At 40.2% G+C, this 143,636-nt stretch overlaps 5 protein-coding genes and 6 long non-coding RNA genes across 20 annotated transcripts; 9 read left to right on the top strand and 2 right to left on the bottom strand.

The window, feature by feature from the left end:
* The first annotated feature begins 38,282 nt into the window (after positions 1-38,282).
* Positions 38,283-39,182, top strand: LOC124203807. 2 transcript variants are annotated; one of them, XM_046600679.1, is made up of 4 exons: positions 38,283-38,378; positions 38,455-38,621; positions 38,685-38,777; positions 38,865-39,182. In XM_046600679.1, exons 2-4 carry the CDS (start codon positions 38,456-38,458, stop codon positions 39,071-39,073), a joined length of 468 nt encoding a protein of 155 aa, XP_046456635.1. In that variant the 5' UTR covers positions 38,283-38,378; position 38,455; the 3' UTR covers positions 39,074-39,182. The 2 variants fall into 2 exon arrangements, with proteins under 2 accessions (XP_046456635.1, XP_046456626.1); XM_046600670.1 differs by having other exon boundaries at positions 38,685-39,182.
* Positions 39,183-40,791: 1,609 nt separating this feature from the next.
* Positions 40,792-42,367, bottom strand: LOC124207449. The gene is made up of 5 exons (XR_006879987.1): positions 42,275-42,367; positions 42,032-42,198; positions 41,611-41,963; positions 41,465-41,542; positions 40,792-41,407 (listed from the first exon to the last, which is right to left on the bottom strand). It is a non-coding gene; the product is annotated as an uncharacterized LOC124207449 (long non-coding RNA).
* Positions 42,368-52,002: 9,635 nt separating this feature from the next.
* LOC124204065 lies at positions 52,003-56,257 on the top strand. Of its 2 annotated transcripts, XR_006878735.1 has the most exons (9): positions 52,003-52,207; positions 52,279-52,353; positions 52,412-52,542; positions 52,630-52,769; positions 52,841-52,934; positions 53,000-53,164; positions 53,224-53,344; positions 54,483-54,648; positions 54,994-56,257. It is a non-coding gene; the product is annotated as an uncharacterized LOC124204065 (long non-coding RNA). The 2 variants fall into 2 exon arrangements; XR_006878736.1 differs by lacking the exons at positions 54,483-54,648; positions 54,994-56,257 and adding an exon at positions 54,226-54,437.
* A 235-nt stretch (positions 56,258-56,492) lies between these two features.
* On the top strand, positions 56,493-59,606 carry LOC124204880. Of its 2 annotated transcripts, XR_006879152.1 has the most exons (6): positions 56,493-56,662; positions 56,821-56,982; positions 57,045-58,025; positions 58,430-58,505; positions 58,570-58,647; positions 58,929-59,606. It is a non-coding gene; the product is annotated as an uncharacterized LOC124204880 (long non-coding RNA). The 2 variants fall into 2 exon arrangements; XR_006879151.1 differs by having other exon boundaries at positions 57,045-58,505.
* A 21,845-nt stretch (positions 59,607-81,451) lies between these two features.
* Positions 81,452-111,662, top strand: LOC124201036 (glutamate receptor-interacting protein 2-like). 5 transcript variants are annotated; one of them, XM_046597475.1, is made up of 14 exons: positions 81,452-81,942; positions 97,114-97,263; positions 97,343-97,408; positions 102,171-102,368; positions 107,567-107,804; positions 108,028-108,132; positions 108,205-108,402; positions 108,480-109,019; positions 109,127-109,353; positions 109,441-109,941; positions 110,032-110,187; positions 110,262-110,665; positions 110,735-110,884; positions 110,963-111,662. In XM_046597475.1, exons 1-14 carry the CDS (start codon positions 81,897-81,899, stop codon positions 111,206-111,208), a joined length of 3,225 nt encoding a protein of 1,074 aa, XP_046453431.1. In that variant the 5' UTR covers positions 81,452-81,896; the 3' UTR covers positions 111,209-111,662. The 5 variants fall into 5 exon arrangements, with proteins under 5 accessions (XP_046453431.1, XP_046453447.1, XP_046453455.1 ...); XM_046597491.1 differs by lacking the exon at positions 102,171-102,368 and having other exon boundaries at positions 81,578-81,942; XM_046597499.1 differs by lacking the exons at positions 97,343-97,408; positions 102,171-102,368 and having other exon boundaries at positions 81,578-81,942.
* LOC124201067 (cytochrome b5-related protein-like) lies at positions 87,498-90,577 on the top strand. Its single transcript, XM_046597517.1, has 2 exons — positions 87,498-88,888; positions 88,987-90,577. Exon 2 carries the CDS (start codon positions 89,125-89,127, stop codon positions 90,448-90,450), a length of 1,326 nt encoding a protein of 441 aa, XP_046453473.1. The 5' UTR covers positions 87,498-88,888; positions 88,987-89,124; the 3' UTR covers positions 90,451-90,577.
* Positions 111,663-112,213: 551 nt separating the features above from the next.
* LOC124203020 lies at positions 112,214-112,845 on the top strand. Its single transcript, XR_006878396.1, has 3 exons — positions 112,214-112,405; positions 112,475-112,680; positions 112,760-112,845. It is a non-coding gene; the product is annotated as an uncharacterized LOC124203020 (long non-coding RNA).
* Positions 112,846-112,981: 136 nt separating this feature from the next.
* Positions 112,982-113,619, bottom strand: LOC124203027. Its single transcript, XR_006878399.1, has 2 exons — positions 113,422-113,619; positions 112,982-113,352 (listed from the first exon to the last, which is right to left on the bottom strand). It is a non-coding gene; the product is annotated as an uncharacterized LOC124203027 (long non-coding RNA).
* A 276-nt stretch (positions 113,620-113,895) lies between these two features.
* LOC124189012 (constitutive coactivator of PPAR-gamma-like protein 1) lies at positions 113,896-119,743 on the top strand. Of its 2 annotated transcripts, XM_046581962.1 has the most exons (16): positions 113,924-114,082; positions 114,157-114,302; positions 114,489-114,703; positions 114,822-115,108; positions 115,163-115,309; positions 115,373-115,540; positions 115,603-115,798; positions 115,859-115,962; positions 116,027-116,093; positions 116,257-116,480; positions 116,731-116,905; positions 116,966-117,208; positions 117,381-117,610; positions 117,687-118,005; positions 118,059-118,479; positions 118,544-119,743. In XM_046581962.1, exons 3-16 carry the CDS (start codon positions 114,511-114,513, stop codon positions 118,608-118,610), a joined length of 2,841 nt encoding a protein of 946 aa, XP_046437918.1. In that variant the 5' UTR covers positions 113,924-114,082; positions 114,157-114,302; positions 114,489-114,510; the 3' UTR covers positions 118,611-119,743. The 2 variants fall into 2 exon arrangements, with proteins under 2 accessions (XP_046437917.1, XP_046437918.1); XM_046581961.1 differs by lacking the exon at positions 114,157-114,302 and having other exon boundaries at positions 113,896-114,082.
* Positions 119,744-120,563: 820 nt separating this feature from the next.
* On the top strand, positions 120,564-121,492 carry LOC124189011. Of its 2 annotated transcripts, XR_006872576.1 has the most exons (4): positions 120,564-120,707; positions 120,775-120,860; positions 120,925-121,177; positions 121,249-121,492. It is a non-coding gene; the product is annotated as an uncharacterized LOC124189011 (long non-coding RNA). The 2 variants fall into 2 exon arrangements; XR_006872575.1 differs by having other exon boundaries at positions 120,570-120,707; positions 120,925-121,394.
* A 6,146-nt stretch (positions 121,493-127,638) lies between these two features.
* On the top strand, positions 127,639-129,419 carry LOC124209115 (potassium channel subfamily K member 1-like). The gene is made up of 5 exons (XM_046606995.1): positions 127,639-127,995; positions 128,250-128,390; positions 128,466-128,864; positions 128,944-129,174; positions 129,248-129,419. Exons 1-5 carry the CDS (start codon positions 127,695-127,697, stop codon positions 129,373-129,375), a joined length of 1,200 nt encoding a protein of 399 aa, XP_046462951.1. The 5' UTR covers positions 127,639-127,694; the 3' UTR covers positions 129,376-129,419.
* Positions 129,420-143,636: the final 14,217 nt, after the last annotated feature.

Below are 143,636 nucleotides of genomic sequence, written 5' to 3'. Positions count from 1 at the left end.
GTTGTTGATGACCATATCCGAGCTATCGACGGTGGATGTGGAAACGCTCTTTTGTTGCTTGACCTTAGTGCCGCTTTCGACACAATTGATCATGCGACATTAGTCGATCGTCTCTCTGTATCTTTCGGTATTCGTGGGATGGCTCTCAATTGGTTTCGTTCCTACCTCAGCGGGAGAAAACAGTGTGTAGCGATCAACGGTGATTGCTCGCCTGGCGTAGTGCTTATGACGGGGGTGCCGCAAGGTTCAGTGTTAGACCCAGTCCTATTTACCACCTATGTGAATCCGGTACGAACGTTGGCTACTCCCTTTGGTGTGAAGATGCATCAGTTCTCCGACGATACTCAAGTGTACCTAAGCTTTCCAATTCTGCCTGACTTTCTTGGCCAAGTGAATGCTCTTACTGTCCTGGCCAACTGTGCTTCGTTCACGACTGACTGGTTCACAAGGAACAAAATAAAGCCTAACTCAAGTAAGAACCTTCTTCTCTACACATCTTCTCTTCACGCTGCGACCAAGATAGCGCCTATTCCTCTCGCCCTTGGTGACACCGTCATCCCGCCGTCCGACTCAGTTAAAAACCTGGGTGTTCTTGATAGCTCCCGCTCCATGGTGGCCCAAATTGGTCGGGTGTGCAAGATTTGCTTCTTCCAGCTACGGACGATTGGCAAAATTCGGAAGTTCCTGACCACCTCAGCTGCGAAATGCCTTGTTAATGCATTGGTTTTATCGCATGTCGACTATGCCAACTCCCTGCTCGTCAATCTACCAGAGAAGCTGATCGCTCGTCTTCAACGACTACAGAATGCTGCTGCTAAACTGGTCGTCGGCGCCCGCAAATTCGACCATGCTAAGCCGATCATCAGTCGCCTACGCTGGTTGCCTATTAAATTAAGAGTCCATTTTAAGCTGTGTGTCCTTACTTTCCATTGCCTGAATGGTCTGGCCCCTGCCTATCTCTCTCGACGCATTGAACGTTCCATACCGACCAGAAACCTCCGTCCATCTACATCGGGTAGGCTAGTTCAACCCCCTGCTAGAACAACGTACGGTTCTCGTGCATTCTCTCATGCTGCACCGGTTCTCTGGAACGGATTGCCCCAGGACATCAAGATTTCCACCGATCTCATAACTTTTAAATTTAGACTCAGAAAACATTTACTCGATGTCGCGCTCAATGCATAATTTTTAATTTGACTATCTGTGATTCTGTACCCAAAACCCAAGCGTCATTTGATCTATAATATGGAAAGTGCGCTATACAAATACAAATATAATAATAATAATAGCTGATCGTAAACAACTGGGTATCCTGGTGTGTTCAGTGCAGTACCACTGCCTGAAGGTGAGAACACGTCTGATTTTTTCAGATTTTTTTTTCATTTTTAGAGACGCATTTGGCCCATTGTAAAAGTTTTTGGAAAGCCGAGAGCGGCCGAGAGGACCTTATGCAAATAAGGCCACTTTTGCCTTCTTTTGTGGTTGAACAGCTAGAGCTAGAGAAACGCGATTAAAAAAAAGAACTGCCTTACCTTTATTTTAGCTCTGATTTTCATTAATTTTTTCTAGATTTTCTTATTTTAATTTTAAGTTGAAAAACAAAATGGTATAATTCCCTTTTTTTCCGGCCGTCAAAGAGTTGCCGTGTCACACAATACCTTTTTTTTTCTCTTCCACATTTTTAACCGGGAAAATGAGCTGTTTGTCGACACACTCTCACTAGAGGCGCTATGACTCATTGTTATGGGGCGGGGAGAGAAAGTAGCGCAAACTTTGATATTTTTCTTTTTCCCTTTAATTTAATTAATTTGATTCGAGAGGAGGAAAGAGTATAGAGTACATTATGTAGGGTCCTATATATTGTACCCTATATCAAATGTAGTTATTTAGAAATAAGGTAATTGAATTGAGGATACGTTATGGTAAAGTTTATTAGTTTGACAACAATTTTAATTTCAATTTACTAAATACGTTTAACAAATAATAATCGCATAAATAACCTTACCCCCAAATAACTATCTTAACCCCTCAATTTGACTGGATTTGTCATTCCTAATGATAAAACATAAAAATTTATTATATGGTTATTCAATATACTGTATCTCGTGCAGTTAAAATGTATTCAAAAATATGTTGAGAGAAAAACTTAAACCTGGTTCTCAACGGCCATAAGAAAGCTAAAAACAAGCGTTAAGTAAGTTTTTAGTGTTTTAAGCAAATTTTAGTGTGAGTGCATCTCACTTAGCAGTTAAGCCCAAATGCTTAAAACAGCCTCAAAAACACGTTTCAACGGGGTTAAAAGTAAGTAAGTTGTCGGCGGCGACAACTTACGCACTAAATATCCTTAGCATGTAATGGCGGACTAATAGGAAACTGGCTGGGTGGTGCCATGATCTATTCGTCTGGCGCTGACAGTACAGCTGTCTGCTAAATCTTTTGTTTTGTTCGTCTGCCGCTATACAACCCGATTGTCAATCTCGTTTGTTTAAGTTTTTGTCTTTCGTTTGGTTTAACTTCCTGATCAGCAATTTCGTTCAGACTAGAAAGAATTGGTCGTTATTAATCGTTGATTACTCGTCCGCCACAACTAATGATGGCTGGACATCAATCGCAGAAGACTTTGACCGTCTCTGGATTCCCAAACTGGATTGGTGCCATCGACGGAAAACACATTCGCATATAAGCTCCGGCGAACTCGAGATCAGACTTCTACAACTATAAAGACTATTTCAGTGTTGTCTTGATGGCAATGTGTGATGCCAAGTATCGCTTTACGATCATCGATCTTGCTGCGTTAGGCCGTGAGGGCGACAGAGGCATTTTCGCCTTTTCACAATTGTAACAACGTTTGGAAAATGGACAAATGGGCATTCCACCTCCAAGACAACTACCGTGCTCTATTAAAACGTTACCCTAAGTCATCGTTGGATAAAGGCTTTCCCCTTCGACAAAACTTGATGTGGCCCTACCCCGGATTCAGATGTGGAACGTTGTTTCAAATCAAGAAAATATTCTGTCGGGGCAATTATTCCTGAGCAATGGCGCAACGACATGCCCAGCCTTCAGGGGCAGACGCATCGAGATCGAAAAAGGTGTTTAGATGATGCCTGGACAATACGTGAATTTTATGCTTGATTCTTCCAGGAGGAAGGAGCCGTCCTCTGGCAAGTTGCCTTCGTGAGTGCTACGGGTGCGACAAACTCATCAGATAGCGAGTCTTACGGTTACGACGATTTTCTTGGCGACCCTTGATACACCCTGTACTCGTGCTACTAACACTTGTTCAATTGGAAATAAAAGGAGAACAGCTATTAATTATTGTCAACATTTAATTTGATTTCCTTCTAGAAAATTTCTGAGTAGCGATGATGAGTAATTTAACTGAAACACGATCGATCGCAAAAACATTTTTTAACACACGTTCTGCGTGGTTGAAAAACTTAAACTTAAAAATGACAGTGTTGAACTTAAAAGTTGTAAATTTAATTAGATCCAATCATCCGGGGTGTGGTTCCCATCCTGCGGGGTCTGGCACCAGTCATCCCGGGCTGGATTCCATTCATCTGAGTCGCGTATCCAGGCGTCGGAATCGTTATCACCTAGTCGAGTCGGATTCCGTCATCAACCTTTCTCGACGACTCCGGCCCCTCAGTGTTTTCATAGTAGTACTTGCTTCTGGTGACTGTTTCATTTTCTCGTTTCTCTTCCGAGCTTCCGATGCGGCAACTTCCGTCCATGCGGCGTAAATCAGTTGCTCCATTTTCATTCTGATTTCCATCGCTTTGTGACGGGGCAACTCAGCAAGTTCTGCAGCCAATCCCGTGCAATAGTCAATGTATCGATTTTCGTCATTGGCAACCCTTTGTTTCTTTGGAACTTGTTGAACTGGTTCTAGGGCAGACAGGTAATTTAAGGCACCTGCGAGGGCTGTCAATATATCGTCGTAATTGTTTTTCGTCGCCTTCTTCTTCGCCCGTAATCTAAATTCTCAATTAAGATGTGGATCACAATTAGTTACACCGCTAAAACATTTGAATATCTCTATCAATGTAACCTACATTGCCCATCTGGGCTGGAACTGCTTTGTTGCACTCCTCTTCCGGCATTGACCGTATTTTGAATATAAGTATGTGGTTGGCATTGCCCACCTGAGCTATAACTGCTTCGTTAAACTCCTCTTTTAGAAGTTGGAACAGGATTTGCTGGGGACACGGCAGGTTAGACGGGTGTAGGAGCCGAGGTCGGGTGAATAACGCCGGGCGACAGCGATGGCGCGGCCACGACATCCACATCTGCCAAGGGATTCAGGTTAGAATCAACTAACAGGATAATACAGCCTGGTTGCAGGGCATCTATACTGAGGTTTAACTCCCCCTCCGCGGGTATGGCCACGGTTATTGATTTTGGTGAGACATTTTCCTTGTCCGAACCATCATCACCATTCGGAGACTCGAGGCCCTTTTCTTTGACAGGCAAATTACCCGTACGTCTATAATTAGGAACTTAGGTTATACTTAGTCATATATCCAATTCATATCTGATGTGTTACCTTACGTTCTGGTTTTGATGAACCTGCCAAAGTACGACATGGATTTCATATGTAACCACTTGGATACTGAATTCCTGACATCATCCAAGGATGAACGATCCGTCCACTCTTTCTGTCAATGTTGCGTTCCCTGACATACTTGGTCTTCAGCTTGGTCCAAGTATCCTTGATGCCAAAAACACTTGTTGAACTTTGGAAATCTTAAGATAAGATACGTCGATGGTTAAAAAATGAAAGGGGGGGGGGGAAATAACAAGATTTTTCACAATAAATATTTGAAAACAGTTCAATTTTTGAATTTTTTTCAACTTTGGTTTAAAGAATTTCAGTGAAGGGAAGCTGGATTTTTTAAATGGAGGTAATATTTCAGATGCCATACAAGAATAATAAATAAAAAATTCCAAATATGTAGCGCTAAACCCCTGAAAATGTTATGTTAAAATCACGAAATAAATTATATATTTATCATGCCCGCTTGTCATCTAAAACAGCAGCCCAACCCCAAAATACTACATGTAAATTAAGTTAATCATTAGTTGGTTAATTTAAAAAATAAAAAATTGAAATGTATCCATCGAAGTAATCTTTATAATTACGATATAGTCACGCTTCGAAGTTTCTTGAACAGCACTTTTCAGAACACACTCAAAATTTGTTTGGCTAGTCTGGGATACCTGAGCAATTCCACGTTAAAAAATTCACATGTTTTCCAACCCATGGGTTTACCAATTACATGGTTTTACCAACCCATGTTAGGTTGGTAACAATTTCCATTTTAACTTGGAAGAGGGTGATAACTGTGATAAGAGTTAGAAGTATAGTAAGAGTGAGAGTGATAACTAATAATACTCTTACCGTAGTTAATATTTGTCTCTGCCATAGCCAGTCGTTTTTTTCCAATTAATTGATTTTAAAAAAGTCAGTGAAAGATTGAAAATTTCAGTCACAGACAGAATAGGACAAAAAAAATTCCGAAAAAAATGAGGAATAGCCTTAGGCTCACTGTCAATTTTTGATCAAGTGACGAGAAAACCCAAAATCTTCCAAATCGTCCATCACAAACCGGTAAAACTTAAAAGAACCGCCTTGAATCACTTGTTTAAGAATCGACCATGAGCTTAAGTCGGTTCAAACAGTTTTTCAGTTTGACTGATTGCATCCTCTTTTATGGAATGTATGGAATGTACGTATTTATATGGCGCCTTTCCATTATATGCTCAAAGCGCCTTCAGTTTCCAATTTAGATGTGATTGAACACACCGCAGTATATTTAACGTCATATACTTGAAAGCAATCAAGAATCCTGTGTTATGCATGCTGCCTCAAGGGCGCTACTTACAGTTTTATGACGGGTTCAGCTGGGGTCCGAAACCTTAGCCTCATTGCCTTTTTGCCTTTTTGCCTCAGTCCACTACACCCCACATCCCAAAGTGGGAAATGTTTATAGAAGCAGTACTCCCAGGGTGTCGGTATCGTCAAGCAAAGAGAAAACAAACTGTTTCGAGCATGACAACAGTTACTTGGACACTCCTTGTCTTTTGGTGACAATAACGAGCAAGTTCTTGTTTAGTGGTGGCTTTCACCACAGTCTCCGTCGAGGGATGTTTAATGCCCGAAATCTGCAATTCAGACTTTTCAAATTTTCTGAGAACTTTTGCAATACCAGAAGTTTTGGAATATGCTAACAGCCGGTTGGTTCCTCTCTCTTTTTTTAAGTGACGCACCAGAAAAACCATCTGTTGACGGTCAGTTTTGGGGTCTGCTTCTGATACCATTAGCAAACCAGTAGAACCAGCTGGTAAGGAAACTTTATAGGCCCGCTCTCCCTGGTGAAGCTGACGACATGGTGGTATCCGCCTCAGCCTTCTAGTCCCGATTCAAGGTCAACTACTACTTTTGTATCAGATTACTACCATCGTTTTTTTCTTTGGATGACAAGGTATATGTAGGCATGATGCCAGTGTCCAGTTTGCAAGCCATAACAATTTTTAACATTAAAGGGTCTCTTTAATCGAGTCCGAAACGAATCGACCCTACCTAAAGCAACAAGTACTATTATTCTCCGGAAAAATTTGGAAAATTTGAATTCCAGAATTGCAATGGCACTTTTCTATCTTATTACGGATTAATATCCTTCAGGTTCTACAGGACATTAACGCCCCTGCACCAAGAGGAAAAATTTATGGAAAAATCCCTTAAGGGGAATTCTCTAAGGAAAATTTCCATCAAAACGGGAAAAAGGGAATTTACTATGTTTGCACAGAAACCCCCGTACCTAGATAACAATGAACAATCGGAGTTGAGTGATACTCTAAAAACACAATTGAAAAAGAGTACAGCCGTTCAACGTTCAAGATTTCAAACAAAATTAATGATTTTTGAATGTTCCGCCAGCTATCAGGGAAATTGGGACAGCAGCTACCGTCTTTGAGGAAACAGTAGTTGATAATCAATTTTCACTTGTATTCTTTTCGCCTTATGTATTCATTATACAGTTTAATATGTTTCTAAATAATCTTAAGAAAAATTAATCGTAATGTTTTATCAGTAATGGATTTTGCATGCTAGATATTGTGCTTTAAAAGTCTTATTCAGTTACTCGTAGCTGAAATTTTACCAGAAACAGTATGGATGTACTGTTTGCTTTGCCTGTAATATTTTCATTTGGTATTGGTTGTGTTTTCTTTAGTTTATCTCTAAAAGTAAAGTACGACTAACAAAAAAATGTGTACCATTTCCTCCCATCTGAGTCCGAATCAGCTTTTGTTGCCAGTAAATGGATTGGCTCAGTCGAATTTTGAAACTCTTGTAATTCTTCATCCTCTGAGATGTAATTTAAATCCTAATATGATTGAGGCTCTGAAAATGTATTGTGCGTTGCATTCATTCTGAATGCTGAATTAGCCGATTCCTCTCTTTGCGACGCAATTCTTCGACCGAGTGAAAATGTGAATGTATTTAAGTTGGACACTGCAACAATACTGGAAAATAACACGGCTTTGAATTCTGGCCAGCTAAAAGCAGTCCATTCCATTACAACAACAAGGGTACACGCATCGACGAAGACACCAAAAATTGCGCTTCTACATGGATCCCCAGGTAAATTTTAATGTCCTAGCTTAATTTTTTTTAAACTTTAACTTTATGCACTATTTATTCATTTAGGAACTGGGAAATCACGTGTCATCGTGGAATTGATAATACATATGATTAGATGATAAGATGCCGAGTCATAGCAGATGATGACCATGCATCTAGAGAAAACGGGAAGATACCCTTGCATACTAGTCTGTGCACCATCAAACAACGCAGTTGATGAAATTTCCAACCGTCTTCTCATTGCACGTGTTGACAACAGTGGATACGGAAGTAAGTAAATTGCAGTTATAACTATGACTTACCATCTTTAATATTTTATTTTTTCTGTAGTTGTACGGATCGGTGTCTTTCAGCATCATGCATCATGACGTTATTCCAATATCTCTGAACGAACTGGTGGATAAGAAAATACGAGACCTTGCTGGTGCAAGCCGTTCCCCGTATAGTAGCGAACTTCTTCGAAAAGAAAAGAGGAATATTGTAGCCTCAATCAGGGGTGCTAATAAGGTGGTTTCTGTTTCGTTATATTATAATGCTAGTCTAGTTCTTAACGTGTTTTCTATTTTTTAAATAGATTAAATTGTTGGATTCAGCCCAGATGAATGGCGAGAAGATCGGTTACATAGAAAGTCTCGTGAGACCCACAAAAAGTATTTTGACACGGAAAAACAGCGGTTTTTGATGAAAATGCAGTTACTTTCTCAAGCGAAAGTTATTTGCACAACTTTGAATTCTTTTTGCACTAAAGATATGGAATCGATCTTCATTAAGTAAGTAATAATAATGTTCCTCAAAATTCATAGAAATTGATTTATTGTTTCTATTTATTAGGGACCAGGAGTACCGGGGAAGTTCGTATCAACCATTCCTCTGTTGTATAGTAGATGAAGCCTCCCGTTGCACAGAACCTGAATCACTGACACCCCTTGCCTTTGGTGTCAATAAGCTAGTGTTAATTGGTGACCCAATGCAGCTTCCAGCAACGGTTATATCTCAGGTGATAAAATGATGTAAACTAACATTTAAATTAAATAATTGAAATAACCTCCTTCCTTTCAAACTTTCCCCTCATTTAGGTCTCCCAAAGACACCAGTTTGAGCAGTCTCTTCTCAATCGGATTTGTGCCACCAAAATTGCCGCTGAACAGGATGTCATAATGCTCACTATGCAGTATAGAATGGCACCAGACATTGTTGAGTGGCCATCTAATTTCTTTTATAGAAAGAAACTTATCACCGCCCCAAATATTATTAGAAATGGACCATGTCATGAGTACTGGTAATATAATTAGTTAAAAGCTGTAACTTTTCATTTATATAAAAAATTGTGATTTTTTTGAGTATTGAATGTCAGTGATGGGTGTGAAGAAAGAAGCCATGGAAGAAGTTTGATGACCTAGAGAGAGGGCTCTGTTGTAACCAAAATTGTCAGATTGATTTTGAATTCTCCGGTGACCCTTGGAAAATCTGGAGGCGTCATCACTTTTTATCGCAGTCAGCGGGAATTGATTTTGACACAACTTAACGAAGAGGTTCGCCGTTTGAAGTAAGTTATAGTTTGACAGTAAATATTTCAAAAAACGGTTTTTTATTTAAAACCTTTTTTTAGCGCATCAAGATTAGAAATCAATACAGTAGACAGTTTCCAAGTACGCGAAAAGGACATCATCATCGTCCCGTGCGTAAGAGCAGTCGAAATAAGCCCCGTATTATGTCTGACGAGCCGAAATGGCAAAAGACGAAAAACAACCGTCATCATTGGTCGTCTTTCTTCTTTTATTTGTTCATGTCTAACTATGCAAAGGCGTATGTGTTCTGCTCTGGTAGTATATATAATAGCCGGAAGTTATAACCAGCAAGTCGCACATGATTTGACGACACACCTTAACGCACCGAGGAATGAGGCTCGTGATTTTGATGAAATCATCGGTGTGATTCAGCTGTGTTCGTTTGAGTGTGATACGCACCCAAATCGAGTTCGGCTTGCTTCAATCACTATCTGAACTCATCATTTGAGTGGAACTCAATTTGAGCGCTACATTTCTTTCGATGGCAATCGCTTTGATGAGATAACTAACACGAACTTTAGGTATACAGCGGAGTATACACGCAGCCCCTCCCCCCCCGTTGTACCCCAAGCCATTGCCAATTTCAATCTTCACGGTCTTAATTTAATTTTGTCCTTGATAATAATCACTTTAAACAATAACTAGAAATTGTTTGGCGGAATCAGCAGACAATAAAAAAATGAATTTTTGTTGGATAACGAAAATAAAAAAGGTTGAAATCTTCAACGCTAGGTGGCTTGAAGATGATGGTCGGAAATCGGAAATGACAGAACGATAGTGATGTTACGTTTAACTTAACGGATAATGTAACACATACGTTAACGGACCCTTTTTCGGCTACGTTATAAACTTAACGTAACAACGTAAACGTAGTATTATTTTTAGACGTTAAATTTTCACGTTATTTATTAATAAGTTCATCGTCAAACTTTTTTAATTTTCTGTGAGCTGAAACCAAAAACCAAGTTGCTTTTTCTGTTGAAATTTATTTTTGCCTTAGCCCATATTGTTTGAGAAAACTTAAATGAAAAAAATTGGTTTGTCTTTTGAAAATTTTTTTTGCGGGGATATTATTAAGGGATATTATTTCTCAAAAGAAACGCAATTTTTTTTAACGTAACGTAAAAAATAACATTAAATTTGCGTTAACGTACTGTTTCAAACAACACGTTAATTAACGTATTAAATTAACGTATACATTTAAAAGCCACGTTAACTTAACGGATAACGTAAACGTAGTCGAAATCCTATACCACGTAAGTTCACTACCACTACCTACAGTGAAAATTGGAGCAAAGATATCGATCTCGCTCCTTGCCACTCCTCCACTTTTCCCTCCATTCCTTTAACCATGCCTATAACCTACTTCCCCACACACCCGCCGAGGCGCTTATAGCTAAGGAGCAGGGCACGCAAGCAGGCTTCACTTCCAGAGAAAAAAAGCAATGGAAGGGCTCGCCATATGAGTGGCAGTACCAGTATTCTATAGCTTTGAACAAAGAGTTGAAACTGGAAAAAATAAGGTATACAATTTTTTATTTTTGGCAAGGCCGAAAAAATTGTACGCGCATAAAAGAAAAGGTTTGAATTCATGCGGATTTGAGCTTTTATCATTAGCCATTTTAGTGGAGTCAAGACTCAATATATAGAAAAAGGGGGTTACTGGGAACAAACTGCATCACGCATCTCTTCATGAACTTTATTCTTTGTATTAATGTTTAAGTGTAGCAAAAACTCTTCCGAAAAAATATCAATATTTACTGTAAAAAAATGCTATAGAAAATTTAAACCTTGAAAAATAAATTTACGTAAATAAAATTATTTTTAAAGCTAAAAAATGTTCCTTATTCTTTTTTCATCATATTGCCAAGTTTAGTGTTGTGATCGTGAAGGACTATGCTGAAAATTTCGTCAAGTCACGAAAAGCTGTTTACAAGGGACCTTATGGTCAGTCCCTCCATAAATTCATTGTTCCTAGCTATGTATTTTTCCTAAATTTTTTCTATTTTTTTACAAAAAAAGTTAATATAAGTTTCATACTGTAAAATATGTTTGCCATTACAGTATATATTATCGTTATTAAGTTGTTTAGCTTTGAATATTGCCAATTCCACAATAGTTCACTCAGCCGCCGCCGTATACACAACCAAACCCAATTTGTATGCGGCGGCGGTCTATAGGGCTCTTCGGGGTCTGTTTTATTTAGGCGTTTTTCGAGTCTGTATTTTCAAGTATCATATGTATTTTCAAAGATCATGGAGTAAGAACAATTGTAAACAAGAACAGTGTAAGCGTGCACTAAACAAAGGAGTAGAGCGAGCTTACTCCTTTGTTTTTACTCCATGATCTTTGAAAATACATCATGCCCGCACCTACTTCTCCACGCTGCGTTGCCAGATAAAACGCCTAAATATTCATTTCTCTCCCAAAATTTGTGTGGCAATGCTGCACCCCCTCATTTCTTAGCTGCCTCCTCTCACCCCCCAATTTCCATACCCCTCTTCCTTTCTTCTAAAAACAGGGCAGAACACGTCCCGCTCTCCCATCGACAGGTCGATGTCTCTCGCTCTCTGTCGTCTATCCGAGAGGAGATTTTTAGGAAAGAGATTCCGAAGCTGCGTTTCATAAGTCGAAGAAGACCAGAGATTTAATAGAATCAAAATGATTCTAACAAACATTAATTGCCTCGGCGCAATTTGAGCCAATGTTGACCACCATTTGGAATGCACCTGGAAATGTCGCAACATATTGGCCCTCCTCCTGTTTAATGCAATCGAACGGGATTGGTGGTTCAGCCGCTCTAAGGACTTGTGGCAGCACAAAGAAACTTTTATGGCTACAAAAGAAAAAAAAATTATTAAAATCCCTGAATTACTATAGACAAGAGCATTAATTTACAAATAACGTTACTAACCATTCAAAGTAGTCGAATGTTTTTAGTCCTCTGGAAATAGCTTCTTAAGTAGCCGCAATAAACGCTTCCTATACTTGGCAGGAATACTGAAAAAACAATCGATAAAAAAAAATTTGATTACTTTTTTGAATGATACTTGATTTGAAATTTAAGAAATACTTACACGATCCAGTATTTTGCTTTTCCATCGTGCAAAAAATTTACACTAGCCAAGTCGAGGTTTTCTACGTGCAAGCCCGTGTAGCTTTGTGCCGGCCCGATTAGTAGTTGGGGGGAATTCACACCAGACATCTCGAATGCAGGATCTTTCACGTAGGGAGTAAAGCTTTCCTTAAGATTTAGAAGATTCCTGAGAAAAAAGTAATATCAAAAGAAAATTAGTCATGTTATATAAAAGTAAAAAAATAAAACATAAAAACTCACCAAGAACTATCTCCTTCTTCAAATATCGAAGCATTCTTGTCGACCATGTACTCGGGAATTCGCTTATTGGGAGTCAAGCCATTTCCCTTTTCAACTTCGTCGAAAAGATTGAAAATTCCTTTCCAATTTTGATCGGTTGGCCCCAAACTGCCGAATCCCGATTTGTTGAGAGATGCCAGGTAATTTTTTGGCCATAAACTTGTCCAGCCCCAAACCCCTTATTGGAACATATTCGCTCCTGTAGACTCCCTATTCCTGCTTTTTGTACTCCTGCCTCCATGGATGTATTGCAGGCTTACAAATATGGGTTCCGAAAGTGTTTGGTGTTTTGTAGGGGGGGATGATGAGAGCAACATGACTGGACCAGATATATATCAATATCACGAAAACACAAAATATGCCACATTACATAGAGACATGTAAATTAAAAACACAAAGATGTAAATGTTACTCACGGACATTTGCAATCCAATCCCGATGAGACATCTTCTATCTAGAAGCCAACCATTCCTTTCGAACTGGACAGACTTGCCAGGAGTGCTGTCCGGCTTTACAGAAAAAACACGTACAGGGTCGTTTTTCAGGCATCCTATTCGTCTTCTCCGTTTTCTTTTTTGCGTCATTCTTTTTCTTTGTTGACTGCCGCCGATTCCGCTTTACACCTAAAGTTACACATTGAAAAATATAATATATAAGGGAGACATACAAAAACATTGTATATTCGTTATTGTATAAGATTAAAATGGTAAGCCAATCGTCGCATTGAAATAATTTAACTTCTGCGTTGAAAACACACCACCAGAAACTTTTTGACGTCACCCACATTTGACATGATGTACATTTTCGATAGTTTTGTCTAATTAAATTAAGGTGAGAAGATAGCCCAGGCTGGTAGTTTCTAATACCCGATTGCTTTCCGACGCAGATTAGATTTCTGGAAGACCCTCTTTTTCTCTTTAGAACAATAAATCACATATTTATAAGCTTCCAGCTGAAGCAAAGGGGGGCGGCCATGTCGCTCCAGCAACAACGGAATATCTTGCTCAATTAAGCAGTGACTGGTCTCTATCTCTTTTTCTTTTAACTTTCTGGCCGGCTCTAGTCCACCTTCACACTCACTTGCAACTAGGAAGAAGAGTATGTAGTAGAAAAATCTATTTGAATTAACAAGCGTCCGTCGGGAGGCACGAGTTCGGCAAGCGCCTCCAGTTAATGAGAGACTCGACCGGATTTACCAGATTTTTCTTTCATCCTTTTCCTTCATTTGATTCTATTCATTTGGGGACGAATTCCTGACCGTATCATTAAGACGATCGAAAAGTCTCTGTCCCCCCCGTGCCCGTTTCTCGACCAAAAGATAAGACATGCTAGCTGCTGACATGGTGACGCATGGCCGACGCCGACCGTCCGTCTGACTCCTTTTCTCTTTTGGTTGAAATTGAAAATGTAGAAAAAAAACCAAAAGCGGCCCGGCCAAATTGAAGCGGGCAAAACGGAATCGCGTTCAAAAAACGCACGGTGGCCTTGTTTATATAATCAGCGGTGCAAAACTACACATCACACGGAAACTTGTTGGGCGGACGTCTGTCCGTCCGCCGGCCCGCTAAAAAAAACACAAAAACATATATTCCTAGCGAAAAAGAAGAAATGTTGTTAGTCCTGTTCTTTGGCCCGTTCCTCGTCGCACTTATATTGGTGTACATGTGCAGTGGATTAGCAGATGTAATTTAAGCTGTTATTGGGTCAGTACCTGCTAGCCGCTGATCGGGAAAAAACAACCCAAAAAACAACAACATCTTTCCCTTCTTATTCGATATCGTCTTGCCGAGGAGAGTTTACGAGACTTTTTCCTTTTTCTTTATTTTTTCTTCCGTTAGAAAAATACAAACAACAAAAATTAGCGGGCAACAACAACAACCGTCACAAAACAATACGACTCCAATGAGGCACTCAGACTCTTGAATTTTTCGTTTTTGTTTCTTATATTTGTGCGCAGTTACAAAGTTAAAAAAGAAAAAAAGGTTCGGGAAAATAAATTTTTTTCCCATTCAAAAATCACGTTTTGAAATGATTTCGGTAACAAATTCCAGCAGGAGAAACAAGAATGCAAGAAAGAAAAAAGCCTGAGAAGAAACTGTTAATTTATAAGTAAAGAGAACTGGCCCCGATGGCGCAGTTCTTCTCACAGTTTCATTGTGTTTGCTTTATTTCTTGTGTCACAGTGCTGCGCTTTCACTCAGGAATTCGATTTCATCAATATTTTAGGGGGCACACACACACACACTGACCTACACCAGCACAACATGGACCGACTGGACACACAACCTTCCTTCGCCCGCGTCCTTGCCACTCGGCCATCAGCAGGTGGCAGTTGAGAAATGCTTACGCCCAATGTCAACAACCAAGAAGAAAAAGAAAAAAGAAACACAACGACGACGGACCAGCAGCTCAGACCCCACCAGGGAAAAAAAAATAAAAACGGGTAGGTCCCAATGACACGACTGGATTTTTTTCAAAATTTTCTTTTTCTTTCTTGTTTTCCCTTTGCCAAATGAAAATCAATAAACAAATAAGAATTTGGTTTTTTCTTCTCCGAAGAAGAAGAATTAAAAATATGAATAATAAAATCGGGATGCAATTTCACCTACTGAACGTAATAATTACATTTAGTTCCAGAAAAAAACAATAACGACCAAACTCTTCTGTCTATACCTGGTCGGCAGTAAATGATGACGCCATGATCTGGAAATCTAATCCCCCCCCAAAAAACGAGCCAAAGTAATCCGGGTGAAAAAAGAAATAAGAAAAATTGGAAATGCAACCAAAATGGGAACCCCGTGGTGAGAACTCATTATAAAACGCAAACTAAAAGAGTTATGTATATTTTTTTTTTGTTTCTTTCTATACTTTTTTATGGCTCCCTGCCCTGCCTCCCTCCTATTCGTCTTCTTCAGTTCTCATTGGATGACTTTGTTCGCATCAATGAGACACGCAATGGCCTGACCCAACGAGTTCCTAATCCACAAACAGACGCAATCAACCCCTCCACATCTCGGCTGCTGCTGCTCCTGGTGAAGATGTAATGACGGGCCGGCACCGTCTCTATGGAAACAAATTTTTCAGTCTCTCTCTCTCTCTTTCGAGAGGGCTCAGACAAGTGCACACGAGACGTTCAAGATTAAGCTATTAGTGCCAGGGGAAGGGAAAATATAAGACAAATACAAAAAAGAGACTCGAATGAAAATGGGGGGAAAAGCCATCAATGTGTTGGTTAGTGATTGTCACATTTATAAAAAGTCAAAAAGCCAAAAAGTGTCGAGTCCCCCCCACCAAAGTGTCTCCAGCGTTACTGCCCGTCTGATTGCGACGACTGTTGCCACACAGCCAACGTACGACCAAAATAATCAAAGAAAAGTTGAAGGGGCTCAGATTGCTGGGCTATCATCAGATCTCAAACTGACCACATAGCCACGACGACGAGTTGATTCAATTCTATCATTTTTATTTTTAAACCAACGAAAAACGCAAAATGAAACTTCACACGCAAAACAAATCATGCTGCTCCGGCCAGCAGCTTGAGGTACGCACACGAGGTTTTAATAATAATTATCCACAGCACCGTTGTGCATTAGATACGGTCACTTGTTCAACTCTCACGATTGGACGGGCCGACATTCTTGCAAACAAACAAATTAAAAAATAACGACGAAAAATGAAGGGGTGGGGAAGCAAGTTTTTTTTCCAGCAGTTATGTTTAGAATTTACAAAGGGACGGCCAGATATTTGCGCGGACTTTCAAACAACAACCGCCCCCATCTCACAATTCAAACAATCAAAAGATACTCGCTCCGTTGGCCAAAAGATGTCACACAAGGGGGGGGGAAATTCTCTTATTGAATCGGCCGGCCACGGCGGCCCCATGGGCGAAAAAAAAGAGAATGAAATTAAGTCTCACAAAATGCACAACAATGAGACGGGCCAAGTAATGGAGTGTGTCCCTATTATTAGCAGCAGCGACGGCCCACGAAGAAGAAAAAACGGGCAATTATTATTTTCAACTCTTCGATCTAATCGCCTGCCGAGAAAGAGACTCACTCAACAGCAACACCTGTCGTGAGCGAGCAAAATATTTTTTTCCAATCAGCATCTACCCAAACACAACAACTGATGTACACTCTCTAAAGGACTCAAGCTATTTGACTAAGGCTAAATACCTCACATTGTTGTCTGACTCGCTCTGTTGTTGGGAGAACATTCACGCTGGCCGGTCCAGTCTCTTTCAAACGGGAGACAACAAAGGAAAAAAAGACGTGAGAATATCTTTTCTGATGGACCTCTTAATGCCAATTTTTTTCTCTCCTTCTTTCTAGTGTTTTTTTTGTTATCGAAATAACCATTGGGTAAACTCGCCATTGACGTGTCCACAGTAATGGAAGAATCATGACGCTGGAAACATGTTTGGTTTTTTGTAAATAGAAGAAAATCTCTCGGAATGAAAAAAAAAGAAAAACCCCGAAACGAGGTTGGCTCCCGACTGTATACTTTCGCTTGAAAGAAATCTATAAGAGATTTCGACGCTCGACACGACATCATTAATACGGCGCTATACCGTCCGAAGATAGTTGAGTTGAGAGAAAAGCGTTAAGGCGATCCAAAATGTAATTTTTTATCGGGTCTCGATTCAATAGCGTCTCAATTTTGTTTTTCTTCTTAATAACAATAATAAAAAAGAAATTTCAAAGGTTATAATCATGCCTCCTTTTATATCAGAGCAATTCAATTGCTCCCATCTCTTATTGCACCGTGGCCGATCCTGCCGGACAAGAAATCATCCGCCACGCGGCAATTGTGAGTGGCCTGAGACTCGGTGGAAGGATCAAAGGGTCCATGGAAAAGCCAAGCTAAATATTGACTGAGATCATACGACATTTATATCCAGCGCAAAGAAAAGCAGACAGACGAACGGGCGAAGCTTAGAGAGAGAGAGAGAGATTGGTAGGCAGGGGGTGGAAACATCTACATTGAGCAGGAAGAGAAAAAAATCTTCTCCTTGATCCACCCACCCACTTCCGTGGATTACATTGTGCAAGGAGTCCGGTTGTGCTTTGCTGTGCTGGACGCGCACGTTATTCTATATCGACACATCCTGTTCGGTTCGGCAGACGAAATGAATACGCTCTGTCAATCTCTCCTGGAGCCGATAGAGAGAGAGTGACCGGGCACTTTTTTCTTTTGTTTTTTTTTTTCTTTTGCCTTTCACGTTTCGATGGAAACGTAAAATCGACGAATCTGCTCAGTTCACAGTGAAATCTACCGCAGCTGCTGCTGGACGGCAGCATATTTCTCTGTGTGAACCCGGCCGTCGACTCTCACTGCTCGCACAAGATGAAGGATATATTTAAAGCATCACCCCTCAGATGCTCTGATCAGAAAATGGCTTCCTTGTCCTCTCTAAAAAGACACACGGGAGGTAGGAGCGGGCCGTTGATTAACTTTATTAGGCAAACGCCAGCGACGTCAACTACGCACCCAAGAGAAACTTGTTCTTTTTCCCTCCTTTTTTTTATATCGGATCGACAAAACGGAAAGATATCATAACCCATCCTTACCTTGTGTTTTTGATTCGTGTTGTAATCGCCCCTCGGAGTATATCAACGAAACGAATTAATAACAAATGAGAAATAGAAAAAAAAGAGCGGCTAAAAAGGGACAAATTGTAGAGGCAGTAGTTAGCATCAGCAGCTTTGAAATTGTTTGTCGAAATCGTGTGTCGGACGGAAATTGCCGATGTAAACGGCGGGCCTGATTACAACGTCATTATTGACGCGATGATGGCCGAAATAACAGCGTGAAACAAACGAAGAGAACAAAACAAAACAGCCAGAGAATTGGAACGTTTTCGGGTAGACAAGAAAAGAGGAGAAACAAAAGACGATGGTGGTGTGTCCTGGTAGTCGGAGAAATTTAGTGACATCTGACCAGGTGTTCCCTTCATCTACTACTGTGGGCCGTTCAGCTAGAAGCTGGACACACACACCCAACTAAAATCCAGCGATTTATTTTCTCGGCGATTTTTTTTCGCTTTGGAGAAGAAAAGAACCAAAATATGAAGCCATCAAAAAAGCGAATAGAAGGAGCCGCCGCGCGCTTCTAACTTTGGGCAAAGAGTTTTTTTTAATGTTTTCCCTTTTTGGCCCTCTTCGGTCAAAGCCGCGCTGTAATCAAATAAAAAATGCGACCAAAAAAAGTCACAAATTGTCCCGGGCAGAGCAGGTCTGGCCCACCACCACCACCACCACAACCTCCGGGGACTTTTACTCTCCCAAAAAAAAATTAAAATGCGAATGATGGAGTTGGGGGATAAGTTATACGCCGAACAAATATGAAGATCACACTCAAGTTTTCAAATAATAATACTTTCCATTAAATTCCCTTCAGTACTTTAATTCATTTGAAAACTATAAGAAGAAGCGCGAATATGACGAATCGGTTTGCTTTTGTCGAACAAATTCGAAGAGGATATTCTTTCCGTCTTTTTTGCTTTTCGGAATTAAAAAACCGCATGCAAACACGCGTCATCAAAGAGAGAACCACAACATCCTTGACTGACATTCCGGTTTGGCTAGAATAAATCCTAATACCAGTGCTTTGCACTGCCAATGATATCCTCCCACTGATGCGGTATTTGACACTCGGATTAACCTCGCCGCATGATGAAGCAGAGCCGCCGCCACCACCACCAACATCGCCAGAGTTCAGTCGATTCAGCATTCATGCGGATTCAGCACATTCATGTTGACGCCGGGTGGAACCATTTACCTGTCATTTATCTTTCTGATCCCGTTGACATTAAGAACAGAAATCAAATAAATAAGCGTTAACGATTCTCGGCTGCCGATTGATGGCTGTCGAACGATCCAGACACAGTCTCCGTGAACATAAAAAAACAAACAAACAAGACAAATCGCCAATAATAATCAAAAAGAGCAGTGCTTCCATCTCCTGGGTTAAAACCAAAGCCACAATCAAAACATTAGTTTCCATTCGTCGTCTGCTGCAACAAGCTCTCTCATCTCTCATTCACAGCGTAGAAAAAGTAGAACAACCTCACCAAAACAAAAATTTATTTTCTTAGTTTCGCCTTCCAAGAAAAACAGAATATGGTTCATACAGTTCATACTATTGAACGATTTGACTAAGGTCACCCAAATTGGACTGCAAAAAACGAATGTCAAAACGGTGGACCGTAGCAAAGGTGTTTTAATTTGTAAAAAAAACTCGAATAAGGAGAGATAGAAAGGTATGTCAACAAAATTTGCAAGTATGTTTGGTAATGTTACGTGTTTCTCCATTCTCAAGTTGGTTGACATTTTCGCTGCAGTACCCCTTCAACACAGGAAAATGTTGGTTCCAAAAAAAGAAGCCAAACCAATTCAAATAGCTAGTGGGATACGAGTCATTTCTAAAACACAATTTCTACAATTTTAATGAGATCCACACAATTGTTTTTTAGATTGCTGTTGTCGCTGTTATGTGTAAGCCTTACCAATGTCCTCACATAAATATGACTGGAAACATATGTGTGTACTATCCTGGATGACCTGATTTAGATTTTGAATATTCTACTCAATCTTACACTGGTTACGAGTTAACCTCTATGCGCAGGTTATTTTTTTAGTAAATTTTACTGTAAAAAGCAAGGAAGTTCTGTAACAACTGTAAAAAAACATTCATTTAAAAAATATATATATTTCATTTTCATTGATATCTAGTTAAAAAAAAACAACAGTTTAAGAGATGGCATGATTAATTGATAATTAAAGCACGGTATAAGAGCTTAATGGTAGGGACACTCCTATCCCTGAGAAGTGTTGTCTTTTCAGGAATGTCTGTTTAGCAGCGCATCGATGGATCCTCATTTTTTCCTTTCCCGCGAGCCCGTTCTCGAATTTTACTTGGCAATTTCTCCCTTCTTGCAGAATCCCACATACTACCTAAATTTGAACTTTCTTATTATTTATTTTACGCCAAAACGTAAAATTGATTACCTCATCCCCTTCCTGTTTAGCCCCTTTTAGGGAGGCAACCGTTTTCAAGCTCTTCAGCGGCCCTCGACATCTCTAACTTGCTGCAAATAGGTAGAGATTTTTAATAACGCGTAAACAAAGAAAAATTATACAAATTACCTTATTTTACTATCGGATTTCGGGTTCTTATCAACAGTTTCGTCCGACAAAACATTCGCCGCCCTTGCCGCCCTTTGTCGAAGCACGTCGGCCACAGAGGGCCTCGTTTTCTTTTGGGGGGTCGGATCTTCCTCATGTTTATCTATCATGTGGGGTTTTACATTGTCGTGTCGGCTATGATGCAGATAGGATGTTGTATTTGCGCTCTCGCACTGAAACCTTTTACAAAAAAAAATTTGTTAACGATGGCAGGTAGGCCTACAGGCCGTTAACGATTTACCTGGTATGTACATGGACTCGATGGATCCTCATTTTTCCTTCCCCGCGAGCCCGTTCTCAAATTTCACTTCGCATTTTCTCCCTTCTACAACAAATAGAAGGTTGGAAATTAAAGCTAGAGACAAGAGGGATTAAGGAAAGAAAACACTTTTATTTGTGAAATGGAAGTGGCCAGGTGTGAACGATTGGAACATCAGAACATCTCCACGGGCACCTACAACACAACAGGGTTAATACACACATACATAGATAGGGTGAGGGAAAGACATGGTAAGGTGGGACACAGACGAGCTGGCTGCAACAAAAATAAAAAGAAATCTTGATTTATACAAATTCAGTTGATTAGAGGCCATCTAGTGGCCACCTAACAACAGAATAGGAATTAGTTATTTTAAAAAAGTTGACTCGAAGACTGCCGAACCCTCTTGAGAACTCGAACCCCTAAAAAAGATATTTTCTCGAGTAGCCTCTGCGATGACGTGGAATATCATCTTTAACATCGTGGATCTTACTTGCCTGGAATAAATTTACATGATGTTGTCCGCAATGCTCCAAAAATCTCTCCCCGTCTTCTTTCCTCTCGAACTCCACGAAGATAGTTGACGTACCCTTTCTCCACCGACGATTCGGCTTCGCGATGGTGAAGTCCCTAAGAATTCCAAAATATAAAAAAAAAATAAACGTGGCTTGGTAAAACCACTTCTGGAACTTTTTCCAGAATATAACTCTTCTCTCTTTCCTCCCTCGTCAAGAGAACATTCTTGGTTGTGGAGTAAGGGAATTGAGTCTTGATGAGATCTTGCATGAATGTGGAGAATTCCAATCTTGAAGCGCGATCGCGATAGCGTATGTTACGCATGTTGTTCAAGTTCAATCTGAATAACATATATTAAAAAATTTTATTAAATTTAAATTTTCTTTAGTCGTTAAATAGTAATTTATTTTCAGCAGTCTCTTACTAATTTTGTTTGCATTCAAATTAATATGTGTTTTTTGCGTAAGGGCTACAGGATCTACAACATTTTTTTCCAAGTCGTTTATAAATGGAACACGGCGCTCGCAAATACCACTTATGGGACCTTCCACGTGCGCCAACTTAGAATTCAGTACAATTTTTTTTCTACATTGCTATTTCGAGTATGCGGCAAAGTGGGCTCACCTTCCTAAAACGAGACCGTGGCAAACACGATAAAATCCTAGTTAGCAAATTCAGTTTGAAATTTACAGGTCGCCACGAGCGCATGAAATTAATAAACTTTGAGACTCACCATTCGTCTTCTTGTCTCATCTTTGACAATGACGGCTTCTTTGCCTTTTTCTGGAAATCGTGATCGAACATGGCTGAACGGTACTTGGCCCATCTTTCGCCATTGTTGAAACATCTGCCGGTGTTGTGGTAACGTTTTGGGCATTTAAACGCTACGTTTCCTCTACATTTTTTCTTCTTTTTTTCTGAAAGAGGAAACGGCAGAAACAGGTGTGTCGTCCTCGGGTACCTCTATAACCATTTTCCGTAAGCGCTCTAGTCACAAACTGAAAAAAATTATCACTACATATGGTGCATGGAACTTTTTGTCAAAACTGCAGTCTTTCTCCAAGAATAGCCTCCCAAGCAAACAACTGCAACCCCATGACGCAGAAACGGACTCCACTTACCATTGCAGTCGGCGATGGCTGTCGCCGTGTCCCACTATTGCAGAAACTGTTCAATCTCGTGTGATGCCAACGACCGGTTTTCGGTGTTAACCTCAATGGTTTCGTTGACCATATTACCCTACGGGAGTAAAGTAACATGTGCATTACAACTAAACAGCCATCCAGTCAACAAACGGCCATACATACCATGGTTTTGGACGCGCGAATGACGTTTCATGGTTCCAAAAAAACTGCTTAATGGGACAGGTTTATTGTGCCTCTCCAATGAAACAGTTTATTACCACCAAAACTTCTTGGTTGACATACGAAAGACAAATTTTTTGACTAATGTTTTTTTATTTAAATAATGAAATTTTATTTAAAAATTCTTTCTCATGTCGTCTCGCGTTGCATAACAGAATAAACAAAAAGGGTCACAATAAAAACTCCCCATGAATCCAATTATCTGATTCATGCCCAAATCATCACATGTAAATTGTGCTAATCTGACATACACCTGCAAAGGTCCATTTTCAGTTTGAATTTCAATGCCTTGCGTTTCTAAGAGAGTGATTTCATTAACCATTTTTTACAGCAACATTTTAATTGCTCGTCTTCATTCTTTAAATCTAACGTGTTAAAAATTTTGATGATGTTTGTATATCCGGCGAATGCGATATTCAGTCGCTAAAGTAGGAATTACATATTTCAGAGATATTAAATCACCTAAGTCACATCAACTTTTTCTTTCAAAATTATAACTTCAGATACCATTTCAAATTCGCTTAGAATAGCTTCCGCAGCTTTGGTGACTAATTAATCTACATTTTTTTTAATAGCTCAAAATATCGATGGAAACCTTTAACGGTATATTTCCTGAAGCCCTTAATCCAATAATCATGTTAAGGGCTTGAGTTTTCATTTTCTCTTTTATTAAGGTTTTTCATCAAGTTAAAAGCCCACGAGAATCACCCCTCTCCTCAATGTCTCCCACTTCCAATGCAGTTTCGTCTCTTTTTCCCTCATCTAATGTGGCGGCGGTGGTGGCGGGAGACAGGAGATTGGGAAAGGGGGAGAGGGGGGAGAGGGGACTGGTTGAGGAGACAACGAATATGCCATGGCAACAACTCCATCAAAATGATAGTGTTGAAACTGTTTCAGAAAACTATCAATATCAGTGAGAAGAGAAATGCAATATTTAGATTGTAAGCACTTACTGGAGAAAGTCAGTTTTCCAAATGTGTTGTGCGTATTAATATGATACCATGAATTTTGAAGAGATTTTACCAATCTAGACACTATAAACTTACACGTTTTTAAAAAAGAAAATCTTCGACGAGTTGAACTAATTAGAATAGCAGTAGTAATTTTTGTATGGCCACTGGCCTATAATTGGAATGCGATGATTCCATATATTTTTGTGTCTACACACTTCTTTTCGTTTTACGACAGCAAAAAAAGTTTTTACAGAGAGTAAACATTGATGTAAACAAAAATAACTAAATGTCGTAATTTTACACATTTAGTGTAAACCCAGCCTTCCGTAGGCATTCTTCTTCCTCGTCTTCTCGCTTTCTTCTTTTTCTTCCGTCTTCTTGCTTTCTATTCCTTTTTCCTTGGTTTCTTTCTCGTCTTCTTCCTCTTCCATCCAACATACCCGTCTTTATTAGGCTTTCTTCATCCTCGTTCGCCATCTTCTCCTCCTTTTTTACTATGAATATAAGTCTGTGTTTGGGCTTACCCTGCATCTCCATCATGTAACGAGGGTGATCCAGTAGGACTGTTGCATCAGGTGTTTTCGTATAATAATTTGTAAGAGGAAAATTGCAAGGATTGGATAGAGCTGGCAATCTCAATTTAAATTCACGTTGAGGTTTGTTTGATGGGCTGCTTTTAATAGGTGCACCGTTAAAAAAGGTGATGTCGTTTTCGTTGTAGAACCATTTTCAAGATTGCGGTGTATCGTCGAGGACAACATTTGATTTGATCCTTACTTTTAGTTCTGAGGGTGTATACGCTTAATTAAGTACTTAGTGTTGCAGATATCTTTAGTGTTGTTGTTGTGTTGATGCTGATGCAGGTGAACAAGGGCCCTGAATAATGAATAGAAAGAAATATTAAAATAATTGTCTCTAAAAAAACCTTATCCCCATCATAAATATGTTATTTTAGATGAAATTTTAATAAATTTTAGATAAAATTTAACGTTTTTTGGTTATACAGACTTATTGATGAGTGGACCAATCACTTTTCTGGCAATTTTCTGGGCATTATCGGGTCTTGCGACAAACCAAAAAGAATAACCACACAAACATATACCAAAAAATGAAACATTCTTTCTCATTTGGATAAAACGAATTTGCCTTGATTTTATGGATTGCAACCCCATGTTCGATACTGGATACATAAGGGTCTGTCTTCCCGATGTCATTGTGGGAAATGGGAAATGCTCGTGTTGACGGATTGGAACTTCATCATGTAAGCGAGTATAGCTCAACTCCAAATCTACAGTCAAACATTGGCCAAATAGATTTTTTTTAAGTCGAAGTATTTTTCTTACATATCAAAATCATCGTCAACGTTATCTTTATTGCGCTTAAATGCAGATTTAAAGAGGGTAGTGGCTTTGCTTACATCAGCGTCATCTTCAAGCCAAATCAACTTGGGGTTTGATATGGCTGCTAACCATAATTCTTTATCTTGAAACATGTCTTTAAACCTGGGGGGGGGGGGGGAGAATTTTTATTAGCCTACCGAGCACTATTTAGATAAATTTATTTTACCTTAAGTTAGTTGCAAGTAATCCAGAAAGGAGGGGCTGACAATGAATAATGCTGGAATCATCTTGCAAAAGACGAAGAACTGATTTGTGAATATTTATGGTTGGTAGCAGATAACCCAACCCGACATTTTTTTCTCCTTGAAAAATATCCAACGTTTCGACGATGGGTTTCATCACCTTTATGTATTCCTTCATATGCTGCTCTTTACTCGTAGTAAAAAAGGGGGATTTTAAATTCGTCCATTAATTCCCGCATTGTTTTGGCATTCTTGCGCATTAGGATCACAATACAGGCAAACATTATATCGCGAAATACCAAGTGTTTCAGCGCGTTTCATTTTTCAATATGAACAATTGGCCAAGATGTCTGTGAATAGTATCCGAGTGGTTAGAGCTAGAAGACTGCTTGTTCCACAAAGATTGTAGCTTTGCATCAACATTTGTCCTGAGTTCGTTAAAGAACAAGTCTTTACTCTTGTCGACATCCACGTTGGAGAACAAATTCAGTAGATGGCACGCACATTGACGATGAACCGGTAGAGTCAGCAGGTAGAGATTGGTCAGCTTTCTATTGATCTTGTTGTTGGGCGTTTATCTAGAATTTCCCCAATTTCGATATAAATCATATTTTCGTCGTTTTCGTCATCTGATAATAAATCTTCATAATCGCCAGAGAAGTTACTGCTAGCACCTAGAAAATAAATATAATATTTAGTTACTTACTGTGGCGAAGTTAATAGGTAAACTGATGTGAACGATTGATACTTCTCTTCCTGAAGTATTTAAAAAATTTCGATCCATTATCCGGCAACTACTGCCCGAAGTTTACTTGTGATGTCAAAGTCTACATGAATATCCTCGATAACCCGTGCCAATATATCGTGTGTGTGGTCCCCTGTTATTCTTTTTATTGCTAAACAGGCGTTTTTCGTTTTAGAATGTTTTTAGCAATCCAGTGGACAGTTTCACCAAGATAGCTTTTGCGGCAGCTGGTCTACGCATCAACCGTTCTACTGGCATCCGTACATAAAATCTGTCGGTGGTGAATACTCTTGGTTTCCAATTGTTGCGTTAAGAACGTCCAACCATGTAATTGTAGGTTTGGAGCAAAACGGGAAACTAATTGCTTAAATCAAGGCTTCTCTACAGAGTGCACCAATTCTAAATGAACATTAAAATTAACTGTAATATTACATATTTTGAATTTATAACTTCACAATCACATCATACCAAAACCTATCAATGTCATCCAAATCTGCCTGAGTTACTTCAAACTTGGTTGGGATGGATGTACGGGAATCACGATTACTTTTTCCTCACATTTTATTTTTTATTTCCAAACAGGCCTCTTTCCAAAGATTTACATGATTTAGCTCTTTAGTGGGGTTGTGATCCTGAAAAAAAAATAAAACATTTAGACAAAATAAAAACATTTATATAACAACTGTCTTACACAAAAATTTCGCTTTGCATTTGATCTAGTGTCAAAGTAGACAATCATGGGCTTCTCGTTACCATTTTCATCTTTCTTCATGATGCAGTTAGGGAAGGTACATTTGTAAAATCCAGCTATTTTTCGGTTTATCATCAAGGAATTCGAAGTATTGTGGTGGTAACATCAGTCTTTTCGTAGCCTCTCTACTACTGCAACTGTTAGAATGTAATGAAATGTCAATCAATATTGATTATGATTCAATTTTCATTAATGAATAAGAAGCTATGTTTTCACTCATCAACGTAATCATTGCTATCTTCATTGTTGATAATTGTAATTCGATTTGAATTCCTGTTATTATATCGGTTGTTTGGAATTCTTGCAACATCTTAGTAGGATTTCTGCCTTGGTCTAAACCATCTACAAAAGATCTTGCAAAGCAGTTGAGTTTCAACACATTTCCACGGTAAATTGTATGCGTTGTATCAAAAATTTCGAATTATGTTTTAATTTAAATTTTAAATATTTTACCTGTTAATTAAAAAAAACGTATAGCATTTCTTCCTTGGTTAATTAGTAAGGTTTGCAACAGGTATCTCCGTCTTGTTTTTCATACCCACTCATAAAGAAAGTTATTTCTGTGGGTTAAATACGGAATGTTGTGAAATTTTCAAGTAATTGAACCTACAGTTGTAAATCAATGATTAAGAATGGGATATAATCACAAATTTAAAAGCATTTGTTACCAAATTGGCTGGTTTACAAGAAATTGCTGACATGTTTTTGCTACTAAAGTAACTTTATTTGATAAAATCACACAAGGGCAAATAGTTTGTTTCTTCATTCTTGTTCATCTTTTAAGGCAACGTTTAGTTCTCTATAACTTGCCAGACCGCTACCCATTGAGCCGATTTTAGGCATCACGAATTGTAAGTGCGCGTTAAAATTCGGCCTTTCTCTGCAATTGAAAACTACAAACAGTTAAAAAAATTACTAGATGTAATTAAAATATTTTTCAATTCTGGCATGAATATTCTATTAGTTTTAAAAATATCAATTAAATGTAATTAAAATTTTTAACCCACTTGCTAGTAACAATGAAATCGTGAAATATTTTCAATGCATTAGCTCTGATCGTTCTTTTCCTCGATTCTCGTTGAATAGTTACAACGTAGTTGAAAGGCATTGATGTTATCGGTGGCATAATGAACGCAGTAATTGGATTTTTTCGGATGTTTGTTGATTGAAAGATTGCCACGAGAACAACTAAGACAAACCCGTTTATCGTTAAATTTTATTGTACAACCAACTTGATCGAAGCCTATTGGGCACGTAATGCCTGAGGGCCAATAAAAAAAATACATTCCAGGTTTTCATGTTAGTGGCCGTAGCCGTGACAACGTGCAGGTCACTAGGCTTGGAATGTGGACCGAAACATGATAATTCATCTAAAATAGGAAATATTTTAGATAAGAGATGAAAGATGATTACATTTTTATTGCTTCGATATTTGTAGTAACATTAAAATAATACTTGAATATTTTATGTCAGTACATCACTTAAGAAAACCTGTTCACCTTTAGTCATATTTAGAAATTAGTCGTAGACAACATCATTCTTCATTCTCCCCAACAGCAATCCGTAAATAGAAATATAAACCTTGCCGCCCACAAGAGAGAAAGGGGTAAACACAAGCTTACTCCCTTTTTTAATTTCTAGAGCTTTCGTCATTTTCTTCAACAACTACCTTTCACGGGCAATTCTGTATTACTGAACTCTAACGCTGTTCACACTGACCTTCTCACCACGATTAAACACTCGATATGTTTTTAATACTGGCCCCCTAATTTTATGTCGAACCCTTCAGTGGGTCGAGCTTTAGTTTTTTAAAGCAATTTTGACACCAATCTGTAACAATTTTGTTGGAATATGAATTGAATAATTGTAATAAGTATTCTTGTTATTACCATTAGCATGAAAAATCTTGTAATTTTAAGTTGTCTTTGGAAAGTATACGTACGAAATTGCTCAGCATTATCCGATAAAAGAAAAAATTTTTAAGACTTTGACTCAATGTATGTATCTCCAATTTGTGTATTTTTCAATGAGATATTCAAATGGTTTAATGTTAATAACACTTATAACACCAATTACAAAGAATTGAATGACATCATTGTGAAAAAATGGGAGGTATTACTCTTTTACTCATTAATAATTCCAATTAGTTATTAATTAGAATTATCACTCTTAATTCTATTTAATTATTGTTTTTATAAATTGTAAGTCAAAATATCAATAAAAGAAGACACCAACCGACAATTGTTGATTCACCAACAATATCGGCTAAGGTTTTGCCTTGAGGAGATAACCTCTTCCCCCCTTTTTTTCCATATTTTTCTAAATTATTGAATAGTATTGATGACATGCAAGTTAATATTGTTACAGATTTAAAAAAAAATTAAATATAAAATTTATTACAAAACTTTTATTAAAATTAAAAATTAAAATTAAAATTAAAATTAAAATTTTATTACAAAACTTTTTTTTAACTTATTTTTTATCTCTTTAAATTAACGAGAAATCTCCGTATGAAATAAAAGAAATCCAGCAGTCAGCTTCGAGAATTTGCTTATTGGGAGCTGTTCACAGTCGTATGATGATGATGTGGATGATGGTTCTGGTGGGGATGATCCGAGTAGTGGCTCAGGTCAACATGGTCTCCGATGATTCCAAGAAATCATGTAACAACTTGACATGGCACTGGATCAAAATAATGTTACAGTTAAAAAAAAAAAAACAATTGAAATTTATTTCCGTTAAAATTTGTTACTTTTATTTCTTTACACAATTAGCTCAAATGAATACGAATATAAATATTAAAGAGATGAGAAGGACAATTAGTTGGAGTTATTACTTGTTGCGGAAGTTTGGTTTGTTGGAGTTTCTGATGACATTGCTGAAGTTAAGAGAGGTGAGGAAGTTAATAAGGGTTGCAGGTAGAAGAATTTTCTTAATTTTCAGGGTTTAGAAGTAAACGGAGAAGAAACTATTGTTGATAAAACATTAAAACGAGGATTGAATATTGATCGGGGTAACGGTGCAGGTTCAGGAGTTTCAGGTTGGTCTACGAAAAAGAATAATCGCAACCCCCCCCCCCCCAAAAAAAACAAACAAAACAAAACAAAACAAAACAGGAAACGCAGATACATGATTGTCAAAGATGGGTGAATTAGGACAGATTCGTGAAATTTGCAAAAACCCTAGATCAATTTATCATTTTCAGATATTACAATCAAGAATTAACGATTCTGACATAAAGATTTAATCAGATTTATTGGTATCTAATACAAGTGCAGAAAGCAAAAGTTTTTTTAGATAAAAAGGAAGAAATAAATCATGAGCAAGAGAAACAGTGACCTATTGGAGCCACACAAAGAAGAAATTTTTCCAACATCATACTTCGTTTTAGGTATCGAAATTTATGAAATGGACAAAAATCAGAAAAAAGCGAAACCAGGTGATACCTATCCAGTCCATTCCTCTTTTTCAGGTAAAACGAGTGCTATCCCGCTTCCAAAAAAAATCTGCTAGGGCAAGGGACGTTAACATGAGATCCTTTTGCAATTTCTGGCACTTGTGCCAGCCCCTTTTTTATCAGAAAAACCAGAATCTGAGTTTATCCACCAGGAGCAAGAGACCTCAGTTCCAACCTCGCTCTTCGTCTCAACCCTTGAATCTACTACGACAATTTCTGACTGGGAATTTGATGCGGCATGAACCCTTAATCCGTATCTGGCAGCGATGGAATTACCACCAAACTGTTCATCGTCCTTCTTCCAGTAGTAAAACATTACCTCATGGCAATATGGTCTTACATCCGATTCATTCCTAACTCGTGGAAATTTTGAAAGTGTTCGTGATAAGAAAACCTAACAAAAAAGATTACTCGACGTTAAATAGCTTCAAGCCGATCAGTTTAGTATTTTATCTTGCCAAACTCTTCAAGAGGAATTCTTGTGCGACTCTCCTGGCTAGACAACACAAAAAAATCGCTCAGCAATTGTCAGCACGGCTTCAGAGAAAACAGATCAACCGCAGCAGCTCGCTCTCCTGTCTCGTTCATTTAATCCATATTTTTTGATAAAAAAGTCGGTGCCTCTGTTTTCCTTAATATAAAAAGTGCCTTTGAATCTGCTTGTACCCCGCAATCGTTGTAGCTTTTGCAAAACGCGCTTCCCACCTTTCCTGTTGAAATAACTGCTAGTTTCCTTACACACAGAATATCCATCTTTTCCATCGACGAGTTTACTTTAAATCGTCCAGTTTGCCTCGGTTACTCTCAAGAAGAAGTGTTGTCTTACTTCTTGTGGAATCTTCTGGTCAAAAACCTTTTTAGAATTTTCTTCCCCCTGCCATCAAATGAAGGGATACGCAGACGATATCTGCGTTGCAACAGCTCAGAAAGACTCAGCAAGGGTCACTAGATTCTTGTAGCTGATCTATGACCACAAGTGGTTAGCAGCCAGAAAGCTACACGACAATTCTAGCAATACCACTCTCACGATTTTTCTCTCGTAAGAGACTGACATTCAGCGATTACTCCCTTTTTGTCTCCGTAAACGGAGTCAAAATCCTTCTGTCATTTGAAGTCTCCTTTCTGGGTCTCATCTTAGACCAAAATCTTAAATGAAATAAACACATACAAGTGAAAACTGCACCAGCCAAACGAGATATATTCGCGGTTAGCGGATGTATTTGCCAAGCCCTGGATCCGTCTGCAAGCTTATGCACTTTTTATACTCCACGGTTTTTGAACCAATTTTTTTTGGGTGCCCAGTCATTATTTTCGCAATGGATTTCAAAACTTGTATTAGGAAATTACGATCGTTTCATCACTCAATGTGCCGCATGATCACTGGATCTTTTAAAACAGCTCCAACTTCTTCCCTCATTCTTCTGTCCAACTTTCTTCCCTTTGAGCTGATTTTTTTAAGAAATTGTCTGTAAACGTTTCTTACTTTTCTCTCCTGAAGTTTCTTCACTGCCTTCTCTTCTAATCTCTATCGTTCCCATCACCTTCCCAAAAAATTCTACCCACCTGGTTACCATATCCAAAGGGTTATCGGTCCTGGAACATCAACCTTCGTCTTTGGGCCAATCCGAGTCAACTCAGCAAATCGGTGGCGCGAGCATCTCATCGATCTCATTGAATTTTTGCAGTAGGTTACTAACTACTATATCAACAGTTCCTCCAAAGGAAATTTTTTATCTTTAACCGTTTAAAAGTTGTATGAGTTTTAATTTTAATTTTTCTGTTTTTTCCGTGAGCCATTTAAAAAATACAAAATTTCATTTTGCTTCCCATATTGTCCCCTTATTTGTGAAATCTATCATATAACTTCTATTTGATGAAAAAGAAAAGTATCTATACAAATCATTTTTTATTTTTAAAAAAAATATTTGATGAAATAGAATAGTTAAGTAAAAAAATAAAAACAAAATGGGTCTACTTCCAGGAGCGTTATTGAATAAAGCCTCCGACCATTTTTTTTTATGAAAGATGACTTTGAAAACTATGTGCTCTCTAATTTTGAAATAGGTGACTTGTTTCGTTTCACAACCCGCTTTTGTGTGTCTTTCGGTTTCCCCCATGTTTTTTTGGAAGGAGGAGGAGCTTACTCCTCCGTGGTTTTCGCCGTAAATATCACAAATTCGCAATATATTTATTTTTCCCAGTTCATCGCTTCACTATTTATAAGTTGAATATGTGAACCTTGTTTATAGTTCATCGTTACATATTATCTGTTTATCTATGGTGTATGAAACACAATAAAATTTATATTATTTGGATTATTTGAGATGCATCAAGGTCGAAAGGGGAGTCATAATGCTGTTATGCCTAGAAAGAGTCAGTCCTTTTTTTTCTAAGCTGATCATTCTTTAAGTGCTTCTCGTAGCTTATATATTCTGTGTCGGAAAATCTCTCATCTTTCATTTAATCATAAATTCGTATGGTTAATGGCTACTTCAATAAGAAACATAAAAGAGTGCGCAGTCAGATTACATCTCGGGGACAAATTGTGCTTCAGCAATACATATGTGTCTGAAAACAGCTCGCTCATCACGCTTGACGACAGTGATACAATAAACAATAAAATATAGACTGAACATCAAGAACATCAATAAGAGATGTTTGCATCATGTTGCGGCTTTCTCAACTCATTTTCACAAACAGAAAAAATCAACAAAGTGCAGAGACCCGTTTGGAATACATTAGCCAAGCTTGGGAAAAAGTAAAGGAAAATGTATTGGTAGTAAGATGACATCATTACTTCATGCTGATCAAAACGCCTTGAAAAGTGCGACAATTCATATTTACCAGGGCAGTAATTATGTTTTGATTGTTATAAACATTTATTGAATTCCGTCTCTGTGAAAAACTTTCAAAGCCCAATTTTCTCGCCTTCAAGCAGTCTTGAATCTCTCAACAAAAATGCGCTTCATGACAGCGACGAAATCTTTTCACCGTTCCAAAGAACTAAATTAGAAGCAACGAATCCGTTATTTGAAGCACTTGACATAACCCCATTGAAAATCAAAGAAAAATCTTCCCATGCCAGAACACTGGATTACCTTGAGAAAAAGGTCAGCAATATTGAAAGTACTTCAATCATCATTTTCTGGCAATGAGACTAAAATTTCTACAGAAAGCAGCATTGAAATTTTCTCATCAACTGACGCACAAATTTGGATACATGTCCTGAAAAATCGCTGCGCCAAATTAAAATCAACGAAGAAAAGTGCCAAATTGTTGTAATTATTAACGTTAGCGCCCACTTCTTGATTACTTAACAGACGGCGGCATTTTTCTCCGTATCAGTAAATGAAGTGCGTCTCTTATGACTATTGAAAGAGGAGAAAGGAATATTATAAAGACTTATTCAAAGAAATCAAGAAAGATATCAGACAGATGGTCCTTCGAACCGGACAACGAACCACAAATTATTATTATCATTGCAGGGGACTCTATCATGAGGTATTTCAAGAATATATCAGGCAAGGGTTCCTCGTACTCGCAGACTTGTCATATCAGGGTCCGGTGGCCTATACACCGCATCGGCACATCGGCACAGTGCGGAAAGAAGCAGAATCAACGAAAGTAAGACCGGTATTTGATGCTTCTGTAAAACAAAAAGGGGAAAGAAGCCTAAATAGCTGGCTAGAACCAGGTCCGAATTTGAATCCAAATTTAATGGCAACAATAATGAAATTCAGAAAAAAGAAAATATGTTTGACGGCGGACATCAAGCAAGCCTTCTTTCAAATTAAGCTGCATAAATTACCCTTATGGGTAGATGACCCAGCAAGCAAAGACAGGAAAATAATTTACTACGTATGGACACGACTCGCATTCGGGATAACCTGTAGCCCATTTATCCTAAGAGCAGTGATAATTCACCACTTAGACTCAAAAAAGGAAAGGGTAAAAAGCATTTTAGAGAGACTCTATGTGGATGATTGGATGGGCGGGTCAGTTGACATCAATAGTGCAGTAGAAAAAATACTATGGACAAAACAAGTGTTTAAGACGACGCGAAAATGCCGTTAATCAAATGGTGCACGAATAGCGAAGAATTGAAAGAAAAACTAAAAGGAATAATCGAATTCTCTACGAAAAAGAAAGAAATGGACTCGGAGCTAACCGATGAGACGAAAAAAGCACTAGGTATCCTATGGGATCCAGTCAAAGAAGAATTTCTGTTCAACATCAAACACATGAAAGAGGAGGTTGAAAAAAAAACGCAATTATAAAAAGAACGCTGTTCAGCCTCGGTTCGAAAATTTTCGATCCGGTTGGATATGTATTACCAGCAACAATGAAAGCACGGCTAGTGATGCAGAAAATATGGTCGGAACCCACAAAATGGGATGAATATGTAACTCCGGCAACTTTAAAAGATTGGAACCAATTTGTGAATGGTATAGATGGAATCGAGGATCCGATCCCTAGATGGACAGGCATAAGCGACAACGAACACAGTGAAATACACATATTTTGTGATGCCAGCTAAGACGCTTATGCGGCAGTAGCCTATCAAGTCCAAGGAAATAGAAGTATGCTGATCGCCTGTAAGGCCAGGGTAGCACCAAGTCCGAAAAGGTCAGTGACTATACCGAGAATAGAACTGTTGGGGAACCTAATAGCAAGTACACTAGGAAACTATCTAAGAACGGAGCTAGACTACAAAGGGAAAGTTACGATATGGACAGACTCAATCATATCCGTAGGATGGATAAAATCAGATGAACAAGCATGGCCACAATGTGTACAAAACAGAATAAGTAAAATCAAAGAGGCAAAAGCAGAAATCAAATTCTGCACAGGAATTGAGAATCCATCTGATCTCCCATCAAGGGGTACATCAGTTAAAGAAATAAATTACACGAAATGGTGGAACGATATAGGATTGGCGTAAAACCAAAGAAGAACTGGAGGAATATCCGGTAAAAATAGACAAAGGAAAATCTATACCAGAAGCAAAAAGAAACCATGTGAATACCGTGAAAATAAACAGAAAGAAACTCAAATCATGGGTGAAAAATGTGAGCGAGTTGGACACAGCACTGCTAAGGCAATCCATAATATCTAGAGCGGTCAAGTTGCTTTGTAAAAAGCCGATAAACCCAACAAACCACACGGTAAAATTCAAGAACAAGGAATTCACAGTAAAAATCACTCCACCAGAGGATCTGAGAGAAGCAAAGTTCATGCTAATAAGGAAAGCACAGCAGCAGAAATATCCAAACTTGTACGATGCCCTGAAAAAAGGAAAAGCAGTAAACATAAAAAGCTTGGAAAAGCTAAGACCAATATTTGATAAAACAAATATGATAATAAGATGTGTAGGGAGACAAGAAGCAATGTTTTCGCACCAGAAAATACTGCCATTGATCCTATTACCACCAGATCACCGAGTAACAAAGTTGATCATATGGGATCTGCACAAAACAGACAGTGGGCACTTGAAATGATTGAACATGGTCTCCTCACATTATAAAGAATATTGTGAAAATACTTTGCTGATGAATCCTTGTGGTCGGACCACATTCTTTCAATTACGACCGCAGCACGTCATCGAAGTTGGTTCCGCAGGAACCCACTCTGTGTGCGTTTGTGAAAAACATAAAAACGTGAAGATTTTGATCGACTGTCTGTGCAAAAACATAATGATAGCGCATTCTTTCATGGATAAATTGGTCTGCGACATCGAAATCGTGTTTGTATGATGTCAAGGTGTGCTGATTGCCCCTTATCTTCTGTTCTTCTCGAACATTTTCTCTCTTTTATTTATTCAAGAACTACCATACAATTCCAACAGTGGAACAGTACCGATAGGACTACGTTGGCCGTCGCAGAGCTACCAATTGACGACTTTCTCAATAAACTGACGGATATGATTAGTGGGTTTACTACACATCATTTTGTTGCCAAAAAGCAGGGAAGATATTGCAAAGTTGAAGGAAAACTTGAAATCAAATGAATGTATATTACAAGGGGATTACTCCCAGAATTATTCAATGACTATGCAAGACGCTACACAAGGAATGTTTTGCAATGCCCCTAGTCAAGAATAAACTGAAGTAATAACTTTCTGATTTCATCATGCAAAAGAGAAAAATGTTATAGAAATGGGGAATCAGGCCGTTGCCTCCAAAGAGATCACGACTTGATCTGGATAGTGAAGAGAGTCATAAGGGTGAATCTGATGTAAAACATTTGACGTCTGAATGTGTCAAAGGGATAGTTGATATCGAAGATACTTCCCTTAGCAATAGCGATCTTCTAGTAGTACCACCTGATTCCACACCCATTCCAGTATTCGACTAGAACAAGCCTTTTTAAAGGATACATTTTAAATGTATCATTTATATAGAGATTGGCGTTGCAATTTTCAAGGGAAAATGTTTATAATATATATGAAAGATTTTTTAGATAATGCCACTGTATTCAGGATTTGGACAAACGGCGGTCTTCCTCGTACAAAGCGTTAAAAAACTGGCGGTTCCCAATATAAGCTATCAGTTCGCACTGACCAAATGTGTCAGTCACATTATCTGAAGATGAGCCTGCAAAGAAATTACAAGGGTTCTCTACTATAGCCAATTGATAAAAAAGACAAAAACTTTGGAACATTCTTCTCTTGTAAATGTTCGGACTGCGGATCGTGGACACGGTAAAATTGTGGATGTGGGACAGAACCTTCAAGGTGAGAGCATTTTCGGTATAATTTGCAAAATATTTTCTTTCGCCCGTCACTATAACATTGTCTCGGCGAGCATGTATCCTGAATAGAAGAATTGCAATTATAATTGTTGTTTTTCATGAACGACATATGATTTTAGTTATTACTACTGTTTCTACAAAAATTTCCTCACTTTCTGTGGATGTCTTACTTTTTCACATGAATACCCACTCTATAGCCGGTAGATTAGGAACATCTGGTGCTTTTGGTCGGCTGTTGCGTATGTTTCTTAACATCTAGTAGATATAGCTGTCCAGCCTAGTTAAAGATTAAGCTGTAGCCAGAAGTGACGCCATCGCCCCGGAATCACGCAGAATGCTTCTCGCACGCGTTGTACGATTTAAGCATTAATTTAAGTTCAACTAAAAATGTTAAAATCGATGAAGTTGAATCTGACGGGAAGTTCATCCAACTTAATAACAAGAGCGAAGAGGTTTAAATGTTTTCTTCAGATAATTTGTAATTTATCCTGAAAATGTGTCGTCAATTTTCAAGAGGAGGTATTGTTGAATGCATGCAGTTTGGTTCACGAGACCCTGAAAGACCGAACTGTTTACCAATTTCATCGGGCAATCAAAGTGGCTCCCGAAGGGACTGTGTCTATTTGGTCCTCATGTATGCGGCTGTAATTTTTCAGCATTGGTTTGGCACAAAACGTGCAAAATTGAGGCGTTGTTTTGCTGGTTTTGGTTTTATGTACAGTTGTCTTTTCTATTTAGACAGTGGAAAAAAAACACGAGCCACCTTCCACTCTGGTGATGGAGACACAGCGATGGTACAGTATCCTTAAAAAAATCAGAATGAATTTTCTTTCAAAAAGCCCCCTATCCATATTGCAGGGAACTGTGTTGGGCTATTAGCACAAATTTAGAGGGAAAGGAACAAAGCGAAAGGTGGGAAGAAAGAAACCCGTCCACTTTCCGAAAAAAAAAATTAGGAATAGCCTTAAGGTGCGTTCACACTGCCACTAACGCAGCGTTACGGAGCGTAGCGTAGCTTAGCGCCACTGGGTGTTAACGGAAGAATCGGTACTGTAGCGTAAGGGTGTTTGAATCTCCTCCCCCCGGTAGATTGAGTTGACTCTTTTTTTTCCAGCAGATGGCGTCCTCAACTCTTAATGACTCTGTTTACTTCTTGACAGCTGGAAATGATTTCGTTCAGTTCAATTCTCGTTTCTTATTTCAACGCGTCGAAATCGTAATAGGTGAGTTCTTTCGATTTCCTGTTTCATCATTGGTATAGATTGTTTAAACTTGTAACCTTTTATTTGAAACCATTAGAATGGCGTCGTTAGATTCTCAATTTATTTGGAACCTAGAGTTGGACAATCAGCTCATGGAGCTGATAGAACAATTTCCTTGTCTTTATAACCGAAACGATGAATACTTCAAAGTTCCCTGGAAGCGTAATGATGCAATTGCAGAAATTGGGAGAATTTTGGGATGTGGTAAGTCATTGTATGTAAAATGGAATTATCAAGCGTAAGCTAATAATGTTTTATTGTATCTAGACATGTTTGAGGTAGCGAGAAGATTCAGGCAGTTAAAAGAAAAATACATTACTGACATCACTGAATCCCAGGACGCAGAAAAATTTGTGATGTGTAAAATGGATTTTCTTCAACCACACCTTGAATCTCATAGTCCCACTCCCAACAATCAATCTTCAGAATTTGACTTTGAATTCGTAGATGTTCCAAAAGAAACTGAGAAGACCAAGAGAACAGCTGTTGATGAGGACCATCCTTCAAAAAAAAACATCATTACTACGGAAAATACTGTATGGAGCAGCTATGGCATTAGTCTGGGCCAGACGTTGTCCAACTTGAACCCTCAAGCGGCCTGCTCTCTTCGCCATTCCATTGAAAATATCATTTTTCAAGAGCTTAACGAAAATTAGTTTTTTTTTTATTTATTTTTATTGGAATGTGGCTTACAATTCAAATAAAAATATGGCAATGCCTCGACATTAATACGCTTACCTTTGTCCTTTTTTCTATTTCATGAGACATTAATCTGTTGAAAGTCCTCAGAAACTGTCCTCTTGTGTCACAAGGGTTTCAAGTGTAGTCAGAAAGTTGTAATCTATGCATTTCCCCATTCGTTTAAAAAAGTACGTCGCCTTTCTATGCTGCTATTTCATGGCACGCATAGCGATTGCAAGACAACGTCGTCGTCCAAGAGGTCGTAAATGGGTGAATTCTCTTAACACGGGAGATAACAGAAAAAAATATGGTGCATATCGTGCTATCCTAGCAGAATCTAGGTTGTCGAATGAGTCAAATTTCTTTTATTTTGTTCGAATGACACCAAGTCAATTCGAGTATATTCATTCAAAAGTAGCTCCATATATACAGCCCGGAAAAACAAATTTTCGTCATTCAATCCCGACTGGTAAGAATTTATCATTTTATTGTATGCTGAATTAATTAAAGGAAAATATGTTTGGTTTTCAGGAGAACGCCTTGCATTAACTCTGCGATTCCTGGCATCCGGAGAAACTCTGCATTCTCTACGCTATAGTTTTCGAGTCGGTGTATCAACAGCACATTCTATTGTCCGATCGACTTCACAGGCAATATTCTTAGCATTATCACCTACATACATGAAAGTACCATCTAGTCCGGATGAATGGGAGACTATTGCAAACGATTTCCACAATATATGGAATTTTACGCATTGCGTTGGAGCATTGGATGGAAAACACATCAGGATAAGTTGTCCAGCACTCTGTGGCTCACAATTTTGCAACTATAAAAACTTCCACAGCATTGCTAATGGGATTAGCGGATGCCAGATACCGCTTCATTATTATTGATGTGGGAGCAAGGTAAAATTTTAAAAGCATGAATAAGTAACAAATCGTTGTTATTCGTTGTATTATAGCGGAAGAGAAGATGATGCCGCAATTTTCTCAACCTCAACATTATCTGCCGCATTAAAGAGAAATGAAATGAACCTTCCACAGCCATGCCCTTTGCCGCATTCTGTTTCTGAATTTAAGATGCCTTATGTTATCGTCCTAGACGAGGCATTTCCTTTGTTGCGTAATGTAATGCGGGCTTACCCTGGTCGGACAACGGGATTACTCCCTATCGACAAGAAGGTTTTCAACTACAGGTAGTACTTCATTGATTGTGAGATGATGTGTTTTTCCATTTTATTTGAATTGAGTTATACAGGTTGTCCAGGGTTCGCCGCGTAGTGGAAAATGCGTTTGGGTTGTTGGTTGATCGATGGCGACTACTGAAATCTGAAATAAATGCCAAACCAGAAAATGTAGAGAACTTCACAAAAGCCTGTTGTGTGCTTCACAATTACCTACAGTCGGATGAAGAATTCGATCCTGACGAAAGGAATTTCGATCCTAAAACAGATTTCTTAGAACAAATGATACTTCCGCAATCATCACGACAAAGTAAAGTTGATGGTCATCGTATTCGGGAGAAGTTTAAAAATCATTTTATGTTTGAATATGTGTTGGCTTGGCAGCAGGAACGTGTTGTGAATGATGGATATTCCCCAGTAGATGAGCAATGAATTGTGAATAAAATAGTGCAAATTCCGCTTGTCATTGTTTTATTTTTTTCATTAGCTGTAGTCACCAGGAGAGTCGAACTTCTGTTTAAAAAAACCCGACGCTTTATTTTACAAACCCACACCCTTCCTCTAGTCATCTACAATTGACATTGTGGTCTTTTATTGTTATTAAAGAGAAGGATCATAATAGCTGATTGGCAATAATGAAATCATACAATTAATAGTCTTAAACATTGTCTGTATTTTTCCAATCATTCCATCACATTTAACATTCTATGTAACAAGAGCTGAGTTAATGAAGAGAAACATAACTTGGATTTTTTTTCAAGAAACAAATTGTGAAAATCAGAACTGTTGCGACATCGATGTGAAAATACCATTTTCACATCGATGTCGTACAAATAAATTGTGCAAATCAGTACTGTTGCAACATCGTTGTGAAAATGGCATTTTCAATTTTGTGACGAACACGCCGAGCAATTGGTAATGGCATCTCAGCAAGGGATTTTCCTACTGAGATGCCATAAGCATTCCAAACACTATTTTCAATGGTGGTTGAATGGTGGTTCGAAGGTTGAATTTGTAGTTGGAGGACTGTCTTTACATGATTCCAAGAGCGAACCCAAATCGTTCAGAAGTTCAATTTCGTTTCCAGATGCAATTTTCGTTTTGCGCCGGCCAATAACCTTGGGGACTTTTACAGAATATAAGATATAAGTTAACTCGATTAATTTGAATCATTCATATTTACCAATATGGGGTGTTGTAGGTGTATTAATTATCTACTTGGCTGCTGGTGTTTTCAATATGGGTGTCTCTTTCGATTGTCCTAAATTCAATTTAAAGGGAGACACATGAGGTAAATGGCATATTATATTTACAGATAATATTTCAAACCTTGATTAGGATGGCTTGCAGAATTTTCCTTATCCTCAGTATCAGAAAGCTGCACATCTTCAACCGATTTAAAGCACCCAGTGGAATCGGATCGGTCTGATAAAGTAGAAGGGAAGTTCCCAGATCGACGGTGAAATTGTTGCAATGTAGTATGCTGATTAAATATAATGAATATTGAAAATCTTACTTTCTTCGCTGTATGAACTTGTCAAGGAAAGACATGCATTCGAACAATGCCCATTTTGATGTAGGCTGCTCATCCACAGGAGATCCACTTGGCTTCTTGGTTGAGCCACGCTCTCTACGGTACTTCTCCTTAAGCTTTGTCCACTTTTGTTTTACTTCAGCAACATCTGTGGTATAACAAAAAAAAGGAACGATAACTTGAGGTCCAAACCACACAATTATAATAAGTACTCACCACATCCTATTCCTTTGGAAATTTTGAGGAATGCACTTGCCTTCACTTCAGCATTACGATATTCTGGAATATTCACATTGTAAATGCAAGGGTAATCCATCAAACACATTATTAACTTCTCCTCAAGTTCAAGGGTCCAATAAAAGTTGCAATGAAACGACGCCATTCTAATGGTTTCAAATAAAAGGTTACAAGTTTAAACAATCTATACCAATGATGGAACAGGAAATCGAAAGAACTCACCTATTACGATTTCGACGCGTTGAAATAAGAAACGAGAATTGAACTGAACGAAATCATTTCCAGCTGTCAAGAAGTAAACAGAGTCATTAAGAGTTGAGGACGCCATCTGCTGGAAAAAAAAGAGTCAACTCAATCTACCGGGAGGAGGAGCTTCAAACACCTATACGCTACAGTACCAACTCTTCCGTTAACACCCAGTGGCATTACGCTACGCTAAGCTACGCTACGCTCCGTAACGCTGCGTTAGTGGCAGTGTGAACGCACCTTTAGGCTTGCTGTCAATTTTTGAACGAGTGACGAGAAAACCCATAATCTTCCATCACAAACCAGGAAAAACTCAAAGGAACCGCCTTAAGTCACTTCTTTAACAATCGACAATGAGCTTAAGTCGGTTCAATTAGTTTTTCGTGCCATGAAAAATCCAGACAGTCTGTCTGATTTCATTTCTATTTTTTTTTTGGGGGGGGGGGGGAGGGGGGGAGGGAGGGAGGGAGAAGACATGGCCAGTGGCTTATTAATTCTTTTCCTTTCTTCCCGCCTTTCTTTTTCTTCCTAGCCCTACAAATTTGTGCTAAAAGCCCAACACAGTTCTCTGCAATATGGATAAGGGGCTTTTTGACAATAAATCGCATTCGGATTTTTTTAGGGTACTGTACATTGATAGTAAAATGGTGACTCGTTTGTACGATGAAAAGTAAATTGTAAGCAATTGTCCGAAGTTGGTGCCCTCCCATATTTGTTACATTGTGAGTTGTTTGTTGTTTCGCCCCACCGTAGGAAATGGCTAAGCGAGAGAGCAAAGAAGAGCAGCTTTACACGCCAACTCCGTCGAAAAAGTAGGTCCACCCGCAACTGACCCGCAAAAATCGCTGTACTTTTGTAATCTGAAAAAGAGGGAGGGCAATTTTCATTCTGATGCCATCTGTCGCATTCTTATCTGTAGGCTACATTAAAAATTGTCTCATCATCATCTCTGCTGGCCTCTTATTTTCCTGCCCTGTTATGTTGTCGGATCTCATGTCCAATTGGTGTTTCCATTCACGTTCCTCCGGTCAAAAGTGTCTGTCGGCATTGCGGGATAGCTTATTGTGTTTTGCATTTCAGTGCAATGAATAGTCAGTATTATATAGACATAAGTTTCGGCTCTCTTGTATTATAGAAAGATTCGATCCATGTTTCCTATTATTACTCAGCCGAAAGAAATTGGGGCCTTAAAGAATTCGATTATCTCCACGCGTACGCTTCTGGCTAAGTGTGTGTGTCACGGGAAAGTCAAAATGTTTCATTCCTCTCCCTCTTGGTTCTTTGTACAGTTGTATTATCAAACTGCGTCGTTTTGATCCGAGTACAACGTACACACGGTAAATACATATTCTTGCTTTTAAATCTATCTATTACATATATGTACGTGCTGCACACTGTACACGACTGAGCTGTGAAGAAGAGCAGATATAAATAGAGAATAGGTTTTTCGGTGATGTATTGATCGCCGATTTTCTATAGATATATATTTTTCATTCGACTGGGTTTCCGTCTACATGCTCACACGAATTCTCGTTTTGCGAATCACGGAAAGGATAAAAAGAGAGAAATGCACAGAGAAAGAGAAAGGAATAAAAATAATGTCAACGTATTTATTCAGTTATGTCCCGCGCATCAACATCATCACGAAAAGTAAATTGTTGTTGTGTCCGATATTAAGCTAACTGCTATTCAATTCATGACGAATGTGATTCCGGTTATGTCAAGGAAACTATGAACTCACAAGGTTTAGTTTGAATTGACAATTCGAAAGAAGACGTTATTTATTTGCAACTTGGATTCATTATTCCTAATGTTAAGATCTGATGTGATATTCTTCTCATTATTACTGTGATGGCAGCAGAGATTAACGTCATCATTCTCTTATTGTTGGAGTGCCACCGAAGGGCAATTCTTCCTGCTAGCCATTCATACAATTTACATTATTTGATGGATCCATGCGCCTGTGGATATGTGGGAGGGGGACGGAAGGATCTGGATACATAGTATGGTCGAGTTTGGGTAATATTGATTTTACTCTGATACAAGATTACTGCGTGTCGGTGAATATATCCTTTCGAAATATTAACGTTATTTTGGTGACGCAATCATCTCTTATTGACCGAATGCACTCAATCAAACGGTAGATATGCACTTAAGCGCGTATTAAATCAACATGACGACGGTTTTATCTGTAACGTTTTGTATGAACAGGAATTAGCTCGTGTCGTTCAGGGTGTCTAACGTCGTCAACAGGTTTGCGATTATTTCAAAGAGATTGCGAAAGTGGGACCTGTAATTCAGGTTCTACCTTTAGCGTTCAACTTTGCATACCAAACGAACAGGTAATACTTTTTAGCCAGCCAACAGCTTTATTTGAATTATATTTAACTTTGGATCGAATATGTCTAGAAATGCCAACAATATCAGCCCGTGACAACATTTGCGAACCAGGTTTGTTGACAGCAACATTGGATGGACCTTCATCACGGAATTCAGCCAATTGGTTCGTTTTCATTTTCTCTTTTCAACGTTTGGTTTTTTTTAATTGCTTTCTCAAATAGAACTTACCGAAGATGCGTACGTCGTGCATTGCTGTGATCCCGGTCCGATGAGCTTACAGCAGCCATCGGCGAGACGGGCTGGTGTCCCTCGGGAACGTTATGTGATCTTCTGAAACCGGCATTATGTTCTCAGCGGAAAATGTGTTGTAAGTGCTTTTCTGAGAAAGTTGTTCATACTCACGATAAATATTTTACAACAAATAATCTTTTTAAACAATGTAGGAGTTTAATGAAGAAGGAGTACCAAAGAAAATTTGAACTGGATCAAAACACACTCTGAATTTTTCAACGCGATTTTCATCTCTAATATTCCTTTTTAAGTGTTTTGTTTGAGTTTTTATTTTGTAAAGCATTTCTGTTTTTTATCAATACGAAACTAAAAACATTGTTCAGAACGAAATTTGTGTTCAATTTAATGATCAATATCACCGTCAAGTGGATGAAATCTCATTATTTATTATTCTCATTTTTGTTGACGACGGTTTAGTATGCAGTAATAGGGCTAACACACTTACTTACATACTTGAAAATCTTTTTGAAGTACGGTCTTTTCCGGCCAATCGTTTCCAAGGACTATACATCAACAGATATCGTGAAAAACGTCAACTCAATCTCTCGCAGTCTGACTTCATCTAAACAATCCTGGAATAATTCAACACACAATCCTGTCACCCAAAAGGTACATCCAGACCCAAATCACTAAGCAACATCATTCTCCCTGCAGATTCAGTCACTGACCACCAAAATGTGCCACCAGTACCGTATCGCGAAAGCATCGGAAGTCTCATATACGTGACGACAATGACTCGCCCAGATATCGCATTTTCGGTAAGCCAAGCTTCTCAATTTTGCAAGAACCCTGGAAAAGGACACTGGAATGGAGTCAAAAGGATCCTGGCTTATCTCGCTGGAACGTCACATTTTGTTCTTCTCTTTTATGGCAACAAAGAAGAAAAACTGGTCGGTTATTCCGATTAAGATGCAGGGAATGTTGATAATTAGAAAATTGCTCGAGATCGCGTAGTGATCGATGAGCAGTTGGAATTGTATGAAATTAGAGAGACCTTAACTGGGTGTGGACACGATGTATTACAGCCATTTGACGAAACACAAAAACAAAAGAAAAACGGATTGTCTTCTTCGGGCTATAACGCCCCTTGCCACCTCAGACCTTTGAGGCTTCCTATACATAACTAATAAATAGTAATTCTTCTGTGGGTAACGGAATCCTCTGCATCTTGATGTCTGAGTGGCGGTCAATAGCCATTGCCGCGACCCCTGTACAAAAAAGAACATTTAACAACTGTTGGGATGGTGGGTGGGTGCCTTAACTTAGTTGAGGTCTCTCTAATTTCATACAATTCCAACTGCTCATCGATCGCTACGCGATCTCGAGCAATTTCCTAATTGTACTCAATTAGCTCCACCTTAACTGGTTGATTTAGAAGTCTAGTATTCACTCCACTCCAGAATTGCATTCTGGAAATTTTCGGAGACGATTCTTTTTTTTATAGTGTGAGGAAAACTTTCCGTTGCCCAGCTACCCGTAAGAAGGATTGTTTCGATAGGCAGCCCAGACGATTTTGCTTTGGAGGCCAAAGCTCCGCGGGTAGAATGAGCGCTATATACCGATGTGTCGACCCCTGCGTCGGCTAACACTGATTTAATCCAACGGGCAACAGACAAAGATCCGATTGGAGCGTGTGGAGATTTAATGCCCAAAATCAGGCTGGAAGGGGGCCGGCTTTCTCTGAACGATCGATTCAAATTTACGTACCTTTCAAGGCACAGGACTGGGCAAAGGTTGGAAGGGGGGTCCAGCTTACACAAAGAGAAGGATTGGATATCGTTCGACTTGCGTTGATTCTTCATCAGCTTCAATAAGGCGAACTTCACGACTGGACCCGAGAAAACTATTGACTCCGAATCCAATTGCTGCAATTTCGGAAACTCTAAATAAGGATGTAAGTGCTAATAAGATGACAAGTTTATGCGACAAGGAGGTGAAGCTCAAGTCTACATCCGGTCCAAGTGATTGAAAATGGCACAAAACAACCCCGACATCCCAAAATCAGGTATATTTTGGCTTCGGTGGAGTGGAATTAAATATGCCCTGCATTAACTTGATGACTAATGGATCTTGCCGACATCATAGCCTTTCATCTGCTCCAGCGTTCCCGAGAGCATCGAACGATACACATTGATCGATCTATAAGCCAAACCTTTTCCGTGGAGGTCGGACAAAAATTCTAAAATCGTACCTAGAGCAGGAGACACGGGATCTTGATCCCGTTCTGTACACCAACTGACCGAACCGTTCCAGCAGCTCTGGTAGGCAGTTGATGTGGCCTCACGATTTCCAGCCAGGAGTAGGTGGACCACTTTGTCCGAAAGGCCTTTGTTTTCGAGTCTTTGCCTGATAAGGCCCATGCGATCATTAGCAGCGACCCTCGAGCCAGCAGCGGATGAGGGTTCCCTTCCGGATCCGACAGTAGATTCACCACCGGTTTCAGGATACGGGGCGGTTGGTATGCCAACTCCATTTAATTTAATTTAATAAAATTTAATTATTGTTGGCCACCAAGGTTGTGCTGGCCAGACCGGCGTCAGCAGAAGCGCATCCGCTTGATCCCTCCAGATCTTTAAAAAGCATCTGTGAATGAGTTTGAACGGCGGGAACGCATAGCCTCTCAATTTGCCCCAATCCAACGTGAATGCATCCACTGCCATCGCGTCCGGCTGTGGCTGCCAACTGATGAATTTGTCCAGCTGACGGTTCCAAACTGCTGCAAATAAATCTATTTGCGGGTTCCACAGAGACGCTATTTGCTGGGAATAGTCCAGCCGTAGTTTCCAATCGCCGGCTTCCAGATTCAGCCTGGACTGGTGATCTGCAACCACATTCAAAATACCTGGTACGTGTACCGCCTGGATCGCAATCTGTCTACTTTCACACCAAGATACGATATCTAACATGATAGCGTTCAGATTGGCTGACTTGGTCCCACCTGCTCATTAATGTATCGATCCCTGTCATCTTCCGACCAAGGGCCTCTTGTCGTAACACCGTTTTGTACTCCCCCTCATCCTTTTTTTGACGCGTTCGAATATAAAATAATATCGGGTTCTACAGCTGTCATGGCTCGGCTGTTTAAGGACTCAATGTTGTCAACCCACCATTTTAGATTGTCCCGCGACTCTCTGTCTAGCTTCACGATAGCGCTAAGTGATCCATTAAATCTAGAGTTTTCATTTATATGAAAACGTTGCAGTGCCCTGTAATGGGCCTGTGCGAAAGGAATGCATTTGACTGCCCAAGCTAAATTCCCTACAATTTTCGCAATCTCCCGGAGCGAAGCTGTTTCACGCTTCATTAGGTCGTTACATAAATACAAAATTTCGACCAACTTTTCCTGACGAAGAGAGAGAGAAAGGTGGAGGGAATTTACAAACAAACCCAGATATTCAATGATCTGCGTTGGCTTTTCGATAGTTTTTTCAATGTTTATTAAAAAACCGCAGTTTTCTAATATTTCTTTAGCTAATAAAAAATATTTCCTCGCCCCTTCCTCGCAATTGTTAAGCAAAAGAATGTCGTCAAGGTAAATAATGAGACGAACCACTTGTTTCCTTATGAAAGTTATGACTGGCTTTAAAACTTTAGTAAAAATCCAGGGTGCGGACGACAAACCGAAGGCCAGGGTTTTAAACTGATAGAAAACCTCCCCCTATTTTACGTTTGCAAACTTCCGATCCTTCTTGCGCAGGGGGAGGGAGAGATACGCATCCTTCAGATAAATTTTAGTAAAGAAATCACCTGGGCGTATCAGCTCTTGGAGAAGGGGAATACCTTCCATTTTAAAATGAACGGGCCTAACAAATTTGTTGAGCGCTTTTAAATTTACAATGGGCCTGAAACCTCCTGTACGTTTCGGGATCACAAATAGGCCACTGATAAAACCTCATTCTGGTTCGATCGGTTCAATGGCCCCCTTTTCCAAAAGAGATTTTACTTCCTGATCACAGATTTCTAATTGATCTTTGCCCATCTGCATATTACCCTGGGGGTGTGTTTGAAACGGGGGGACACGAAATCAATTTGAACGCCCTCGCTTACACTCTGAATGATCAACGGATCGTTCGAAATCCAGTGCCAGAAATCTACAAAAAAATTTAACCTACCCCAGCCGGGGGAGAACACGCGGCTTGTTTTGGCGCCGATAAAATTGGCACTTACCTTTGGCTTGATTTCTGCTTGTTGTTCCTATAGCACCCATTCGAGTTGTTGGAACCACCGAAGTTGCCGCCTCAGTTGCCACCATTGAAGCCGTTACGATGATAGCCGCTTGCGAAATTTCTAGGATTATAGCTGGTGGGTGGGTAGCGATTTTTGAAGCTCGATGATTGGCCCGCCGGGCGTCCGATGTTCCTCAATTTCTGGTCGTTAGTCGCCTCTCTGACCATCTCTTTAATGAAGTTACTGCTGAACAGGGGGTCCACACTGTTTAGCCTTAAAACGTTCCGGTTACTTTAGCAAGGAGACTGTAAAGGTTGACCCAACACAATCATTGTGTCACCAATACGAAGATACTTAATAACTAAAGAGGCGAATTTATTCACAATGTTAAGGCACTTGGTTTAACAGGATTTTGGTTTAACCCTTGTATTTTTACTAGTAAGACAGAACAATCGGCCTAATATAAATTAGACAAGAATAAACGATAGTGACAATTTACTTGAGTACAAATGGTAGGCGGCGATCGAGCGTCGGGCTAGTTGAAGAACTAGTAAAGGGTCGATACTAGTTTAAAGAAGATTTGACAACACTTAAATGGAATTGAATTTAATACAAAACAGTACGAAAAGAGGAGCAAATGCCTCGGTAATATACGGGTAAAATGAGAGAGAGAAGTGCGGTACAGAATAGCTTTTACATCGGGTTTATATACTCATGCCGGCTACGTTTTTAACACGCAAGGCATAGGAAAAACAGATTTAGACAAGTTTAAAAGGTATAAAATCCTGCCCGACCTTGTCAAAAAGAGGCAAAACCAAGTTCAGACGAGACAGACAAAGTTTATATAACGACTATTTCTAGAGTTCCGAGAAGGGTAAAACGAGCCACAAAATATAATAAAAGATAAAGATAAAGGGATAAGAGAAAAACATGAAGTAAAATGTAATGGAGTAAAAGATAAAAGTTCAGGGAATAAGAGAAAAATGTAATTAAAGTTGAACGCGCTCTTTTCGCCCGGTTGAGTCTTGCTTTTGCGCTTCTTGATAAATGGTTTCTGGCGGAATAAGCGCGGCTGGCGCTGACATCTAGTAGTCAGAGTTCGCGATTGTTTTGCAGCAGAAAAAGGGGACAGATACGGGACTGAGCCGAGCGTTCTGTTACAAGACGAACTTTGGATCGGACATCTTCAATAAATTTTCGCGGTGGTTTGCCGTGATTCCATGGAAAGTGTGGCCCCACAAACGCAGGGCGACATCGACAGCCTCCGCCATGGGTGAGTTTTGAAGTTCTTCTTCAGCGATCAGCTCTTTCAGATAAAGAATAGGGCGAGCGACATCTAGGACCTTATACTGTTCAGCTTTCAAGGTTTTTTCAGTAGCCTCCGCCTTCGACATTTCGGGGCACTTGAAATCTTTGAAACGACGGGAAAGAGAGGAATCCACCTGAGGACATTTTAAATCAAAACCAGTGTCAGAAAAGCTGGGCAAAAAACTCTCCCGTAGCTGCTTGGCTTCCGAAGGACTCAGGGTTGAAGTCATCCAGTCTCTGACGACCCGCATGCGTCTTTTGGGAACTGAAAATTTTCGTGGCAGGTTCTCTCTTGGGGGTTCAGGAACGCCAATACCACCAGCACCTCCCGCGCCACCAGCACCACCTGCATCGCCTTCATGCGGTGGTTCTCCTCCGTCGGTCTTCATCTTGCCGTTCTCGTTGGGCCTGTAGTTCACGATCTCGCAGTTCTTGCTGACGTGCCCGGTCTAAGAAATCTTGATCTTCCTGGTTGATGTCTCTTCTTTCCCGGTTGCGATTTGCTCGATCACGATCGCGATTGTTTCGACGAGAATCTCTTGATGAATTTGAACTGGAACTGGAACTAGCACTTCAACTTGGGCTAGAACCAGCCATGACTGCGTTGCGTCAAAGCCGATAAGCGTCTGAGGTGGCAAGGGGCGTTATCGCCCGAAGAAGACAATCCGTTTTTCTTTTGTTTTTGTGTTGCGTCAAATGGCTGTAATACATCGTGTCCACACCCAGTTAAGGTGGAGCTAATTGAGTACAATCGTCGTCCAGTTTCAGGTCTTCTCTTCATTCTCTGTGGTTGCTCAATCTCCTGGGCAAGCAGACTACAACGTTGTGTGTCCCTGTCCACCACGGAAGCTGAGTTCATTGCTGCGTGAGAATCAACAAAAGAAGCAGTCTTGCTACTTTCGCTGTTATCTGAAATCCTTGGCGTAAACCACGGCTCAACCCACTCCTATGTGACAATGAAGGTGCAATTCGTCTGGTGAAAAACCCAGAGTTCCACCAACGAACTAAACATATAGATTTCAAAATTCACTTCATTAAAAAATAACATCAGGATAAGGAAATCAAGATCATCTACACTCCATCAGAAAACCAACTGGCTGACCTGTTTACAAAACCTTTTCCGACACCGAGATTCAATCAGCTCCGGAAACAAATTTGTGTACACCCCTTGTAATCTTTCTCTCTGTCCCTTGTTTTCTATCATGATCACATTCATCCTATCTTTACTTAACCAATATGTTTGAGAGAAGGTATTGGAAAGGCAAACAATTATTGGTTGCCGAAAACCATTAGGTTTCTGTTTAGTACAACCTTCTTTGAACCCTACCCAAGCCATGGACTACTCTAATTAAGGACGGGACTCTTCGCCTATGTCGCCGTGTTGAAGCTAGTCGGGTGGGTTTTTTTCAGGGGATAATTAATGGAAAATATCAATAAATGCAGTTTTTTCCGCTGATTTCAACTGTGTTTAGAAATCTTAGTAAAAAAAACTAATTAATAAGGTATTCTAATTTTACTTTCAGGAGTAGGGGTAAAAGGACAAAACACCGGTGCCATCTGACGATGGTAATTCGTAAACTGTTGCCGGGAATGACAGAAGCAAGTCATACTGAAAGTGGAGTCTGGACAAAAAAAAAACAAACGTTTAGCTAAAATCAAAGTGAATTTTGACGTGTGGTATTTGGTATTGTGTCTGTGGCAGGTGAAATGACAAATGACAATAGTTGTGATGACTCGTTAAATACGAAAATAGACGATTACTTCAACAAAAAACAGTGTATGTTTCTGTTCCTGCGTAAAACGGTAATATGACATTGATGTCTAATTGTTACTCTCACATTGCTTATTGAATTTTGTTGTTTTTATATGCCCAGGAAATGCATACCAGCAGCAGAAAAGGATGTCTAACAGATAATGTCTTAAGCTACTTTGGTAACAATAACTAATAGGTAACGATAACTGATAACACTTATTGTTATACTCTGATGAGAGTTATTTCTTTTTTAGAGGTGCATTTCTTCGGACACATATTTGTCAACCCATTACGAGTCAACTTGCATCTAGCATCTACTTTCTGTATTACTGTTTCTACTTTGACGAGTATGCAACAGCCATGTAACAGAACAATGTATAGTTTGGTATGACTTAAAGTTTAAGACGTACACATTTTCATTTGGAAAGTGTATTATACTTGCGATTCACATGTTTACTTTTACCAACAACAGGTGCTTTTGACTGCAAGTCAGTTTGCGTGGCTGCATAACCATTCAGCATTGGACTGATAAACTTCCATAGAGTTACTATCACAAGACTTTCGTTGTGTTTGTTTTCAGCTGGCAAAGTCTTTCCACGAGTGCAACAAAAGGTAGAGCAGGCAGCCATGTGGGGGGCAAGTATAGTTATGAGGTCCTCACGAATTTTTATTGTATTGTTCAGTTTTTTCATTGCATAGTCAACAAATTTGTGAATGGTCCACATCCTCTCCACAAATTCCTTAGAAGGAATATTCAGTCCTCCACGGTCTAGTATAGTGCGGACTTCGTTATTAAATTATCTGTATGTACGCCTAATCATTTTTTATTGCTAATTACCTAGGCAATTGTTCAAGGTGTTCACAGCATTTGCTTGGGAGTCGTGAAAATCATTGTGCCTCAGGCTTTCCAAGCACTCAACGCAAATCTCCCGTTCACCGATGGCTAACAGAAGAAATCCTGAGGTCACAGCCGTTGCTAACTTGTTGTCACATTCATTCCCAAACCCGTAAGCTATACAAAACAAAATTGCATTGATCGTATTAATAATTCCTTTAATATTTATAGGTTTAAAATAAATGCGTACCTGGTGGTCGTTTCAATTCGTCCAACACTGCCAACTCTTCTGCGTTAAGGGACTTGAGGACGTCGAGAGCTCTTTTCTTCGGAACTTTTACGCCAGTTACTCGTAAGAACTTTTCATTCCCTCTTTTCTGTTTTTTTCGTGAGAGCGGCACGTTACAGTACATATTGCGCTGTAGGTAATTCCCGTTCTTAGTAGTTTTTCCATTCCGTAAATTGCAGCTTTGGCGTCCATATTGTAGTTCCTGCCGTTTGCTTGTCGTAAAGCACTAAACTTTCGTTCTAGATTGTCGCTATTGAACTTTCGCGTTAGTACAAATTGAAAGCCGGCTGCATCCAGTAAAAACTTAATTTTAGCTATGGTAGATTTCGTGGTGATAGTTATTGCCTCATAAGTCTCCGAGGTTAGGAAATTATCCTTTTCCGCGACCGAGTTTTTCCAATCCTTCAGCCATTGCAAATAATCTTCCAACCACTGAAGCCTTTCGTCGGACGTGGAAGTGAAAGGAGCTTTATTTTTAAGACGCTTGGATGTAGCTTGCGTTAGATTGCTTACATCATGGATTTCAAACCATTTGATGAACTTGAGCATGAACGCAATAGTTTCTTCTGACCCCATGAATCCTGATACTCGGCTACGACGCAGAGCTTCAAGGGCTGCTACCGTTTGCCTGCTAAAAATATCGATGGCCCTCTGGACGTTCTGCCGCTCAATTGTCGTAGGCTCCAGGTGCCTTTTCGTCAGCTTCTTCACCAGTTTCAGGAGAACTTTTTTCTGCTTTTCGTGGATCCTCTTTATAAACGCAAACAGTATTGGTTTCCCTTTTCTCTTTAAAGGGTGGTCAATAAATTTGTTCCTCACATTTTTGATTATGTGAGAAGAATCAAAGCTAATGTAAAGCTTTCTTGTAGGATCATTGGGGTGTGAGATTTCATGTGAGAGAACACCTTCTGAATTTATCAACTTAAACATTTTTGTATTTGTAGAAGCGTTGTCGGCAACGGCACCTACAACAGTAAATCCGATCTTTTCTACTTCTTCGAGGATGTGTAGGGTAAGTTTGCTCAGCTCTTCGGCTGTCATTTTATTGACGAGGAAATAGCCAACGACGATGCAAAAAGAATTAGCCAGGCCGTTTATAGCGAAAGTTAGCATTTTGTTTGCCAATTTGGCTCCATTTACTGGTTCAACTATTCCGGCCATGTCGACGTGACCAACTAATTTGTCAACGTTTTTCATATAGGATTCATCTGGTTTTATTGCAACCTCGTCGAGCGCGAGATTTACATGAATCCCGCGGCCACCTCCAAGTTCTTCAATTTTAGCAAGTAATGCTTGTTTAATGGCATCAGTGAATCCGACTTCCATTGTGGAAGTGCCAACGTAGCTTCGCAGTGTTTTCGACGATGGTAGGTTTACCATTCCCGATCTTCTTAAGTACTCGTAGGCCCCTGGACTTCTAGCATGAAGTTTAATGCAGTGTCGAATCACCTCCTGATTCCATCTGCATCCTTTTTTGCTTTTCTGTAATCTGTTTTTCATCTGGTCAGTCATGAAGAAGCTCCACGGATCCCCTTCTGTACATCGTGCCTTCATTTCTTTTAGTAGCTTTAGTTCGGGAGAAGTAATTCCACTAATGGCATTTTCTAATTCCTGTGCCCTTTTTTGTATCTTGTCTTTGGCTTTATTAAGCCTAAGGATTTTTTGCTGTAACCGCAGTATGTGCTGTTTTTTTTCCATTTCTGTTTTTGTAGTGTTAGCTGTCCGCAAAAGCTCTTCTTCATTGTCTGTTTCTGGGGATCCAAAATCGTCGATCTCGGATTCCGACTCGCAGTCCTCAGACAACCCCACATCGTAATCGGAATCTGAAGTTCGATCCTCCCACGTACTGGTTTCGGAATCGCAATCCGACGAGCGATCTGTATCATCCAAATCGTCGCAAGCCCACGAAGTAACACCACGGCCAGATGAGCAACTTGCGACTACGTCATCTGCGGGCTCTGTGACGCCCGTGTCATTCACAGCGACACCAACTGAAGAGGCCTCGACGTTCAGCGTATGCGGTAAGTCAACTGTTACACCACAATCTCTTTTAGTTATATCATAAGGGTCGGCATAGCTATATGAGTTAAATGGCAAACCTTGATGTGGAGCAACGGCGTTATGTTCGTGAGTAACAACGTAAGAAACTCGCCTTTTCTTATTTGGCGGCTGTTGACAATTATGTACTCCAGCTGCAGGAATTCGAATTTCAGTAGACACTTGAACAGAACCAAAAAAAACTGAGGGAACCGCATTAGGTAGCAATTGTTTTCTCTCTGAGAGCAATCCGGCTTTAAAGCTGTCGGCACTGACATGTTTGCCGCACTCTGCCAAGTTTTTTAATCGTGAGTCTTTTCTTAGATGTCTCAATCCACTCCAGTCCTGTATCACACTAATCCAAAGTTCTCTTTTTTCATTGTCAAATGGCAATTGATGAAATGTAGTTTTAATATTCCCTTTTCCGTAAACAGAGTCACAGCCACCAACTATGCACCTTTGAGGCATGATTGCAACTGAGAACGGATCCCATTCTTTTAATTTCAATAATTAAATGTTAGCGCATTAGACATCAAATGTTATGTCAATCTTTGTATTTACGACAGCGTAGGGGGTGGGCTTAAAAAGGTTTAAAGACGAGAAAAAAAACAAAAGATTTCAGCTGTCCAATGCGTTTGAATCGTTTATTTTAGAACCGTCGAAAATTATGGTAATCAGCAGTAAGGAAAGGTGACCAAAGTGTTTGTTTTGAATCTTGCCACTTGCAGACCGAAACTCTTAAGAGCTTAGGGTACCTGGTTCATAGATGGCACCGGTGTTTTAACCTATTTCAAATTTTCCGTAAAGTAATTTGAAATATCTCTATAACCATAAATTTTTGGTATAGGGACATTAGGTAAAACAATAACTATTTTTAAATTTCGATTCCGATTCTACCAGAAAAAATTTTACATGGCCGACATAGGAAAGGCCGAAGAGTCCCGTCCTTAATTAGAGTAGTCCATGCCCAAGCATGGACTACTTAAGCTAGAGGACGGGACAATCGTCCTATCCCACCGGTATGGCTTGTCGGGTGGATTTTTAATCACAATTTTTAAAAAAAAGGTCAATCGATAGAGCTTTTAAATGCGATTCCAAGTCCCTAGAGCACCTTTCAAGTGAAGATATGAAATTAAATTATATTTGCGTTTTAATTTCGAGGGGACGGGAGAGGTGGTCGTTGGTTGTCTCCACCTAGCGTTAAGAATTGTAAACTCTTCTTTGGATTAAGAAAGGAAACAAACAGAATGCGAATCACAATAACAACGTCAGGAAAGTGTTCAGTGATGAAACTCATTAACTCAAATCTTGCAGCAAAAGAAATTCGTTTTTCAGTGAGAAAAGGTTTTGTATTTACGGTTTTCTATCTTGTTTTGGCTCACCGTTGGTTCCTTTGACTGGAGATCAGTTTGTGTCTTTCCGTACATTCTTGTCATTGGTTTTATAAATTACCACAGTAAGAGAATCACTAATTGCTCATTGTGTTTTTGTGGATTTCGCAGGTTTTTACCCCTGCTGCAACAGAATGTGGAGCAATTTGTGACACATGGTGTTAGGAATACCACAATATCTTCAATAATTTTCTCGCTGTTGAAGATTTTTGGGAGTGTGAGCTCAACCAACTTGTATACTGTGTACATCCGTTCCCCAAATTCTTTCGAATGGTAATTCAAGCCTCCTCTATCTATTTACAAAAAGTATTAACATCTTTAGGAACAACGTTTAGGTATTTTTATTATCACCCTGGCATTAATTAATCGTATTCACTGCTTGGACTTGTGGATCTTGAAACTCAAAGTGCCGCAGACCTTCTCTGCATTCCACACATATTTCCTTTCTTCGATGACCATTAGAAGAAAACCGGATGTGACAGGTGTAGAGAACTTGATGTCATCACAATTTCACTGATAAGCTAAATGGAGCAGTAGTAATTCATTTGCTATAAATTGTAATTTTATTTTCATGACTACCTGCAGCTTTTTTTCAATTCCTCTAATACAGCGAAATATTTTTCGTCAAAGTTAGCAAAAATGTGACGAGCTCTTACTTTGGGGTATGGCAAGGAAGTCTCACGGACTAATGTCCCTATCCCTCTGTGGTGTTTTTCCGTCCTCAAAGCAACATTGCAGTTCATGGCAGAATAGGTGATCCCCGTTTGGAGAATTTTTTCAACACCAAATATCGCAGCCCTCGCATTCATGTATTGTAGTTATGCCTCCGTTGGCTTGACGAAGTGCACTGAATTTTGCTCCAGGTTGTCACTATTAAATTTACGAGTAAGTACAAACTGAAATCCCACTTAAAGTAAATGTTCGATTTTGGCAATTGTAGATTTAGTAGTTATTACGATGGCCTCGTACATTTCATCAGAAAGAAAATGATTTTTTTCTTCAGCGTTCATCTTCCATTTTTCTAACCATTTGATGAAATCTCGCAGCCACTGCAGTCGAAGATCATATTTTGAGGTGAATGGTGCTTTATTTGGTAGGCGCTTGTGAATTGCTTGCGTAACATTGCATATAACATGTATTTCAAACCATTTTATGATTTTTATGAGGAATGAAATAGTTTCTTCACTGCCCAAGAATCCGGACACCTTTAACCGGCGATACGATTCTAAAGTTTTTAGCCATCGGACGGCTAAAAATATCCAGCGCCCGTTGCTCGTTTTTGTCTCTCGATTTTGGTAGGCTCCAGGTGTCTTTGGGTAAGTTTTCTCACTGGCTGAAGAAACTTTTTTTTTCATGTAGTCTCCTTATGAAACGAAACGATATGTCTTTACCGTTTCTTTTCAATGGTCGGTCAATGAATTGGTTTCGTAGGTTTTTAATGATATGGGAAGAGTCAAAGCTGACACAAAATTTTTTTTCTTCGTTGTTGGGATGGGTATTACATGACTAACCTTACCTCCAGGGTTAAGCATTTTGAACATTTTTTTGTTAATTGAAGCACCGCCACTATTCCTTCGATGGAATAGCCGACGGACTCGACTTCTTTGAACGTGTGTTTCGATCATTGACTCAGTTCTTCTGCTGTTAAGTTGGCTAAGAGAAAGTAGCCAACTATTATGCAAAACGAATGCGACAGTCCATTGATGGCAAATGTCAATAGTTTGTTTGCTAGTTTACCGACTTCTTTTGGCTGTACCACTCGTCTGGCTTGATCGCCACCTCATCCACAACAATATGTACTTTTTTTTCCTAATATCCATTTGTTTTCTTGTTTTAATTCTTCTTTTTTCGCTTTTCAAGCCTTTAAAGCCAAATCAGTGAGCCTGACGTCCACCGTTGAGGATCCAGTGTATCGTCGCAGCGTCTTGTGAGAAAAGGGTAAGAGAACCATTCCTGATTTGCGAAGGTATTCGTAGGAACCAGGGCCTCTTGCATGCAAAATTATGCAATTTTTAATGACTTCTTGGTTCCATCTAAACCCATTTTCATGTTTCTTCGCGTGATTTTGGAATTGGTCACATGAAACAACTCCACAGATGGCGTTCATTAGTGGCGTTTTTAATTTCCCTTATCACGCTGAAATCTTCCATAGTCAAGCCTGAATAATTGTGTTGCATGCCTTCTATCTTTTTAATCAGCGTCTTCTTTTCTTTCTTTAGGCGAAGTACCTGCTGCTGTAACCGCAAAAGATTGTACTTCAGCTCAGTTTTCACATGGGATTCATCATTATCAGCGGATAAGTCGCTTGCTGCATCAACGGATAAGTCGCTCGCTTCATCAGCGGAAAAGTCGGTTGCTTCCATCGTACTTGGATCATGTTCAGAATCGGAATCGTCCGACTACGATTCTGATTCAGCATCGCAATCCCATGAGGAGCTACTACCCTCCAAAAAGGATTCGGTATCGTCGTCGTCATTGACAGCAGACTTATTTATTAGACTTGATTTATAGATATATTATTTTTTTGATTTATTAGACTATAGCTAATTTTTATAATCAACTTATTAAATTTAAAAAAAAAATTGTTGGCCGACGTAAGAATCGTCAAAGTGTCCCGTCCTCTAGCTTAAGTAGTCCATGACCAAAGTTGCAAGTCTTCCTGTCAGTGAATATCTATGGTGTCTTTCTCTGTGTGTATCTGAACTTCAAGCTGACAGGTTACATATAATTTAAGTAATAAAGACTACTGTTGAAAGAAAACACTCCGCGGTTTATTCCTTTCAACAGCATTTGTATTTGTAATATTATTTTAAATTTAATATTGTCTTGAGTGTTAGCCAACCTTTTGGACTTTACCAACAACTGTGGGTTCATCGGATTCATCAAGATCGCATTAAGTCACGCCCCACCAACCCTTTTAAGGCAAAATGAGGTTGAATTATGTATTGCATTTCATATTTTTTACTTGTACTTGTACTTTGTTTATGGTTCGTACTAGTTTTGCATTACATTTATTATTTTAATTGACATTATTTATCTTTCTTATTTTGATTGATTTATGTTAAATCTACATTTAAGGTATTTGTCCATACATAAGATCTAATTTTACGATACAAAGATATCCATTAGTCATCTTGCTTCAATGTTACTGCTATATCCAAACAACTTCTTCAAATATATATTTAAGGTTTTTTTCGGTTTTTTTTTAAGTTGTCTTTTTTACATTCACAATAGATGCCGCTTGGACGTCATGGGAAACTCTCCCTTTACGCCCACAGTGCATAAAAAATATGCAGTTTGGACAAAGGGGGAACGAATTTCTTGGCCCGCATTCACAATATACGTCCTTTGACAATTTTAAATATTTTAATATGGATGAGGAAAGGATAGTCTAACGGACGGACAACCCATCTGGAAAATTCGTCCCAAAGATCTCTTAAGCCTAGCTTGCTACTAGTTACTGTTTTGATTGATGTATGAGAGGATACTGTTAAGGTACTGTTTTGCAAGAATATATTTGTTTGCTATTATTTTCCTCCTTTTCTCGCTGCAATTTTTCAATCATAACATCATTTTCTTTCAACCCTGCCTCTTTTTTAGTCCATTCTTGTATTTCAGCTTCCATTGCAGAATTGTGTAGTTGATTTTTATCGGTAACAGTCGTCAGTAGCAGCACACTGAAGGACAATTTTCCTTTTCCTGATAATATTTTCCTGCTATTACGTTTAACCTTTTCATTTAAAATGTAGATAAATAATTGAATACCTTTTCTTGTTCATATAATTAAAGAAAATTTATGGCTTTTCAAAATGTTTGTCATCTCTTTTTAAATTTTTTTCAACGATACTCTAAACTCAACTGTAAAGCTGAATACTCTTTTTAGCAACACTTCAGAATTGTTGTTGTTTACATTTGGACACGAAACAAGAATTTCTCCTTTAGATTTTACCATATTTTTCCAATTTCATCAGTTCATGTTTGCTGGAATATCTTCGATTATAGGTAAATCGAGAGAGTGAAGACCACTGATGTTGTTTTGACGTTAATGAATGAATACAATTGAAATGTAGAAGGGCTTGGTTGAGTCGGTGACATCCCGAATCGATTATTTTTTTAACAGTCAGTTATTGCGATGATGAGGACGATGATTAAAAGCAGAAAGGGGATCAGATAGGCATTCTCAAATGAATCTTCAATAGATTATTACCCAAAGATGAGGCTATTGACCATCAAATGGACATATAAGGCAGAAAATACACGTACGGCAGAACAAGCACTAACAGCATGACACACATATTCAACAGAACAGACATGTAAAGCATAACAGACATGTACAACAGAACAGATTCACTTCAACAGTTTAACTAAATGGTACATATACATGAATAAGTGAAGAATAGACACGGCAAGTAGATAGAAATAGCAATAGAACGAACCTTAATGCAATGATTTGATTTGTTGGTTGCAGATCAAATAATTTAACACTAGACATAAGTCACCAATAAGAAATTACACGTGAGACGGTGGGGGTCATACACAAAAGAAATTTGTGTTTTCATGTGGGCTTTTTGAGCGCTTGAAAAAGTAGATGGAGTTACGTTTGGTCAAAAACCGAGTGGGAAAAAATGTGTTGTCCAAGTTTCCCGAGCGTAGCCACAAAATTTCGCGGAGACGGAATTTGCCAGAAAAATGAGGTTGGAGCCAAAAATGAAATACAGATTTGACGTTTTTTGCGAAAAAATGTAATTTCATTTAAAAAAATATGGCGGCCAAAGTTGGAGATCCCAGATAACACAGTCCCGAGCAAAGACGTCCTAGGGACGTCATTTTGGTACGAACGCGATGCCCTAGGGACTACACGTTTTTTGTCTTGAGCTGTGTCGCAACCACGTGCTTAATTTGCGTTTAAATATGTGTTTCATTGTAATCAAATTGAAGACGTTTATGACAACACCTCCTTATAAGGCGCAACAGTTTATGTTACTTGGTGAAGCGTAAAGTGGAACTGCTGACTATAATACTTGCTTCATCGTTTACGCTCAATGATTCACTAGGATCCTCATTAAAATGATCCCAGTCACTGCCGTTGGTCGCATTTGAAAATGAAGGTGATTTGAATACTGAATAACCGGGAGTCTTATACAAATAAAATATATTGTTGGATTATGAAAATTGATTCTTAATTAGGTATAATTTATTATCAGTCTCTGCTAGTCCTACAGATTTAACTTACATTTCAGGGACAAGCAATGACTGACTTCCACGTGAGGTAGACACCAAAGGAAGCTTTTCGGAATGGCGTTGATGAGGAGCAGCTGGAGTACTGGGTGAAGGTCCTAGAGATTGTGTTTAAAAAATTCAGTGGCCGAAACCATTTACAGCAGTTGGGTGTTTAACACGCAAACGTAAACGAAAGTGATGGGCCGGGGTTCTAATATTATATATTTTTTGATGAGCAAAACAAATTACCACTGCCTCTGCTTGTCTCTGCAACAGGCTCAATTTTCTTTTCATGGGCAAGCAATGATAGACTTCCAAGTAAGATAGACACCTGAGGAAACCGTTCCATATGATTGTGTCGATTAGAGGCAGCTGGGGTACTTGATGTAGGTCATGGCGATTAATTCAGTTAGCGAAGGATAACTTTTGAATTTTCCTTTTTTTCGTTTGTTTCCACATGTAGAGCTGATTACCATCACAATTTAATATTTTATAGCAAATTAATGGAGCCAATCAAGAGACGATGCAATGTGGAAATTCTTTAATTGATCAATTCATAACCGGAATCACTTCTTCATCCTTGTTGGATTGGGGCTTTGCAAGGCAAAAATTTCAAACGCGCCAATTACTTAATGTAAGTTTTTGAAATTCTGTTGAAGTTATACAAATTTATGATCCATTCAAACGGTTTGGCGGATTCAGGTCTGATTCAAGTTCCGGGTGATCTCTTCCTCATGTGCGTTCATTACTTTCCTTTCCAGCTAGCACTTTATTTCTCCAGGAACTGCCCACACGCGTGAATAAATTTAATTAACTGACGACATCAATAAATAAAAATCATGAAAAAAAGTTATTATATGGCCTACCTCAATAAAGTGGAAGTAAGAAAGACAAAAAGCTAGCGCCAGTGTAATTTTATTGAACGAAACCCTGTCCATTTACATATTCAGCACAGCCATCGTTTAGTAAAAAATGGCATTACCAACCGTAGGGTCGTTAGTAACTTTTGCCACACTTCGTTTACATGATTCCGCAAATCTTCAATGTTTAAGCCATCAAATATTCGATAGCTGGGCTTTTCTTCTAACTTTACTACGCTTTCTTTATTAGTAAAAATTGTTTTGCTGTAGCACGCCATATACAGCAATTCTTCGATTGTGATTCAAACAAATATTTCACGGTTGACGAGCAAGATTTGTGGGGGCGGGTAAAATTCCAACTAAGAAATTCACCTTCAACAGGCTCCCAGGTAGCCAAAATGGTAGAGAGGGTTGAAAGATGCCCTATATAACTCCTGGCAGCTGATAACTTCATACATGACATTACGTTTCCCGTCTGCACTCCATCTAGAATGCGTGAAATATTTCGAATTTTAAATCTTACAGAAGCCTTTTTCATTTTATAAGTATCCTTCTCGGATTTCATTGAAGGATAATGAACAAAGCAACTAGAAAAAATCATTTTCAGAGAAAGTTCCATTATAAATTCTGAAATGTCCCTAAAATAATACGAAACGTTTCACAACAGCGAATCCCAATAAAAAAATATTTAAACAATATCTACAATTACAAAAACACATATCTAACATATAGTACTCAGGAATACGACTACACATAATAATGCACAAAATAATCAATCTTTATTGAATTTACTGGAGGAAATTATGATAGTGTGCCAGTAATTAAAAGTTTTTTTCTAAATTTGTATCTCAGGAAACAACCCATTGTGATTGTATTTAACAGAAGTGTCGTTTATTATTAGATATTCAGCAGTACTGTGACAGTATTATCTTACTGCTAGTTGTGAGACTGAATTCTTTGACGCTGAAAAAAGCCAAACACATAAAATCAAAATTACGCCGTTGAAAGTGAAAGGATTATTTTTTAAATCCTTTATGTGAGGCATTTTTAACTTATAAACAGTCTAGCTATTCATAATATTTTCAATTAAATGCCTGTATAATAACTAAGACGACGACTAGTAAGACGGATATTTTTAATCTGCTTATTTGATATGTAGTAAAAAACCTCTTATTATCCTAATCTGACCTCATTTTTAGAATTAATTTTCATACTTCATTGATTTTATTATTTTTTGTTACATTATTGACAAGATTACTTTATTTAGTGCAATCGTAACAGAAAGATCAAACTACGTCCACTTTTTTCAATCTCCGAAGTTAAACGTTCTCGTAAAAAAGGATATGAGGTGTCCATGACAAAAAAAACGAAAAAATACTGTCTGATAAACTCTTCGGAATGATGGCCAGGATGCATGACTACGTTACTGAATTCAATCTAAAGAAGGTAAGTTAAAGGCCAAAATGCATGAGGAAAGTATTCAAGTGATGAAGAATGATGTTCTGTTTCACACAGGCAGGATCTTTTTGTATCTAAAAAGCAGCCCATAGGAGTTTTACAGCTTAGTTAGAAATTACAATAGCTTAATTGACATTCTTAAAAAAACCTTGCTAACACACATTGCAACACACATTAACCTTACATTTGATTTTTGAGTAAACAAAATTTCCTCGACTGAATTGATTTTGGTTTCGCCTTTTTCTGTTTTACGAGAGACGGTTTTAGAAAGAATAATTGGAGGGTCAAGTGTATAGAGTTTTTAATGGATGGCTTCCTAATTAGGTTCCAGGTGTTATATATCTATCATCTATACGTATATAAATGTGTATCACATATATATACAGATCTAGCGGAGCGGAACAATGCTCTTTATTTATACATCCTAAGAAATCATCGGTCAAAGTGAGGACGAGTGGATTCGTCTGCTAGTCCAGCAAACGTCAGAGTTTTTAGTCTCCAATCAGTCACTTTTTACCTAGTGTTCTTTTTGCCCTACATTCTCGCCTGTGGTCTCTTTTTGTTGACTGAAAACCTGTGATCTCGGTGTAACAGGGCCAAAATTTTTCTGCTGATTGTAAAATTCTCTGTGCTTGATCTTGCTGTCCAGCCACCAACATGAGTGAGGTCGACGGTGGCGACATCTCTGAGCCTGGCTCGGCAACTACTGCCATAACTTGTGGCTTTTGCCATAAATCGTTCAAAGGAAAGAAAAGTAGAAAGTTCTGCACCACGACCTGCTTTCAAGAGTACCAAAAAGCAATCACCCAATGCCGCAAGTTTTCTCTCATAAGCCAATAGTGACCAGGATGTTTACTCAACTCCAAAAAAAGTCTCCAAGCCTAAACGTCTGTTGTCTGCAGATTCCAGCCCAGATCTATCCATGTCAGATTCTAAGAAAATTTGTTACGCAGCCTCACCGACGACTCCGCGAGCTTTCTCACCTTGATGCCCTCACCAAAGAAGATATTAGCAAGAAATAAATGGCGATTATCGATTTTATCAAGACCCAGCATGAGTGTATCTCCAAGCTGGAATCTGACCTGCTGGATGTTAAACTCGTCTTCGCGGATGCGATGACTCTTCGATTCGTCGACCAGCGTTCTTCCTTAACTTCTAAATCGCTGCTCCGATTCACTCGACCAAACCCCTATACTCTCAAGCCGTCAGAGACCAGTAAGCTCCCGTGCTCATTGCCAGTTTCTCATCAAGTGCCATGCCTCCTGACCGAATCTCTCTGGCTGGACTGGAGAAGCTCCTTGATTCCGGCGCTGGTGGCCCGGTTCCAGCGTCAGTCAGGCAAAAGGACAACAACATTTTCATCCGGCTTAACGACCCAGCTGACCTTGATCTTGCCAAATCTATACTGGAATCCAAGGCTGGACTTGACAGTGTAAATATTTTTAACTCTATATCTCGCCCTACCAAACTGTACCCTGCTGTTGCCTTGTTTGTTGATTTCAGCTACCTGCCGAGTTTGAAAGATGAGTTTATGTTGAGGAACTTTGGATTAAAGGGTAACATCGACTCGGTGTCAAAATTGTTGCTAAGCCTAACTCTTCCAAGGGCCATCTCAAAATTCTTTTCAACTGTAAAGAGGCCCGTGATCTTGCCATCCTTAACGGTGAGGTTGATTTTTTCAACACCACCGCCCGTATTCTTGAAATTCTTTTAGACCGAGAGGTCTGCCGATGCTTTAAATGTCAAGGATATGGCCATGTTTTGGCGTCATGTCGTAATCCTAAGCCCAGCTGTGGTAAATGCGCTGGTCCACATCTTACTGCTCTAGCAAGGTATGGAAATGTGTGAATTGCAAAGGTGATCATCAATCTGGTGATCGACATTGTCCCTCCCAAATGAAAGCCGTGGCGAGATACAGGATTAGGATGGAGCGTGCTTAATGCCTGACAATACTGTAAATCCTAATCGCCTTTTCAGATGTTTGCAAGTAAATCTTCGTCATTCAAAGGTTGCATCTGCCTCCTTGGCGGATGTGATTTTAGAAAACAAATTTGATCTAATCTTTATTCAAGAACCTTATGCTAAGAACAGTAATTCTCCCACCGTTTCAAATATTTCTCCTGGCTATCTTTCCACCTCCATCTATCTTTCCACTCTCTTTCCAAAGATCATACATATGGGTCGGCTGCTCTTGTTAGGCTCTCTCTTGCCGCTACCTTCCGGTCAGTTTGTCACAGCCAGTCTAACCACATTGCAGCCGTTGATTTGCACACTCCATATTGTTCCTTCCGTTTTATTTCAGCCTAACTTCGTCCATCTATCAATGACGTAGTGACTCAGTTTATCTCTGGCATCGGTGGCATTCTTACCAATCTGTCGATCGTTGCAATCGATTCTAATGCATTGAACAAAATCTGGAACAGCAAATGTACCAACGCTAGATGGACTGAATTGGAATCTGTAATTTCAGATAACTGCCTGCAAATTTTTAATCAGCCTTTAGACCAACTTTCATTCGTTCCTGCTGGCACCTCATTTCTCGATCTTACGCTTGCCGGAAGCTCTGCGCTTGCCGGAGCTTGGAAGCTCCTCTGTAATTCCAATCCAGAGAGTAGTGACCTGTTCTCTCCCCTGAATGTTGCCTCTGTGAAGCTATCTTGTAGTGGTCTCCCTACCGTGATCTGTATTGATGGCATTGAGATATTAGAACCCCTGGCCATTTTGAAAAAATGTGCCCAAAATTTCTTTCCCGAACCTCCCCCGTCTGAAGACGCTCATCTCCCTGCCGAGAAACTTGCAGAGTCGTATTCTTTTTCATCTCAGTCCCGCTCATTCATCTTCCCTCCAATAACAGCTGAAGAACTGGCATCGGCAGTCACATCTATGAATGTTAAGTCTTCTCCCGGACTTGATGGTCTCTCCACAGCCTTGATCAACTCCTGTTTTCCACTGATCACCGACCATCTTTTAAAAATAATGAATGCTTGTTTTTCCCTCTCCTACTTCCCGACTTGCTGAAAAGCTGCTAAAGTTGTCGTCATTGTCAAACCCAACAAGCCTGCCTACGATTCTTTTAACAGTTTCCGCCCAATAAGTGTTGTTAATACCTTAGCGAAAGTTCTGGAAAAACTGATCTTGAGCCGGGTCAGGTGGGTGGCGTCTACCTGTCAGTGGCTAAGTCCTAGTCAACACGGCTTTATTCAGGTAAGATCTACTGATTCTGCAGCACACTCCCTAATCTCTTTTTTTTTTAATCTTCCAACATAGCCAAGTGAACTACAGCCTGTGCCTTTTTAGATATAAAAAGTGCATTTGATGCGGCGTGGCATCCTGCCATTATTTCAGCCCTTGACAGCCGTCATTGTCCACGCTATCTGACCCAATTAATCGTGAGCTTTCTCTCAGACCACACAGCGCTTTTCTCTCTAAACGACTCTTCTCTGACTGTAAATGTTGGCCTTGGCTGTTCTCAAGGTGGCGTTCTGTCACCCTTCCTTTGGTCGGTTTTAATTGATGGTGTGCTGCGTCTCTGCTTTACCTTCCTTTCTTTTACTATGGGGTTTCCTAATGACCTTACTGTGGCTACGGCCCACAAAGATCCCACCATAGCCACTCGCAACTTGAAGATCATGTGTGATCAGGTCAACAATTGGTGATTGAGCAAAAAAATGTCATTTAATGCTAGTAAAACTGTTTTCATGCTGGTAAACAAAAAATTAATAAACTGCTCGCACCTCAGCTTGACAATCAATGGGTTGTCCATATGCCCAACCCCTGAGACCGTCTTTCTTGGCCTCACAGTCGATTGTCGCCTTAATTGGCTAGCCCACGTTAATCATAAAATTGCAGCGGCCAAACGTGCTTTTTTTTTCTTTAAGAGCGGCATTGAAATCAACGTGGGGCTATGACAAATATAGAGTACAATTTTTATACTATTCTTTTGTTGAACCCATCCTGCTGTATGGCTGTTCCGTTTGGGCCCCTATGCTCTCTTCTAAGAAAAACATGAAGCTTCTCCACTCGTTTCAGCGTTCTGTTACCCTTCCGCTTTCTAGTGCCTTCAAATCTGTCTCGACAGAGAGTTGCCTTGCTCTCTCCAATATACTTCCGATCCATTTGTGAGTGCTTGAAACCACCTACATGCGTTATTGCTCTAACTCCACTGGCTACTTCTCTCTTGCGTCCTCGAAGTGGTTACAAGCCGTTTGCCTGGCCTTACCACGCCCGTCAAATATGATTTGCCCATGCTGCACTCTCACCCATTACTAGCTCCCTGGGAGCCTTTTTCACAACCTTCTCTCCTTGTCGAGGGGTGCGAGTTGCTAGCCCCTAATGACAAATCTGTTTGCATCTTTCTTGCTGCTGCAGCAGTGTCACGTGGATCGTATCGTGGTTGTTACGTGGCGACTAGCCATGCTGAAATCACAGATTTAGTAAATAAACCTGTTCCTTCAACCTGCACTTTTCTTGCTTTACAGCTTACAGTTTTGAGTGCGATCACGATGGCTTCCCGTGTAGTAGAAGAGGGTCTCAGTGTCGATATAATTGCAATCGACCCTTCTGCCTTTACATTCTCTCGCAATTTCTCTAATCTTTCTGCAATTCAACGTCTCTGTCTCGACATGCCTGTCCCCTCCCGAGACAAGATACGATTGTTTATTTGCCAGCTCTCAAAGTCTGTAGGCCTTCAGCTTTCCATCGCTGGCTGTCAACTACCTGGTGACAGTCTTGATAACCTCCCCAAATTACTTCCTTCTAAATCTTCAGCTCGACTCTCGATTAAAAAGATAGCCGAGGAATTGTGGGATTCGGAATGGCAGAGCTGCTCAAATGGAAAAAAGACTAAAGAATTTTTCCCTACGATTGAGTCCGTCAGACCTATTCCCTCTCACCAGCTCTGCCGTCAGATCTCCCAAGTCCTTACCGGCCATTCTCTCCTTAAAGAACATCAGTTCCGTTTTATATTTGCCAATTCTCCGGTCTGTACCTGTGGCAGTCCTGCGTAGTCAGTAGAGCATTTTATTTTTCACTATCCGCTCTTTTCCAAGCAACGTCTTCCTTTTGCTGCGACTTGCATCTCTATTGATGGTTCTTGGCCTAGGCCATTGCATTCCATTCCATCGAACCCCACCTTATGGGAAGCCTTTCGGCAGTTTGTGCGCTCAACCAAACGACTGATGTGGAAAGAAATGTAGGGTGATAACCGTATTTTGCTTGAATGTTGGCTCTATTCTCCTCCCTTCTTGTGACCTTACCTTTCTCGATGCTCACTCTGGCCCTAAGAATTACTTAGGCTGTCTCGGAAGTCATCTTGCGGTTTTTAACTATTGTGTAAATTGCGGCTCTGCTCCCCTGCTGGTCAGGAGAGTGTGAGCCTTCGCGTTTTACTTGTACATATTGATTGCCCATCTCTAACTTCAAGCTAGCCAGAGATTTTCCCGCTTTAACTGTGTTCACCGCTCTCTGCATCGTTGGAGGCTGTACCGGTGGCCGCCGGCTGACGTTCTTGAAGGTGTAATCAAACCGGGTAGACTCCTGAAAGCCATGCAGAGCTCGCGGATGATTGCCCGCTCAGCGTGGTGTAAATAGGCCCAGTTTCCCTTACTCATGCTGTCCTATTCGTGTACTCTGCCTTCGCCTTATTACCATGGCGATGTGTTCATTGTGTTGTATCTATTGCCAGTATGTTGTACAAATACATTCGAGTGACACTCCAGCAGGAGGTTACGCTCAGTTACTGGAAGCGGGCTTACGGCTCTTTGAGTCCTTGGTGGGCGTTCGGGGTGCGTGTCGTTGGTTGGCACATGGAGCTCCTTCGGATTTGGCAATGGAGGTATGGGGGTCACCGGTAAATTCGAGGGGACTGCGTCGGCTTGGCGATCTTGTCCACCTTGAGTGATGCGCTCTTCCAGTGCTCTTTCGGCTCGGAGTCTAGCCGTGATTGTGCGGATGTTCTCTGCGTTCGGCTCAGGTGGACCGAGGAAGGTGCTCCCGACCAGAATGCGTTCCTTCGATTTTGGTCCACTGACCCTGGCGGAGGTAGATGGCGTTGCGAGTGCTGCCATGTTGCACTGCAAGGCAAGTGAAGTCTCTGACACTTTCTGCTTCTTCGTACTGAGCGTTTGGTGGCGTTGCTCTAGCTCAAACTCGCACTGATAGAAGGGGGGCTTCTGATATGGCTATATGGCCTTTAGCTTGCTCATTTCACGGGCGTTCAGATTGAATTCCCGTGCGATCCTAGCGTTTTTGGTGAGGATCCGGTCGTCGTTCTCAATTTCCTCCCTTCTTTCTGGAGATGGGCTAGCGATGGTTTCTTTCAACCTATTTAATGGGATTGAGGTTATAATATCCGTAACAAACTACAGAAGATATTTACATCAAAGATATTTCCACAATTGCCGTCTTTAAAGGAAAACCAGGACGTCAAATATGTTATTGATTCGAGAGAAACATTTTGTATCATATACTTCTACAAACATAAGATGCACTCTACGAAATATTGCAGAGCATTTAATTCTCCTTAAGCAAAGAAACATTATTATCCAAAACCATACCCAAAATAATCAGATCAGAATTATTGATTTCGGAAGGAGTTAAACAAATGATCATAGGGAGATTGTACCTCGGGTGAGCAAGAATGGGAGGGTTAATTTAATCTGCACTGCTGCTCCTCTGACCCCCCCCCACCTCTATATATCTCATTTATTCTTTTAAGTTAGCGCTGAAAGCTGATAGCGCTTCCAGAGAAGCGAAACCCGAAACGAATTTTCTATAGTAGGAAAACAATCCTAAAAAGCGTATTAAGAGCAATCGTTCATAGACCCCAATGCGATGGTATTGAAAAAGTTAATAGGACATTAGCCGATAGTATAGCTATAGTTATGTATAAAACTTACTTTTCTCACGTTTCGAAGGGGTTCAAAAATTTTCTATGGCAGAGATCTTTACGGGGTTTGGCAACATCCCATACTGCTAACTATGTATCCTACGATGGATTGTTCTAAAAAGGAACATTTTGCCAGTTTCAACTTCCCGTTTTTTCAGTGCACTGGAGGACGAATTCTAAACGTGTTAAATGTTGGGTCACCGTCAATGAGAAGAAAAAAATGACGTCAAAGTATACGAGGCAGGTGATTTACTTGAGCCAAGACAGAAGAACATCCATCATTCTTGGGAAAGTGGCCGGGACATTTTTTAGCAGTTTAGTCGAATAGTCAATGCAAAATCTCCATCCCTGTCCTTTTTCTTTACCAATACTACCAAAAATGCCCACGGGCTGCTGGATGGCACGATGGCCTTTTCCCTCATCATTTCTTAAGCTTGTTCCTTAATTAATTATCGATTCCGACAGGCTCTTGCATGTAGAGGCTGGTGAAGTGGTAGGGAGGTCGGAAGGTATCGATTTCGTGCTAGACGATTTTCGAACAACCCTAATCGTGCGAGGAGGCAGCAAAGCAATCGGAATAGTTGGTAAGCAGGGCGAGGAGAATGATCCAGATTTGTATTAATCCAGCTATCCAAAGGAAAACTGTGCTAGGGGTTGAGGAGGTACTCTTGTCAGTGAAATCTCATAGGATTTGTCGAACAGAAAAAAAATTTTCTATTATTATTTCATCCTGAAATAACTGTGAAACGTGTAACTTTGTATGACTGTGTGAAGTGGAGTCCGCGACGAAAAATTCGTTAATCTTTAAATGTTGCTTTAGTTTTTTATGTGCACACGGAAGGATGCTCTATGGAAATGGACAGAAAAAGAAGAGAACACTTTTGCATTTTTATGAAATATATGATAAACTCACCTTCTATCCTAAGATATCATCAGCACTTTTCGTGAGAGTTCCTACTTTACACAGATGTGTTCAGATACGGTTCAATCTTAAGACAGAAACATACAGAATATGGTGAAAAACAGAGTCATTGGTGAAAAAAGAAGTAATTGCTTATGCTTAGCGTCATTTAAATACTATAGAGAAAAAGAAGGAGCATGATAGAAAAAGAAGCTTATGCGATTGAGAAAGTTGAACAGCTTTCCCCGTACCTGTACGGCAGAAGATTTCAAATCCTAAGTGACCACAAGCGATTGCAAGAATTATTTAAAAAGCAAGAAACTTTCATTGCTCTTTTCTTTCTTTTCATCTTTTAATTATAAACGGATACCAAATTTGAGGATAGAAACTAAATCGTTGAACTTGAGAATGGTCTATTCGGACCAATGAAAAAAAAATTTAATCCGATTTAATGAATGTTTTGTAAAAACATTAGGGAATAACACGATTAAGAACAATCGTTCAGACCTTAATGCGATGGTATTAAAAAAATTAATAGGACATTAGCCGATATTATAGCTATAGTTATGTATAAAAAGAACCAATTAAATGGTCATATGGAGCAGTCTAACATCCACGTTTCCATCAAATTTGTGTCCCAAACGGCCCAATCAGCGTACTACGTTTTAAAGATGCTGTACGCTGATCGGCCATTTTGGACACAAATTTGATGGCAACGCAGGATGTTAGACTGCTCCATTTCCTACTATCAGCAAATTTTGCTTACAACACTGCAGTTCACTGTACTAAGGATATGCCCCTTTCTACCTTGCCTGACTTTGTCTAACCAGTTGATGAAGGTCAGATTACGTCAGACAAAATCAGGCAAGGCGGGGCGGGCTATTGTAGCAGACATAAGCGAGACTCTAATGCTGCGTTGCCTCGATGGCAACAAATGTCAAAAAGATGTCGAACAGCCCTACAGAGTTAAAGAAAAAAAAGGAAATATAAATTACAAAATATATTCAGACGACGAGAAAAGAATGATATGTCGATGTAGACAGAATAAAAAAATTTCACGAGGAAAACCCAGACGTAAAAGTTAATAAAGAGCAACCTAAACGAAAGAAAAAACCAGTGAAAAATCCAACTAAATAAACTAGCCCAGCACAGGAATCTAGATATTCTTTAAGAAAAACTATCCGTATGTCAATTCAATATGGAAATAACTAACCTCAGCATCATTCCAAATGGTAACAAACTCATTTATTACAATCCTGACAAAATCATTATCATTACCCATCATTATCATCGCTGAATATAACTATATACAGTACCTACCCAAAGTTTGGGAACGCGCGAGAAAACCTTATGGAAAAAGGTATTTTTCGGTGTTCCCAAAAAACACAATTTTCGTAGGAACGCGACGAATTTTTTTTGGTCGTTGTCATTGTGTGTAGGAAAAAGCTAATTTTGTTTCAGATTTTTGCAATCAAGGGAAGGGTAACTTTTAAATCGAGCTCTAAGTTTGGAAACACTCCGTAGATCTATATGCAAATTAGGGTACTTTAAGGGGGAATAACTACAGAACGAGTAGAGCTGTGTGGTGTATGTGTACGGTACATTTCTGTGTTCCATGTTTAACATTTCTTTTTTTGTTTTGTTTATAGACAAGCTTGTCATGGCGTCAATTCGAAAATTATTTGGTGCCGAGTCTAAACAAATGTTACGTTTAGTGCCTGATGCTGATAGCAAACCTGAAGAGCATCACAAAATATCAGAACCTGTGCTCTTACGATGGCTACTCAATGAAGAAAATCTGAAGCAACTCAACGAAGCTGAAATAACTCAAATGCTGGGGATTTTAAAAGACATGGACAAAAATTCAAAAATCATTCAAGTTGAAATACACCAAAGCAGCATTGGCCCAGCGAAGGATTCGTCGAAGGCATTTCACGTTCGGATCGTCTTCAAGACGACGAGTGAAAAAGATGGAGATTATTGGTGGTCACTAGAAAAGAATATGAAATGCATCGTCTTGCAACGTTCCCGCAACAAAGAAAACGTCAAGGACAAGTTGGAAGGCCAATCGCGAAGCAAAGTGAAACTCATCAAAGATAATTTGAAAGGAAAAGGTACGATCAAAGATCTGTTTGCTGTACTTTGGGCCCAACAGATGATTGTGGAAAAATACCACATCAAGAACTCACCAGTCCTTGGCCACTTATGTGTCATCAAATAAATTACCGAAATTGAATACGAATACGAGGGTTTTTCCCGTACTCTCCTCCTCGAGAAAGTGGCCGGTACAAAGAAATGTTGGATTGGATCAACCACATAAGGGGTTATAGCTTTACTGATTGGCACTCTATTATCGTTCTAATTGCAATGGAAAAAATTGATCTGTTTGATGTAATAGTAGCGAGTGGCAAGTACGACATCAACGCTTTGTACAATGGAGAAACTCCGCTCAACTTTGCCATTAGGTAGGAGAAAACCGAAATGGCTCAACATCTTCTAAATCCTCCGTATAGTGCCGATCCCTCAGTGCGTGACGGACTCGGGAAGAGCGCCCTTCATTGTGCGGGCATGATCACAATGAATGCAGAAATCTTCGATTTGCTACTAGCACATGAAAAAGTCAGTATCAATGAAGTAGACGAATGCGGAAGAACTGTTCTCCAATGGGCCATAATGAAATCCAACGTCGCCGTTGTCAAACACTTGATGGACAAAGGAGCAGATTCCAACATCGCCGACCAACTAGGTCTGTCTCCTCTTCTTTGGGCAGCACAGGAAAGGGACGGTAACGAGATCATTGATTTGCTACTTGCACATAGCAAAGTCAACGTTGACCATTTAGACGGAAATGGACACACGGCTCTCCATTGGGCCGCTATGAAATCCAACGTCGCCGTTGTCAAACACTTGATAGACAAAGGAGCCAATCCCAACATTCAAGACAAAGAAGGTCGGTCTCCTCTTCATGTGGCAGTAGGAGGAAGAAACGACAAAGAGATCATGGATTTGCTACTAGCTCACCCCAAAGTCAACGTTGACTGTGTAGACAAATGCGGAAGAACTGTTCTCCATTGGGCCGCTATGACATCCAACGTCGTCGCTGTCAAAAACTTGATAGACAAAGGAGCCGATCCCGACATCACCGACAAACAAGGTCTGTCTCCTCTTATTTGGGCAGCACAGGAAAGGGACGGTATCCCTATCATCGATCTACTGCTGGAAGCTCAAAAAGTCAAAGCCATAGGCGATGTAAACGATCGCGATGAAGAAGGGTGGACTGCACTTCATTGGGCCGTCTTGAAATCCAATGAAAACACTGCCGAGCATTTAATCAACAAGGGAGCAGATGTCAATTGTCAAGACAACTATGGCCGTACCCCACTTGACATTGCTGCACCTGGTGCAGAGGACATGAAAATCATCGACGTATTACTCAAGAATATAAAGAAAGAAAAGGTGGACGTCAATTGTGTCGACAATGAAAGACGTACTACTGTTTCTTATGCTCGAGACAACGAACACGGACTAGGCGAGACGATTATCGCCCGACTGAGGGAATCTGGCGCTAAAAAATAGTAAGAATTTATGAATTTATAAAATTACAAGGCGCTGGCCATTCTGGAGAAGTACTTCTCAAATTACGTAAGTGATTCTATTTTCTGGCTTTTTGAAAATATTATTTCGATGACTACCACAACTATTCACATTCGGAGTGTTTTTATTGACAGCTTCACCATATTATTGAGATTTTTAAACATTATTTTTATTTTGAAATCTCTTTCTTTATTCCGATTCATCGTTTTTTTATTGTTTTTTTTTTCTTCCACCCATTTCCACCCCGTGCGCCTTTTTCTCTGTTAAACAGAGAAAATGCGCGCTTATGAGGGGGCGACAATCCGGCGTGGGTGGAATGGCCTGGGAAGAAAGGGACTAGAACGGGAAATAAAATAAAAACCGTTTTCAATTTTAAAATGACTAGACAAGCCAGACTAAAATCTAAGGGACCCTCCCAAACCCGTAAGAACTTCACATCGTACAAAGTTAATTTTCACCTAATATGGTCGCCGCAAGGATGCCATGGCCGGGGTACGCGTCATTGGTTTGCTTTATTCGTAGTATTTGTAATGGTCAGTACCAGAGCCATTTACTATGGTTACCCGACTCTTATGGCGGAATATTCTCTCGGAGACGGCGTCGTCTTGATGGGTCCTCTACGGACATGCCTCTTTCAAACTCTATTCCGCCCCCTTCAAATGCCTCCCAAGTTTGAGCGCATCTAACGGTGATAGTCTCAACTTAATGAAAAACGACGAAAGATAAGCCGTTGTACAGAAATATTACAAAGCGGTTGAAATCATTTTTATCACCTTCAGTTGCAAATTTCGTCAAATCTCTAGAGGTGACGAATGATTGCGCTGAGCGTGGAGTCAAAATAATTAATGATTTCAAAGATGTAACTGAAGATGAGGAACAACTTCAATATGCACTTTTAAGTTATAGAACACTGAACACCATCGACTATTAGTTCCATCCCTCACCAAAGAAAATTTGAATAATCAACTATTTCCGTAAATTAGTCAAAAAGGCACAATTTTCGATGTTGTAATCATTTTCGGCAATACCAAATAAAATAGAACAAAGTTCAAATTTTCAGAAAAAATTACTTTCTTAGTGTACCATCTACAGTTAAAATAAGAAATTGATCATGTAATAACTTGACCCTCAAAAAATAAAAAAGTAGGGTTTTGGGGTTTTTTTTCATTTGCGGCAATAGATAAGATTTCATTTTAAAAAAAATCAGTGTTATTTTAACGATATTTTAGTCGGTCCAAAATAATTTGGTGCAAAAATTCCGACTTTTATCGGAAATGAAACACCCTAACGCACTCTTGCGGAATCCGCCATGTTTTCACCCAATTTCGTGTTTCTCTCGAGATTCGCATAGGGAAAAGAGGGTGTCATGAAAGAATATTCGTGAAACGTTTCCAGTTAACAGAAAACGACTTGGAATAATTTTTTGTGAAAGGTAATTGAACAAGCTACATTTTAGTATAAATTGATGTGACATATTTAAAAGAAAATCCGTCAAATTTAAATGTTTTCCGTAATGTTTACGGTTTTAGAGACCGAATCCATAGAGAATCGGCCCGAGGGAAGAAAAGGGAGAAAAGGAAAGTATGAAAAAAAGGGGGGCCCATACTTTCCTCTTTTCCCAATGTAACGTTATACAGAAACATCTCCATAAAGAATATATGAATGTGTAGGTTTGGGTTTCCCCTGACTTCGTTCCTTTCATTTGTCACGGAAAAATCAGTCATACTGTAGACGGCCTTAAACGGAATCACGTAAAAAAGTTCTCGGTTTTGGAAGGAAGAAAAGATCGTTATCTCTTTAAGTTATTGTGAAGGAAACTGCTTTGTGCCGTGGTTGTTGGTACACAATGAGAGCAATCTACTGAAAAGAAAAAGGTCAAAGTATATGGGCACGCCAAGAACCTATACATCTCACGTAATACTCGCTGCAACCGGCTGCAACATGCGGCAACATGTGTTATTGGGTCTACTACTGGGTATGGCAATATACACTAGTAAAAATAAGACATACAGTTAAACGAACGCGAGGAATAAATCCGACCACCCATCAACCTATGATGCCGCAGGTAAGAAAAGAATGACTCGACAGAACGATGGTTGATGGAATATAAAGAATGGGCATGCTGTGCAATGTCCATTCCTATGGAAGCTATAGAGTAGCATTACAAATGTTGGATAGAAACAGTAAAGGTGAAAAGAATCTTTAAGTTGCGAGATGATGACTGTGTTATTATATTCTATTGCGTGTTGTGATGTTAAGAAAGAAAATTCAACACATAACCAACGTCATTTTATACAGCCGACTGAATACAAAGGAAATTAACGCAAGGCTCCAACAGATAAATTTTTAAAGTTTTTCAAAAGTATTAGTTTCATGATATGATATAAATAACGATGAATTTACGAATAGATAAGTTATTTTTTCTTTTAAAAAATTAAATTTGTACTTGCAACATATACACTGTGTCGGATAGGCTGATTGGATTACACACGTCACACCTGACTCGCCACAATTTTTTTTTGTTTTTTTTTTTTCATTTGAAAGAAAGATTTTTATCTTCAGCCATGAATTTAGCGATTATCGCATTGCCATCTCCTTCTTCGCCTGAAAAATTTCCTTCGAAAAAATAAATAAATAAACGAAGACTTCCCGTCAATGCGGACCGTGGTATAATTGGATGGGAACGTTGCTGTTGCTCCTGTCCGCTGTTTACGAGTGACTTGCAGCACGCGTGATGGATGATCCTGATGCTATATACTGTTGCCTCGCTCAGGCTGAAGCTTGTACCCCAAGAACTGATAGCAACTCCAAATGTACTGATACCTTTTTTAAAGATTAGACTACTAGCTGAGTTTGAGTGCTTTATCGTCTGCCATTACTCAAGTGTATGTCAATAGATTTTGCCAAAAAGCGACGTACAGCGTTTTCAAAACAAGGCGCCCTGCTGGTCTTTGGAGCAACACAACACACAGCAGAGCATGGGGTGTTTCGTATTTTTCTCTTTTATCGCTTAACGCGACCGTGAAATTGTGCCAGTCTGCTATTCCATATTATTGTGGCGAGGGAGTACACACACAGCCTGTGGTGTGTACTGAACTGCATTCCGGGGATGTCTTTGGCGGTGCATACAGCCCCGGTAACAAAATATAATGCTGCGGAATGGAACGCTGTGTACAGTTTAAGTAACAATTGCGTCTATGCTACCGGTATAATGCAGCACAACACCCTCCCGCTGTACAGACTCGAATAATGAGGCATTGTTAGCTCTATACAGCCTATTTACTGGATATGCTAAATTCTCCATGAATCCCCGCTGGTACACGTGGATGCTTCAGCGTATGTATACCAACTGTATACTTACAAATAGATATTGTAGTTCGAGCAACTTCTGTATACTATATACCCACGTCGAGAGCGGTCGAGAGAGAGAAAAAGAGAGAAAAGCATCTATTTTCGGATCCTCTAGCTTTTAGACTGCACGCGTTTGCCGGTTTATTTTGTTTCTTACACAAACCAACCCGCATACAAGAACGATGAGATTGAAAAATGAGGAAAAAAAAACAGTGCGCATGATCGGCTGGCACAAATGCAAAAACGGTTCGTTTTTTTTTAACAGGGTCCTCTCTTCCCATTTCTCATCCATCAGCTTTGATGAATACCGGGAAATCTATACGATCTCTTTGTAACTATGTATGTGGAGAAATGATAGTGCTGCTGCTGTCACCCGATTATTATAGCGAGCCTGTAACTGTTTAAGATTTCTTTTATTTCGCATTTGTCTCTTATTCGAGTGCTGTGTGTGATCTCTTGGAAATTGTTTCCCAACTCTTTTCAGCGTTGCAGCAACTGTTATGCGATGAGACTCTTCTCTTTTCATCTGTCGAAGAAGAAAAAAATTAAAGGCTATACCTATAGGGTAATTTAACCCATAAATGGTTACATCTCTCCTTTGTACTATGATGATGGACCGTGCTGCGTAAAAATACGACACGACACACTCGAGTACAACAACATGAGAAAACTCAGCATTTTTTTTCTTTGTATATTTTGACGATCGCACTTCTAAACTTGGCGACGGCCCCGATGAGGGTCTGGGATTGGTATTCAATATGGTACACCATGATTCCGTGACACAATAGACGCTACTGTTCTCTTCTCTCCGAGTGAATCCATCATTCTGTTTGGTGAATGCGGCGCTATACTAGCAGCAAAATAAAAAAAATAAAAAAACTCTTTAAACCGCGTCACCACGACGCATTCTTGGATACAACACAAAGAAAGAGAAGAATATGATGTCAGACTTCAACCGAAACCCGTGTAAAGAGAAACGATAGCTAATACAACCTATTCACAGATATTATGTATTTAGCAGCTCACATTTGTATCGACAGATCGTCTTCAACGACGACGAGAGACACATCGAAAGTTTTTGAAGTATAATACCTAATAGACGAACATTCCTCATAGTTTCGTCCCTTTTATGTTGCTGCCTTTTGGTTTGTTGCATCATGTCCCTTGCCAAAAAGTGGGTCGTAAATTGAAGATTGTCGATCCTAACACAAAGAAAAAGAAAAGGTTTTAATAAATATAAATGTATATACTGTCCTTTTAGTGCTATGGGAGGTGGAAGGGGAGAAGGGTCGACCCATTCGAGAAGCAGTGTCAACAACAGAACCCAGCCGAGAGAGAGAGCGAAAACGAGAAGAGAGTCACAACACACACACAGGGCACACACAACGAACGCAACACTACACCGCCAAATTGGGAAACTTACATGCTATATACATCACTCCTTTTGGGGCGATTCATGAATACACACATTTGCCTCCTATATGCGACTGTTATAGGAACTCTAAAGTACTCAACATTTATCGTTTCGCTTGACATGTATTGGGCCCGCAGCATGAAAAAAAAAACCGTGTTTTGTCGTTGTCAATGAAAAACCATCGGTAGAGATAAATCATGTTACGGTCATCTGCATAGTGTCTCTCGTGTTCAAACCTCAGTTTATTGCTATTCCATACGTTTTACTGTGCCAAAAAATGAATATAAGAACGCCAGAAGGTATGCCTTTGGTATTTTTAAACTATCTATTCCAATCAGGTTGTTATGTTCAAATGTTTATGATATTAGCTTAAATGGCTATTGAATAAGATAGCCGATATAATCTCATTGGTTTTAATTTTTTGTTTTATTTATTTATTTATGTCGATGTATTTTTCTATTACATTCTAATGGATATAAATCTCGCTCCATAGATGTTCACCTCCACTCCTGCTGTTTCAGTTCGACTTCTTAATTGGCCGTTACAGCACCTTTCGTTCCGCGTTTTCTTCCATCAATAGTTTTCCCGTAATAATAAATGGATTATCGAAGGAAAGATGGTGCCGGGACGTTTTGAAATCTCCCCTCCGCCTTTCTCCATTTTCCAGACCGTAAAAAAAAAAAGATAAAGAAAAAAATCCAAAGATAATCATCATAAAAATCAAGTCATAATATATATAATGTAATAACCGGCCAGGAATTCCATCAATATAGAAATTGAATTCGTAGTGATGGTTTTCCTCGGCTTAATGAGGAGGCCGAAAGCGACGACAGATTCATACTGTTTTTTTTTTTTACCCCGCCGGGTCGCAATTCAACTGATTTACAGTCGGACATCGGAACTCCCATCAGTAAATATCTAGTCAAAACAGTTTCGAAGGAGAAGGAAGAGAAAAACGACTGGAATGTTTAGCAGTTTGGCTTAAAAAAGCCAGAAAGTCCACACAAAAAAAAAAAAGAAAAAAAAGTATATACAGTTGGCCAGCTATGCTGTGCGCTGGAACTGTCTCTCTATTTCTTATTTTCTCTCTCTCTCTCTCTCTTTATATTGACGAGAGGGGGGATGTGGGGTGGGGTAGGGTGGTGGTGGACTCTCGCGGGACTCTTTAGCGATCCGCTGCTGTGGCTCTGGCAGTCGTTCCTCAGCTTTGCTCAGAGCGGGAGCTGCTACATCATCACGCTCCATTTGACGCGGTGTGTGTCTTTTCTACGTATTATTTAAACAGACAGAGTGACAGAGAGATTCTGGTGAATAATAGGGACAGTTCTTTTTGGTGGTTGGTGGGGTGGATGACAATGAATATGTAACCGGCCGTGAAAATCCCTCCTGTCGCCTGTGAAAATTATTTGATTTCATCGAGAGAGTGCCACCACACAACGCACTCTCCTCCAGCGCTCTACTGCCTGCCATTGGGAATTTAAAAGCCGCGCGTCACAATCAACGATGAAGTGGCTAAAAGCCCTGCAATCCATCAGCTTGTCTCCTCGCGGTGAGTGAATCCCCCCCTAGTTGCTTTTGTGTCTCTCTTGCTCCCGGCTCGTCCCTCCGAATATTTGGCTATGTTTCGATAGACGTATATATAGAAGATGTACACTACACAAAACAAAAGGCCTAGAAATATCATTGGTATATTTAGATATGAGTATAAATATATATAGATATACACTCGCAAGTTCTCTAAACAAGGGCAATAAATCTACGACTTGAAATGACATTGATGTGCTGGCTTTGCGATGGGGCGCAATTGGAAAACTCTGCTGGCCGAGACTGGCTGAGCTCCTGCAAGCTGCTCTTCCGTGTACATCAGTGAATCTATGGCCTCTTATTTACGTTGATGGCTGACAAATTTCTCCACACGCACGAAGGAGAGATGTCATGTCCTCTCTTCTTCTCGGTCGTCGTTATTCTCTTTTTCTTTCGTCTCTCTTGTTTCTTTCATTCTTTATTCCCTTTTTTCTTTTTGTTGTTTCCATTTCTCTGTGCCTCCGTTTCTTTCCGTCTCCTTTTTGCTTCCTCGTCTTTAAAAAGTTTCAAAACTATTTTTAAAAAAGCGGGACTATACTCGGCTTTTCAGCGACGTAACATGACGACACACACACACAGAGACGACAACGACGACGACGACTCCATGCTTGCCGACTGATTAGACAACCCCAAAAGTCTGAACGGCATAGCTCTCCTCTCTCACCTCTCTGGTACAGCAAAAGAAGTCGCCTTCTCACACACATACACACGGGAGCAGTCCCCAATCACAATAAATCCGAAATGGGGACGTTCGTTGGCGCTTTCCTCGAAATGTCTCCAGTTTTTTTAATAGTTATTTCCCCGTAAAACCCCGTAAAACCCCCGTCATCTGGGAGTTAAGATGATGACTTTTGTATAGTCTCGTCACTCAAGAAGACACAAGTGCAGGCGACGAGTGCTTGCGAGTGCAGGCCAAGAGAGGCTCCAGGGTAACGGAGGATTCCTTTTCCGGGCGGCGCTGCTGGTTATTTCAAAAGTTGTGGGGCGGAAACGAAAATTGTTATTTAGGCTTATACTTTTTCTCTCATGCCGAAATCAAAATGCAAACAGATTTGCTATCCTCTATACAAGCTATGCGGCATATATAAGAGGTTCCATACTACTACACTTCTTATCTGCACATGTGCATACATGCAGGCGCGTATATAGAGAGCGGTTGCGGCTTCCCAGTTGGGCGCGATTAGGCAACTTTGAGGAAGTTTACACAAAAGAGCTACTACCGAAAAGCTAACATGTTGGGCTTATTTTTCACCCGATTGACTTCCTTTCAAGATCCTTCTAAATAGTGGATGAATGAGTCGAAACCTCCCTCTATTATCTAGCGCAGGTCTCTCTTTTTTCCCTCGACTTGATGCTGACTAAACTGAGGCTATATAATATAACATAACCTCTTGAAATGGCGTTTTAAAGGGGCCGTGCTGAGCTATTCTATATACACTCTTTAGTCTTCAGCAGTCTATATAACTGTTATATATATGTGGTGGTAGGGAATGGGCCGAACGGTCGGGGGTAAATAGAAGACACGCCATGAAAGAACCAGCCCCGGCTCCTGCCGTTGGTGGCTGTGCAGCTCCATTAGGCAAACGACGAAGAGCAGCAGGGTGGTATGCGTCAACAGCCGTTTTCTTCTTCTTCTTCTTCTTCTTCTCTCTCTCTCGCCTATTCCTTCTCATAAAGCTCGCACTCGGGAGAGTTCTGAAGTTGGTGGCTGCTCTGCTCTGCTCTGCTGTGACCAGTTGGAAATTTTTTCGACTGATGTGAAAATTGAAACTAAACAGCAGTCGGCCCTGTTGATGTTCCCCCCCATCAAAAAGAAAAGAAAACCAGGCCGTCAAATTGTTATTTTTTTTTTCTCTACCTCTCTTTCCTTTCCTATTAAAAAGAAATAATAATCATAAAAATAACAACAACAATAACAACAGAGGATGAATATTTTTCCGTGTTCACCTGTGCTGGGAAAAAAAGAAAAACTATTGTCAGAATGAACCGCATTGAAATAATCGGCCGGTGCGGATTATTATTCTACAAAAGCTTATATATACGCGTACAAGTGCTGGTGGTGCTGCTCAAGTCCAGCACGGAAGAGATTTCAATCTACGTCCAGTTATATCTGTTGTGTGTGAACGTGCTGTTGTTCCAACGCTGTCGTTATCCCGCCGACGTGTAGACTGCTATAAGAGAGAAGCGTAAATACAAAAGAAAAAGAAGAAAGAAAAACAAAATACAACTAGTCTATACTACTACTACACGCGGTGATGTGTGTGGCTTTGCCCGAGAGAGTAGGAATTGTTGATTTTGGCTGTTTCGTTCGCTATTTTCTCCCTCTCTCTCTCTTTTTTCTTTCTTTTTTCTTTTTTTTTTTCTCTTGATGACTTCCGGTATATGCCCTTTGTTTTGGCTCGCTCCGTCTATTCTCTTTTCCCATTCTTTTTCAGCTATAGTAGATCGCTGGCGGTGCTGTGCGGGCTGCGGCCAGCTGCCGCACTTCAAAAGAGTGTTGGGGGAGAGAAAGAGAGCCTGGCACTCTCTCTCTCTCTCTTCTTATATGCACTCTCGTCGATTTCTAGCACTATGGTAAATGTAGTTCTTGAAAAACTCAGCGTTCCAATGTACGTGCGGGCTACGCCTTTTCGCCCTCCAATGGCAGCAAATGCGCCGTGTTGTGTGTTGTGTGTGTGCTGCCCGTTTTGTATATTTTCGTTCGGTCCCGGCGTCAAGCTCCGACAACTTCATCACCTGCATCTTTGACCGAATCTTTTTTTTCTTTCTTTCTTTCCTTTCCAGCTAACGAGCGTAGATAACATCCAGGGCCGTCAAATAAAATTGAAATAAAACAAAGGGGAAAATAACACACAAGAAAAAGGCAATAACTCTATATGCACATTACGGTATATAGAGTCGATTTGCATGTTACTTTCCAATGTGAATATAATATTATAATATCCACTTGGGTTTTTGTGTGTCTGATGCTGATGTTGGGTGTGGAGAACATTTTTCAAGTCTAGTGTTGTACATGGACCTACACAATAATGAGAATGTAAATGCTTAAGCACGCAGCTGGAGTTTTCTATTTGAAAAAAGAGAAAGGAAATAACAGAGAGAGAGAGAGAGAAGCTGTCACATCCGCTTTGAAACGACTCCGTCACGCCGGATTAAAGCTTTTTTTTTTAATACTTGGCATATATATCCGCAGCAGCCAGCGAAACCGCCAACAGCATATCACCTCCAGCAGCTCCGGCTTTCTGACGTCAAGTCTCACCCAATTGAATCATCCATCACATTTCATTGCGTGGCTTTAAATTCATCTTTCTTATTTCTCAAAAATGGTGCATACAGTGTATGATCAGACCAGACCTTATGTGGATGCTAGTTGATTCTTGGCTGGCTGTAAAAGGATGAATGCAGTCATCGCCATTATACTGCGCGCTAATGGATTGGAAGCGAACCAGTAAATAAATACATTCTTCGGGGATTGAAAGTTGCCCCATTACCAAATAAAGGCCGAAAGCGATTTTATATGAACCCGACCAGCCGGAAAAATGTTGTTGAAAATCGTAATAAAAATCCAGAGAGAGAGCCAAGAATGAAGCGAAATAAACGAGAGTCTCCAACCGGGGTTTGTATAGTATACAAGAGTTTTTTAGAAAATGGTTGTGTATTTATTATTATGTAAGGGGCAGTATAATAATCGCCGGACCGACGTCTATACCAGCAGAATGAATAACGACCTCAAGCCATGTTAACATTTGAAAAATGACGGTGTTGATAAACAATGAGGGGGGAAAGAAAGAAACAAGCTTATATGGCTGCTGCCCTGTCGTTTATGACTAAATATTAAAAAAAAGAGACAGAATAGAGCGCGGTGTCCGCCGTGTGTAATAATAATAATAAGAGCAAGCATATGGGGAGAGGACGAAACAGTTTCCCTTTGGCTCATATAATATAAAGCTCTAAGTGGTTGCGTTTAGATGGTAGTGTACTATATAGTCGCCTCTCTGTCCTTTTATACATTCTACACCGCCGGCCCATTTCAAATGGGAAAGGGACGGATCTCCCTCGTTGACAGATCGGGTGACCGGAACAACAAACAAACCACCCATTCTTTATCTTTTTATTCTTTTTTAAGTCTTTTTTCTTTTTCTTTTTTTCACTTTAGTTTTTTGTATTTATTTATTTTCTTTTCGTTTTGTTTCTTTCGTCTTTCTCCACTCAGAGCTCGTTCGAATGTGACAAGCGTTCAAAATATGTTCCATGACGGGCGGCGGCCCGTCATTTCGGTTGTGACACCCGTTTAGCTTCATTTTCTTGTTTTTAGGAGCTTTTTCTCGGGTTTTTGTTGATTTAGCGTGTCGCGCGCGCCCAGCTCTTTTGGAAAAAGCTAAAAGCTCCTGGCTCGATCGTGTCACCGCGCGCCGCCGCTGCACTGAGCAGAAAAAGAAAAAAATTTAAAAGAAAAAGAAAAGGGGGCGACAGTTGAAAGATACGCGGCAAATGTGTTATTTTTCTCTCCGCGTTTCTAAATGCTGCGCGGGTCCGGCTTGCCCGCGCCTATATACCGTCTGAATTCGTGCCAGCAGCGACATGTAGACTCAACGTTAAAGGCTAAAAGCCAAGGCCTATACAGAGAGCCAACATTTGACAAACGAATGATGGGCGGGACATTTGAACGAGCCTGTTGATAAAATGGCAGAGGGGGGCAAAGCGCGGCCGAGCCGCCGGAACGATGGAAACGAGACCGTCCGTCATCGCTCCAGTCTTCGTCCAATGCGTGTCTTGTGCGCCTTTTCCCTTTCACAGAAAAATTAGGTGTTCCGCCGGGGAGAAGAACTGCGGGATGAAGTTAGCCGATGATGAAGGAAGCTTCTATACCTACCTATGTGCGCACCCCGCCCAGCTATATAACTCCCACCCAAAGGCGCCGTGAGAATGGACAGAGCCATGGCCATTGATATTTTTCTCACGCCAAGCTTTTGCCGGGGCTCCCAAGAAACTTCTCTGCAGCGTACAGCGGAGAGAGTGAAAAGTCGAAATAACGAACTGCTTCGTGTTACACAGACTTGATGAATAATGAGCCGATACAGAGTTACTCCAGTAAACAGCAACGGTCTCGGGAGCGGAGCTCTAGCGCGGAGAAGCCGCTGGCAATGGGCGAAATGCTCCGATGGTAATGGCGTCTGTAACGTCAGAGCTCCGCCAGCAGCTCGGATATAATGAACGCGGGATATAACTACACTGAAATATAGACATCGCGTTTCTCCTCGGGAAAACCCAACCGACCCTTTCCAAAAATGATTTCCTCCTTCATATAGGAAAAGGAAATCTATTTCCATACGCAAATCTCCGTTTGATTTCTTTTTTAAATAATTTTTTTTAGATAAAACTGAATGTATTCTATTTTAGTTTACACAAAGGTAGAGGCCAGAGAAATGCCAGTGAGAAAAGGTCAGTTTGTTTTGGCGAATCAATTTGGGATTTCCCGTTTGCCAAGTCATTGAGGATGAGTACATATTTGATCCCGTTTGCGGTCGGAGGGGTCGTTAGATTCCGTTGTAGACGCAGACTATACATGAAAACAGGTTCTGGCCGGCCCTGGACGTGTCTCGCCACTTTGCCGTCGTCACGTCCGCCACTATCCAACATATGCAAATACCTTCCACCCTCCTTATAAGTCTCTTTATCTCCACTTAGTACAAGTGTGTGCTTCTCACGTGATCATCTCTCTCGTTGGCCGGCTCGGGGCTGGATGACCAAGTCAAATAGTTTTTGTCGGGTCAGCAGATTTCCCCTGAAACTTCAATCTGTTCATTGTTTGAATTGTTAAACTCTCCCTCATCTGTTCCAAGTGCTGCTCGAACAGCTCGGCTCGTTATTCTCTTCAGTTTTTCGCCAAGAGCAAGTGTTGGCAGACGTATCAGCTCGACGGTCCAGCAGCCACTTTCCAAGTCCGTCTCATCGTAATTCTTATCTGTTGCCTTAATTACCCCAGTAGTAGTTGTTTTCTTCCTAGAACGAGCCTTCATTTTCTTGAGCAGAAAATAACTATAACACATGTTGATGTAAGAAGACTCTTGGGATTGGTCGGCTCGCAGAGAAATTTCAGAGCAAAATAGCGGGTGTTTCAGCGCCGGAGGCGAGTAGTTGCTTGCCAATGTACCGTACTTGTTTTGTTTTCTTTGGGAAATGAGAAAAGAATTTCTCCGGTTCTTTCTTTAGTCGACTTTGTGCGGGTTGGAATAGTTGACGTCGATAACACCCTCATCACCGTTCCCACTCGTCGATACGATACGGGACTCGGGCAGTGTCTCCTTACTCGTTAATTAGGTATTGATTTTCGCCTTGAATTATTTTCGCCACGTTGGAAAGCTCGTCTCTTTCTCTCTCAAAGCAAACAAACAAACCAACGCGTTGCTTTGCTCTCGTTTTCATCTAGTCCATCAGCCCGGCTAGCTAGCTCAAAGAGGTCAAGGGGCTGTGCTGTGCTGTCTAATAAGTCTTCGCTTGAATTGCGTCTCTCTCCTTCATTCGAGACGACACTCGATCAAGTGTCGCTACGTGCATTTCGTTTGTGTTGCGATCGTTACGGGCCGATTTGAACGTTACACAGCGCCGGCTCATTGCCAACTTTGCATTTTTTTGTTTTCCAAAGGGAAGAAGATTGACGAACTTGAACTATACCCCCCCCCTCCATTGTGTGTTCATTAATCTCCCGACACGTTCATTAGCCTTCGTGAAAAACAAGTGATTGTGAATTATTTTATTTACCCATCACCACAGCAGTTGGGTCAAAACCAAAACCGTTTTCTCAGCTCTTTCTCCTACACATAGTTGTTTATTTCACCGCTAGGTGTCGCTTCTGGTTGTCTAGAGAACAAATTCAGAGGATAACAAATCCCAAACGCAAACTAAATCAAGTAAACAAACAAGTTCTCTTTACGTCAAAGAAATTTTGTTGGCTGATTACAACTTGTTTTCTGTTTGTTTTAATTTTTTATCGTCGCTCAACGAGAAGTGACCATCACTGGTGTCTGGTGTGTCGCTGATTATTATTATTCCGTCGTGTCAAACTCTCATAGCTCTCGTGGCGAGTAGTGCGAGTTCATTTTCAATTTCTGACCGAATTTTTGGTAAAAGTCAAAATCTCAAAAAGATGGAAAAACAATTTTCAAGTGACGGATTTCGCAAGTATCCATCGTTACGTGATCACCCACTCAAGACGGCCGCCCAGTGGTTGGCTGGGCGGGCGTTGGACGACGGTCACGACCAGCTGTGGCGTGTCGGCGACAATCTTTACCACCTGTCGGCCTTCGTTGCAACTCATCCGGGCGGGAGCGAGTGGCTGGAAGTGACGCGCGGAATGGACATCACCGAAGCCTTCGAGTACTCCCACTTGAGTCCCCACGTCCGCACTGTTTTGGCCAAGTATTACGTCCGGCCGGCCGGAGTCGCCCGCAACTCGCCGTACACTTTCGAGCCGGACGGTTTTTACATGACGCTCAAACAGCGCGTCCACCGCCACCTTTCCACTCGGGTGAGCCGGGAGGAGAAGGAGGCGGCCCACAGGAGGATCACCACCATCCAGGATCGAATCGTCGCCACTTTCTTCCTGCTGCTGATAGCCACGGCCTGGACCGAATCCTACGCGTCGGCCGTCCTGGCCGGCCTCGTCCTCATGCTCAACATCAACTGTTCGCACAATTTCTACCACAAGAAGAACAACTGGCGCATGTACTGCTGGGATCTGGGTCTCCTCTCCTCCTACGAGTGGCGCATCACTCACGCCCTCAGTCACCATGGTTACACCAACACCTTGTGGGATTTCGAACTCTCCGATTTCGAACCTTTCGCCGACTTTCGGGTCCACCCCAAGAGTTTTTTCAAGCGCTATGTGATCCCTCTGAGTGTACTCACGTCGTCGTTCATCTTCTTCTTCGCCGAGGCCGTCAAACGGATCATCACCATAGCCATTGGCCAGCAGCGGTTGCGTCCGGAGAACTTGTTGCCGTTGGCTGAATTGATTTTCCTTTGCTTGCTGGGCTGCCCGTTCGTCCAGGCCGTCAAATTGTGGCTGGTTGTCCACGGGGTGAGCAGTTACATGTTCGGTGTTGTCGGCATCATCGCCGCCCATCACCATCCGGACATGTACCACCCCGGAGACGGCCCGTTCCAGTACGGCAACGACTGGGGACTAGGCCAGTTGGACGCCGTTCGCGATCGCAGAGATGTGGAAGGCGTCCTGCTGGCGGAATTGACCATGTACGGCAACCACATCCTCCATCATCTTTTCCCGACGCTGGATCATGGCATGCTGGACCTCATCCGGCCCGTCTTCAAGCAAACGTGCCTCGATTTCAAATTGCCCGCCGAGTGGGCCCAGTCAACCAGCCCCTACAATCAGTGGGATCTCTTTTGGGGAGTGTTCCAGCAGCTGGCCCGCACCCAACCTCGCCCTCTTTCCCGCTCTAAATCAGATTGATCCCCACACACAGCCTCTTCCAGATTTATTTGTACAAGATGTTTTTTTTTTTCTCTTGTTGGATTATTTACTTTATTAGCAGATTCGAAATGAAATATATAAAAGACTTGAACAGCTAATACTCATACAGCACGATCCATAACTTTTCTTTTTTAAATAAAGCAGTTTAAGATTTTTTTTTTCAAATAGAGATAAGAAGCGGGAAAACAAAAAATCGAAAAATAGCCGGCGGCCACAACTCACTTTGACATTGATGATGCCGCGATTTTTTTCGTGGCGCGGCATTTTGAAGTTTATTTTTTTTTCTCGGCTGTTGTCACGATTTTTGTCATGGGCTCCCCGACCTATACCTCTTGAAAAAGCAAATTTAAAAGTAGAAAACAGGTCAGGAATACAAAACCAAAAAAAAAAAAAAAAACGAGATGACATATCTAAGCGAGATAGAACTTGATGGAATAGGCCATATAGACCGCCGTTTAAAAAGTGGGTTTTATTGTCTATGGGTGTCCTCTCTTTCGTTCCAACGCTTATGTATATATATTCCCGATACCTAAATCACGTCAGACTCTCTCGCCCAGCGATTAGGCTGGGCAGATTAGAAAAGTATCAAAAACGAATGTAAAAAAATAAATAAATGGGAACTCTGAACAAATTGGACAGTGTTGAGAAATTTTCTTCATTGCGTTGATGTTGTTTTCGTATGGGGAGGGAAAAAATCGTTGCCATCCATCATCGGCGCCGATGGAATGTTGTCGGTAAATATCAGTGGAGAAGAGATGCGCAAGCGAAAAAGGGAGGGGCTGGCTGGGAGGTTATGTCAACTCACTAGACCATCACATCCCTCCGTCTCGCTCTTTTATAAACACACACACAACTCGAGCTGCTGCTGCTGCTGCCGTATTTTTCTATAAGTTTGATCTTGTCATCGACCTCTGCGTATATTATATACCTCGCATTATTGAGTGTAACATGGCTCGGGAATGTTGTACGCCATTTTCGCGCACCATTTCGTTTGCCTCCTTCTTCTCGAGTGTCGCTGTCCAATGAATCAGAACTTTCAAGAGGAGAAGGAATGCGCCAGCTCAATTCGATAAAGATACGATTTCAACCTTCAGCTAACGTCGATTTTCAAAGGATCTCGAACCGTTTCGAGACGTTCTTCTATTTTTAAAAAGGAATAAAAAGCTTTTCTCTTTGACGTCAAGGAGCCTCGAGTCTTTTGAAGAGCAATTGGGGATGATGTGTGTGACAATAAGGGCCAATCGGACGGAATGAAGACGTTGCATCTTTGTATTAAACTTCTTCTTTTGAATCTTTTCATCTCCATATTTTTTTAAAATATTTTTGCCGTCGAGGATTTTTTTTTTTCTTTGAAAAAGAATTTTAAACGCCGTCCTCTGTGGCGCTGACAGACGGGATCGGATTCTTTTGAAAATGGCCAGTTCGTCTGGCGAAGCGATTTGTTCAACGGGCCATTTAAGGGACGAAATTGGGAATAAGGCGACACGCATGACCATTTGCTGCCCAATCAGCCGGCCAATTGTCTGCCCGTTCCGACCAGAGTGCGACGAACAAAAGAGCGAACGAGCGGATGAATTTTTGAAAAATGAAAAAAATAAAAAAGTGTAGAAAGTCAAAAGAAGATAAGTCACGAGAGGTTTTTAAAAAAATTCCCGAACTGGCGTGTCACGACCGATTGGTATATACTCTCTTACCTTGATGTCTAACAGTACATATATTATATTCTCTCTCGTTCTCTCTCTCCTGTGTTATATCTATCTACATAAAGAGAATACTTTCTTTTCCGCCCCGGCTGCTGCTGCAGCATGGCATCGGGAGATTTTCGTGAACGTTTCGCCTCGTCATCGTGATAGACCCCGGCGCCAAACCGAACCACGTCCCGATGATCCTCCTCTTTTCTCTCACTCGCATCTCTTTGGAAAATGAAAATGTCTTTCTGTCAAAAAGAAGAAAATAGGAGAACTCCCCACCACAGTCCCGTAAGCTGGCGAGGGTATACGACTTATCAACTGACTATGGGCTTTTTTCCTTTCTTTTTTGACTCTTTCGTGAGAGATATGTATAGTTGTGTGTGACTGCGGATGCTGGGCTGACACGCTGGATGGCCCCGCGAGTGATGCATCATAACCGGAACAAAACAAACAACAATCGCTGATGCCATCGAAAAAGATCAAAATCCAAAGATAGACGCCCTGCGCTGGCTGGCGCATCTTCTTCTTCTTTTTCTTCTTCGTGAGTTGTATCTCACCGCGACTTCGCGCCGCGTCACGAAACCGAATTTTCCGTCTGTGACGAGGTGGAAACGTGCCGACTTTTTTTTTTTTTGTTTTGTTTTTTTCTTTGGTACTTTCACACGATTGGCCGGACGTGTTGGCTATGCAGCAACGCCAGTTCAAAGTCTTGTCGTCTATTTTTTTTTTCTTTTTGCTTCGACATTGTAGAAATGGCCACTACTCGTTTCACAGGCACGTTTCCATCAAAGCATTTTCCTCTTCTCTTTTGGAAAAAAGAAAGAATGTTGAACTAGAGGAATTTCTCGTCAAGAAGAAAAGAACCGTCGGGAGTGAGTTAATAAGCGGCGGTAAATCAATCGAGACCCTCTCCATCGTGTCAACTTTCACGTTTCCGTGTGTCGTGCCCGTTCCTTGTTCCGGTATTAAAACAAAGAAGACTTAACCGCCTTTTTCGAACTGGATATACGTATTTCATCGGGACCGCCTGCCATTACATCCGAGGACCCAATTATCTCGTATTGAGAGCCAAGTATCTTATACACTCTGTGTAATATACACAGCACAACAAAGACGGAAATACTGTTATAACAAACAAGCGTAGCGCACAACCCTATTTTACTTTTCCCTTATAGACTAGCTATAGATGAAGGGTGTACGGGGGCGTCTGAAGTCTTTGAAATACTCAAACAACAAGAACCACCCACACGTGCTGCTAGCTGCTGCCTGCTAGCTGCTGGCTGGCTTCTTAAAATACGAAAAAAAAAAAAAGAAATGGGGTATGTTTAGTGCAGTAAAGAAAGCCATCCATCATCAGACGGCCTGTTGTGAACCCAAGAGAGTTGACCTTTCTCATTTTCGCGAAGCCCAAGAGGAACACCGGCCGCCAGCCGAGTCGTGGGGTTCCACCAGCCACCACACACATGTGCGCAAAAATATTTTCCATTAGGAAAAACCCAAAACTCTCGGAGGAATATCTAGGACGTAATTGGGCCTCTCACTTTTCTTTCTTTTTTCTTTGATGTTGGAAAAATTCTATTTATTTATAGGGGTGTATATATAGTATATAGTAGAAGACGCTGTACAGTTGCGACCGTACAGCCCGTCGAAATACCAAAGGGAACGACGGTCGGAACCTTTTTGACTGGACGCCACCGAGGTGCTGCACAACAGCAGCAGCAGCGTTAGGGTTTCTTGCTAAATTTAAACTTTATTATTATTTTGTTTTCTCTCTCGTGTAGTAGTAGCTGTGTGCGATGCTCTTGTCGTCTATAGATCTCCGGCGCGGGGTTTGTATTTTCCCCCCTTTTTTTCCTTCTTCTTCTCCTCGTCGAAAAAGATCAGATTGTTTTAGAAAAGAAGAAATCCAGATGATCTTGTTTGGAACACGGTGCAGCATTTTCAGAATATAAGGAGAGCCCATGGCAAAAGGGGGGAGAGTGTACCTACTACTATACATATACCCCATATAGTCTGGGCTGCTGCACTATAAAACAGACACAGACAGCGCACACAGGCGGACACATAGTACTGCTGCTACTAGTTTACCGTGAAAACAGTTGCTTTTATTTCCCCCCTTTTTCCTTTCGAAAATAGGGCCCAAATAAAAGCCAGAACGTTTCATTATTATTTCCAAGGCATTCTTCTTGGGTCGACTCCTTAAAACGTTCCACAGCCTACACGCAACACTCAAACTCAAATGATTTTTTAGACGTTTCCCTCTCTTTCTCTCCCGCGGCCGAAGGGAATTTATTTTTTTTTTATAACTAAAAGCTTTTTAAGCGCATTCGACTTGAAAAGGGAGGAGGGAAAAAAAAAGAGGAGGGAAAATAGTGAGCAGCTAAAGTCACGATGAATGTCGAGCATGTGCGTCTCGTCGTCAAGTCATCGATAACTGTTGTAAGCTTTTTTGTAACTTATATTTATATATGTGCTATCCTAGACATTTCCTGTAGCTTCTTCTTTCCTTTTTTTTCTCTTTCTTACGATTTTTGTTGGTTTTTTTTCCTGCTGGGTGTATCATCAGTGCGCCGTCCGTAGCCCAGTGTGTGGCGTCTTGTTTATATATACAACACACACACACATATATGTATATATAAATAACTCTCTCACGAATCGACGGGAAAGAAGAAGAAAAAAAAACCACCAGCATCCCGAAAGGGGTATACAACATGTACTCGTTGGGATGGACGACAGACGTCGAAGGAGGCCACTTGATATTTTTTTTTCCTACAAATTTCTGGCAATCAACGACCCCCCACCAGCGGTTGATGTTTGGCTTCAAGTGAAACACACACACAACGAATTTAAAAGAACACAAAAAAAATAATACTAAATAGTTTGTAAACGAACTCCAGTTGCCAGAAATGTTTTCGGTTTTCTATTTCTTCTTCTATTTTTTTAAAAAAGAAAATTTAATAAAAGAATTTTGAGGGAAAATAGGCAAACTTGTGTGCATACTTGAACTGCTGATTTCCAGTATGAATGATGGGCGAAAATGGTGCGCTAACTGAGCATGCCAGGAGAGACTGCTGTGCATGGTAGTCTCATCAGATTTTTCTAGGGGTTGTCGAGAAGGGTCTCGACTTCTCTCGTTCTGGTTGATAAGTGAGGGTAGGTATGCTGTGCTGCCGGCGAGTGAAACCATTCGAAACATTCGCGAAACATTCCGCATCTGCTGCTGGCTTTTTTGTATGTTTTCGAACAAGCCAACGCCAAAGCCAAGAATCTAATATATAATAAGAATAAGGAAAAAGCGGAAGTCTCTCCTTAAAAACAAGGGCTGCTGACACACGACCAAGGAGCTTGGGTATATAGAATAAGTGTCATGCAACTCGTCTAGCTTTGCAGCTGTTTGGGAATTTGTCAGCCCTTGTCGTCGTCATCGCGACGCCCGCGACACACTCGCGTCGCACGAGCTCATCCGCCAGCACCGTACGCCTCTCCCGACTTAGTACAAAGTTTAAGACAACAAACTTTGTTGTACTACATGTGAAGTTGTAAACCACACAGAATTCAATACAAAGATATAAGGGATATAACTTAAGTGACTACCGAAAATCTTATTGATCAAGTCATTTCGACACTTGTGTGGGAGAAAACGATTTGATTTTCGTCCGAGTCGTGAGATTTGGTGAAGGAAAACATCGTGTAAAATCACTAAAGGCTGACTGATTGACTGGTATAGAGATCCCGAAAAACCACTTGGCAGCTAGCGCTCGGTATAGTGTGACCAGCTGTTTTATCCATTGACTTTTGTAATGGGATCCCGTCATCGCCAAGAACATGGGATCATCCGTCTCTTTTTTTTTCCAGCTTGATATATCCGTGTGGATCTGTGTAGGAATGGATGTAAGTCTCCGTTGAGTCTCCGTCCAGCGCTAAGAATTTTGCCATAGAATTATTAGCCATATAGAGAGAGGCTTAAAGGGATTGAAAAGTCGTAAGAAGAAGGAACGACCATTGGCGGATTTGTGATTCAATAAATACAGATGGAGGACGCAACTCTTGAAAATCAAGCTGTCTGTTAAGTATAACCGACTCTATAGCCCACACACACACACACAGACACACTTTCCGACTTACTAGCTATCAGCTTTGCTCGTGTTGACGGTGGCAAGTTGCCCGTCGGCGTTCAAATTGTGCCGACCAGTAAAAATAGTGAAACTAGCTACACACAAAAAGAAAATAAAAGGGAAAAAAAAACAAAAACAAAAGAAGAATTGAACGCGGCGCCGAATCTCCTTTTTGAATAGTTTTCAAAAAATGCCCGCCACTTTGCGGCCGGCACATTCCGACCGATTCGATGGCTGCTGTTGTTGTGGCCGCCATCGACAAACTCTTTTCTATAACAAAATCCCGAGCGTGTCGCTGCACCACCAACACATCAAAAGTTGTTAACACTTTTTGTTTTTTAAAAAAGACTCGATAAAGTTTTCAGAGTAACGATCCAGCACTCTCGAACCGAGTGCCGAGCCAATAAAAACACACAAAGAATATGTCTAAAAACACGTAATAATATTGGAATAGAAAGCTTTCAACAAGCGCTATTACTACTAGTTTCAAATTTGTGTTTTATCTTTTTCGGCTATTTTTTATTTTGGTTTTCACCCAATTTGTTTTCCCAAAAGTTCATTAGAAAATCGCCACCAATAATGGCGGTTGATGTTATAAGAACTTCTTGAATGACGTCGGCTTCTTTGTTTCATTTGATTTCCGCTGATTTCTTTCGCACCCAACCATTTCGAGCTGGTCAAAGTCCGGCACTTGGACGACTTGTTTAATGATATAAGAATCTATAGTGGGAGTCATTAGCCGTTTGCGTGTGACGAGAAAATGTTAACGATTTCCCTTTTTTATTTTCGTGTTGATGATATGGCGGATTCCCGCCGGATTATTATGCGATTTGCAGACGAGTCTGAATCGCCGACGCCGTCGCTCTCTTCGCTGCACTCGTCGTCGCTGTCGTCCGCCTCGTCGACGGCATCGACCTCATCATCGCTGGATCATCATCACCGCGGCCATCAGCTCCTGCTCCTCGAGGCGCCGTCATCAAAGAGAGGTATAATTCTTTTTTTTATTTTGGGGCTGTATATAGGCGGACGAGTCTAAAATTGAGCATCCCGCATTATGATTATTAGACGTGACAGATGCGGAATTCACGATCGAGCCCGACAGCCACCGACTAGTTATCCAACACGCGACAGGTAATCCAATCGGACATCAATTTTGATTATTTTCCACGGCGATTTTTTTACATTATTCGTTAGAATGTGTAATATTAGTGTCTCTCTCTCTTTTTCTGGCGTGTCCTAAAAAAAATTAGCTACGCATTGGTATAGACTAGGCCTATTTATTTGAGATCCAATTGATGTCTGCCTATCACAGATCCCTTATTAACGTTTCATAAATAATAAAAAAATGGGAACATTGGTGCATTTGGGGTATAGTACTATTATCCAAATGACTACCGGAATCCACCTATCATCGGCATATCTGCCAACGAGACCCCATATAGGCTAAGTAACAGGCATTCTTGCGACATTGTCAGACACCATAACAACTAGGCTAGCTGGCTGACTATCTAAATAGGAAACAAATACATATTTATGCTTCCATAATTATACGTTTTTTAAATTATTCTTCAATGAAAATAATTGAAATGATTTCTTTTGAGAAACATTATTGAGTTTACAGTATTTTAAAAATGTTCTATTTATTTTAAAAAATCTAATTAAGCTCGTCCAAACATTTAGGCCACTAACGTATAGCGAACCTAGCGGCGATCATGCAAGTTATGATTTTTAAAGTGGGAGCGGTACTCTTTCGTCTGGCCACCTTTCCTGTTTGTACCATACTTGAACCATTGTGTAGGATATGACTAGGAGGACATGGGACAGTCAGTATTTTGACCGTAAGAGAAAAAGATGAAAAAAGGAAAGCCGCCGTGCCATAATATATCACGATGCCGCGGCCCGCGGTACATTTGAAATAAAGCGGAGGGTGTCACCCAACGCTTTATTCTTTTCCTTTTTTCTGTCGCCTGTCTCTTGCAATATAAAGTAAAGCACTCTACTGTAACTGGGTGCTGTTACGTATAGACTGTACAGTCTATATAATGTCAGTAATGTGTTGCGTGAAATTGGAATTCATTTCCTGTGCTGCTATTGGCACTTCTCTCGCAGTTTGACAGTCGCAAAAGAGAAAATGTTTTATAGATGTACAAGAAATTAGTTTGACGATGTCTTTTTTTATTTTGCGCGATGTTTCTTGCGTTGGAAAAAGTCATTTCGTCTTGTGTAATGTATTCCGACATTCAGACTCCGGAAATAGACAACACAACGGAAGGAAACAAAAGAAGTTGGAGAGGGAAACAACGCTCGCTACTATATATATATATAAACGCTGTGATGTTATTGGCGAGAAAACGCGATTGGTGCCCAGCCAGACGTCACTGTGAATTGAGTCACACACAAGAAGACACGCACAAAAAAAAAAAAAATTCTTTTTTTTTTGGGGGGGGGGGGGAGGTTTAGTAGGTGTGACGCGCTTGGTTGCTCTCCTTTAGATTTTTTTGTTGGGTTCTGCATAAATCAGATTGCTGAAACTTCTAAATGAACCAGCGCGCATCGCACTAGCCGCTGCTGTTATTGTCAGCGCCTTCCATCATAGCGCGACGTCCTTTTGATGGCGCAAGTCCGGGTGGTGCTGCGGCGCGGTGACAATTTTTTGGCCTTTTTTTTATTCTGTTTGTTCCTCCTTTTTTGGCTGAGTGTATAGTAGAAGAAGAAGAATTTTTTTTTCTCTCTCTTCTTGTTTGTTTGTTATTGTATATCCTGCTCGAAATAATCGGCTTCCGCTCTATCCGAAAACACCATATACTTATCGGAGCGCTCGTCTACAAATTGCTTTTTTCATTCCACATTTTTTCCACGTTTTTATTTTTTTCCTTTTTTTTCTCCGACGCTTGTTTCACATTCAACATTTTTTATCCTCAAACTTTCTTCTTCTTTTTTTGGGGAAAAATATTGACTGGAAAAATAGGGCCCGTGGAGCATATTATGCACCACTTTTTCTAGGGGAAAAAGAAAAAAGAAAGATGTATAACATATCCTAGAGACAGAAAATCGACTTATTTAAACTAAAATGTAAATATATCGATGAACTTTGATGATTCAACTATGACAAACAGTTCGGAGTCGACGTCTTTTCGACCCTACAAACTATCGTAAAGAGAATTCACTTAAAACTGTTTGTACCCAGTAGAAAAAAATGGAAAATGTGTACAACAACAAGAAAATATCTAGAAGAGTTTCCCCCTCTTCTCTGAACATTAGGAGAACATTCAGGCGGCGTGCTGGCCCTTCCCTACGGCTGGGCCGAGCCTCTGTGATGTCAGTAGCTCGCCAGCCTTGGAGCGCGACGGTTTGTTTTTGCCTTTTTTCTGGTGGCTGCTGCTGGTGGTGGCTGGTGCTCCGGTTGGTCCCTCGTCGTCTTTTCTCGTTCAAGCTGTGCCGGACTTTTTTTTTATTAACTGGCTCTTATATTATCTGGGATGGGATGTAAGTTGGCGAGCAGCAGCAGGGACATCGTTGTGTAATCAAGAAACCAAACGAGAAAAAAAGTGTGTGTGCGTTATTTTGTTTCCCTGCTGTGTTTTTTTGGCCGTGTGCTCGTGTGTATACTTCACGACGGGGTGCACATGTCTGACGTCGAGGGCTCGTTGATCGCCTTCTCCCGGGGCCGGTGAGAAAGAAGAAAGAAGATAAAGAAAGAAAGAAACGACGCCCGTGAGCGCGATCGTGTGAGCACCTCATCAGCATATCATCATCATGTTGACTTCGCTGAAGAATTCCCTGTCCAGCTATTTCAGCATCAATAAACCACCCCGGCCACCCAAACGCTCTCCTTCATCAGGTATATAGCCTAAGCTCATTTTTTGAAATTTATCGAGGAGTTCGGCCATTTGATTATTTCCAGTTATTGCATATCATTTGTTGGTTATCCAATATACCCCCGTCTACATGAGATAATAGGACAGCCAACGCTGTGGCGATCTATGACGAATGGCCTTTTCGCCACTCTTATCTCGACATCAGACACACATTGAACGAGTCACGACACTCGACAGCATCAAATCTATACAAACTTGCATGGTGCATGTACATATGAGAATTTGTCGGTGCTGCTGCTGCTTGCCGTGCCGCTCTCTTTGAAGTTTGAACTGAGGGGGCGGTGCGAGCGTGTCTCGTATAAATATAAATATACATAATAAGAGCTGGCGGTGTGCAATCGGTGGTCTTATATTTCTATTGCTGAACAGAACCGCAACCGTCTCGGTTTGGTTGTCAGAAACAAGAAAAACCAACACGCCATCATTTCAGTACCGGCCGCCTCCGTTCTTTTCCGATCATTTCACACACAAGCTAAGACGCTCCCTACCTCCTTCGTTCGGCGTCGGTACCCGCTGGGAGCCTTTCAAGTCTTCTCCACGCCACTGTACATCCTCCTACGTACATATAACTATCATTGTCTTCCTCCAGCAGCAGCAGCTAGCACTATAGCTTTTATTTTTAATACCATTTCGTTTTCTCTCGCCTTTTATTCCACCTCTAACCGAAGAAACAAAAAGGCCATTAAGACAAAAAAAGAAGAAGAAGTTCCCTTAGTCAAACATGTACGTCCTCCTTTTTTATAGGCGGCTACTGTGCATTAGATGATATCCTATATAAGCAGCCAAAGACAGTATTGTGTATAGTACATAGACGGGCCGAGAAACCAGATCTGGTTCGTTAATTTCCGTGTGCTCGGAATGAATTAATCAGTATATATAAAAACAGAAGAAATGAAAAAACCTGGGGTCCGCTACGAAACCGATCTATACACAACATTTTGTGTTGGTTCCCTCAATAAATTAACTTTTTTTGTTTTGTCGTGTTATACGCTCCGCTCTCTTTAAGCGACTAGACACGACTTTAGATTTGTATCTTCGACATAGTTCCTCTTCTTTTTTTCTATGGCTAATGCTTAGAGTCTATAGGTATAAATAACGTTCGATTACAAACGACCGAATGGTCTTTTTTTTTCTTCGTGAGTTATCGCTCACGCTGGCGACAATCTCACGCGCCGTCCGAGACAACAAAAAAAGAGTCGATGATTCAAAGGACACACAAAGCAACAAGAGAGTCATCGGCGCACACTTTCACCGCGACCAAGTTCTAAGCGGCCGGGTCGCCTATGTATACGAGACAAGTGGCCATCTGTCGGCTGGGCGGTTTAGAGAAGATGGTCCGACCGGGGCGACGGCGGGTGGTCGCCGCCGCCGCCGGTCAGTCAGCTCAGCTCCGCTCGCGTCCTCTTTTATTATTTGGTCGGCTCTCGCTGCTAGAATAAGGTGCGATTCATCACTTTGCCAGGCCATCTATATACTGCACACGGAGGAGGAGGAGGAGAGATAATCGCTCCGTTCCGAAGAGTTGCGCTCTGTCGATAATGACTGGTAAAGGAGTGTGCGAGATGCTTCGTTGAATCTCCATTTGAATCCCCCGCCGCTTTTTTTGTCTCTCCCCCCCCCCCTTATCCTTATCTCCTCTTTTTGTTGCATGTAAAAAAGAGAAAAATATCGTGACGAGGCTGATGGATTCGTGTGATTAGCCTCAGACCTTTTAGCGATTCTCTTTTGAGTCGGGGGGGGGGGGATGTTGTTGTTTAGTTTCGCGCTGCTGTGAACAATTTTTTTTCTCCAATATTATAACCGGCCAGGAGTGGGGGGGGGGGAAGGGACGGACAGACGCGCAAGTGTGCCGACCAACTGTTTCCTCTTATTGAAATTGAAAAGCAGTTGAATGACATTACAAACTGTGTGTCCATCCCTTTTTTTATTTCGCCACTCGTCTCAAGCGCAGACAAATTGAAAATGACAAAATGTTTTTCAATGTTGTTGTTGTTGTTGTTGTTGGTTTCGCTCAGGTGACAAAGGAGGAGGATCGGGCCGTTCGCGCTCGTCGGTCGCCGGAGTGTCGCGCAACGGCGGAGGCGGCGGCGGCGGCGGCGGCGGCAGCGGCAGCGACGACGAAATAAGCAGCATCCACCGCATCCTTCAGCAGCCGGATGTCGATTATGAGCTGCTACCGTCGTCCAGCAACAACAGAAGTTCCTACGCCGCCGGTATAGAGATAACTGAGATATATATTTACCCGGCCACCACCACTTCGTGTTTTTCCACCTCTTCTCTTCTCTCTTCAGTCGACAATGTGTAAACACAAAAAAGAGGAAATCGGGATTGCTTTGGTCTTATACACCAACAAGTAGACGAGAGACGCAAGAGCTTTTTTTTTTGTGTGTGTCGCCGTGCTGATGATGTGAACGCGTTCAACGCCCCGCAGGCGTCTATAGATAGCCTAACGAGCTTTCACGGGCTCTCTTTTCTCTTTGGCTGGGCTCTCTCTTGCCGTCCGCCACGCTGTTTGATACAACTACGTACAGTACCTCCATTGATTGCCTTTTGATAATGTTAATAGCGCCCAAACAAAAGGACAGCACTGCACAAAATCGGCGGCGATTTAACGAGCTATTGACACGTAACAATCGAATATGTGGACACATTGGCTGGATGATGATTATTATTAGATATTATAAGATCCGGTATCACAAAAGGAGAAATCAGCGCCAGCCGATATAACGAATGGAGATAATCTTTTGGGTTGTTTTCGGTTGATGATCGACTCTCTTTTTTTCCCTGTGTGTGCTGTGCACACAGTCGTCCCCGCCCTATAATATCCCACCCGCTGGTGAGCGTTCTCATTCGCTCGTTATGTCTCAATGGCTCGGCCGCGCTCCCAGCCAACAACATCCGGTCCGCATTATCTCTCGCGCTTATTTCAAACTCATTTTTTCTCTCTTTCCTTTCTCTGTACAGGAGTACCGCTCCTGTAAAACCGTACGTGTTTTTGTTGTTTGGAAGGAAAAAGAAAAAGCCCATTATTTCCAGTCAGAAATTATTAAGAGCTTTAACCTGTGTGTGTTGTTTGCCCACCCTCAGCAAAAGAACTATACCCTCCGTTTGAATTCCGGTGGGGAGTGTAATGAATTGCGGCTGCTGGGCATTTGCACATGGCTAGGCCTTAAGTAGGCTCTCTCTTCCTTCTAGACTTCTTGAGTGCGTGTTAAGACGGAGCTATTGTTTCTCACTTGACTTTGAAGCCACCCCCTCATCCGCTGTTACATTTTCTCTCCCCCGTTTTTCTTGTGTGTCTCTTGGGCAGCACTGGAAAAGATGGAGGAACAACCCCCTGTTGTTCTGATGACGTCCATTGATACATTGGCTGCTCTTGTGTGTGGGAAAAAAAGACCAAAATTTTTACCAAAAACTTTGGCCAAGATGTTGCATGTTGGCGCCGTGTTACGGCATTTACTATGATGGGCCTGCATGTATAAGAGCAGGTTCAAAGTATCTTGTTAAGCTTGTCCAGATAAAAACGGCCGGTCTCGAATGTCTTCTTGAAATTGAAAAATTTCTGAAGGGCCCCAACACCAGCAGCAGCCGCCCGCTAGCATTGCGATCTATATGTTTCTGAATTGAGATTCCACAGGCGACATCCTATATAGCGCGCAGGGGCTTGTACGTACAGCAGCATTGATGCATCATTTGGCCCGCCATCTATTTGGCGGACCTTTGGAACGTTAGACGGCCAAGGGACAACACACAACACAGGCAGCCGTCCAAAAAGGAGCGGCCTCTCACGACAGATGTTTTGATATTTTTCCTTTTGGATTTTCCCATTTGGCCTCTGAATCTTTGGTCTTTTACGCACCAGCCTCCGCTGCTACCAGAGTAGGACTATCAAGATGAGCTAGCGCTTGGCGTTTTATAATATCACACAGCACGCAAAAGCCAAAGGGCCAGCACGGCAGCCAAAAAAGCTCAAAAACCCAGAAGAAAACTTTTAAGTACGGCCATCACTATAGTTAGGAGAGAGGACTCGAACGTCTCGTAAAAATCCTCTCCAAGAGTGTCATCGTAAAAAATGACGAATAAAAAATATATGTAAGTTGAAATAAGTTTGGTTAGGTTATTATTTTTTAAAATATCAATGAAGCGAATTCACGACTTGTCTCTCGCTTTTTTGGGGGGGATGGGGGGGGGGGGGATATTTCTTCGTGAGTGTGTCGTGTGTGCCGAATCGGGACAGAAGGTGGAAAAAATCAGTTTCACAAAACTATCATAACGTACAATAAACATAATGCGACAAAAAAATAAAATTAAAAAGCCGTTCTTGTCCGGCGTAACGGCCGCCTTTCGTGTTTTCTACCTATTTTGATGGCCGTCGCCGTCATATATTCCTATATCTCACGGCATCGTGGACTTATATATTCGGTCTGGCCGTGTTGTTGTCCATATGATACAACACACCACACACTTTTTATACTGACACACTATCTGCTGCTGTTCATTTCTATTTACCATATTTCTTATTTTTTTAAGAAACAAATGTCTTTTTCTTTCTTTATATTTCGGATGGGAAAATAGCGCGGGCAGGAATAATAAAACAATATCCAACACGACAGACACACACAGCACAATAAGAATGATGACGAGAGACTTGCATATAACGGTCACGCTCGTAATCAAAGAAATGTCATGTACCATGTCTTATATATAAATTTGATTCGCCTGGCGTGTTGGAATCAGCGGATCGACACGACGACCGCGCGCCATTTTGTCTTCTTTCAATTTCGTTTTAATTAGAAAACAACCCAAAAGAAAACGGGCGCTGGTATTTTGATGGCCTATTTCGAATAGTGTCAAGCTTCGTATGAGCTCTTCTCTATTTCACGAACATTTCGGGAGTCGCATTGGAGTAAAGCTGAAGGAGGAAACTGGAAACCCGACGAGCTCAATGGATTTGAAACCCCCCGAAAAAGAAAAGGAAGAAAAAGGAGCGAACAACCGAAAACAAATCGTTAAGAGTTGATTGGGTATATCGTTATCTGAATGTTTGTGCCAGTTGACGTGTGAGTGTGTGTGTGTGTGTGTTGAGACAACACGTATCAACGGCCCGGTTGTCTGTGCGTGCGATGACGACCGCGCGGCGCGGGAAACCCACACGATTTCTTTTTCCTACCCGAAAAAAGCACCGCAGGAGGAACAAAACGAGACGACGTGCTGCTGGGGTTCAAACCGCCCCCAGCCCCAGGCCCTGATGGAACAAATTGTCCCGCGCCGTCGCCTTCACACTCTTTTAACATTTATTTATTTTCCTTTTATTTCTTAGTTTTAGTTTTAGTTTTTTTTGTCCAAATTCCATGGTCAACAGATTGTTTTTTTTTGGTTGTTTAAGTGTCGAATCGTGAGTACCGACGTTTCAGTTTGCCAGTTGGGATTTTTAGGTTTTTTTTCACTCGACTCCCGTTTCGAGGAAAATAATAAACCTGACCCAAAACACCATCGCCAGTAGATTTTGGAAATAAGAAGGGTGGAAAACATTGTGTCGTTAACAGCCGCTTGAGGTTTGTTCAGCTGTTCCTTGTGTACTGGTTCTATTTTTTTGCATCAATAATTTAGTGGTAACTACGTCTTCATTTTGTTCCTAGCGCCCAAACGGTTATGTCACAAATGCCGACGAGGTGTTGCCTTGCCAATATCGGCAATAAGCGCCACTCGGAGATACCATAAATTCATTTCATTTTAAAGGCTTTATTTGAACGGAAATATATATTATCCGTGTACATATATTTTAGGGTTACGCAATACATCACTCTCTGTCAATGCAAGCAGCCGACGACGCCGTAAAAACGCCCATTTCGACGTCGTTCTCCCTTTTTTGTTTTCTAAATTTCGTTTCATTCATTTCGAGAGCTATTCTTCTTTCTTTTAATTATTCTTCGCTTCCTCCTAGCCGATGCCCGCGCTCTCAAATCACTTGACACTCGTCGTCGTTTGTCTTCTTTGACTTGCAGCAGCGGCAGCGGCAGTTGCGTTGTGTCATTTTGAGGAGGAGATTTTCTCGGTGGGGTTCACCAAGAAACTTTGTCTGCTGGTCGTTTTTCTTTCTTTCTTTCCTTCTTTTCTCTCGCCTCTTGGTTGGCTTATTACAGACACTCGGACGTGTGATGTGGTCGTGTCTCTCCGGCGGGGGCATCTTATACGCCCGAACGGTTTATGCCCACAATAAAATAAATGCAAGAAAAGAAAAAGAAAAGAAAAAGAAAGTTAAAAATGGGCAAAGAGAAGAGACCTAATGGAAGAAAAGTGTCATGACAGAGAGAGAAAAACTCTTAACACACAACGAGTCGTTGTGTGTGGCTCGTGAGCGCGTTATATTCGCCCGGCTGCCACTCACTGATATTCCGGGCGTGTTATTTCCCATCGCACGTCTCTGTCGATATACATCTTCTCTTATCCTATGCGCTTGTGTCTGTGTGTCTGTGTGTTGGACAACACATTTCTTGTCTATTCCTATTCTTCTATTCTCCTATTCTCTCTCTCTCCTTTTGTTTTTTGTTGGTTTCCAGAAGTTGTGTGAGTTCGTGGGTCTTCTTCTTCTTCTTTTTTATTTCTTTTTTGAAATAGTTTCGTTTCCTCCCTATATATCCCGACATCCCGTAGACACTTTTAACCTTTTCCCTTCTTCTTCTTCTTCTTCTTCTAGTTCCCAATCAGGCGCCACCTCCGCCGCCCCCAACTACTACACCCTTTCGAAGAGGTTGGGTATATATATATATAGAGAGAGAAGAGGGACGGACGCGAGTGTCTTGGTTTATAACTGTGACGGAAATATATATATATATATACATTCCTCCCCACCGCCGTCTCACTCACTCACCGTGGCGTTCTGAATTTTTAAAATATTATTTCGTTTTCCCCATCTTCATATTTTTCACCGCGAGTCGTCCGTCTTTTTTTTATTTTATTTTATTTTATTTTTCTCCCTCATTCGTTTTTCTTTTTCTTTTTTCACCTCTGTTTGTCCGTTTCCATCCGCGCCCACCGGCTTATTTTACGGACACGCCTGCGATATCCAAAACAACCCCCTTTGGTTTCTGAGCTTCCCCGCGCCCACCCTGTTTCACGGGGGTGTGCGTCATCATCCCGCGAAGAAGAAGAAGAAGAGTCGAAGCTCGTTTTTCTCTTTTTTTGAACGCATTCTTTTCCCGATGGATGATGATGGATGATTGATCCTCCATCTATCTGTCTATTTATCTCTCCGCGTCTCGTTCGTTTTCAGAGACGGGCCGTAAATCCCTCTTTGTTCCGCGTTCGTTCGTGTCACCTTATTGCGTCACACTCAGTCTTCCATTGGTTTTTTAATTTTATAAATTTTCTTTTTTAATTTTTTTTTTTTTTTTAATTTCGCTCTATACAGGTTCCAATATCAACAGCCAGAGGCAACCGACCATTAGCATCCGGACGAAAGAGATCCGGTTGGTGCGCGATGCCGGGAGTGCTGGTAGTGGTAGCGGCGGCGACGGCGGTTACGGTATTACGTTACGTTGCAGCAGCAGCAGCAGCAGCGCCTCCAACGGCGGCGGTGGTGATTCCAACGGAAAGAGCGGACGATCGTTTATCATCACTTTCGTCAAGCCCAACAGCCCGGCTGATAGGTACGCGCTGTACACATAATAATAATAAAAAGTTATTCGATATTTAAGATGCTACCTACCCCTCTCACCATTCACATCAAAATAGAACCCGATACTTTTTTGCAAAATAGTCACAGTCACACAACCGGAAGCGGTAACAAATGATTATGCAACCATAGGTTCAAGTTTCTTTTCTCTTTTCTTTTTCTCCCTCTTCTTCTTTTCCGGTCATCGACACACGCAGAGACGGAACCGTTCAGATAGGAGATCGCGTCCTATCCGTCAACGGACGCGAGTTGGCCGGATGCAGCCTCATCCAAGCGCAGAAATGGATCCGGGAGACGGACAAGTAAATACATCTCACGCGCCCGTTTTTATTTTGAAAAATGAGTAGAGTTTTGACATGGTGAGTTGATGACAGGTTGTCGGCCGTCATCGAGTACGACGTCGCCCTGGTCGACAGGAGCCAATACGCCCACAGTCCGTTGCTGGTCGAAGTTGAGAAATCACCTGGATCTCTCCTGGGCATCAACCTGGTGGCCGAAAACACCACACCCAAAACCAATAACCAGCGGGGAGTTGTCATCGAGTCCATCACCAGCGCATCTATCGCCGAAAGGTATTCAACATTTTGTTTTTTAATTATTTTTAATTTCCGGCGGAATAGAAATTCAGAAATGTCTAACTCTCATCCAGGTGCGGGGCTCTGCATCCCGGCGATCAGATCTTGGCTGTTGGCGATGTCCGGCTAGACGGGCCAAGCGGTGTCGACGTCCAGGAAGTGGCGCGATTGCTGCGCAGCAATTACAGCGGCGACGTAGTCAAATTGATTGTCGCTCCGTCCGGAATGCTGGGCCAGCGGAGGAACGGCGAGCACGGCAGCCGGAGAGGTTTGCTGCCGCCGCCCAGTCCCAGGCCGTCCCTGAACGGCACAATGCGCAGCCGCCTGAGCAGCCGGACCAAGTCGCGATCGGGGATTCAGCGGATGGAAAACTGCTCAACGCGATTGGAAACGGCCTCGGTGGCCTCATCCGGCCAGTCAGGATCCAGCAAAGGTTCGTGCTCGATGAGCAGCCCGTCCACCAGTCACGGCCGGGTGATGCTCAGCCACCCGGAGTGGGTCACCGTCACCCTGCAGATTGATTGCCGCGGCAGCTACGGGCTGGCCTTAGGACGGGCGCCGGACCACGAAGCGCCCGTCGTCATTAACGTCGAATCAAACAGTCCCTGCGATAGGTATGTACATATACAATTGATTGATTTATTTTTAATTTGAATTTAATTTCCATTTTTTTGTTTTGAAACACCTTTTTTTGGCCGGAATTTGGTTTCCGATTGTATAGGGCCGGATGCATCCAGCCCGGTGACCGAATCCTGCGCATCAATCAACAGAGTACGGCCGGCATGAATTTAGACGAAGTGGTCGAACTGATGAGAGACTCTAAACCGCGGATGACGCTCGACGTCGAGTTCGATGTGGCCGACTCGGTCGTTCCGGCCACCGGAGTTTACTGGCTCAAACTGATCAAACCGACCGGATCGTCGTCTACCTTCGGCATCACTCTCCAAGGTAATAACAATTTCATTTTCATTGCAGATTAGAAATTTTTTATTTTTGTTTTTTTGTTGTTTTTTTTTGGGACGGGTGCCCATTCAGATGATGCCAAAGTACAGAGGACTAGCGACGGAAGCTTGGCCGTCAGTGCCGTTCTGCCGGGCTCGGTGGCCCATCGAACGGGTTCCGTCCAAGCCGGCGATCGCTTGTTGGCCATCAACAACAGCCGCGTCGAGATATTGACCATCGACGAGGCCCTTTCGGTCCTGCAGAGCGAGCAAATCATCCGGCTGAAATTGCACAAAAGCCAGTCGGCGGATGAGTTGCCGCAACAGGCCCCTGTCGTCTACACGGTGGAGCTCGTCCGGCATGGAGGTCCTTTGGGGATCACCATTTCCGGCACCGAGAGCCCCGACGATCCCATCACCATCTCCGGACTGACGGAAGGAGGACTGGCCGAAAGGACCGGAGCCCTTCACGCTGGTGACCGATTGCTGGCCATCAACGGCCGCTCCCTCCAGGGCAAACTCCTCTCCGAAGCCATTGAGATTCTCCAGAATTCCGGCGACATTGTGACGCTGAAAATCGGCAAATCCAACGCAAGTAAGAATTAGTAGAATAATAGTGCAAAACCTAATAATAACCAGACTAAATTGTCATATCTTATCCGCATTTCGTTTGACTGTTTTCCAGAAGTGCTCAACACGGGAGAACTTCAAAGAGAAGATTACCTGCCTCTCAAGTTGCCTCCGCTGCCTTCCATTGATAGCGCCGTCGAATCGTGGGTCAGCGGAGCCTCCAACCGGAACAACAACAACAACAACGATTCGACGCCGATTTACACGGCCGGTGCGTCACCTGATTTGAAATTGACGACTCCAGCAATGTTTTCCTCAAAATAATTATCTTCTGATTGATTAAAGAGAGCGCCACGGTAAGACGGAGGCAGAACAATAACCGGGAGCAGTGCTGGGACATGCTCAGCTCGCCCAGCGTCGACAGCGGCCAATTCGAAGTCCAGTGTAACGTCATCGTCAACGGCCCTGTGCCCAGCAGCAGCAGCCCGGCCAACTCGGCTGCTGGGACGTCGCCGGGTCAGCAGCAGCAAGACGGGTGCGAAGTGGAGACGGCCGAGCCCGTCATCCGCATGAGCGATCTAGCTCTGGTCCAGCGTTGCAGCACTTTACCCCGCAACTACCGCAAGCTAACCCATCCGCAACGGCCGGATACCGACAACTGCAGCAACACCTCTCGAGCTTCGCCCATCTACTGCCTAGCGCCGGCCTTCCCTGGCTCCCAACTGCCGTCCAATTTGGAAATCCACCAGGTAAAATCATTTAAAGGCGATTGGTCATTTAAAAAAAATGAAATGCGCTGACTTTTCCGTTTGGCTCAGGTGACGTTGCACAAGGATTCCGTGTACGAAGATTTCGGTTTTAGCGTTTCGGACGGCCTGTACGAGAGAGGGATCTACATCAACCGCATCCGCAAAGGAGGGCCAGCCGATCTGTCTGGCCTTCTCCAGGCTTTCGATAGAATCCTTCAAGTATACACATCATTTTTCCAAACTAAATAATAACCAGAATCTAAATCAATTGTTGGACAACCAAAATATATTGTGTAGGTCAATGATACTCGGACGTACGATTTTGATTGCTGTTTGACGGTGCCGCTGATCGCCGCTGCTGGAGACACGATCCTGTTGGTAGTCGGCCGCAACCCACTCTCCGTTCACCTGGACCTGAAGGAGAACGCCGTTAGTGGACTCAACTGGGACGAAGACGAGGACGGAATGATTCCGGCCGACGCCGACGATATGGCCACTTCGTCCGCTTTCGTCGGTGTCCGCACCATAACGACCACACTTTAAACAAAATGAAACACTTATATACAGTATATAATATTCACACACAATTAAAAAGCAAAAATTAATAAATAAATAAATAAAATTTAAAACAAGATTTGAACCAATACCAAAAGAATGGAGTGGACCTGATTGTTTTTTTAAAACGTCTAAATTGTATAATTGTATATCGCTTTATCATGTATGACACCGTCTCCGCGCCTACGCAAATATAGTGGAATAACATTCATTATCGCAAAGCATTTTGTACACATACACACTCAGACACACACACAATGATGAACTGTTTTGAACTGTATCAAAAGAACCACACGATAAAAAATGTTGTCACCGTCGTGCTTACATAAGATTGTCTTCCTTCCATTACCGACACTTTCTATCATACTATTATTGTGTTTGAATTAACCCCATAAAATGTCTGCGAATGGATTTACCTAAATATATTATCTATTGTCGCTTGTTTCTTTTGTTTTCGATAATATAATTTACAATCTACATGTGTTTAAGATTACTTGACAGGGAAGTTTATGCAGAGCTACATTTTTCAAACTCTTAAGGTGCGCTCCTTTGTTTCGGGGGGGGGGGGGGGGGGGGCGGGAACTATTGTTGAATCGACGAAGTGCTACGTTGCCGATTTTAAACAAAAGCGCAACCTTTGAACATTAGTCCAGTTCCAGACTTCCAGTATACTGATGACCTACTTTTTTACATTTCCTTGTGGAAAAAAATGAAGAAATCATTTTGGATTCTAAAAGTAATATCGCTACTTCAAGTGGATCAATTTGTCAATTTTTTTTACATGTTCACGTTTTTTTAATATTTGGGATTATACATTTTTTTACAGGAACGTTAGAAGACATTCTGGACATTCCGGATCTCTTAACATCTAGAAAAAAAAATTACTTTTAGATTTCTCTTGAAATAGTAAAAAAAAAAAAAAAAAATTAAAAACAATATGATATATTTTCCCCTAGCTTTCTCATGGTGTTAAGCCAAGCTGTAATCTATAGACCTTTTTCACAATGCGGAAAGTCGGGATTTTACAATCCGGCAACGCCGCAATCGGCCATCTTTGTTCTAATTAATTTTTCCCCGTGTAAATTCCCATAAGGAATCGGGGTCCCTTTACTTTTAATTCATTTTCTACTTATTGGTGTCTTAAATCCAATATATTTCTCGTGGATCTTGTTCCCCGAATAACTGGTAACATTTTCATGTATGGTAAGTATTACTTGTGGCTTATATTAATTATGTAATTTGAACTTTCATTAGGTTGTTTTGATTCTGGAATGTCAAAACAGACATGTTGTGTGTTTGGTGTGTCTGAATAGGTCAGCCAAGTTATGTATTTAACTAAAGATGTTGACTGGGCTTCTGGCACCAACACGTAATCATGAGAATAATTCCATTGGGATGGCTACTGTTTAAAGAATTAGTCGCTCTGTAAGAAGGCAGATTGCTAGTATATGTTGAAAGATGTAAGAGGATGGTATATTATTTATATTGATTATGTCATTTCAAACATTACTTAACATATTTCATCATTTTCTCCCATAGACACCCACACGTTCCAAAAGATGCAGTAACTGATGTCATGAAAGATAACGCTGGAGATACCCAATGCAGAACACCTTTGATTAACACATCAACAAATTGGTGAATCAACAAACGAGCAGCATCCATCTACCTGCAACACAGCTCTTGCATTAGAAAACCAGGCATTGGTTCTTCGAATAAAAGTATTGAAAAATGAAAAGACAATAACCAGTTGAAACAGTGTCACATCTTCAGTATCTGTATTAAAAACTTCTTTTCACCTCGTTTAATACAATGTTTCTCTAGAAAAAAGAATCGTGAGTATTCTTAAACTGATAAATAAATAACGATAATGAATCAGGTAGCCTAATCATAGTGAATGCTTCGTCAGATTAGGAAACTAAATGTTAAAGCAGTTGAATTAGTAAATTTTAAACTAGTTAACCCCAAATACTTTTGAGGGAATTGTTACCACATATTGTGGATGTCCAATAAAACTTTTGGGATGCAAAACTTACAGTAACAGATTCATAAACATTGTATCTCTTACCGCAGCCAAACGGCAAACACACAACATGTCTGTTTTGGTTTTGACATTCCAGAATCAAAACAACCTAATGAAAGTTCAAATTACATAATTAATATAAGCCACAAGTAATACTTACCATACATGAAAATGTTACCAGTTATTCGGGGAACAAGATCCACGAGAAATATATTGGATTTAAGACACCAATAAGTAGAAAATGAATTAAAAGTAAAGGGACCCCGATTCCTTATGGGAATTTACACGGGGAAAAATTAATTAGAACAAAGATGGCCGATTGCGGCGTTGCCGGATTGTAAAATCCCGACTTTCCGCATTGTGAAAAAGGTCTATTGTGATTCTCTCGATTTGGATTTTGTTTTTCCTCACTCGCGGATTGCTTTTCGAAAAATTCGAGAAATTTATTTTGGTTATTTCTTCTTGTCGTTTCTATTTCCGTTGAAACACAAACGAATTTTATGTTTTATTTAAAAAAGAAAAAAACCTAACTAATAAGATATGCTATGCATTTATAAGGTATTCTTTCTTTTTACGATAAAAAATTCCCCATTTTGAATCGAGCGCCACTAGTGGTAAAGAGGGAAGTTGGACGGTTGGCGCTCGTCAATTGTTACTCACGTGGTCCAACAGCGCCACCTGGAAAATTTGCGGCTTAACATGGAATCGTCCGGCGTGCGAGTCGCTGTAAAAGACGATCGACTCTAAAATTTCCATTTCGTAAACGTTTCACTCCCGTTCAGTATTGTTTTAACCACTATGTTTCTTCAGTAAAAATCTACCAGTTTTTACATTCACAGGTGAGTTGTCGACATTTTTTAAATACTTTTTCTCATTGATACAATGTTCGATGTCCACATTTTTTTTCGAGTAGACGTCGTAGTGCTGTATTCTCCATGCTGGAATCTCGTGCTTGTGAAGTACACATTCGTTGTGGATTCACCGCATGGCGAGATGTGATGTGACATTTTCTTTTCTTGGCAGTTTTCAATCTTGCAATTACATATCATCAATTCCTGTGTTGAGTACCTTCTGCATTTGATTAATTGACACGTTTTTGTAAAAATTTGTCTCGAGATATGTCCGAAGTCATGAAAGTGACGTTTAGAAATTAAATTTTGTATTGGTGGAACTGGTGCCCACATGCATTTAGAATTTTCGTTCGTAATTACCACATCACTTAATTAATCCTATTTTGTGTTTTAGCATTTTTATTTGGATGGCCTAAATGCCCAGTGGAACCATGGGGCTGCAGTCGTTGCAACAACTGATTGAGTCTCAGTTTGCTGGGGCGTGTGTGTCTGTGGACTTGCTGAGAATTGCTTCCTCCGTTGCTAGCCCATACCAAGGGAGGGTGGCTCTCAGTCTTGTTGTCGATGCAGAATGCTGCCTTGACAGACTCTATGGTGGCTACGTTTCTGGTAAACAATTTTTTATTCGAACTGTTCAATTTCAACTGACGAACTTGTTTTGCTATTGCTATTGCTTTTGCTTTTGCTTACAATTTTCAATATAAAACAATTCTAATTATTGTTACAGATTGGATCTGTGGTGGTCAGTGGAATCGAATGCTGCAATTTTTGGCATCTCTTGTTCAGACGTTGCATGCACACAATCTACATTTGGCTGTCTTTTTCAATGGCTCTCTGGAACCACCCCGCATGCATGAATGGGTCAGGAACCAGCTTGCCGCTCGAAGCAATATCTATCAGGTGTTACGCCATTTACATACCAAAGGAACTCCGCCACCGAAAGTCTGGTGGGTGCCTCCGTCCACTCTCAGGACGGCTTTGCGTCTTGCTCTACGTCATTTAAAGATCGCTGTGGTAATTAACTCATGTTGCTTTCTTTCTAATGACAATGCTGACGTTATTTTTAAGTTGAGCAGTGTTGATGATCATCATCAAGAAGTGATAGGATTCTGTCGTGATAATCATTTTCACGGCATTTTGGCGGAAGATGCTGAATATGCCATCTTCGATCCGCCCAGGTATTTCTCTTCCAAGCAGTTGAAACTCACTTACAAAGTAAGTCTTGAAACTAAAATAACCATCTCATTAGTTTAACGAGTTCGTCTCTTTCATCGCTAGGGTTCATTGGAAACTAAAGAATTTATTTTGGACGAAGTGGCCAAAGGTTTGAACCTGAATCCTAACAGGTTTTGTGTATTGGCAGCGTTATTGGGTAATTTTCTGCTCACTGATGCTGATCTCAGAGAATTTCACAAAAGAATATGTGAGGAAAATCAAACGCCACTAGTAAGTTTTTGAGGACGACTCTATTTTACGAAATATGTTAACGTTTTGGTTACAATTTACAGAATCAACCAGAAGGAGTGATACGCGCTGTGGCATCGTTTGTGCGCGAACTGCCTTCCATTGATAATTTGGAGAGTGTAGGAGCTAAAGTGTTCAATTCGACCACCGATGGTCGAGTCAATCGTTTCAAACAAGCTGTTAATTATTTCTTGAATGGAACACGTGAGCAGTATGGACGGCATAAAAATGCTACGCTACGTAATTTTACTTCAGAGGATAAAGATTCAATTATTCACTTAATTTTTTTCTTTTAAATAGTGAGACAACACAATCATCATAACGAGGGTAAAAATCATAAACATGGTAATGCAGCCCATGAAACTAAAGCTAGAAAGTTGGCGTCAGAAGCTGCCGATGAGGAGGTGAAATATTAGAAATACGAGAGAAAAGAAACAAATCATTTATTCCATATTAATTGTTTCTTAGCAAAACGAAATTCCTGATGCAGTTCCTTCCTCTAGCGATCAACCTCAAGAAGAGGTCGTCGAAAATGGTATGTCTCGAATTTTTTACTTATATTTTTATATTATTCCGTGATGATAACACACTTCAATTTGAATCACTGTGATGCATTGATTAGTCTTGCTGAAAGTAGCTGAACTGTACCTTGTTCTATTTTCCAAGAGCTGCTGTATCATCACTTTTTGTTATCGTAGGGGGGTATGTTAACGGAGGTTCGCAACCTCATGGCAGTAGTAGCGGGAGCAGTTCGGGTGCAACATCTCCGCACCGCGATCGCGAAGCGTGGGGAGGTCCTAAATCAGGAGAAGGTCAATACCAGCCTAGTCTTCCCCCGGTAGCTGCCGAAGTGCTGAGGACGGCCTACGAAAGACATCGCCGTGGTCTCATGTCGCCTTACATGTATCAACTCTTGACTCAGGTGAGTTTTTTTTTACTTATGTTTGTGGTTCTTATTCGTTAACATCTTCAAAAAGCACCGTTTCTGGTTTAATATACCGGGTAGCGGTCGTCAAATGAAGGTAAATCAAATGTAGTGTCTAGGTGGGATCCAGTTTTTGTTCTCAAATTGTGTTCTCAATAAGGCATTCTACATAGACTGAAAAAAAGAGTTTTCTGAAAGATGTTTTGAGACTTAGTACGGATATGTTGCAATTTTTGTTCATATATAGGGAGAAATCCGATTACCAGTAGTGCTGGAAGATCAGTGCCATCGCGAGGTTCCCAACATCCAATTGTTCTACAGACCTGTTCGCCAGATGGTTTACGCAATTTTGTTCAATCTTCACCACCACACGTTTTTGGCTGAAAAACAACGAGAACAACAAACCGATAAATCTGAAACAAGTAAGGACCTATTCGTTGTTGCGTTTTTACTGTGCCCTAACCACAAATTTTCTTTGTTAGATGGTGTTACCAACGGATCATCAACGCCTAGCAATTCAGCCTCGACTGGCAGCTATGTGCCTCCTCAGTCATTGAATGGTTCTGGAACCGCCACTCAGTCAAACCCACTTATACCTGAAATCAAAATTCGGGAATGGGTTTGGACGGCAGCGAACCCGTATCGTCACCCGGAAATTGTCGTTGCAGCTGCGGTTGGTTGGCCCGTTCCTACCGTTCATCGTCTATGGTTTGGGACATCCATGGGTGCGTATTTGTTTGTTAATTATCTGGTAACTTTATAAGGCCACCTCAATGATGATAAATGTCTGATTACTAGAACCAATGATGTTAGTATTGATTAGTCTTTCTGAAATGAAAATTTATATTTGAATTCTTCCAGTTGTCGACATGTTGTTAACTCATCTTCATTTTATAGATGACAAGAAGAGAAGGTTGAGGGCTTTCCTTTCTTGTTTGCACGCGGATACGGCATTAATGTTGAATCCGGACTATGTTCCTCAACATCTGTTAATTTTGGCGTGCGTACTGAGGTATATAATGGCTGCTTCGCAAGGGACGATTCTTCAGAAGCAAGAATTGGACGCTTTGATCGTACAAGCCTTTGCAATGGAAATAACAAATCCAAATTATCTGCAAGATCTCCAAGTAAGTCTGGTTATCCAATCATGTGTGCAGCTTCAAAGAACGTGTTATTTATTTTATTTCATTTAAAAAAATAAAGCTGACAAAGGTGAGTGCACGTGGCGTCCAGCTCGCAACCTTGGTAATGGAAGGCGTGGAAACTGCTTTGTTGGTGAACGACGCGTGTGGGTCGCCCGTCCCCTGGCCTGTCTGCTGTCCTTGGCTCTTCTTTGATGGAAAACTGTTTCATACTAAACTCAGTCGAACACAGACAGTCAGAGACCTTCACGAGCTATGCGAGCATCGTGGAGATCTCATTATGAAAGTAGAGAAACTACGCAAGGCCATATTGGATGGACTAGTGCTCACTCCGCTTCCTCCCCGTCCACCAGCACTAGCTCCTATGCACGACCCAGCTTGTAAGATCTTATTACATTTAACTGTGATTACTTAATTGATTGAACGATTTTAGGGGCACCTCGAGATTTCTTGGCGGGACCTTTTAACGTTAATTTACCTGGTGGATTAAAACGAGGTGGTCAGGGTCAGCGTCGTGGTGTGGCCCGTGGAGGCCAGCTGGAAGTGGCTGGCGTCGTGGTTAGTTCATGGGTACCAAACTACGGTGGTCCCCGTGGACGTGGGCACATGGGATCTGCTTCAGGGCGTGGCAGTGGAATGATGCCTGCTCAAAATATGGCTCCACCTCAGAGAAATGGACATGTCCATTACTCCACTCGGGGTGGTAGAGCGGCTCGTGGTGGTCGGAGAGGTGGACACCAGGCAACTCAGCGAAAGCAGAACAATGCCACTTCAACAAACACAGCGACTGCTAATGCCTCACAGAGCAATGGGAAAGCTAGTGTGAACAGCAATGAAAGCTGCGACAGCAATCGGTATAGAGCTTCTATGTAACTACGCCATACTCCTGTTTAATTAACTATTATTTGTGTTTAATAGAGGAGTCAAACTACTCACGCATGAGACAACCCAGCCTGAGGTTAATGGTGAAGAAGTTGCAAAGTGAACGGAAGGATATGTTTGGTGTGGGCGCTGGCGATAGACGAGGGGTTGTTGCCCGTACAAAATGACTTTTTGTGACAATCAAAGTGAAACATTATTTTTCTAATGAACCTTGATAAAGTGAATTCAAGTGGTGCGGCTCGTGCTCCTACTCGTCATCAAGTCCCGCGATTCAGCTCGAGATGCTCTTGATCCTTCTCCACTAGTTCCCTCTTTTTTCTTTCTCTTTGAACCGACACTTGAGATCCTTCAGAAAAAAAAACAAAGCAAAAAACATTCAACCGTTCAAACCTGTCAGTCAATCCGCGAGTCATTCTTAAGAAACGAACTGAGTTGTTCGTTGTTTTGGTTGACCTTTGAAAACAGGACGATGCCAGAAAAATTTTCATTTCTAACGGTAGAAAAGATATCGGGTTGAATGAGAAAATAATTGTCTAAAAGGAAAACATAGTTGGAAAAAAAGTAGTTTAAACTTGTCTCTACCCCCATCAATTGTGCCGTGTTTAGTAGTTCGAATCTGCTGCCTACGAGTTTCGGTTTCCCCACCCAACCGCTCTTCATCATTCTTGTTTAAAACCAAACCTTCCCTCTTCAGAGAGTTTGATAATTTTTTGTAGTTTTTCATTGAGGGGATTCATTTGTTTTTTCATTAATATTGGCATTCTTATGGTAAAAAAGAAAGTAGTTAAATTTCTAAACCATTAAACGTTTTCATACGCTGTGGCGTGAAATGGCAAAAAAGTAATAATTGAAAAGTAATCCTTGATCTTGGCACTTGAATCGTTAACCGCGGATAGATAATCAGTAAATGATGGTTTCTCCATCTCTTAAATTGCTTACACTACTGTCATGAATAATTTTCGCTTCTATATCCTATCCACCTACCTTACATACCTTCCGCTCCTAATTGGCCACTTTTCCTATCCAATTGTATACCACAAGATTTTTATTTGACTTCAAAGAATCATGTCAATTTTTCGATGCATGTGTGTGACTGCGTGTCAAAACGTGATGGTGTCTTGAGCCTCGTTGCTGAACGGCAAAACATTTGTACATGTGTATGATATCGATGTAATAGACAAAAACGAATGAAAAAATATTATTTGTGTTGACGCTGAGGACAATGCGTTAATTTAAGTTTTTTTTTTTAAATTATTTTGCAATTTTTAAAGTATTACTTCACCTAATAACTTAGATGAACATTTCTTATTTTCCGTTTCCATATTTAGATTTCAAGGCGGTAAAACTAAAAGGTGTCCACATTGTGATCACGAATTATTGTAATTTTTATCCCGGCTCCTCTACAAGTGTGAGTGCAACTGTTCTGAGATCAACGCAATCGGATGGTCATTAGTTTATTACATCGGCTGAATTTTTCCTCGTAGCCAATTGCCAAGAAGTTACCGTAATAATTTTCTTTTTCGTTTAGTCTTTCGTCAACTTCTCGGCTTTGGGCTGTCTTAAAAGTTGGAGCACATCTTTGTTTGCTTAGGGGGAGGGGCGTATGTAATCTCAAAATTCATAAACAGGCAGTGAGAAGGGCACAACCATAGCAATAGAAGCGGGCAACGACTGGAAGTGTACGAACGCTGACAACGGTACCTGGGTGGGACTGAATGTGAACGCTGACGAGTGTTGACTGATCGGTCAGGCTGGTTGCACGGTCGTGATTCAATTTGATCACTCGCTACTGATTTAAACACTCAAACTCAGGTAGAGACCCTAACTGTTTTTGAGTTGCACAAACTTTAAATGTTTTATTTTTACCAGAGATTTGGTTTTCCAGTCAATCCTGGTGCTGTAATAATCGTCGATCAAGAAAAAAGGGTCACAAACAGGAAACAGTTTGTGAATTGTGATATTTGCTAAAATTATTAATGAGCAGTGAGCTCGCGGCGAGCGGGGGGGGGGTGAGCTATTTTCAAAAATCTGTCTAACGCTCAAGACGAGTTGCGGCCATCGGCCGCTACGATCACTCGGAATAGGGGGCCGTCGCTGGGCTCACCCGCGTCTGAGGTCTGAGCTAGCTAACCCGTGTTGATTACTCGATTGCTGTTCCATTCTGAAATTAGTTGTTTTTATCAATCGGCTCTACAAATTGGTAATTAATTGACAAAATAATAAATGACTAGCAATAACATATAGAATTTCATAATTTCAGGTGAGAGGTGACCAAGATCTTGAAAATTTAACTTGGTACAAAGTTTAACAGAGAGTAAGAAAGGCTCAGCAGGATGTGGGAATTTTAAATTAGGTATGGTGAAATGGTAAAATTACAGTCTTATATTAAATTAAAAAAAATTATGTTTTAAATTCAGGTTTAACTACCACAGGGACCACAGGCTTTGTTGCTAGCTATGGTCAACTAGTCCAGCCTCCTACTGAACTTTAAGGTGCCTCTTAATTGGAGAAACATTATTTTTTAGTAATGGACTAATGTATAACATGAAATTTTATGCTGGAGTCCTTGGGCCCCTTTTGACAACAATTGGCATTTGTATGTAGAGTACAGAAGTTTTAATCCGGGAAGAGAATTGGCCTAGGATTTATCAAAAGTAATTGGATGTATTGGTAATTGATTTGTTTCACTTCGGGGTGGATTCTTTCAATAATAATGTTGTTACTAAATGCACTTTAATTAGGCTTTTAGGCATCCTTAATTTTGTGTTAGCTCCATTGGTGATTGCTATGGCAACTACTCTATGCTTTCTTCAATAAATGCAGAAGTTTTGAAAAGAGAGCCCGGAAGCCTTGGCGCTCGCAGGTGGTCAATAAATAAGAGATTATATTTGCGATATTTTAATCAATCAGATCACGAGTTACAAGTGCGATTGTTTTGCAAAAATTTTGGAAATTCTATGTTTAATAGAGGCTCTACGGTGATGATTTAGTGTCGTGCTTTGTGATTAGGCCATTGTAATTACAGCTGATCGACCGTCCACTCAATAGGCCTACCCTTTTGGGTTTTCTTCTAACATGGTAGCATATCAACGATGCTTCTTATTATTCGGGATTGGATTTTGGAATGATTTGCTGTTACTGAACCGGTTGCTACCAATATGGCTTTTCCCACTCTATTGCTTCGAGGTACCCAGAACCAAATTAGTCTCGTATTGGTTCAACCAATACAGGCAAAATCAACAAGTTCGAAATACAAAATTGGGGAAACGCCTGAAATTCGAGAATCGCCGAATGGAGATGTCAGTGCTGACCCTGTTGAAGTTGCGTCATCAGTTCTGTCTGCTGCAATAACAGGTCTTTCTTCTCGCACTTTTACATTGAATTCAAAATGGTAGTGCATTATATATACTTTGTTCGTTTGCGTAAAATATTCTTATCATTTCATTTCTTGATGCTGCGTGTGGGAATTCACCGAAATATATTACTTGGTAAGAAAGTAAGATAACTAGTGAAACTTGAAAGAAAGGTTTTTTTTCTCAATTTTTATTTGCACAATTAAAAAATAAAAAATGTGCTGAAAATTCGAAACACTCTTCTCTTTGTTTATTATATTTATATGATTATATCCATAGCTATGACGTGAAACCGACGGTACCCATCAATTCGACTTTCTAATAGGTACATAATATTTTTTTGAATTCGAATAACGAGCATCGACTACTGCAATATGGGGTGCCGTTGTACCTTTTTAACAACAAACCTATCATTTAACATCAATCTATAATTAAACAAACAACATTATATAAAACACTTATCTAAACAAACATCAAAGGGTAACATAGCGTCAAACCAGGGATATTAGATTTATCAAATCTAACTTGCAATCAAACCTAACCTTAAAATCAAATGTAAAATAATAGCTCCGTAAACCTGCATCAAACCTTTTATCTATTATTCAATCGGGCAAATTAAAAATAAAACAAAAATTCAGAAATAATGTAGCCTATACTAACCCCGGAGCATTAACAACTCATATGGGATATGGCGAATGGTTTTGCCTCCATTCTTTTCTCCTCGCCCCTTTTTTAAACTTTGTCATCTAGCGGTTAGAATCACGCAACACAAAACACCAATTATGATGCTGTTGCACTTTTAATTTTGTAATTTGATTTCTGTACTTGATTTTCATTATATTTCATGCCATTTCGTTATATCTAGAATGGCGATCTACCATCATCCCCATTCGCCCCCATCATTTTTACGAAAAATTATTTCAGATCGTATACATATACCAGAAATAAGGAATCGGGAAATTGACTGGCTTCACGCAGAGATCAGGGACAACTTTTAAAGTAGCAAACAAGGTGCGTCAGTCATCAATCAATTTTTTTTTTTATTTTTGAAAATGCACTGGTGGAACGTGTCCCTGGATTCGCGCGTGTTGGTTCACATTCGTGTTAATATGAAAATTATTTTCTGATAACGAATAAAAATTTTAAATCCACGTTCCCAAATATATTTTGTATCAGAAAATGAGCGTACGAATAAATGCAACCAATATGCGCAAATGTGATGGGACAATTTCTCCAGATTTCCGGTGATAGCTTTCGATATCGGCACGGCAAAAAATGCATGAATGCATTTTCCTACAATTTTGTGGAACTATCTAGAAATCCTGTCATGTTCGTTCGTTTTTTTTTGTTGTTGGAGTCCTCTCGCTGAATTTCCACGTTTATTTTAATTCGCCCTATATATGAGCGGGACAAATTTTGCTTGTTGCGGACGGTTGCGTATAAACAATATCATGATTAGGCTACTACGTGCGTACGAGTACTTCTGCGGACTTCTGTTATTTTATGATGCCTCTAGTGGCCTGACAGAGAAGTATTCTACAAAGCCAATGAGTCTATTAGTATTACCCAACAAATAAACGCTTTGCTGATTCTTTAATTGTTTTTCAAACTTCAATTACATTACAATTTTAATGATTCTTTATTTCTAATTTTTAGCTTAGCCTCTACACTTCATTTGTTAATTGATTGATTCAAGGAATAGAATTAAATATTCATTTTCAAAATTTTAACCATATCTATTTCCTTTAAATTGTTATTAAAATAAACTGTTTGATTACATGATTGATTAATTTATCGCAATCAATTTATCTGTTAGATTGCGAATAATGTTTGATTTAATGTTAGGTTTGCCAATACATGGTTTATTAAATAATAGCTTACCCGAAAGATTGATTGTTTTCTCTAATGTTAATCGATAGATGGTTTGATTAATTTTACATTTCATTTTGTATGTTTTATTTGAATTAAAAGAGTGTTACCTCGGCGTTATTGGTATTTAATTAATGTTAAATGAATGTTAGAATTGTGTAATGAATGTTAGATTTCTGTTAGAATACAAGATCACGATTGATTTAAGTTATTGTAATGTTTAATTTATTGCTTAATATTTCTTTGTTGGTAAAAAGGTACAACGGCACCCTATGGGGTGCCGTTTTTCCCTTCTATCAGCATACAAAGGAATAGAAAAATATTTAAACAAAAATCAATCATGGATCAAATGGATCAAACATGAATCAAACCAAATCAAACACAGATTAAACAAAAATCAATGTTTTTAACAGCGATCAAACCACATCTAACAGAGATCAAACACAATTAATCGATTAACAATTAATGAAATAGGGATAAAGTCAAAGGTAAGATTATACTAAATAGCAGTTGCTGATATAAATTTGTAAAAACATAAGAAATCATTTCAAAAAGAGGAAATTGATCAGAAATGCTAGAATCAAACGGGAAATCCAAGAGAAATAATTGAATAAATATGCGAATAAAATTATTAGTTTTTATTAAACTACATTGCTGTGGGTTATGTTCAAAGAAAGAACGAATGATATTTAAATTTTAAATCAAACAAAAATATATTTTGAAATTATAAAAGGAAAAATAAATGAAATAAATAGTTCGTGTAACTATAAAACCATTAAATCAAATGGACAATGTTTATTAAAAGAAATATTTGTACACTAAATCTCATGAGAATCGAATATTCAACTAATCAATTAATAAATAGCGTACAATAATGCAGTGACTATAAGCCTGAAATCTCTCTCAGTTTGTCGGAAAATGAAATATGATCGCCAAATTTGGCACGGCTCGCCTTTCTCGTACCATCACCGTCTGTCTAGGCGCTACAACTATATTTGAAAAAAAGCTGTCGACATCCGAACCGGTCTTCAGTAAGGTAGCCAGTGTAATTACGTAATATCAATATGAATACCAACTAATAAACCCTCACAAGGAAATTCCCGATGCCTTGCCCGGCTGATAAGATTTTAATTAGCCAGCCACTTATCTAGCAATTTTGGGACTAGAACGGGACTATAGAATATGACACGATGAAATTCAGCATGAGGGTTGTCGACAAAAGTCTCCATCACCTACGAATGACCGTTTCAGCTTCTCGATAATTGGATGAAAGGTGGAGGGGATCGAAATTTTTTGCTTGGTGATTTTATTTACCCGGTATTTACCCATGCAATTTATGTTTTTCGTCTAATTCGTTGACAGCACCACAGAGCACTGCATTTTCTACGGATTTTTTGTATTGTTTCGTTCGTTCGTTTGTGTGTTTCTTTAAAAAAATTTCCATCTAAGCAGCAAGCATTGACATCAAGGCAGTGACATCGTAGGCTCGAACTAGATGTCCATTTTCGAAGCACCGATCCGTCTTCCTCTTGCGAAAAAAAGTAACCATCTAATAGCGGAGAGAAAAAAAAACACAAGCTCATTCAAAACCATCGAATGGTTGTTTATATGAACATAAAACAGGGGGCAAATTTCGGTCGTTTATACATATATATACATTTCCCGTACGTAAATTTTTTTATTATTTTGCTGCTTCTGTTTGTTTATCGTCGACTCGTCGAGCGTCAAATCGGTGTCCTACTTCTTGACTAAGCCCTTATCCTTTCCGTTCTGTTGAAATCCGTGCCGAACGTTTCGGTCCATGTTTTGGCAGTAAATGCATAGAGAAAGTGTCGCTGTGTCTCTCGCCCACTGAGCTAACGCTGCGGGACAAGTTCCAGTTGGCCGTGTTGCTGGAGAGAAAATATTTAAAGCATTTGCATCGCACTAAATTTAACTAAAGGGGAACACTTCTTGCAAATTTTAGGCTGAAATTAATTGCGCTAATATATCGGGAAAATCAGTGTATATAGGCACATATGGGCGGATGGATATCGGACGGAAGGAAAAAGGCGGACAAGCTTCTATTGAGCTGTGTATAATCGGCATGATACTGTATTAGCCGCAAAAAGGTGACATGAAGCTTCGCATGTAGCAAGCATGTAGAGACCTAGCGCTAAATATTTACAATGCGTGTTTTATAAATTATATGATAAAATGAATTGCACTAAATTTAGCGCATCGTGTGAATTTTAAAGTAAATCATAAGCGACATGCGCGCTTACATAGCGCTAGATCTATAGCGCGAAATATTTGACTTAATTATTTTTCGCGCAGTGAGCAGCCTAAAAAAGCAAATGGGCGACGCTTAGCACTAAAATCGCGAACGGACGCGCGGTAAGCGCTAAAATAACGGACGGGCAAGCGCTACTCTTCCGACCAGTCACCGCAATCGTTTTCATTGTTACGCCTGTTAATAAAATTTGATGCGATGCGTGTTAAGTAGCGTTAAATATATTTTAGCGCTTGCACGTTTCGTAAATAATACGATAAAATGAATTGCTTATTCCAAGATGATGGCGCTATCGCACCGCTCGCTCTCCGCTCCCGTTCCCTGGCTATAAGGGGGTGAGCAAATGAAGCATTTATAAACCGCTAGGTTGCTGTCTTTTTTAACAACTTGAATTCGAAGTTAAATTATAAATTTTATGGAATCAGTAGAATTATTTAATATTATTCCTTTTTCCACATAAATAATAAATGTTTCCCATTTTCACGATAATGATTCTTTCCCTCGGTTATTTTGTTAAATTGATTTGATTCATGTTTGATATGAATTTTATTGATTTATTAATGTTTGATTCATGTTTGAAATGTATTTAATTAATTTATTTATGTTTAATCAATTAATACAAATAGTATGGTTGATTTCTTGATATCAAAGTATGAATAGGCAGGTTTAATAATATATCAATGCAAATTTATATGTTTAATGATGACACGGAGTTGAAATAAATTAAACGATAGATATGCTGTATAAAGGGAAAAACGGCACCCCATAGCACCCCATACTGCAACAAAGAAATAGCTAAATATTGAAATAAATAAATGATTAAATAATGAATCATGTATGCAGTAACAAAAAAGCAATCGAATTGAGATATTTCTATCTAGTTTTAGTTTATATGGATTGGTTTTTTATGATGTGATTAACTGATTATACTGTCTTGCACTTTTTCTTCAGATGTTTTTTAAACACCATTCTAAAACTACAAAGTGAATCAAGCAAATGAAAATCTAGCAATTTGTTGATGAAAAGTTGGAAACGTTAGTCATCGCGGTTTAAATGTGGCTTTCCCATTGCTGTTTTTTTTTTTTAATAAATGATTGCGAGATAGCGCGGGGCTTTGCCCTGCAGCACCACTTTTTTTATGATAGTTGCACAAATCAAACTGAAGTCTATATTTGACGGGAAAATTTAATTTTTACAACTGTCAACTATCGGTGTGACCATTTCACAAAATATTGACATCGCAACAAACCAACGGTTTGGCCCACGCAGCCCCACATTAAATCTCGAAGGTCGACATTAGCGTTTTTTTAGATCGAAACGCAATTGGATCTCTTCAGTGAGTCACTTTGTTTAGGCAAACATTCCCTTGTGAAGTCGATGTTTACGATACCATCTCTTTCTGAAATATCGACAGAGTGATAACAGTACTTTTTTAACATCGATTGATATCTATTAAAGGAAGTATAGTTTAAACAGTTCCGCTCTTTAGTGCGAGGGAAGGGCGTTGGATAAGTGGACGTACCAAAACACTTTTAAGTCTTCTTTAAGGAGGCAAGTCAAACTAAGGAATCAGTGAACTATAGCTGAAGCCAAGGCTGTCAGTCGTGCCCAACAGCAGTAGCTGATCGTATTGTGCTTTTTATATGTTTTTATTCATTGAACACCATATTGTTTGTGCTTTATTGTCATAGTGATGGTTCAACTCAACCCAACTGAAATAAGCATGGCCCAAAATGTTTCTCTAAGACGGTCGGACGACCGCGTGCCTTTACTGTCAAATAATGGTCGTTTTCGTGAACCGCCACTTCGACACCTGTGGCTAGGCCTCCAACGCAGCTCCTGGTTCCTGATCGCCTTTCTCGCCGTCTTCATAACGTACCTATCTCTCGGTGCCTTAGTCTTTAGTTCCATGGAGCAGCCCCTCAATCGCCATTACCGTCTAGATATACGCAATCGCGTCGAAAAATTTCTCTTCAAATATCCATTGATTCCAGGTCTAAAACACCCCTTTAATGACTCACATGACTCTCAGGATTTTTCTTCCAGTTTCTATCTCTGTATTTTCTCCTCCTCCGTTTTACCCTGGGGAGGCAATCAAATATTTCCTATATGCCTGGGAAAAAAAAATTATACGTATGGGTTAGAAGATAAGCTGTTCAAGGTTGATCATGAAAAAGAAAGACCTTGATTTGAAATGGCATTGACGTGTACTTAACAACCTTTAACATTTTATTTTATTTTATTTTAGAACAAGAATTAGACGCATTGTTAATGGATGTTGTCCAAGCGACAAATCGTGGAGTAGCTGTGACTCGAAACGTCTCTTCCGAACCCAACTGGAGCTTTGACCAGTTCCTCTTTTTCGCTGGAACTGTTGTCACGACTATCGGTATAAATAAGAATACAAAATATGTTTAAACAGCTGGATGAGATTTAATGCTTACATAATTTTCTCTAAATTTAGGTTATGGACACGTAACGCCCCTATCTGAGGGAGGCAAAATATTCTGCATCGTGTACGCATTGATCGGTATCCCTATGACGTTGATGCTCTTGACATCCCTGGTGGACCGACTTATGGTTCCTAGTACCTGGTTGCTACGCTACCTCAATGCCAAACTAGGCCATCTATACCAGCCGTTCAACATTCGCGTCTTCCATCTTCTAGTCATCGCCACTGTCCTAGTCGTTTTCTTCTTTCTGGTTCCGGCTGGAGTTTTCAACGTTTTGGAACCCGACTGGAATTATCTCGACTCCATTTATTATTGTTTTATTTCTCTCACGACGATTGGATTGGGTGATTATATCCCGGGTGATTCGCCCTATCAGCCACTCAGACCACTTTACAAAATCGGAACAACCGGTAAAAAAAAAAAAAGAAACCAACTGACAAACGTTATAAAAGTCGAAATGATTTAATATTTGATTCTATTCCAGAATAGTCTACTTTTTAATTGGTTTGGTCTTCATGGTACTTACGCTGACCGTATTTTACGAAATTCCCCAACTCAACGTCGGTTCCGTATTTCTCCTGAAATCTGATGAATATTTGGCAAATACGTCAACTGACGACTCGAAAAAGGCACGGATTCAGGGTGGCCCTTCTCTCGGCATAGTAATGCCCTCGTCACTGGGCTCCAGCACAACCTCGGCTGTACCATTCGGTAGCTATGGTAATGCTATTTTTCTGCGTATATGCAAACATTTTCGAGCTTTTAATGTATTCCTTGACTGCTGATTTTACAGGGGCCGGGTATGGTGCAATTGAAGAAGAATCAGGTCGACCCAGCCATCAGATAGTTCGTGTTAAATCACGCCGAGAAGAGGACTCACCTAGTCGCGAAGACACAACCCCTGTTCACATAAGACCTTAAGACGAATTTTCATTTGAAAACCCAGGACCTAATTCCTAATTCCAATTTCTCTTGTTTTTTTTTCTTTTATTTGTTTCAAGATTCGATTTTCCTTTCCTATTTGTCGACTCCTTAAAAAAAAAATTTCATTTACATTAGAAGTAAGGCGCGAAAGATAACTGCTCAGCGCAATGTTCCGCACTAGTATTTATTGGTTAATTGATTCAGTGTACTCGCGGTGGCAGCCGATAAAAACGCTGTTGTTTCCGTTTTTAAAACTGAATTTAAAGTTTTAAACGGTCAATTAAATACATTCTTCAATTGACATCCAGTCGCATTCCAAGTCCATCTTTTAATGCCTAATATTCAACAATTCGATTTAAAATATAAAACTTACATTGGGGTTGAAGGCAGATTTAATATTTAAACAAATCTCAGATATTTATTGTTTTTGTTTAGGTAAATATATACAAAATAAAAATTTTCTCAACCAAAAATACAATTCCATAGAAGAATTTTTCCGAGCGGAAACGGGATTTATACAGTCATCCGTGAAAGTTTCTTGAGCAGGTAAATGGCTCTATACGTTTTAAGTTTAATTTGACGGAAGGGATACTACGGTGCCTACCGTACCCCCAATATTTTACGCTTTTTTCTCTTTTTCTTTCGTAGGTAAAGAAAGAGAAGAAAAGAAAGAAAAAGAGTCAGAATTTAAAAATAACTATTGAATTGCATATTGTTCCTATACCTAAAATTCATTGTTACTTGAAATTGAAATTCATACTTACAATTTGTTTTACGAAAAAAATTGAAATTGGTGGAAACACCGGTGCCATCTGGGAACCAAACCCTTTTTAAGCTCTTGTAAGTTTGCAAGCGTGGATACCCAGAGAATGAGAGACCACCCTTTTTTCTCTAATCTGTCTGACAGCTGCCTTACTCTCTTTTACCTTTTTAGCGTATATTAGCAAGAGCTTAGGGTGCTTGGTTGCTAGATGGCACCGGCGTTTCCACCAATTTCCCCTGCTGCTCGAATTATAAAGTATCTTTTTAACTATCTTATTTCACTAAAATGTATGTACATGGTTGGAATAAGCGTAAAAAATTGGATTTATTGATATTTTTTATTAATATTTTAATGAAAATACTTCACCCGACTAGCTTTAACACGGCGAAATAGGCGAAGAGTCCCGTCCTTTAGTTAGAGTAGTCCATGGTTAAACCACAGACTTTAGATTAGAAAGATGGCGACTAGATCCATTAGGATAATGCTCGTGACTCCCGCTGCGGCGCTGCGAACGGTTTAGAGGAGACTTTTTAGTGAATTTTCCTTTATCCCTACTGATTAGAGTCTTCACACATCTTAAATAAAATTTTTTTTTCAAAAACACGCGGAAATAGTTTCCGCACACCCATGATTTTTTTTTCAGTTACGTACCTTTAAAGGTATTAAAGTTATTGAGGTTTGAATTGTTTCTTGTTTTTTTACCAGGCCGGGGTAATATTGGACAGACGCCTGTACCATGTTAGACAGGGTATTAAAAGAGGGATGGGATGAATAAAAAATTATGAAAAAATCAGGAAATATAGATGGTAATGTAGTTAAACCCCAAATAAATTTTGGAAATGATATCTTTAAAGCTGAAACAGTTTTCTTATAGGGAAAGAATTACAATTTTTGTATGGGGCGAGAAAGGGAAAAAATGTAGGTGGCGCTGAAGTCTCTCGTTAACAAAGGACAATTTCCCTGTCCTAAATTACCCCGAGAGACCGTCCTCCACTAAAATATCGTCTAAACTATAATACTTAAAAATAAAAATTTGGGTGAATACTGTAGGCAAATGACTAGCCTATGTTTTTGTTAGTAGGGAAAAAATTTGCGCATTTTTCCCTTGTTTCTTTATTTCTTGAATATCTCAGGAAAAAACCATGAGACTTTCATGAAACTTATAACTGTTAATGCTTACACTACAAAGAATAATCTGTAGAAAAATTGGATTTTTACAATCTTTTTTACTATTTTTACCGACCCTGTCTAACGTGGTACAGTGTCCAATATGGGTCCGGTCTCTACTATTTGATCTCTGTAGCTATACTTCCAATTATTTTTTTAACGTCCTCAGGATTATTTGATTGGACCTTTAACGTAGGAAATGACAAGAAGGTGTAAATGCTTGTCAGCTTCAGATTTATGTCGGAGTTAGGTCTAGGTCGAGCTATATTGTCGTATATTGTATACATAGTAGCGCATAATAGGCACAGGGCTATGCAGCGCGCGTCTGTTAATAGTAGGCTATAGCATTTGAAATACAAAAACACTATAAAATGTGTTAAATGTAATAACGCAGGCCTATAGACTCCGAACTTCAAATATTACGGGCAATATTAAATGGTTAGTCATTGACTCTTTTCTAGAACCCTCCCCCCCGTTTCATTTTAAAGACCTTAGAAATTAAGGAGTTATGCCAAATGTATGTGTAGTCTAATTAGCTAATTACAAATTTATACCATAGGCCCAACATTTTTTTCAAGTAAAAAACAAAACAATGCAACTATCGGCGGATCGTTTTTAGCGTACGAGTTTTAACTTATAGAAATACGCACCTTGTCTCCCTATTTTTACCTGTCGGCCTATCATATTAAGCATGTTACTAGACACAAGGTGGTAGCAGATACATGCACCTGAAGTTAAAATTAAAAATTACAAGCGTAGCCTATTTACTGAAATAAGTTGTTATGGTAATACTATTAGTAATCATGCGATATTTATTCTATTTAGAGATTAACGTCTTTTATTATAATCATTAACCCACTTTAAAACCTAGGCTACACTAGAGAGTGTTTTAAGGTTAACGTAAATATTACTTTAAAAACATTAAATACTTCTAAAAATTTTCCACGACTACGTGTTCTTCTTTTTCAACTTTTTTACGTAACAACTATTTTCAAGAAATATTTGGCGCATCCGACAAACAGATTTGATCCAACTGTAAACGCGCTCACTCATTGTGGGGGTGGGAGGTGAAACGCCGCGATATACTCTTTAAGCATTTCAACTGGGCACGCCAGAGAGACTGGAAGTAATCTCTTCAACGTTATAACTTGTAAAGGAGAAGAATCCTTTGATTTTCTTGGTTTTGATAGAGAAACACTCGCCTGGGTGTCATGGAAGCCCTGGTAATGCTAGTCAGATCTGACACCCTACATGACGTTGAAGAGCCAGTAAAATGGCCAATGTGTTTGATCATTTGGAAATGGCAAAACACTGTTAAGGTCTGAGTTAATCAAGTAGTCTGCTACCTTGCCTATGTCTGAAAACCAGCTTCATTAACAATAGCGGATATTCATTAATTTGAAATCAAAATAACGATATATAAAATCATACCACAATTTCTACTTTCTTCTTCTTACTTCTTCAATTTTGTTTGAGAATTTTGAACAGGTGAAGTATGACATTTGAAAAAAAATTAAACTGAAAAAAACAGGCTTAATTCTATATTTCTCTTTGTTAATGTCAGAAGTGGTGCTAAAGGCCCAACCAATTGAACCGGAATAGGCTGTGCTGGCGTATATTGCATCTGTGGCAATTTCGCTGAGGATAGAAAATCGGTTATTGTTTACTTTCCAATTTCCAAAGCATTTTTGGAACGAATTCACTATCATGGTCAATATGATCAGCAGGAACTTCCATGGAAACGCGTGGCTCATTCAAGTGGACCTCAAGCTCATCAAGAATTTTTGTAGGTCCTACTAATTTGTTTCGAAAACCGATAAATACAAAGATTGGCTTCCTCGTTTTTTCATGCTGATAACTGATGGTCGACTGGCACGATTATGACATCTACGTCGTTTCTGAGGGATCTGGTTTTGGTTGCATTGAGTTGCGCATACCTTGATCATGCAAAGATTCACCTGGTTATCAATCAAATATCGTCACAAAGATATTAAATGATTCACTTTTCCATCGCGGATAGCTCTGTATCGCATTTGAATTCATACTTTTACTGTCAATGTCTGAAGTCTCCGATTATATCCATAAAAGTTGATGCAACCCTTTTTAAATCTTGGATCCAAGATCATTTCTGCAATGCAAAAACGAGATAAATGAAAAATAAAATTGAAACAAAAGGTATTTGTAAAAAAAATATTACCAAGAACATAAATTACGTCATTTAGTATAGAGGAATTGGCGTTCTAATGATTTCCGCAGAGCTTCACAAAATCATTAGGTTTCTTCACGATTCAGCGTCAGTTGACTTGCCGGATTCACCACTTCTGCTCCATTTCGATTTTTGGTGGCCGAAGTGAGATTGTTTATTAAACCAATAATGTAAGCATGAATCGCATTCCTAATGGTTCAAAAGTCAGCATGCAAAAGGTTTGAAGGGATCACAAAAAGCTTAAAGATGGCTACGAAATTCCGTAACAAGACGAGTCGAAAGGCTGTAAGAGCGCCATGCTTTTTCGAAGTATTGAGACGAGTGCAAAAAGTTAAATCTTTATCAATCGCTTGAATAAACTTTGCCAACATGAAGAATGTTCTGTTCCAACGGGTTGCCTTTTCGGATGGAAGGCGGAAGTCCACTGCATTGAAAACGTTGAAAGTGCTCAGAATACTTTTTACAATGTAGTTGACGGGTTTGCTAACATAAAATCATTAACATCACTTCTCCTTTGACAAAACAACTGAATGCTATTGTTGATAATTGAAGTTCACCATTATTTGTTTTAATTACCAACACGAGTGCTTAAAAGCCATATTTTTTAACTAGTCAAAGCTTATGAGCCACACAGTCAGAAAAATTAGATTATAGCATTTAGTCAGTTTCCTGGCCAGTTGAATTTACCCTTGGTGTATAAGATCACACATGGGATGGAATCTGTAGATGGCATCATTCCTTAAAATACATTTTTTAACGTCTTGAAATTCCACATTTTCATAAACATCTTGCAAGGCAGTCTCCATCATATAATTTATAACACCCATTTCTTAAGCAACAGACAAAGTGGATCCTCTTCGTTTTTTTTATCATTCAATGTAGATCCTTCTATTCAAGACTCATTTACTCGCAACATAAAAATGTTGTGGTTAAAAGACGGTAAAAGGCATTACCATATCTTCGCGATAGAATTTCTCAATTGAAAATTTTGTATTTGTATACATAAAGAATTTCTGTGGTATTCAACTATATGTCCATTTACAGAGAGTAGATTGCTATTGCTTTTTTATTATTTTTTAAAGAAACAAGGCCGATTAATTTTGGTGGTGCAAGGGCGAAATCCTTGCCCGGGGGAAGAATGGAGGAAAGAGAACAGGGAAGAACAAAGGGGTCCGTCAGTTTTCCCTCTTCTATTCTTACCTCGGGGCAGGATACGCTCCATGCGACGCGAGAAGAAATACAAAAATGTAATACAAAAATCGCCAAAAATCGGCGTTTCATTAAAAAAATTGGAAACTTTGCTCAATTGTAGACATAGTTATTTTCCTTTTGTGCAAGTTTCAAGTAAACATTTACAAATTTGAATTTTTGGCAATTTTTTCAGTGCCACACCCATTCGTATGGAAACATATGGCGGAAGCACCAATATTTCCAAACTTAAAATCTATGGATTTTCGGGTAAAGTGCTATTCACAAAAATTTCAAAAAAATCAAGGTGAAAGCATGTTATTCCCTCTGCAAGTGGCTTTTTTATGTTTTTCTTTGCGATAACTCAAACGTGAGTTATCGCGAAAAAAAGAGGAAAACTGGCCTCTAAGCCGCCGTGTTAAAAGCTTAGGGTGGGTAGTGTACTTATTTTATGCAGTTGGCCTATCCTTAACCTGTCTCATACACACGCAAATTTTTCATAGCCCAGAGGTGTTCAGAATTAGAGATACTTTCCTATTATCTCTCTTGTGTTAAAATTTTAGGCAGTCGACCACTTCCTGGGTCTCAGCAGGCACCAACGCAAACTCCTCGTCATCACTCACAGACTCATCATCCTCTGATAATTCACTACCCGGCAATACATTGCGATACGCTTCATTGCGAATAAAAATCCATACTCGTCAGTAACAACCAATGCTGTCTGGGGACAAATGCTCTTTCCTTCAAAGTTTTCAATGAGATTTTCATTTAAGTCAACTAAAGTTTAATTTTTACTCATTTTATTGTTTTATATTACTTTACATAAACTTGAAATAGCTAAGAATTTAGAAACAAAACGTTATCTCTACTCTACTCAATGAAACCACAAAAAATATTTTTCCCAATTTGAATCGTTTTCCATAAGTTTCACATCAGACTACAAGGCATTTCCACTAGAACGAATCCAAAAAGAAAGGCCATAAATTTTATTATCAGTTTCAGCCATTTCAACTGTGTTGGGACGAACAATTCTAGCTAAGTCAGCCTTATCACTTCAAAGTACTACAAGTGTAGGGAGTTCGGTGGTTTGATGCGTAGTATATAAAAAATTAAATCTAATAAAAAAAAACACATTATAAAAAATTGAAGTTCGTTTCCATTCATTCAATTTGGCAATACTCTTGTTTGTGTTTTCCATCTCTGATGTACAGTCTAAGAGTTATTTCAAAAATTAATTTTGAAAGTGCCTCATAGAGGAGGGGATGTAATTTAATACGTAGTTTTAGGGGAGGAGGTCAACATACTTCAATCTATTACAAGGGGGAGGGAGTCAAAATTCAGTAAAAACCCACCTTCGTAGTATGTGAACGCTGAACGGACCCCAACAGTTGGTGATTTGTTAAAATATCTATATACTTTAACGTTAAAGTAATTGGAGATGACATGTAGCTAGTCAATGTCATGCCAAAAATTTTGTTTGAAAGGAAACTTTATTGATCCGCATAACCAGCCCGACAACTAGCTTCGAAAGGCTGGTGAACATATAGACGATACAACAGTCCTTGAAGCCAATAATAAATAAAGAACATGACATGAAAGACGAACAGTGTCCCGCGCTAGCCCGAGTCACCTAATTGATTCGTATGGGTTAGTTACTAACTGTTGCTGCAAAGGATCATTACGAACGTAGATGTTGTAGTTCGACGATTATTCCTTTGACGTAACAGTTGGTCCGACTTGGCAAATTCAAAATCCAATGGAGTTACTGGAACAAATCCAGGTGTGCCGTATCCGAGCATGCATGGATTTTCAAACTTAATGGTATATCCGATTCGATTCTTTCTAAAACTCCCGACGATCCAATAAATTAATAACATGTGGAGGCATTGGAATTGATCTAAAAAATAGTTATTTTTTAGTTTTTTAAATGATTATAGTCAATATGTTACCAAACAATTGCCTTTCCAAGTATTCAAGAATGATAAAATCACAGTTTCATTTGCAGGTTGTCCCCATAAGTTACATTTATCACTGTTTGGGTAGCCAATACACTATCATAGATATTCTAACTTTTCTTCTTTATCATATCTTAGAAAAAATAAGTGTTAATATTTAATTTGACATTTATTTCATTTTAATGTTAAACCAAGTAAACCTAATCAACCCAACGTAACCAAACGACCACAACCCGCTACCCGACATTAACACCTTAAATCAATCCTCACCTTCATCAATAAAGCCAATCCTCAATAGAAGCAAAAAAAGCGGTGGAGATGATAACAACCCTTCATTATAGGACCTCATCAGTATCTAATAGGACATAATCGTCAAAGCAGGTGTTATACAGAACCCGAACGGGTTAATTTCTATTGTGACCAACGCAACTCGATTCAGTCGCATTCGAACGAACGCTGCAGTTCGAAATAATCCACTTAGCAGTAGGGAAAATTTAGCAAAAAAGCACACGCAAAAACTAAAGAAACACAGCAATAAGTAAACAGCAAGGAGCAACTCGACTAAAAAAAACATGGTGACTGACAGTGCTCCAAAACAACGCGATAACTGTCTCTTCAAGCGATTAACTTAGTCGGAGGATACCTGGAGGAACATTTCAGTACATTCGCTAACGTACACCACCGTTTAGGGCAAACGGTATATCTCAGAAAAGTGTGTCGACAAGTAGCATAGTGTGCCAAAAGGTAAAGAGTACAGATGACATTTTTCTGACCAAACATAAAAAGTGTGTCAACAAGTAACATAGTGTACCAGAGGAAGAGAAGAAAGAGTTCAGATGAAATATTTTTACCCAAACGTAGAGCAATAACGCAATACACTAGTTCAACTGAACAGTCAAGAGTTCTTCGCAACAGTTTTGCAAAGGCAAGATGCCGTAACGGTGAGCTAACTCACACAGTTGGGAAATGTCATCGAAGCCACATGCTAAACAGTAATTTTCCAGCAAAACACCGGTATAAATAAACTTCACCATGTCCGTGAGCAATTCAAAGGCAAATCAACTATGATACTACTCCACCAGTGGCTGATTCCTTCAGACTGCAGCGAAACAAAGATTAAAAGTACATGTTTCTAATACACAAAATATCATTCAAGGTTTTACCACAAGGAAACTGAAATGTGGCGTCACACAATTCTTAAGCTAAGAAAAGTTTGTCAACTTGGATTGGAATTGAACGTGAGTAACATCAAATTACAGAGGAAGCTGTTAGGTGTTAAGCCGCTACCAACGGACGAGGTACAGCAGGTCAAATGAAACACATTTTTTAAAGTAACAACATTTCTGTTGCAACAATAAGAAATCAAATATGTGTTACAGATGTACATGTTGAATGGGAAGAAATCTAATGCAAAAGAGTCTGAAAAACTGCTACCTTTTCTGTTGATGACGAAAAAAACTCCCAACGACGCCGAAAGAAATTTCAGTTGCCGTTGGACGTTTTCTTGATGATGAAGAAGTGGACAACTGAGATGGCAATAAAGAAACTGAGTCTTCCAACATGTTATGAGTTGAAATTTTTTCGTGGAAAACCCACTAACGGTAACAAGTAACTATAGTTTTGTTGCAGAGAATGTGATGAGCGTACAACCTGTGAACAAACCACAAAAAAGATAGGTTGTTTCCAACTGCTTTGACAGAGAAAGAGACATACATTTGGTTGGTAAGGCGGTTGGCATAAGGCGGTTGGCAACGACTGTGCAGAGTACACGAGTAAGGAACATGAAATTATGTGCTATTTCCGCTGTGTCATTGAAAGGTTGCTGTAATGTGACTTAGCCACACAGTACAGATACATTGCATAAATTATCAAGACACTGGGAAGCGGTGGTAACGAGTGTCAGATAGGAGGCGATGTTCTATTGCTTGAAAAATAAATAAAGGTACCTGAAATTGGTGTACTTGTTCCAGTGTTCATTTTCAGTGACACGTCCATCTTCAAAACAACGAATAAAGCCGTCACATCTCCTAGGTTGGCAAATATAATGCCCTGTCCTGGAGAAATGTGTGCTATAAAACCCAAAAGGTGAGAATGCAGTCACACTTACTAATACCACTTTCATGTTTAGCAACAATGTGTAATGTGAGCTTGCAAGACGAAGTCGTGAGACTGGCATGTTTGAACTCTATTTGAACCAACTGTTATTACTAAAATCCGCCACATTTTTTAAATGTAAATCAGTCAGTTAACTTTCCCCCCAATTCATGAAGTGATACCGCGCAGAGTAGAATTGTGGCACCCGCAGGACTGACATTCTATGGCATTGCTCATCCGCGAGAAAAATTTTCATGTAGTTAGCCAACGTCTTGGTTGTCTGACCAACAGGAAGATTCCAGGCCGTCAGTCATTCGCTGCTGGCGGATGTTTCACCGCATCTACGTTTTTCCAATGAAGTAGACATTAATATACGAGTGAAACAAAAGGGCATTAAAAAAAATTCAATAGCTTACTGATTGCAAGTGCGTTCTGGAAATATCAGAAGAAAAATGTTTCTTCCTTCATAACATTTCTGTGTTTTGATTGTCTTCTTTGTAATAGCAAATACTTGGCTTACACTCTCAGACTTTAGTTCTTAATTCCAAATAGTTACTCTTTGTTGGACAAGTAGGATTTCTAGTATATACCAGGGCTGTGTATATAAATAAAAACACAGACGAGGGCCATATACTATATTATGATGCGGGGTACCACTGAACAAACATACTAAACACTAGACACATGAACAACAACATGAAACATGAATAGCAGGTCATATGTCATGACACCTTTGTGACAACAACAGGTGCGTGTTTGTGCGGCAAATTTTGCAGTGTTTGGAGGGTAGTCTCAGTGCAGAGCAATCTAAAATGGTGAGAAGGAAGCGACACAGCCATTAAGACAAAAATTGAGAATAAATCTTTTGAAAAAACACATTCAACTACGTGTTAAACTACAAATGACGCAGTAATTATCACCGTGGAGTATAGACAGTTCAAAAATGAGGCATCGGAAAAGATGACCAACGACATGCAAAGTGTTAAAAAAATCACGTGCGTGGAAGAGCTGGAGCCAACAAAAATAGTTTCCCTGACAGTTTTCTGGCACGGAATGAAACATTATGGCACGTAAAGACTCAACTTAGTAACGTCCTAGTGCAGACCCATCAGGGGCAACGTGCATGACTACTATCCTGGTTGGGCAATGCAGCACGAGACCAACTTCATTCGGAGATATTCCAAATTCCAGATGTTATCCAATTACACCAACAAGAAGTGGTCTCAACTTGTGTGTAACCAAAAACAGATGGAGAAAACAGAGCAAAAAATACACTGCTCCTGGAAAGGCATGGCTCAGATATGAGTATGTAATCCGTGGCTAGTTTCGTAAATTGTTAACTCATTTATTTTTTTAATAATTTTTTTAACATAACATTTTTTTTTACACAGACGATTTCAAGGAGGCAAAGAGAAGATTAACTGTTACAAAAAGACAATATGGTATGAATACCAGTAAAAATGAAGAAAAGGAAGAGATAAGTAGAGGAAACCGATGTAAAAACCTATGGTATAGATGGAAGTTGACAATCGGGGATCGAAATGAAATCAGAGTGTTTCCGATCACAAATAAGATTATGATAATTGTTCAGTTTTCTTGTGCCACATATTACTGGCTGTGCAACGTTTTGCTGTAAGCGTGGAAAACAACTGCCCCTTCATCTACACACAATGAACGACTTGCAATTCTGGTATTGTAGATGTTTTTAAGTCCTATACTTAATTTTTACTTAGCCACAGCAACTGATTGTCAAACGAAGGCTCCCACTGTTTCACAAAATAAGATTAGCAATAGGAAATACAATACGCTAACATGAATATAGAATTTTTGTTACCTTACTAATTAATCTGTAACCCATTTTGAAGTTAACAATGTTGATTTGTTGACATGTTGAAGAGAAACATGGCATTAGCATTATCGGATTCCTTTGAATGGTCATGTCAAACACTGCACCTGCAGTCACCTATTGGGTTTCGTTTAACAAAAAGGAGGAGTGATTAGAATTACCGTCATGTAAAAGAGAAGAACAGTTTGACGTATACAATTGAAGCACATGAAGAAACTTCCGTAATTTGTCAGCTTAAAGTGCTTAAAGTTACACGATTCGAAACCTACCGCAGCAAATGACAACAAACATCCACCAAAAATTTCATCACTAACATGGTGACTAACTTAACACATCACAACAACAAATCACTACAAACCTAAATTGCGAATACAAAAATAACGCAGTCACTTTCTGTTTGCCAGTACACAACACAAAACTAGTTGCCACAGACTTCACTTTCAGCCTTCAATTTGTAAACAACAGACTAAGTATGCCTATAAACTTAGGATGTTTCGCTGATAGATGGCGAATGAGTCAAGTCGCCGAACTTCCCCTTCTCCGAAAAATCAAACCTTAATATCTATTTTTTTCCTCCAAGTTTATATAAAAAATTTCAACATAGCTGAACTCGCCTTTAAAAACTCTATTTCTATAAATTTTTTCCTTATTTTGCTGTAAAAAAGCCGAAAAAAGCCTAGCCGACAGGCTTTAACACGGCAAGATAGGACAATTGTCCAGTCCTTTAGTATAGAGTAGTCCATGATTTCGTCTCAATAATGCAGCAGACAACGAACGTGTACTTGAACAGAGATTCTTCGAGTACCACTTTCTTCACGAAAACGATATGATGTATGATGTTACCGAGATTGAAGCTATTGCGCAATCGACTTCGAGACATGAACGCACCTGTTGCGGAGAGCCAGATTAAGACAAAGATCATCTGTACTATTCCATCTCGCTATCGAGGCTTCATGTTGGCATGGGACAGTGTTCCTATATCAGACCAAACTATTAATTCCTTGACATCTCGCCTACTGAAGGAGGACAGTTTGGCGAAGCAATGGAAAAGAGGAAAGATGGACCACCAAGACGCTGCATTTTTCACACGAAATTGGCCACCAGATAGATAGACTGACTCTCAAGCACCACGTGGTCTTGGACGTGGCAAAAACGGACGGACGCAGATCATGGAAAGGCGATCATTCTGGTAGAAGAAAACATCACTAAAAGGTCTGCACATATCACAGATGAAACTGCCCCCAACGGTGTCCACCCGTTTCAAAACTTGAAGTATGTCGCCAAAGGATCAGAGACGAGAATAATGACAAAGTTTCCGACACCAAAACTGAAACAGCAGTCACTTTTCAAAAAGGAAACGCCTCTGTCAAAAGAGATGATGCTGTCGAAGACTCCGCCTACATATCCCCAACATGCTTTCTATCGAAATGCACACATGACTGGTTTGCAGATTCTGGTGCAACTGGAAACATGACTGACAAACGCTCATTCTTTACTCCAATGCTACATGACACATGGGCCGTGAAAAGTATTTGTTTATCTCGTCTATATGTACGCGGCCGTGGAACAATTGATTTCTTAGATACAGTCAATGGAATCAAAAATACCGGAATCGCAAAAGCTGTTAAAAGACGTACTAAGTATTGCTGAAGATGTTAAAATTGTCTTTAGAAACCAGAAGAATTTTAACATTCGTTTTGCGGTCATTGAGCAAAACGGCGGTAAAAGCAGGATACTGGACCTGAAAATAACCAAATTCTCGCTGGACGACGTCAACAAAAAGATGGTAAGAACTGTTTCAAAATCAACCTGCAGTCAAAGAGCAACAAGTAATAATGGCCAAGTGTTTTATGTTTGAAACATGTATTCAAACATGTTGGATCCTAGATATACTGTGTTCCAAAACTGTTCCCATAATGAAGTCGATTGTGACAAAAAAAACAAGAATGAAATATACGTCTAAAAGAAGCAAAGTGGCAAGTTTTTGGTTAAACAGCTGAGATGTTCCATGTAGTGACAGGTATCGCCTTCTATCATAATAAGGAAATTTATTGCTCATTTAACTATTTAATACGGACTCTATCCATAGGTTGCTCAGATTGGGAAATTCTTCGCTGCAAAAATATTGGTTTTAGTCGGCATTCTGCTCACCAAAACAGCGGAGGAGGATGGTGAACGTAAGAAACGGCGTTAATGAGAAGTTATAAAAAAAACTAGAAATATCAGCTTTCAAACAAGCACATCCAGAACTACAGGACACGAAATTTTACTATGTATTTTGAAAAAAAAAAATTGTGTTATATGAATTGAAACACGCCTACTTATTCAAAGAAAGATCTTAGAAATCTAGAAAGCTATATTGCCTTAATATTATGACGACATTTGTGACCCACCGTACATTAATGTGAAGACGAGGGAAAACTTCATAGAAAATTAGGAAATCAGTGTGGTATAACAGTTAAAAATTGTAAATGAACTATGTTCGTATTATCAGGTGGTCAAAATATGTTTTTCTAATCAACTAATAACTGGTGTAGCGTTGGACGTTTTCAAATAAGCTTGACTTTCCTTATTATCCGATACCCAGCAAAGGCTCTAAAAGTGAGGTGCTAGTTCCTTGGATGGAGTAAGTGGAAAAGCCTCAATTCTTGAACTTGGTGCAACTCGTGTTGACTGCAGTGCGAAACTTGCATTAAATTCAAATAGTAACGTAAGAGTTATCCCACTCTAGCGGTCTTGGGGAATGTGAAACACGTTTTACCCGAAAACTATGACCAATCTTGAAATCGGATAGTGTGTGGGTCCATGTTTTGTGAATCTCTTTTATACATCATCTACACAACGCTAGCGCCATTTCAGATGTCAATTTCTACGTTCTTTTTCTCGGTGTAGACCCCTTTTTACTTAAGTGGCAGCTTAACGCAAAGTCAAATATCTTATCTCAACAGTGGTGTGGTTGTGGTGGTGGTTACGCAAACGTTTGGGTGATAGGTGGAAGTTGGTTGATAAAATAAGAAAAAATGTGTGTATTGTGAGTAT

The sequence above is a fragment of the Daphnia pulex genome, chromosome 2 (genome assembly GCF_021134715.1).
Source record: "Daphnia pulex isolate KAP4 chromosome 2, ASM2113471v1".
Taxonomy (NCBI): Eukaryota; Metazoa; Arthropoda; class Branchiopoda; order Diplostraca; family Daphniidae; genus Daphnia; species Daphnia pulex.
The sequence above is the reverse complement of the archived record's forward strand: the minus strand, read 5'-3'. Positions and strand labels throughout refer to the sequence as shown.

Coding starts and splice junctions, on each gene's coding strand:
- LOC124189012 (XM_046581961.1), top strand. CDS start 114,511: ATGCCCAGTGGAACCATGGGGCTGCAGTCGTTGCAACAACTGATTGAG. Junction 117,209..117,380: donor ATGGTTTGGGACATCCATGG/GTGCGTATTTGT, acceptor TTCATTTTATAG/ATGACAAGAAGAGAAGGTTG. Junction 117,611..117,686: donor ATTATCTGCAAGATCTCCAA/GTAAGTCTGGTT, acceptor AAAAAAATAAAG/CTGACAAAGGTGAGTGCACG.
- LOC124201067 (XM_046597517.1), top strand. CDS start 89,125: ATGGAAAAACAATTTTCAAGTGACGGATTTCGCAAGTATCCATCGTTA.
- LOC124203807 (XM_046600670.1), top strand. CDS start 38,456: ATGGCGTCGTTAGATTCTCAATTTATTTGGAACCTAGAGTTGGACAAT. Junction 38,622..38,684: donor TGGGAGAATTTTGGGATGTG/GTAAGTCATTGT, acceptor TATTGTATCTAG/ACATGTTTGAGGTAGCGAGA.
- LOC124209115 (XM_046606995.1), top strand. CDS start 127,695: ATGGTTCAACTCAACCCAACTGAAATAAGCATGGCCCAAAATGTTTCT. Junction 127,996..128,249: donor CAAATATCCATTGATTCCAG/GTCTAAAACACC, acceptor ATTTTATTTTAG/AACAAGAATTAGACGCATTG. Junction 128,865..128,943: donor TTACAAAATCGGAACAACCG/GTAAAAAAAAAA, acceptor ATTCCAGAATAG/TCTACTTTTTAATTGGTTTG.
- LOC124201036 (XM_046597475.1), top strand. CDS start 81,897: ATGAAGTGGCTAAAAGCCCTGCAATCCATCAGCTTGTCTCCTCGCG. Junction 102,369..107,566: donor CAGAAGTTCCTACGCCGCCG/GTATAGAGATAA, acceptor CGCTCTATACAG/GTTCCAATATCAACAGCCAG. Junction 107,805..108,027: donor CCCAACAGCCCGGCTGATAG/GTACGCGCTGTA, acceptor CGACACACGCAG/AGACGGAACCGTTCAGATAG.